This window comes from Strongylocentrotus purpuratus, unplaced genomic scaffold, assembly GCF_000002235.5.
Source record: "Strongylocentrotus purpuratus isolate Spur 01 unplaced genomic scaffold, Spur_5.0 spur5_scaffold_19, whole genome shotgun sequence".
Classification (NCBI taxonomy): Eukaryota; Metazoa; Echinodermata; class Echinoidea; order Camarodonta; family Strongylocentrotidae; genus Strongylocentrotus; species Strongylocentrotus purpuratus.
The window spans coordinates 6,756,708-6,883,890 of NW_022145604.1; the positions used below are offsets into that span (position 1 = coordinate 6,756,708).

Genomic DNA, 127,183 nt, shown 5'->3' on the forward strand with positions numbered 1-127,183 from the left:
AAGAATCACTTGGTTTGAGAAAGTCCACAGGCTGCATGAGCGGATGACAACTTGCCAACTAAATTACATGTTATAATCACCCCAAGTCCCTGCCCAGCCAACGACAGTTTTATGTATCACCTTCAAACGTGTGTGTTGATTCTCATCATGTGATCCATATTGTACCACGTGCAGGACTACATGTTTCACAATATAAACTCATTATACTACATTCATCATATTACACAGAGGAAATATTATTTTGAAACATCTGCCTATTTCATATTTAAGGTGATGCACTCGCAGCTGGCCTCGATATTCAAACTTTTAAAAAAAATGTAAACCACATCACATTGTATCGATTTCACTCCACAAACGAAATTGCAGAATGATTACAGAAATCTATGATGAGTATTGTGTTTGAAAATATTTCATTATATTGCCGCTAGGTAATACATTATATAAAACTAAACACCTACAACAATAGTGGTAATAGTAAAAAAAAAAAATATTAAAAAAAAAAATTAAAAACAAAAAAATGATAATGATAATAATAATAACAGTGACAGTGCTGCTGATGAAAATAATTATTATCCTTATAATAAGATTTGTTTTTAAACAATAGGATATACAAATAGAGGAATAGAGAAAGAGAAGAAGAATATCGGAAATTTGAGGGGACAGAAATAAAATAAAAAAACTTGTATTAAAAGAGCGCTTACAAAACTACAGATTTTTAAAGAATAAAAAAAGATTGACATTGTCAAATATCTATTGACCCGGACAAGGCCGCAGTTGTGCAGTAGCCTAATAGAAAATGGGATGCAGACATGCAGTTGCATATGAAGCTGGCCGCCATAGCCATATATTAATAGCGCTGATGATAATACGTTAGATATTATGATTGTAGGGTACACAGTAACACCAGAAGTATATACATCTACCTGCATATCCTTTCCAAGATGAAAATTGCTCGAGGGTTAGAATCATATATAAAGAAATGTGCATAAAAAAACATTGCATCTCAACAATATGTATTCGTACAAGTCCTTGTTCTTTGAAACATATGTCATATAATATTAGACTTGTCATTTATTTAATAATCGTGCAAATTTCGTGACGATATTAATATTTAATGATAGGTAGATAAAACACGCCACTTACCAGTAATAGTTCTGCTATTTTCTTCCCTATGTAATATAATACTGGACTTGTCATTTATTTAATAATCGTGCTAATTTCGTGACGATATCAATATTTAATGATATGTAGATAAAATACGCCACTTACCAGTAATAGTTCTGCTATTTTCTTCCCTTAAAAGGTATTTGTAGAAAGCAGTGTGGTACTATCTCGGTAGTACTACTCCCTGAGATAGCTGTACACAAAGTCATATAAAACTGTAGTGCGTATAATATGTAAAGACACACTTTGCAAAATGGAGGATATTTATACTCTTGACGCACTTTTCCTGCATTCGTTGGTGTGTGGGCGGCTATATGTATTAGTCTTAATTCACAGACTCTCTTATACCTTACCCTCACCGCCAAAACCAATTCTGTACCGACTACAAACCGACCGATTCCTCGACATTGGAGGTAACGTAATTTGTTTTCATTCTTCGGCCTGCTTTTGGTTTCATATTTGTCTTCTTGATGTAACTCGGGTATCAAGTTCGTATATTTAATTAAACTAAAAACCTAGCTACCAACGTTTACAATAGGGTATCAGTTAATAACAAGAATAATAATATTAACAAGAACTTCAATCGTATTAGAACGATATGCATTGGCGCCCGTGTTTTTACGTGACAGACAAAAGAGCCTCTTTTGGACTATCCAGGGCAATTTCTTATAGAAGTCTGTAGCATGTATGAAAGTGGGGATAGGTTGTTAAATTAAATAATGTTAGGTGGGAACATGTATACAACTGTGATATCCATTCTTCTGTTCAAGTGTTTGTGAAGTTTAGTTGAGGTCAAAACTTGTTGGCCTGTACATTTTTGGGGTAATGAATATTGTGTTTTCTTTTTATTCCAAACGAGATATAGTTCAAATAAATGTTTTAATTAGAATATGGTTTACTGTTAATTATGTTTCTTATGGTGTTAGAGCTAGAGAAATGCATATTGAGTTTACCATGCAACTCACTTTTTATCAAATATATCTGCCTTTTTCCTCCTCTCTCACACACACACAAACACACACACTCTCTCTCGCTCACTCTCTCTCTCTCTCTCTCTCTCTTTCTGTCTTTCACTCTTTCTCTGTCTCCGTTACACGATCGCTTCACCTCTAGCTGTCTCTGTTTATCTTTGTCTCTTACTATCTTTTTATATCCTACCAATATTACTCTTTTTCTGTATCTGTTCATTCCTCTATTCCCCACACATCTCTCCCCTTCTCTCCCTCCCCCTCTCCCTCTCTCTATCTCTCTCTCCTCTAAAACTCCTTCGAAAAAAGATGGCCTTCCATATAATAGTGTAGTATCTATATTTATTCCCTTGGCTGATTCAACTCACAACGTGCGTATTAACAAAAACACAATCGCAACTACTTCGGAAAAAATCAACCTATACTTTATATAATCTAGCGATAAATCTTCGATCAATTTATTTAAAATTTAGTACACCATCACAATGATACAATTATAATAATAATAATAATAATAATGAACATTTGTATAGCGCCTTTTCTACAAGTAGATACAAAGCGCTTAATTAACATATACAATGAACAATTAACAAAATAGAAAGATGCTTAACAACAGACATGTATGTAACAATATAGGAATGAACAAAATAAAGGGTAAGACAGGTAATAGAAGAGCAAGAACAAGTGCTGGTAAGCGGGCATTAGTTAAACAAGTGTGTTTTGAGGTGTTTTTTGAAAGTCATTAGAGAATCAGCAGTTTGTACAAAATTGGGGAGATTGTTCCATGATTTTGGAGCAGTGGCTATGAATGCCCGCTTACCAGCATTGGTTCGACACCTTGGGGTATCTAAAACTGTACGAGTGTTGGATCTTAGGTTGTAACTGGAGTGCCTAACATGAACGAGATCAGTAAGATATGAGGGAGAGAGATAGTGTAACGACTTAAAGACAAGGGTGGAGGTCTTGAAGAGCACTCGCTGTTGAATAGGAAGCCAATGCAGAGAGTTCAACAAGGGCGTGGTGTGTGTGCTCTTTGGTTGTTTGAAGATGAGGCGTGCAGACTGGTTCTGGAGAAGCTGAAGACGGTGAATGTTCTTCGCTGTTGTGCCACTCAACAAACTGTTACAGTAATCAAGACGAGATAAAACTAAGGCACGGACTGCAGCATGAGTGGTACTTTCGTCAAGATATTTTCTAATCCTGCATAAGTTCCGGATATGATATTTGACAGTCCTGACTACATTTGAGACGTGAACATCTGGCAGCATGAGGTTGTCAAAGACGACGCCAAGAATACGCAGCTTCTTTGACGGTTTAATCACAGTCCCATCATGAAGAGTTAGAGTGAAGTTCTGGAGCAATCGTTGATGGACTTTCGAAGCAAAGACTACTAACTCAGTTTTGTCTTGATTAAGTTTCAATTTGTTGGATGTCATCCACCTGTAGACATCTCTCATTGCATCCCGTAGTCTGCATGCAGCATGATCAACAGAGTCCTGGCTAGAAGGGTCGCATTGTATATACACCTGTATATCGTCGGCGTATACATGATAGCCTATGCCATGACTGTAAAGGATATCAGATACAGGTTTCGAGTAGAGCGTAAAGAGCAGCGGGCCCATCACCGATCCTTGCGGGACACCGAACTCCAACCTGGTGTCTAGTGATTTCACTCCTCTGATTCGCACATGTGATAGTCGGTTGCTCAGGTATTATCTAAACCAGTGCAGTGCTGTGCCAGAGACACCATATTCATCCCGAAGCCTTGTCAGCAAGATCGTGTGGTCAAGGGTGTCACATGCAGATGACATATCTAGCGACAGTAGAATGACGCATTTCCGAGCACATGTATGTTTCCGAGCACATAGGATATCATTCTGAAGACTCACCAATGCAGTCTCAGTACTGTGATTTTTCCTATATGCAGACTGTTTAGGATCACCAAGGCTGTTGTCTTCCAAGTAGTTGGATAACTGTGATGAGACGACTCTTTCCATAAGCTTGGCTACAAACCTTATGTTCGAAATGGGCCTGTAGTTTTTCATTCTTTCTTTGTCAAGTCCTGGCTTCTTCAAGACTGGTGTCACAGATGCAACACCTAGAGATGATGGAAAATCGCCTGATGCCAACGATGCGTTGATGATATGCGTCAGCTTTGGCAGCAAAACAGGAAGGTGACGCTTCAGGAGCCACGTTGGAAGAGGATCCAAAGGACATGTCTTGTTGGGTGAGCGTTTGCTCAGCCTCTGAACCTCCTCTGATGTGACCAACTGGAACTCCACGAATGAAGGGGCTGAGATTGCCATACCATTTGGATTGTCCAATTCGTCAACGTTTAAGTCATCTATACATCTCCGCAAGTCTCTGATCTTCTCACTGAAGAATGTGCAGAATGTAGAGGCAAGCTCAACTGATGAATCAGCATCTGGGAGAAATCGTTTACTCTTATTCAGAAGATGCTTCAGTTCTCTATACATGTCCTTTGGAGTACTTTCAGAAAACAGGTCATTGTAGTAGAACCGTTTAGCCCTTGACAGAGCTTCAGCTGCAGCAGCTTTAGCTTCACAGTAGGCCGATCGATCGCTATCGGGATTGACTTTAAGGGATTTACGCCATTTCCGCTCCTGTCTTCTGCGTTCACGTCTTGCAGCATCAACTTCTTCGTTGTACCACTTTGGCCTGTGACGAACTTGCGTGGTGCGGAGACATACAGGCGCATGGATATCCAGGACACGCTCCATGTCTCTGTCAAGATTGAGCACGCAACTGTTTACATCCTCCGCCAAGGGTTGATTGTCAAGGAAACTGGCAAGATCATCGGCAAACAACGTGTGATCAATGTTGCTGAATTTGCGATATTCCTGTGGCCGTTCATCTGTAGATGGTCTTTCACCACGGATCATGCAGCTCACGGCTACATGGTCGGACATGAGGCTCGGATCTGTACGTATGGAACAGAGAAGATTCTCATCTTCCCTCGCAATCACTACATCCAATGTATGGCCGTGTCGATGAGTTGGCTTTGATATGTACTGCTTGAGTCCTGCGGATTTCAGCGTATCTACAACGCGTGCGACATCAGGTCTCTCGGGACAGTCATAATGGACATTCAAATCACCTAAAAGCAGTAGCTTCCCAGGAGTCTGATTCATGTCATCGATGAAGCTGTCAAATTCTTCGAGGAACGTAGATGTTTTCAGACCATTCGTGCTGGATGGTGGTGGACGGTACACAGCAACATAGTTCACCGAACGAGCTTTGTCTGTAATAATGCAGTGCTCAAATGTTGTAAAATGAGGATCAATAGTCACTTGATGTAGTTTCACATCAGACCTGACCAGAGCACCAACACCTCCGCCACGACCGCCAGTGCGTGGAACATTGGTGAAAGTATAACCAGGTGGTGTTACCTCAGCAATTACAGCGTCATCATTTTCAGTCAGCCATGTCTCTGTGACAAACATTACATCAACTTCGTTGGTGATGACATAGTCTTGAAGAAGAAGAGATTTATGTCTCAGTGAGCGAGCATTCCAGTGACAAACATGCTGTAATGTTTCATTTCCGACATTTGCATCAATAACAACATTGGAAGAGTCAATTCCCGTTGACCTCACTAGTTGTTTCCTTCTTGTTCTGTTACCAGCTCGGCAACCTCGATACCTCAGAATGCCATTTTCCTTCAGTAGGGATAGTACATCTGCTGATGGTGTGACCTTAGCACATCTTGAATGTCTCAATGCAATCAGGCTGGACCTTGAATACCGGAGACCATGAATGGGCTTTGTCTCCATTGTTGAAGGGCTTTGATGCACGGTCCAGTGTCTATTCAGACATAAGACTCTAAAATGGTCAAAGTCTTTGTCAATGTTGCTATTCAAAATGCAGTCCTTTGAACCTCCGCATAATAGGTGCTCTGTACTATAGCTTAACACTGCTAGCAGTACAAGTGAAAGTGCAGCAAAATCAGTCGAAAACATATCCTAAAATCTCGCTTTAATCATTCATGAAAAACCACTCAAACACTGTCCAGTAGGATGACAAGGTCCCAAAATGAATGTTGATATAAAAATTGAAGGCAATAGTAGTCAGGAAACACATATAGTAACACAAAATCAGGAGAGCATCCTGAGAGTGGCAGCAGTAGTAAACAGCGCCTTCAAATTATCTAATATGAAAACGCTCCAAATGTATGGTACATTATTGTGAAGTACCAAGCCTGTGGCAAAAGATCGTCTCGTTAATAGTTTACACAAAGAACAATGAATTGCCTGTGCTACCATCCGTTTATATAAAAAACATTATATACATATATCGTATATAATTTTTGATAGCCTACTATATGGGATTAAGTAAAAAAATAAATAAATAAAAAAATTAAAAAAAGATACTCGTATAAACTTATTAAATGTTAAAGGCACCAGCGATGGTAAAGTCCTTTTAAGCTACGGTCTCATGCGACCCCATGGTACAATAATTGATCAAGATTTAGTTGATTTTTGATATGTTTTAATAGAATATCTCCACACCGGAATTACGGATAAAAGTCTGGATATGATTCTGAACTTGCCCAGATTGGATTTGGGTATATCGTCCAAGGGTGAGGTCTTAAATTTTGTTAAGTGTAGGATATTGATCGCTGAGCGATTGTCTCCGGAGCTGTAGAACCCCTTCTCTTCTCCTATCATACATTTTGTGACCTAGATGATAGATTTTCAAATAATCACATAAACAGTTTTTCAGACAAAAGCAACCACCTTTGCCCCTTATTCATATCATTAGTAATAATATTACATATATGCAATTAAGAAATAATTTTTCTGATTTGTGCAAAAGCTTACTAGACTAGAATACGTGAAAATATGTTAAAAAACAGTGAAGATATAATACACACGACTTCTTTTAAAATACAACAAAACCGAATATTGAACCATCCGAAATACGGTATATACATAGAAAGCCTCTTGGAATCTACGATAAAAAATGATAATTTAAAAGGTAAAAAGAAGAAGAAAAAAAATGTATACAAGGTATACATCTTTTTTGACTTAATAATACTAATGCCTATATAATACGCCATATTCGTTTTTGTTTATAATATATGATTACATTTGAAAAATATTTAGGATTAGTGGAATATAATCTTTACAAGTGTTTTATCAATCATACTGTTTTCAAAAATATACATGATGTTGTACAGATATGTATTAAAAGGCCCCTACAGTGACATTTCAGAAACATTATACTGTCTTGTCAAGAAAATATGAGAGTTAAAATAATACCATTAGTCAACCTGTCTATGAAGCTGCAATGTCTTTCAAGTTCTTTTGAAGATGATAAAAAATCTTAATTAGTGTACTTAATTGTTTTGGCACCGTTAGCTTTCATCCCGCCGAATTAGCAGGCTTGCCTAGCTTTGGGATCGCTTTGACTATGATGGTAATTCACGAAACCTGGATATTATTTGTTTATTATTCTTGTTGGCAAATCCCTAGGGGGGTGGCCGGCATGCTTTATGACAAATCTAAGTATGTAAAATGCATCCCTATATTAACTTGAAGCTGAACAAACATGTGTAACATATCAATTTTTTCGTTGATACATTCTTCAGTAAATATGTCGATCAGTGCCAACATCTTGAAGTAAGGTGTGGTTTTGGATTCTTCTGAGTGTAGATACTGGATGTCACCTCATCATGATGTCATTGATCAGTATTCAGACATCTATTTTCCGCTTTCTGTTGAAATATATTAAAAGTAATGATTCGATAGTCATGATAATAATACAATTAATATAAATATTGATAATGAACATCATCATTATAATTATTATACTACTAGTTCAACTATTACTAGGCCCTTCTACTAAAAATGATAATGATTATAAAAATAGTAATAATAACAATAATGTGCAGAATAAAGTGCAGAAAGCTCCAATGATTAGGAGTGGCGAGTGCAATTCATAAGTACTTCTATACTCTGGGATGATTCAGAAAATGTCGGCTAAACAAGGTGTGCTTAGTTTGTGTGGTAGTGGCAACCAATTAAAAAACTTAGCATGATATTTGACTTTGGCCCTCCGCTCATAATTATACTAGTCATTATGCACATGATATATAGTGCACGTGATCAGGCCAGGCGCCATTTTACAAGCGCACACATGCCTAATATCCAACCACATTAACGTTCGCATCCTGCCGGGTACCCAATTAACACATGGGTGGAGAGTGACAAATGTCTTGCCACAGGACATTAGTGCCGAACCATGTGATCCATGGTCGTTGACGCATTCATCCCCGGCATTCAACAGACCATGACAATTTTACAAACATATACGGCAATCAACCGACTTTTTAAGAAATACAATTCTTCAAGGTGATTAAAATCCCAATACCTTGACCCGTTGCATATGTATTAGCCGCTACTGTCATTGGCTGTGCCTGGCCATAATACTGCACCTGTTAGGAGAAACAAAAATGTTACGAATTAAACTGATGCACTTTTAGTTTTATTGGATCTCTTTACTAAATTCTACGGGTCTCGCTCTATTCAGGTTGCATCGGCCGAACATTGGAAAAAAACTGCCGGAAAATCTAAAAATCTGTGATACTGTTGACAACTTTATGGCGGGTCTTTACATTTCTTTTCAAAAGTATTTTCCAATGTTAATGAGAGGAAGTATGTTGAGCATATCTCACTCTTCTTATGTAACTCGATCCACCTTTCCTTTTTACTCTTTCTTACAGCGCATATAGAGACATATTGTGATATATGTTGCGCTATAGAAGTACGGTATATCATTATTCCTTGTAGGAGCGAATATCAGAATCCATCAAACCATTGTAAATAACAAGATAATGGTAAACTTGACTTCTACTAGGGACACATTTTTTACAGAATACTAAAACTTAAATGTTATTTCACAGACCAAAGTCTTTGGAGACGATATTGTATTTATTGTGATTAATGATATCTCTGTTATCGATCCTCAGGTGGATTCAATCAAATTTAATTCAAAATGGTGTAAATCAAAATAGTCATGGATCACGTTATTCATATTGTGACCTCTTTTATAGTTTGGAAAGATATGTCTTCTATGACGGATCCAGGAGGGGGACGGAGGGGGTACGGCCTGCCCCCAACAAAAAACCAAATCTGGCATACCTTATAAACAATAGATAAAATATATGCACCCCACCCCCCCCCACACACACACACACACAAAAGCACAACCGCACACAAACATACGCACACGCATACACTACAAATAGAAATTCCGATTTTGAGAAAAGAAGTACTTAATTTATTTGCTAGTTGAAGATAGCCACTAGAAAATGATAAAAGCTTTTATCTAATATGAGCCAGCCTCCCCCTCCCCCCTCCACCCCCCCCCCCCCAAAAAAAAAAAAAAACTTTCCGAGATTCATTGATTCCCTGTGCATATTTTTGACTGACTTTCGCTCTAAAAAAAAAAAAAAAAAAAAAAAAATCGCTTCAAAGTAGATAAGTACAAAACATGACCCGTTATTCAATGAGTAACATAGGACCTAGGTGAGATATGTATACGTTAACTTGTATCATACCGTGGTAGCAGTATTGGCATTGCCCTGGTTGGTAGGGGCTTTGGCACAGCAGCAGGAGTGTCCCCCACAGCAGTAGACAGCAGACACGATACAGTTAATGAACTCGACCAAGCCGATGATAGCGAGTATGGAGTGAACGCAAACGGCACCCTGGTTGGAAATGTCGAGAAAACAAGATGAATGGGTCGAGGGTTTAGAAGGAAACAAAACTGACAACTACATGTAGAAAGGCGGTGTATACGGATTGTATCAAATGAGTTTGCAACGCGATTTTCTATTGGCAACATCTTAAAAAGTACTTAGCCATTCTTAATTAAACTATCTCGGCTGTTTTGTAGTAATATCGCTTGTCCTGTAGATTTCAAAAGAATTTAAACGAAAACAAAGAAGTTATGATCTTCTTTGTTTTAACGTCGCATTTCTCATATGTTACAAGAAAAGCGTTGAATAGCAACAGAGCACGAGAGCTTGCGCATGAATATATCGTAGCAAGCTCTAAAATGAACTTCAGTTATTGATGCAAAAGGGGTTAAGAATAAGATTAATATCCTTTACACGCACGTTGAGGTAAATTAGTGTCTTCAGTAAATTTTCTGTAATGACATAGTGACCGTATCAAATACAATATGAATAATTATGGAGAAACATACAGGACATTTTAGGAATTTTTTTAGAGAGTCTGAAAAAGGATGTCATAATATCATAGAATCAATCGTAGCGTTTGTTTAATAAATATTTGAAGAGTGGAATATGTAAAACAGTTTTATCTTAAAAGAAGATTTTGTAAAATGATGTGCAGAGCATTATATAACAACTTTCAGCACAACTTAACTGCGCGCAACAAAGGTTCTACCCGTCTTCACTGAACTCTGGGTTATAAGATACAGAAATATGACGTGCAAAACACTTCATGTCATCATAAAGAAGAGGAAAAAACCACCGCGGTTTTGCCTCGTCATTTCTGAACGAGGCTTAAAGGGATAGTTCAGTTTTGTTGCAGAGGGCGTTACACAAAATATTTTTGTGAGATAATGAAAAAGTGAGTGTCAAATTTGAAAGAACATGCAATTTAAATGACAAAATCATCTTTGTTTGATCGAAACCGGTTCGGAGACGGCTGAAATAACCATAAATATAACCATTTCTAATACTTATGTACACCACAAATATTAGATAATTTGAACCAGCCGTTGAAAATAGCGCCTTATACGTTTTATTCCAGCCAATGCCGATGTTGGCTTTTTGTGTTGGTTTTAATACGTACAATCAGCCGACCCATGTATTGTTATTATTAATTAATTCGTCCTTGTTTTCACGAAGTGACGGTAGTGAGGAAAATCGTAACGCAAAGTGAATGCAATTTTTTTTCACTACCGTCACTTCGTGAAAACAGCGACGAATTAATCAATTAACGGTCGCTGTTTTGTTTTTTTTAAAGTAGAGCATAATTTGTAGGATCGTATTGGCTAAATTCCACACATTTTGGGGTCTTAAATTACCTTCGTAGCAATTTTAGGTCCTAGAAACTAGAAACGTCATAAATAAGAATGAAAGCAATAACTTGCGCTTTGAACGCATTTGCTGTCTGAAACAAGAACTCAACTATCACTTTAATTGATGATGGATTCCATGCATTCATAGAATAATGTAAAGATAAAGTGCATATGACTTACCACATTACGATAATGTGCACAGATATACTCGTAGCTGAAACCAGTGTACCGTCGGTAACAAGACCCAAAGTAGGTCATCACTGCGGCTACAAATGATTCATATGCCAGCATCCCGAAAGCATGGAAAGTACACAGGATTGCCATGACCATGTATGCGATGATCTGATAAAGAAATGATGTCACATTGTGATAATGGAATGAAGGGATGGGAGGGAGGGAGGGATGGGAGGGATGGGAGGGGGGAGGCGTCCGCCCCAGATGTCCTCCTTACAGATTTACCATGCCAGTTTTCATCTTTGTTTGTCTCTTATATTTTTTTATCAATCTTTTATGATTTTATCTAATTTTTACTTAGCTGTTCACATACATTTTGGGGAATCATAGGCTAGGAAAGATGTTACATTTTTTAGGTAAACGTCAACAAAATTGCAATAAAATATTTTTCACTGCAATGCATTTAAGTACGGTCCCCCAAATGACATACTAAAAGTCCAAAAAATCCAAGCAGTGGAAGTGTCCCTAATTTGCATAAATCCAATATGGCCGCTATTTCGAGGATTTTCACATAGATTTTGTCATATTTTTCAACTCGTATAGGCTGCTGTGGCACTAAAGGAGTAGGAAAAGTGATCTGCTGTACATTTTGTATCAACTAAAATACCCATATACTACAGGTACATTTCACACCTGAAACAAAGCCCCCGCAGACCCACACCCACACAATCCAACATGTAATTTATGCTCAATTTATCACCTTTATTTAGCAGATGATGTTATTTCGTTATGTAATAGACAAATATCATGTTATTTTAATTATATTGAAAAAACTAAAACAAAAATATTCAGAAAAACTGGCCCTTAGGAGTATCCGTGCAAACACAAGAGTTGTTGGTAGGGCTATGTAGGGGTACAGCCTATACATTACATTATCCTCATGGTAATTGGAATTAGAAGTTGTTCTCAGTGCAACAGTTTACTTAATTTTAGAGAGGTGAAGCATACATTGCATGCTAATGGCTCATCACAGTACAAGTATCCATATTACTGCGGTATTATGCTCTCTAGCAACTATTTTTTATCAAATATTCAACTAAGTTAGACCCGTAAGCTTTTGCTGTGTTATATCCATGATGCCTAATTCATAGTCGTTCATTGTAGAACTTTTAAAGTTGAACACCAAATAATAGTTTCTCATAACATCACAGTATTTCAAGACTTATGCCCTAACAACAGATGCTACTGAGGAAGAAATGGACAACTTTATGGAGTCTTACAAGATACCCTGGACAGTATCTCGGGGAGGGATATCACAATGATGATTGGAGACTGTAATGCCAAAGTGGGAAAGGATGTTAGAGAAACTTGCAATATTGGAAAAATTGGTTTAGGTGACAGAAATGAGCGTGGAGACAGGCTTGTGGAGTTTTGCACTGCAAATGACCTATAGTCATTGGCAATACCATGTCTCAACATCAAAAGAGGCGACTCTGGACCTGGAAAAGTCCTGGAGATAGAGTGAAGAATCAGATAGATTATATCATGATTAAGAGAAGGTGGAGGACAACTTTACTTGTTAAGACAAGACCAAGTGCCGATTGTGGGAGTGACCACCAAATGTTGCTTGGTAAAATGAAACTGAGACTCAAGTCCAAGAAGACAACTGCTCAACCAGTCAGATTTGATGTGATGAATATACCAGCACAGTTCACTACTGAGACTGGTAACAGATTCATGCCACTTCTACAACTGGCAGAAAAAGATGTGAAACCAGAAGTGCTGTGGGCAAGCACATCAGATTTACTGAAAAAGACTGCTCAGGAATACATACCATGGAAGAAAAGGCAAAAACAGGCATGGCTAACAACTAGTACAATGGAAATTGCAAGTGAAATAAGGCAAGCAAAATCAGAAGGGAGACACACAGATTGGAGACAACTAAATAAGGAATATAACCAAAAAGCATGTTAAGGTAAAAGAGCATCCCTAGAAGGAAAATGTGAAGAAATGGGAAATGCAGCAAAGAAGCACAACATGAAGTAAGTTTTCAAACTTGTAAAAGAGATTACTGGAGACAGCAGCATGAACACTGATGTTGTGAATGACAAAAATTGAACAACTCTGACAGAGGAAATGGACATAAAACAGAGATGGGCAGAGTACTGCAGGGATTTGTACAACAGTAGAGAGCCAGATTAGAGAGACAACATACCGGTTGGGGAAGACAGAGAACCACCTCCACTGAGATCGGAAGTTGAATGGGCTCTGAACCATATAGATAATGGTAAATCTCCTGGAATGGATAATATACCTACTGAAGTATGGAAAGCAACAAGGTTTAAAAGGTATTGATCTCTTATGGCGGCTATGTATCAAGATATGGGAGAATGAAGCATGGCCCAAAGACTGGTGCAGAGCTATTTTCATACCTTTACCAAAGAAAGGCAATCAGAAAGAATGTTCTAATCATAAAACCATCAGTCTTCTTGTTCATGCGAGCAAAATACTATGAAAGATCATCATTGACAGGATGAAAAGGAGGTACGTGGATGAAATGTCAGAGGAGCAATCGGGCTTTGTGCCCGGAAAAGGTACTAGAGATCAAATTGCAAACATCAGGATGATTATAGAAAAATGTAGAGAACATAACATGCCTTTATACTTGTGTTTCATAGATTATGCAAAGGCTTTCGATTGTGTAGAGATCACAAGATGTTGTGGGATGATATGTACAGAATGGGATTCCCAGCACACCAGGTGAGATTAATAACCAAGCTTTACGAAGATCCAGAAGCAGCTGTTCGGACTAGTGTTGTCTCTTATTATAGCACTTCGACACGGTTTTGATCATGCATCAGGCATCACAGTAACGTGGCCATTGCTGTGTCACTGAATCATGACTGTACGTAGCTGGGCTAGAGTAGGGGGCGGCCCCCACGAATATAAAAAAGAAAAAAAGAAAATGCAATAAATTATAAACAATTCATTGCCTTTCATTGCCCCCGCTGCGTACAGTCATGATTCAGTGGCACAGCAATGGCCTAGTAACTGTGAGGCCCCAGGATCAAAACCGTGTCGATGTGCTTTATTAGTGCCCTTTTGTGTGGCATTAATCCTCATTTATGTCAGTAATGACTTAAGGACGTAGGTCCCCTATAGTTGATAAGCATAGTAGCATACACATGCTTAAAGGTAATGCAAAGTTTTAGGAATTCTTGAAAATTGGATGGATACTAATTCTTTAACATGTTGATATATTTGGATGCCCCTGTGAATGTATTATAAGCTTTAGATAATTTAGCTCCTAAAACATTTCTGCTCTCGAGTAATTGAATAATAAAAAAATTACCGGTGCTCCCGGTAAATTTAGAATATTTCAAATAGCGCATAAGGCTATTCCATGGTAGCTGCGACCATGAAATTCTCAGAATATCCAGTTATGATATATAATTTCCAAACAGGAATAGAAAATCGGTATAGTCAAGAAATATTGTTTAAACGCTAAAGTAGTATCAGTCTTGAGAGGGAGCTATACAACATAAAGAGTTTATTATGTACAGTTTCATCACTTTAAACTCGATTTCAACCGTGACAACGATCACTAAATAGTGTAAAATCGCATATGTTTCCAATATGTTCATTTGAACCATATTCATGACCCTATACCAAAACTTTGTATGACCTTTAAGCAGTCACGCAAAACAAACACTCGCAACTTATTATTTAATAAAATTTGAGAATGTATACTATTATCTAGATCTATTAGGAATAAATCATTGTCAAAATCATTCCATAAATCGGGGTTAAAAAAATATTTCATCTTTATGACCAACAGTGTATTCTAAGTCCCTTTTTTGTTCATATGATTCATTATTATTTGACTTGGATCCCTATGAAAGAAAACCATTGAGCTGACAAGGGCAATCCAACCCATGAGGGGTGAATAAATAAATCAAATCAAAGCAATATGATAGACCTAAGTGGAAAAAGGGATTAATAGGCATCACTTACCACGCACGAGTTCTTCTTCTTGCTAACGATCCCTAAGATTCCTGTAGGGATATAGAACTGTAAAGAGTTTGTTTAAAGAGATAAAAAAATCAAGGTACCTAATGAGAAAAGGCACACATACAGCCTAATTGAACAATATTTTCCTTTGATTGTGTACTGGATACATTACAGACAAATACGTACACCTGGATGTTTAAAGTGGAAAAGAAATTGCCCAAAAGACGATGTTCCCCCTCATGCTTTCTTGCCTTATATCTGGCAGACGCTCTTAGAGAACTTAGAGAAAATACGACGTAAATTTTTAAACCACAACTTTTCTTTGAAAACCTTAATATAAGAAAGAGGTAAGTTGCTGGTGTAAGAATAATCTCTGTGTCCGATGGATGCCATATAGAGGGGCTACTAGAAAAAGAGACGGAGATTTTAATATTTTTTTACGAAATCGAAAAAGGTGAAGCAATAAAAGACTAAATAATATTTCTTGGAAATTGTAAGGCATCATGAAGCATCAATATCCAGACAGCAGTTCAGAGTAGAGTCCCCGAAACGGATTTACATTAAATTCAAGCATTCGAGCCAAGATTTTAAGTATTGTATGGACTTGACAAGATGAGGGAGGGGACTGAAGATTTTTTTTCAAACTTCGGGAGAAGTTGTCTATCACACGGGGATCAAGGTATTCAAATTAGATAATAATAATAATAAAAAGACCCCCACCCCTAAAAAAAATATTTTAAAAAAAAAAATCGCCAATGAAAGAAGATTAACTTACAATGAAGGCAGACCAGATTCCATAGCCGACCTGATACACTGCTGGAAACGCGTATGCAACCCCGCCGAGAATGACGGATAGGATAGCTACGATCAGATGCACTATCCCCGTAGCAAAGCCGGCGTTTTGGTTGTAATGTTCGGATGTATCGTTCCAACCACCCGAACTGCTGCCAGTCTAAAGGGGTTAAAACAAAATTGAGGAAAAGTTTGAAAAGTAGGCAAAGAAGAATATAGTCTGGAAAACAAAGCCATGGGATTCAAAGCGTTGAAAGCAAAATGGTATGGTTGTTCATATTATCTACTACATCTATTTAAATCAATAGCGCACATCATTAGTCATTGTCAAACTGGATTTTAATTATTATCGCGTAAATATAAACACATGTCTCTACCTGATACATTTTTTTTTCTGTAGCGTTGTAAAAAGAAAATTTCAAGTGGTTATTTTGGTGTATAGTCATGAAAACGAAAATGCTTCGATACTTATCAATAAGTTTAACTTTCATTCACTTTGAATTGCAAGTACATAGCAGGGAAAAGATAGACCAACACCTAATCCCTAGAGAAAACAAATTATATTAGCTCATAGAAAGGAGAGAGAATTAGGCCTACATTTTGTTCTGTAGTCCCAAAGTTCTATGTTTTGCTACATATTGTTAATTTTTAACTTGATGTTGTAGATATCAAGCATATCAGGAGCTCTTGCAGCGCAGTAGAATATATTTGCATAGTGCCTGCGCTCTATAAATGTATATTCTTATTATCATTTTACTACAATAAGTCCCTAACAGAGCGACCCCAGTCTACGCCCAAAGGATTTATCAAATAATTGAATAAATCCTACAGAAAATGATAGGCCATATCACGTATCCCTGTGGAACACCACATGGATCCCTCAATAAGAGATTCTTACTTGGTACACATGGGTGGCGCCCCCTTGAGTGATGACGACCTGCTGACCTGGCGGATACACTACCCCTGGTTGGCCTTGCGGATAAGCTACTGGTTGACCCTGTGGATATGCTACCGGTTGGCCCTGCGGATATGCTACCGGTTGACCTTGTTGATATGCTACCGGTTGGCCTTGCGGATATGTTCCCGGTTGACCTTGTTGATATGCTACCGGTTGGCCCTGTGGATAAGCTACCGGTTGACCTTGTTGATATGCTCCCGGTTGGCCCTGCGGATAAGCTACCGGTTGGCCCTGTTGATATGCTACCGGGTGGCCCTGCGGATTTGCTGCCGGTTGACCTTGTGGATATACTCCGGGAGGTGGGTCGGCGGTAGTCTGTTGTTCAGGGGGAGTGTAGACTGGTGGTTCGGCCATGTTGGAGTCGGGTCAAATTTACCTAAAACGGTGGAAAATATTAAAATTCTTCTTTCCATCATAATGTACTTGATGATGTCCATAATATATATATATATATATATATATATAATGAAATTAGAGACTAATTGAGCATTGATTTGTAAATAATACTCAGTGCCCTTTACCTTTTTTCATTTTTGCAAAGGTTTAAACAAAAAAAACCATCTCCGCTGGTAATCGTACCCTGGTCCCTGACTTAAATCACCTAATTTCGTTTGTGAAATCAAATGGGCCGATTTTTTTTTGTTAATGTATTACGAGCCCTACTTTATTGCGTGAACAATACCCCTTTACCAGAGATTTTGGGAACATGAATGCTCCCGGAGTGGGGCTGGGCATGCACTAGACATGGGCCAATAGTTTCGGCGTTGCCGGATTCAATTTTATTGTCCCATAATTTGACAAATATTTAACCTTTATTAATTTTTTGTCGGCGGCATTTGAGATATGAACAATGCAAAGCCGAGTGCCTCTGGTGAATCCTAACTTTCAGCTTCAAATACATTGATAAGTGTAAATTCAACGACTTTGGCGACTCTATTGGCAATGAATACACCATTGTGAGAAATGTAAATGAGAGAATATTATGACATAATGAATCCCGGAGCAATTAACGGCGGTGAGATTTTAGATCATTTTTCCCTTAGTCTTTCTTCTTTTTTTGCATAGAACATGGTTGCAGGGCCCTCAGGGAAAACAGTATTACATTGATAAGGTTAAGCCCTCGGTAAACGAGGCATATTATTATGTTTATTATTATTATTATCATTATCATTATTATTTATTATTCTCCGGAACTGATAATGATAAACAAAATACAGTTTTAGTACTGCTACATACAGGTACAAAGTGACGTACTTATGAACCTACAGTAATTGTAATAAAATCAGACTAATAAAAGAAAACGATGAGTGAGAAATAGAAGGGAAAAAACAGGTTTATGATATTAAAAATTGCACGTGTTCTACATTAAGTAGGAAAAATTTTAAATTTGCAAGCACATATTCCATTCCTATTTTGAATGAATTTTACAAATGTATTCGTGATCATTAATGACTGAATATACATATGGGAAAATAACACAAACATATGGCCAAATAATATATTTAAGTCACTGGTATAATAAAGGTTTTTCCATGGTTAGTGAAAAAAGACATATTTTATGAAATGTTATGATTTTTTTTTAACGGAGAAAATAGGAGAAATGTACTCAAGGTTAATCACAGTCACCAATTTGGGCTTGATAATCGTGACCTTTAACTTTCTGGATTATGCCCTTCTTCTCCCCCTCAAGAGGGAAATAAATATAGCATGAATATCTTAGCAATATCTCACAATAACTCTTGTTATCTTAAGTTGACTGTATTTGTTCATAGACCCCATGCTGGAACTATACACAATCATCACAAAAGAAAGGAGGTCATCTAAATTCCACTGACGCAAATCGAATCCTTTGTACAATGATTGGTTACCTCTGCCTTTGGAATCAGGTCTACAAGTGGCAATCTATTCAATTTGAAAATTAAAAAAGCTTTCAAAAAAATTCTCTCTCACCGCCCCAGGCAACTCATCGTTCAAAATTGCAATATTGAAAAACTCAAATTTGATACGGAGCAGTGATTAATAATGGAATAATATATATAATGTTTAAATAATGGGAACTTGGATTTTGCAATACGGGACGAAACAAGACACGCAAACATTTTCAAATTGTTACGATTACATCAATATGTTTCATTTAACCAACGGCATATGTTTTAATACCAGTTTGTACCATTTGGCACTAATGTCCTTTGGCAAGACATTAATCTACATTTGCCACACTCGACCCAGGTGATTCCAATGGGTACCTGGCAGATATTAATTCCTTGAAATGCTAGAGCGTCGTAATGGCAGACATGCTGAAAGCCAGGTGACGATTGCATAGCGCCAGGAGCGTCAATTATTAAGTCTGACAGACATAAGCGCTGTACAAGAACTCACTATCATTATTATCACAAGTTTCCTTTACAAAACATAATTGTTATATTCCACATAATCATATATCTTGGAATAATTGATTTAATATAATTTGTATTTTAAATTGTATAGGATGTGTTTTTTGATATTTGTAATGACTACACGCAAGGGCACTTCAAATTGGCTGAATGTAGTGCCGGAAAACTGTCCTATTTGACATGTTCCAAGAAACAAAATTACTTAAATGTACATTTTTCAAAATATAGAACTCAGGAGGGCTTTCCATGGGCTGTCCATGACTACGTCATAATCCACTCATCAGATAGGCAATTTGAAATTTACATAGATTTAGTGATCTCATAATTGTCTCAGACATTCACAACTCTCCTTATTATCGGTAAGTTTTTTTTATTAAACTTTCGCCATTCTGTTTCTCTTATATTTTACTGCTTTCATACAAATCTATGAACTTATTACCAATGGTTGATTACGCTTTCACTTGCCACAGTAGAGACTAGTGATTGTGAACGCATCATAACAATATTATACGTCCATAAATGGGTGTGGAAAAGTGGTGGACTTTGGTCTACAGTACTGTGATACAATGTCGGGTACAATGTGTAGTCTGCGTGGCACAGCTTTGGGTATTTCAAAAGAGTCGTAATAAACCGTTGTATGTATATATATATATATATATATGACATATAAATGCAGATAAGGGCGTTTTATAGTTGTCAATCTGGTTTCCTGCATTAAAATGATTCATGACTGAATACTTGGCTTTATTACTGCTCCAGCCTACTGTGCTACATTGCTCCGGACTCTATTTTATCAATAGTTTAGGTATAGGTGCGGTGTAATTTTGTGCAGGGTTGAAATTTAAAAAATTCAGATATTACTGGATATTTACCACGGCAGTGCGCTGTCACAGGAGCAGAGACAGTGATACGACCTTATGCTCCTGCGACAATTATACGCCATTTTCATGATGTAATAACATTTAATGCATATATCTTTGTTAATTGCCTCGTTACAAATTATTTTATTCACCTGTCATGAGTAACTGTATTTAAATAGTCAGAATGCGAATTGTTTACATTACTTGTAATAAGGTAGGGAAATCCATAATATTTGTCCATCCTAGCAATAATTAACGTATGCAATAAGCATGTATTTAATAATGAAAGACAAATTCATGTTAAAATATTAATTTGAAAATCTTAACTGTATAAGTAGTGAAAACAAATTATTTTGTGTTTATGCGGAAAACAGTATGCTATTTATAGTATAGTATTAATGACTGCTTTGAGAGAAATAGTTGTTTTTATACGCTCAAGGGAAGGTTAGAATTGTGCTATTGCCCCGAGGCGTGCCGAGGGCAATAGCCCAATTGTAACCTTCCCGAGAGCGTATAAAACAACTATTTCTCGAATATTAAAGCAATCATTAATACTTTTATATGCCGAAAAAAATAGACTAAAAAATAAAAAATAAAAAATAACAAAACTTTTGTCGAAGATGGGATTCGAACTCTTGCGTACAAAAGGTGAGGTTAGTAAAGTCAGCGCCTTAGACTGCTCGGCCAGCGCGCTCTGTCACCATGTACAGTAGTTTTCTCTAATATATACATTAAAAAGGATTGAAAACGGCTTCGAGTGGTGGATGCTTCGCCGCTGCTCCATTAAACGGGCCCTTCTTTTACTTTTGCAATGCATATTGGCACGAACTTAGATCAAGATCTATCGGCAGATGTTGTTTTTTTGTTTTTGGAAGTTTATTTTCGTCTTCAGGTCAACAATGCAAGATAAAATTGTCGGTAAGATCGATCGAGATTCAATTGTATTGAAATTACCAACCAATTCTTCGCACACGTACGGTATCCTCGATCGCTCAGACCATTTTTTAACATGTAAACCTATGGGGTAACCATGGAGACTGACCTATTTTCCCAATAACCATGGTTATTGGGATTTTGAACTGTTTTAACCATGGTTACTGGGAATTTTCGGGAACAGTTAAGTTTATGAATGCAATTTCGACCAATCAGATGGCTGGATTTCTTAAGTGAGGTATATAATTCTTTATATGTCCTTTTATGGAGTTTACTATAGATATGGAAGAAAGTACTTGAAAATTGTATCCTAGTCTTTTCAATTGGTAAGTTTACGATACTACATAAGTATTAAGAGTACCCAAACAGCTTGATTTACATCATGGTTTTTCGTCCACTTAAAGGTACTATGTCCCATTTGCCCATTTGCAGGCCAAAAATGAAAAAGTTAAATTCCAACTGCATTTGAAAGATAATACTAATTTAGAACTTCCCTAAAAATGGTGGGGCTTGAAAATTTCTACAAGAGGGAAAATAACGACTATTAGTTGTCAAATCGACTTTAGGGCTATAGAGCCCAAAAGTAATAGTCTTGATTTTCAGACAATTGTACCGAATGGTCATACGTTTTATGCTGCGCAAAGATTCAATCAGTTTAATCTTGGCCATCACCAGAAGTGGGTTATTGATGTAGACAAATGCTTATGTACCCTTTACAACTCTTTTCATGTATGTTATTACCAAAGAAGAAAAAAGCCAGTCAGTCACTTAGTAGTGTCTGACAGTGAAGTCTAGCAAGTAAACGGGTTTCCTTGCATAATTCGAATATGAGGACACTGCTAACGTTTAAATTTCACAGATAGGACATACATGACATATTCATAATTCCTGCAAAGTTCTACAGAATTTGAGGTTGGCTGCAAAAGGGACATAGTATCTTTAACACCAAGGACAATTTAAAGATCTCTCGACAACAGACACCTAGTATAATGTGTAAAGAATCAATTGGTTTGAGAAAGTCCACAGGCTGCATGAGCGGATGACAACTTGCCAACTAAATTACATGTTATGATCACCCAAAGTCCCTGCCCAGGCAATGACAGTTTTATGTATCACCTTGAAACGTGTGTGTTGATTCTCATCATGTGATCAATATTGTACCACGTGCAGGACTACATGTTTCACAATATAAACTCATTATACTACATTCATCATATTACGCAGGGGAAATATTATTTTGAAACATCTGCCTATTTCATAATTATTTTAGGTGATGCACTCGCAGCTGGCCTCGATATTCAAACTTTTAAAAAAAATGTAAACCACATCACATTGTACCGATTTCACTCCACAAACGAAATTGCAGAATGATTACAGAAATTTATGATGAGTATTGTGTTTGAAAATATTTCGTTATATTGCTGCTAGGTAATACATTATATAAAACTAAACACCTACAACAATAATGATAATAGTATAACAAACAAAAAAAATTAAAAAAATATTAATGATAATGATAATAATAATGACAACAGTGATAGTGCTGCTGATGAAGATAATTATTATCCTTAATAAGATTTGTGTTAAACAATGGGATATACAAATAGAGGAATAGAGAAAGAGAAGACGAATATCGGAAATTTGAGGGGACAGAAATGAAATAAAAAATACGTGCATTAAAAGAGCGCTTACAAAACTACAGATTTTGTAGAATAACAAAAGATTGACATTGTCAAATAAAATATCTATTGACCCGTACAAGGCCGCAGTTGTGCAGTAGCCTAATGGAAAATGGGATGCAGACATATGCAATTGCATATGAAGCTGGCCGCCATAGCCATACATTAATAGCGCTGATGATAATACGTTAGATATTATGATTGTAGGGTACACAGTAACACCAGAAGTATATACATCTACCTGCATATCCTTTCCAAGATGAAAATTGCTCGAGGGTTAGAATCATATATAAAGAAATGTGCATAAAAAACATTGCATCTCAACAATATGTATTCGTACAAGTCCTTGTTCTTTGAAACATATGTCATATAATATTAGAATTGTCATTTATTTAATAATCGTGCAAATTTCGTGACGATATCAATATTTAATGATAGGTAGATAAAACACGCCACTTACCAGTCATAGTTCTGCTATTTTCTTCCCTATGTAATATAATACTGGACTTGTCATTTATTTAATAATCGTGCTAATTTCTTGACGATATCAATATTTAATGATGGGTAGATAAAACACGCCACTTACCAGTAATAGTTCTGCTATTTTCTTCCCTATGTAATATAATACTGGACTTGTCATTTATTTAATAATCGTGCTAATTTCTTGACGATATCAATATTTAATGATGGGTAGATAAAATACGCCACTTACCAGTAATAGTTCTGCTATTTTCTTCCCTTAAAAAGGCATTAGTAGAAAGCAGTGCGGTATTATCTCGGTAGTACTACGCCCTGAGATAGCTGTACACAGAGTCATATAAAACTGTAGTGCGTATAATATGTAAAGACACACTTTGCAAAATGGAAGATATTTATAGTCTTGACGCACTTTCCCTGCATTCGTTGGTGTGTGGGCGGTTATATGTATTAGTCTTAATTCACAGACTCTTTTATACCTTACCCTCACCGCCAAAACCAATTCTGTACCGACTACAAACCGACCGATTCCTCGACATTGGAGGTAACGTAATTTGTTTTCACTCTTCGGCCTGCTTTTGGTTTCATATTTGTCTTCTTGATGTAACTCGGGTATCAAGTTCGTATATTTAATTAAACTAAAAACCTAGCTACCAACGTTTACAATAGGGTATCAGTTAATAACAAGAATAATAATATTAACTAGAACTTCGATCGTATTAGAACGATATGCATTGGCGCCCGTGTTTTTACGTGACAGACAAAAGAGCCTCTTTTGGACTATCCAGGGCAATTTCTTATAGAAGTCTGTAGCATGTATGAAAGTGGGTATAGGTTGTTAAATTAAATAATGTTAGGTGGGAACATGTATACAACTGTGATATCCATTCTTCTGTTCAAGTGTTTGTGAATTTTAGTTGAGGTCAAAACTTGTTGGCCTGTACATTTTTGGGGTAATGAATATTGTGTTTTCTTTTTATTCCAAACGAGATATAGTTCAAATAAATGTTTTAATTAGAATATGGTTTACTGTTAATTATGTTTTTTATGGTGTTAGAGCTAGAGAAATGCATATTGAGTTTACCATGCAACTCACTTTTTATCAAATATATCTGCCTTTTTCCTCCTCTCTCACACACACACAAACACACACACTCTCTCTCTCGCTCACTCTCTCTCTCTCTCTCTCTCTTTCTGTCTTTCACTCTTTCTCTGTCTCCGTTACACGATCGCTTCACCTCTAGCTGTCTCTGTTTATCTTTGTCTCTTACTATCTTTTTATATCCTACCAATATTACTATTTTTCTGTATCTGTTCATTCCTCTATTCCCCACACATCTCTCCCCTTCTCTCCCTCCCCCTCTCCCTCTCTCTATCTCTCTCTCCTCTAAAACTCCTTCGAAAAAAGACGGCCTTCCATATAATAGTGTAGTATCTATATTTATACCCTTGGCTGATTCAACTCACAACGTGCGTATTAACAAAAACACAATCGCAACTACTTCGGAAAAATCAACCTATACTTTATATAATCTAGCGATAAACCTTCGATCAATTTATTTAAAATTTAATACACCATCACAATGATACAATTATTTAATATGAAAACGCTCCCAATGTATGGAACATTATTTTGAAGTACCAAGCATGTTGCAAAAGATCATCTCGTTAATAGTTTACACAAAGATATTCACGTTACAATGAATTGCCTGTGCTACCATCCGTTTATAAAAAAACTAAAAAAAACCATTATATACATATATCGTATATAATTTTTGATAGCCTACTATATGGGGTGAAGTAAAAAAAAAAAAAAAAAAATAACAAAAATTAACAAAAAATAACAAAGATAATCGTATAAACTGATTAAATGTTAAAGGCACCAGCGATGGTAAAGTCCTTTTAAGCCACGGTCTCATCCGACCCCACGTACAATGGATGAAGATTCAGTTGATTTTTGATATGTTTTTAGTAGAATATCTCCACCCCGGAATTACGGATAAAAGTCTGGATATGATTCTTAACTTGCCCAGATTGGATTTGGGTATATCGTCCAAGGGTGAGGTCTTAAATTGTGTTAGTGTAGGATATTGATCGCTGAGCGATTGTCTCCGGAGCTGTAGATCCCCTTCTCTTCTCCTATCATACATTTTGTGACCTAGATGATAGATTTTCAAATAATCACGTAAACAGTTTTTCAGACAGAAGCAATCACCTTTGCCCCTTATTCATAACATTAGTAATAATATTACATATATGCAATTAAGAAATAATTTTTCTGATTTGTGCAAAAACTTACTAGACTAAAATACGTGAAAATATGTTAAAAAACAGTGAAGATATAATACACACGACTTCTTTTAAAATACAACAAAACCGAATATTGAACCATCCGAAATATATACATAGAAAGCCTCTTGGAATCTACGATAAAAAATGATAATTTAAAAGGTAAAAAGAAGAAGAAAAAAAATGTATACAAGGTATACATCTTTTTTGACTTAATAATACTTATGCCTATATAATACGCCATATTCGTTTTTGCTTATAATATATGATTACATTTGAAAAATATCTAGGATTAGTGGAATATAATCTTTACAAGTGTTTTATCAATCATACTGTTTTCAAAAATATACATGATGTTGTACAGATATGTATTAAAAGGCCCCTACAGTGACATTTCAGAAACATTATACTGTCTTGTCAAGAAAATATGAGAGTTAAAATAATACCATTAGTCAACCTGTTTATGAAGCTGCAATGTCTTTCAAGTTCTTTTGAAGATGATAAAAATCTTAATTAGTGTACTTAATTGTTTTGGCACCGTTAGCTTTCATCCCGCCGAATTAGCAGGCTTGCCTAGCTTTGGGATCGCTTTGACTATGATGGTAATTCACGAAACCTGGATATTATTTGTTTATTATTCTTGTTGGCAAATCCCTAGGGGGTGGCCGGCATGCTTTATGACAAATCTAAGTATGTAAAATGCATCCCTATATTAACTTGAAGCTGAACAAACATGTGTAACATATCAATTTTTTCGTTGATACATTCTTCAGTAAATATGTCGATCAGTGCCAACATCTTGAAGTAAGGTGTGGTTTTGGATTCTTCTGAGTGTAGATACTGGATGTCACGTCATCATGATGTCATTGATCAGTATTCAGACATCTATTTTCCGCTTTCTGTTGAAATACATTAAAAGTAATGATTCGATAGTCATGATAATAATACAATTAATATAAATATTGATAATGAACATCATCATTATAATTATTATACTACTAGTTCAACTATTACTAGGCCCTACTACTAAAAATGATAATGATTATAAAAATAGTAATAATAACAATAATGTGCAGAATAAAGTGCAGAAAGCTCCAATGATTAGGAGTGGCGAGTGCAATTCATAAGTACTTCTATACTCTGGGATGATTCAGAAAATGTCGGCTAAACAAGGTGTGCTTAGTTTGTGTGGTAGTGGCAACCAATTAAAAAACTTAGCATGATATTTGACTTTGGCCCTCCGCTCATAATTATACTAGTCATTATGCACATGATATATAGTGCACGTGATCAGGCCAGGCGCCATTTTACAAGCGCACACATGCCTAATATCCAACCACATTAACGTTCGCATCCTGCCGGGTACCCAATTAACACCTGGGTGGAGAGTGACAAATGCAGATTAATGTCTTGCCACAGGACCCCCCCCCCCCCCCCCACACTCCGAGAACGGACGGACCCCATGCGTGTTGCCAAAATGTCCTTTTCGTAACAAAAGAAAAGGTCGACCCGTATTGACTTTACACACCGGACTTTTGCTGAAAGGGGGGGGGGGTACTGAAAGAGGCTCGTATACAAAAGAAAAAGGTCGAGCCGTATTGACTTTACACACCGGACTTTTGCTGAAAAGGGGGGGGGGGGTCGGTTGGAACACGCATATGCGTACCCTAAATAACACTGAGTGGGGGGGGGGGGCCGGGCACAGGACATTAGTGCCGAACCATGTGATCCACGGTCGTTAACGCATCCATCCCCGGCAATTTTACAAACATATACGGCAATCAACCGATTTTCAAGAAATACAATTCTTCAAGGTGATAAAAATCCCAATACCTGGACCCGGTGCAGTATTAGCTACTGTCATTGGCTGTGCCTGGCCATAATAGTGCACCTGTTAAATGAGAAACAAAAATGTTACGAATTAATCTTATGCACTTTTGTTGGATCTCTTTACTAAATTCTACGGGTCTCGCTCTTTCGTTTAGGTTACATCGGCCGAACTTTGGAAAAAAAACTACCGGAAAATCTAAAAATCTGTGATACTGAAGACAACTTTAAGGCGCGTCTTTACATTTCTTTTCAAAAGTATTTTCCAATGTTAGCGAGAGGAAGTATGTTGAGCATATCTAACTCTTCTTATGTTACTCTATCCACCTTTCCTTCTTACTCTTTCTTACAGCGGATCCAGGAGGGGGACGGAGGGGGTACGGCCTGCCCCCAACAAAACCAAATCTGGCATACCTTATAAACAGTAGATAAAAGATATGCACCCCACCCTCCGCCACCCCCCCCCCCCACACACACACACACACACACACACACAAAAGCCCACCCGCACACACAAACCCACGCACTCGTACGCAAACAAACGCACACGCACACACTGCAAATAGAAATTTCAATTTTGAGAAAAGAAGTACTTCACTTATTTTCTAGTTGAAGATAGCCACTAGAAAATGGTGAAAGCTTTTATCTAATACGAGCCAGCCTCCCCCCCCCCCCCCTCCCCAAACTTCCCGAGATTTATTGATTCCCTGTGTATATTCTTGGCTGACTTTCGCTCTAAAGTTTAAAAAAAAAATCGCTTCAAAGTAGAAAAGTACAAAACATGACCCGTTATTCAATGAGTAACATAGGACCTAGGTGAGATATATATACGTTAACTTGTATCATACCGTGGTAGCAGTATTGGCATTGGTCTGGTTGGTAGAGGCTTTGGCACAGCAGCAGGAGTGTCCCCCACAGCAGTAGACAGCAGACACGATACAGTTAATGAACTCGACCAAGCCGAGGATAGCGAGTATGGAGTGAACGCAAACGGCACCCTGGTTGGAAATGTCGAGAAAACAAGATGAAAGGGGCTTAGAAGGAAACAAATCTGACAACTACATGTAGAAAGGCGGTGTATACGGATTGTATCAAATGAGTTTGCAACGCGATTTTCTATTGGCAACATCTTAAAAAGTACTTAGCCATTCTTAATGAAACTATCTCGGCTGTTTTGTAGTAGTATCGCTTGTCCTGTAGATTTCAAAAGAATTTAAACGAAAACAAAGAAGTTTTTCTTTTTTTGAACGTCGCATTTCTCATATGTTACAAGAAAAGCGTTGAATAGCATCAGAGCACGAGAGCTTGCGCATGAATATATCGTAGCAAGCTCTAAAATTAATTTCAGTTATTGATGCAAAAGGGGTTAAGAATAAGATTAATATCCTTTACACGCACATTGAGGTAACTTAGTGTCTTTAGTAAATTGTCTGTAATGACATAGTGACCGTATCAAATAAAATATGAATAATTATGGAGAAACATACAGGACATTTTAGGAAATGTTTAGAGAGTCTGAAAAAAGATGTCATAATTTCATAAAATCAATCGTAGCGTTTGTTTAATAAATCTTTGAAGAGTGGAATATGTAAAACAGTTTTATCTTTAAAGAAGATTTTGTAAAATGATGTGCAGAGCATTATATAACAACTTTCAGCACAACTTAACTGCGCGCAACAAAGGTTCTACCCGTCTTCACTGAACTCTGCGTTATAAGATACAGAAATATGATGTGCAAAACACTTCATGTCATCATAAAGAAGAGGAAAAAACCACCGCGGTTTTGCCTTGTCATTTCTGAACGAGGCTTAAGGGGATAGTTCAGTTTTGTTGCAGAGGGCGTTACACAAAATATTTTTGTGAGATAATGAAAAAATGAGTGTCAAATTTGAAAGAACATGCAATTTAAATGAAAAAAATCATCTTTGTTCGATCGAAATCGGTTCGGAGACGGCTGAAATATCCATAAATATAACCATTTCTAATACTTGTGTACACCACAAATATTAGATAATTTGAACCAGCCATTGAAAATAGCGCCTTATACGTTTTATTCCAGCCAATGCCGATGTTGGCTTTTTGTGTTGGTTTTAATACGTACAACCAACCGACCCATGTATTGTTATTATTAATTAATTAATCAATTAACGGTCGCTGTATTCTTTTTTTAAAGTAGAGCATAATTGGTATGATCGTATTGGCTAAATTCCACACATTTTGGGGTTTTAAATTACTTTCGTAGCAATTTTAGGTCCTAGAAACTAGAAATGTCATAAATAAGAATGAAAGCAATAACTTGCGCTTTGAACGCATTTGCTGTCTGAAACAAGAACTCAACTATCACTTCAATTGATGAAGGATTCCATGCATTCATAGAATAATGTAAAGATAAAGTGCATATGACTTACCACCGAACGATGATATGCACAGATATAATCGGAGCTGAAACCATAGTACCGTCGGTAACAAGACACAAAGTAGGTCAGCACTGCGGCTACAAATGATTCATATGCCAGCATCCCGAAAGCATGGACAGTACACAGGATTGCCATCACCATGTATGCGATGATCTGATAAAGAAATGATGTCACATTGTGATAATGGAATGGAGGGATGGGAGGGCGGGATGGGAGGAGGAGGCGCCCGGCCCGGATGTCCTCTTAAAGTCTAAAAATGGTATATATTATATACACAAGACACAATATGTATGCCCCTTACAGATTTACCATGCCAGTTTTTATCTTTGTTTGTCTCTTATATTTTTTTTTTATCAATCGTTTATGATTTTATCTAATTTTTGCTAAACTGTTCATATACATTTTGGGGAATCATAGGCTAGGAAAGATATTACATTTTTAGGTAAACGTAAAAATAATTGCATTAAAACATTTTTCACTGCAATGCATTTTAGTAAGGTTCCCCAAATGACATACTAAAAGTCCAAAAACATCCAAGCAGTGGAAGCGTCCCTAATTTGCATAAATCGAATATTGCCGCTATTTCGAGGATTGCCCAAATGTGAAAAGGGGCACTTATGTGAATGAAAAAGGGGCACTAGTAATAAAGGGAAATGTGCATTAGCTAAAAGAAAATGGGCACCGATCAGATTTCAAAGGGGCATTTATCGGAGGTGAAGGAGGCACATATCTGAAGCGAAAAGAGGTAACTTCTCGTACCTGAAAAGGGTCATTTACCAGAGAAGAGGCACTTATGAGAAGGGAAGGGGCTCTTTTTTTAATGGGGCACTTATCATTAGAAAAAGGGTCACTTAAAATGTGAAAATATAAGGTGCGCTTATCCGAGTTGAAATGGGGGGGGGTAGTTATCAAAAGGAGAGGGGTACTTCTTACAAAGAAAAAGGGGCACTTGTCAAAGTAAAAGAGGCATGTACCTCTCATATTTAAATAGGACAATTATCAAAGTTGAAGGGGGCACTTATCAAAAGAGAAAAGAGGCACTTCTCGTACCTAACTAGGGGCACTTACTAGAGATTATAAAGAGCACTTATGAGAAGGGAAAATGGACACTTATTGCAAATGAAAATGTAAACTTGTCGAAGGAAATGGGGCACGTCTCCAAAAAAAAGGGGGCACTTATCAGAGTTGAAAAGGGGAAGGGCCACGTTTACAAATTAATAGGGGCACTTTTCAAAGTAAAAGAGGCACTATTCCTATTCAAAAGGTGCACTTTTCGGGTGCTTGAAAAAGTGGGGGGCACTGAAGCACCCCTTGCCCCCCCCCCCCCCCCCCCGCGGAGGGCCGCCTCTGGGGGTGAATAAATACATCAAATCAAAGGAATATGATAGGCCTAAGTGGAAAAGGGATTAATAGGCATCACTTACCACGCACGAGTTCTTCTTCTTGCTAACGATCCCTAAGATTCCTGTAGGGAGATAGAACTGTAAAGAGTTTTTTTTTAAAGAGATAAAATCAATGTACCTAATGAAAAAATGCACACATAGAGCCTAATTGAACAATATTTTCCTTTGATTGTGTACTGGATACATTAAAGTCGAATCAGTACACCTGGATGTTTCAAGTGGAAGAGAAATTGCCCAAAAGATGATGTTCCCTTTCATGCTTTCTTGCCTTATATCTGGCAGACGCTCTTAGAAAACTTAGAGAAAATACGACGTAAATTTTTAAACCGCAACTTTTCTTTGAAAACCTTAATATAAGAAAGAGGTAAGTTGCTGGTGTAAGCATAATCTCTGTGTCCGATGGATGCCATATAGAGGGGCTACTAGAAAAAGAGACGGAGACTTTAATTTTTTTTTTATGACATCGAAAAAGGTGAAGCAATAAAACATAAATAATATTTCTTGGAAATTGAAAGGCATCATGAAGCATCAATGTCGAGACAGCAGTTCAGAGTAGAGTTCCCAAAACAGATTTACATTAAATTCAAGCATTCGAGCCAAGATTTTAAGTATTGTATGGACTTGACAAGCTGGGGGAGGGACTGGGGATTGTTTTCAAACTTCGGGAGAAGTTGTCTATAACACGGGTATCTAGGGCTTCAATTAAAAAAATATTTTTAAAAAGACCCCCACCCCCGAAAGAAATAAAATCGCGAATGAAAGAATGATTAACTTACAATGAAGGCAGACCAGATTCCATAGCCGACCTGATACACTGGAAACGCGTATGCAACCCCGCCGAGAATGACAGACAGGATAGCTACGATCAGATGCACTATCCCCGTAGCTAAGCCGGCTTTTTGGTTGTAATGTTCGGAGGTATTATTCCAACCACCCGAGCTGCTGCCAGTCTAAAAGGGTTAACAACAAATTGAGGAAAAGTTTGAAAATTAGGCAAAGAAGAATGTAGTCTGGAAAACGAAGCCATGGATTCTAAGTGTTAAAAGCAAAATGGTATGGTCGTGCATTTTATATACTACATCTATCTAAATCCAAAGCGCACATCATTAGTCATTGTCAAACTGGATTTTAATTATTATCGAGTAAATATAAACACAATTTGTCTTTACCTGATAGAACTTTTTTCTGTAGCGTTGTAAAAAGAACATTGCACGTTGTTGTTTTGGTGTATTGTCATGTAAACGAATATGCTTCGATACCTATCAATAAGTTTAACTTTCATTTAAATTCACTTTGAATTCCAATAACATAGCAGGGAAAAGATAGACCAACACCTCATCCCTGGAGAAAGCAAATTGTATAGGCTAATGGAAAGGAGAGTGAATTAGGCCTACATTTTGTTCTTTAGTCCCAAAGTTCTATATTTTGCTACATATTGTTAATTTTTAACTTTATGTTGTAGATAGTAAGCATACCAGGAGCTCTTGCAGCGCAGTAGAATATATTTGCATAGTGCCTGCGCTCTATAAATGTATATTCTTATTATCATTTTACTACAATAAGTCCCTAACAGAGCGACCCCAGCCTACGCCCAAAGGATTCATCAATAAATTGAATAAATCCTACAGAAAATGATAGGCCATATCACGTATCCCTGTGGAACACCACATGGATCCCTCAATAAGAGGTTCTTACTTGGTACACATGGGTGGCGCCCCCTTGAGTGATGACGACCTGCTGACCTGGCGGATACACTACCCCTGGTTGGCCCTGCGGATAAGCTACTGGTTGACCCTGTGGATATGCTACCGGTTGGCCCTGCGGATATCCTACCGGTTGACCTTGTTGATATGCTACCGGTTGGCCTTGCGGATATGTTCCCGGTTGACCTTGTTGATATGCTACCGGTTGGCCCTGTGGATAAGCTACCGGTTGACCTTGTTGATATGCTCCCGGTTGGCCCTGCGGATAAGCTACCGGTTGGCCCTGTTGATATGCTACCGGGTGGCCCTGCGGATTTGCTGCCAGTTGACCTTCTGGATATACTCCGGGAGGTGGGTCGGCGGTATTCTGTTGTTCAGGGGGAGTGTAGACTGGTGGTTCGGCCATGTTGGAGTCGGGTCAAATTTACCTAAAACGGTGGAAAATATTAAAATTCTTCTTTCCATCATAATGTACTTGATGATGTCCATAATATATATATATATATATATATATATATATATATATATAATGAAATTAGAGACTAATTGAGCATTGATTTGTAAATAATACTCAGTGCTGTTTACCTTTTTTCATTTTTGCAAAGGTTTAAACAAAAAAACCCATCTCCGCTGGTAATCGCACCCTGGTCCCTGACTTAAATCACCTAATTTCGTTTGTGAAATCAAATGGGCCGATTTTTTTTGTTAATGTATTACGAGCCCGACTTTATTGCGTGAACAATACCCCTTTACCAGAGATTTTGGGAACATGAATGCTCCCGGAGTGGGGCTGGGCATGCACTAGACATGGGCCAATAGTTTCGGCGTTGCCAGATTCAATTTTATTGTCCCATAATTTGACAAACATTTAACCTTTATTAATTTTTTGTCGGCGGCATTTGAGATATGAACAATGCAAAGCCGAGTGCCTCTGGTGAATCCTAACTTTCAGCTTGAAATACATTGATAAGTGTAAATTCAACGACTTTGGCGACTCTATTGGCAATGAATACACCATTGTGAGAAATGTAAATGAGAAAATATTATGACATAATGAATCCTGGAGCAATTAACGGCGCGCGCCGCGGCGGTGAGATTTTAGATCATTTTCCCCTTATTCTTTCTTCTTTTTTTGCATAGAACATGGTTGCAGGGCCCTAAGGGAGAACAGTATTACATTGATAAGGTTAAGCCCTCGGTAAACGAGACATATTATTATGTTTATTATTATTATTATCATTATCATTATTGATAATGATAAACAAAATACAGTTTTAGTACTGCTACATACAGGTACAAAGTGACGTACTTATGAACCTACAGTAATTGTAATAAAATCAGACCAATAAAAGAAAACGATGAGTGAGAAATAGAAGGGAAAAAACAGGTTTATGATATTAAAAATTGCACGTGTTCTACATTAAGTAGGAAAATTTTTAAATTTGCAAGCACATATTCCATTCCTATTTTGAATGAATTTTACAAATGTATTCGTGATTATTAATAACTGAATATACATATGGGAAAATAACACAAACATATGGCCAAATAATGTATTTAAGTCACTGGTATAATAAAGATTTTCCATGGTTATAGTGAAAAATACACATTTTATGAAATGTTATGATTTTTTTTAACGGAGGAAATAGGAGAAATGTACTTAAGGTTAATCACAGTCACAAATTTGGGCTTGATAATCGTGACCTTCAACTTTCTGGATTATGCCTTTCTCCTCCCCCTCAAAAGGGAAATAAATAGAGCATGAATATTCTAGCAATATCTCACAATAACTCTTGTTATCTTAAGTTGACTGTATTTGTTTATAGACCCCATGCTGGAACTATACACAATCATCACAAAAGAAAGTAGGTCATCTAAATTCCACTGACGCAAATCGAATCCTTTGTACAATGATTGGTTACCTCTGCCTTTGGAATCAGGTCTACAAGTGGCAATCTATTCAATTTGAAAATTAAAAAAGCTTTCAAAAAATTCTCTCTCACCGCCCCAGGCAACTCATCGTCAAAATTGCAATATTGAAAAACTCAAATTTGATACGGAGCAGTGATTAATAATGGAATAATATATATATATATATATATATATATATATATATATATATATATATATATATGTTTAAATAATGGGAACTTGGATTTTGCAATACGGGACGATACAAGACACGCAAACATTTTCAAATTGTTACGATTACATCAATATGTTTCATTTAACCAACGGCATATGTTTTAATACCAGTTTGTACCATTTGGCACTAATGTCCTTTGGCAAGACATTAATCTACATTTGCCACACTCGACCCAGGTGATTCCAATGGGTACCTGGCAGATATTAATTCCTTGAAATGCTAGAGCGTCGTAATGGCAGACATGCTGAAAGCCAGGTGACGATTGCATAGCGCCAGGAGCGTCAATTATTAAGTCTGACAGACATAAGCGCTGTACAAGAACTCACTATCATTATTATCACAAGTTTCCTTTACAAAACATAATTGTTATATTCCACATAATCATATATCTTGGAATAATTGATTTAATATAATTTGTATTTTAAATTGTATAGGATGTGTTTTTTGATATTTGTAATGACTACACGCAAAGGCACTTCAAATTGGCTGAATGTAGTGCCGGAAAACTGTCCTATTTGACATGTTCCAAGAAACAAAATTACTTAAATGTACATTTTTCAAAATATAGAACTCAGGAGGGCTTTCCATGGGCTGTCCATGACTACGTCACAATTCACTCATCAGATTGGCAATTTGAAATTCGCATAGATTTAGTGATCTCATAATTGTCTCAGACATTCATAACTCTCCTTATTATCGGTAAGTTTGTTTTTTTATTAAACTTCGCCATTCTGTTTCTCTTATATTATACTGCTTTCATACAAATCTATGAACTTATTACCAATGGTTCATTACGCTTTCACTTGCCACAGTAGAGACTAGTGATTGTGAATGCATCATAACAATATTATAAGTCCATAAATGGGTGTGGAAAAGTGGTGGACTTTGGTCTACAGTACTGTGATACAATGTCGGGTATAATGTGTAGTCTGCGTGGCACAGCTTTGGGTATTTCAAAAGAGTCGTAATAAACCGTTGTATGTATATATATATGACATATAAATGCAGATAAGGGCGTTTTATAGTTGTCAATCTGGTTTCCTGCATTAAAATGATTCATGACTGAATACTTGGCTTTATTACTGCTCCAGCCTACTGTGCTACATTGCTCCGGACTCTATTTTTATCAATAGTTTAGGTATAGGTGCGGTGTAATTTTGTGCAGGGTTGAAATTTAAAAAATTCAGATATTACTGGATATTTACCACGGCAGTGCGCTGTCACAGGAGCAGAGACAGTGATACAACCTTATGCTCCTGCCACAATAATACGCTATTTTCATGATGTAATAACATTTAATGCATAAATCTTTGTTAATTGCCTCGTTACAAATTATTTCATTCACCTGTCATGAGTAACTGTATTTCAATAGTCAGAATACGAATTGTTTACATTACTTGTAATAAGGTAGGAAAATCCATAATGTTTGTCCATCCTAGCAATAATTAATGTATGCAATAAGTATGTATTTAATTATGAAAGACAAATTCATGTTAAAATATTAATTTGAAAATCTTAACTGTATAAGTAGTGAAAACAAATTATTTTGTGTTTATGCGGAAAACAGTATGCTATTTATAGTTCTTTATATGTCCTTTTATGGAGTTTACTATAGATATGAAAGAGAGTACTTGACCATTGTATCCTGTTCCTTTCAATTGGTAAGTGTAAGATACTACATAATTATTAAGAAAACCCAAACAGCTTGATCTACATTATGGTTTTTCGTCCACTTAACACCAAGGATAATTTAAAAATCTCTCGACAGCAGACACCTAGTATAATGTGTAAAGAATCACTTGGTTTGAGAAAGTCCACAGGCTGCATGAGCGGATGACAACTTGCCAACTAAATTACATGTTATGATCACCCAAAGTCCCTGCCCAGGCAATGACAGTTTTATGTATCACCTTGAAACGTGTGTGTTGATTCTCATCATGTGATCAATTTTGTACCACGTGCAGGACTACATGTTTCACAATATAAACTCATTATACTACATTCATCATATTACACAGGGGAAATATTATTTTGAAACATCTGCCTATTTCATATTTTAGGTGATGCACTCGCAGCTGGCCTCGATATTCAAACTTTAAAAAAAAATGTAAACCACATCACATTGTACAGATTTCACTCCACAAACGAAATTGCAGAATGATTACAGAAATCTATGATGAGTATTGTGTTTGAAAATATTTCATTATATTGCCGCTAGGTAATACATTATATAAAACTAAACACCTACAACAATAATGATAATAGTATTAAAAAAAAAAAAAAGATTAAAAAAAAGATTAATGATAATAATAATAATAATGACAACAGTGATAGTGCTGCTGATGAAGATAACTATTATCCTTAATAAGATTTTTGTTAAACAATGGGATAAACAAATAGAGGAATAGAGAAAGAGAAGACAAATATCGGAAATTTGAGGGGACAGAAATGAAATAAAAAATACGTGCATTAAAAGAGCGCTTACAAAACTACAGATATTGTAGAATAACAAAAGATTGACATTGTCAAATAAAATATCTATTTACCCGTACAAGGCCGCAGTTGTGCAGTATCCTAATGGAAAATGGGATGCAGACATGCAGTTGCATATGAAGCTGGCCGCCATAGCCATATATTAATAGCGCTGATGATAATACGTTAGATATTATGATTGTAGGGTACACAGTAACACCAGAAGTATATACATCTACCTGCATATCCTTTCCAAGATGAAAATTGCTCGAGGGTTAGAATCATATATAAAGAAATGTGCATAAAAAACATTGCATCTCAACAATATGTATTCGTACAAGTCCTTGTTCTTTGAAACATATGTCATATAATATTAGACTTGTCATTTATTTAATAATCGTGCAAATTTCGTGACGATATCAATATTTAATGATAGGTAGATAAAACACGCCACTTACCAGTCATAGTTCTGCTATTTTCTTCCCTATGTAATATAATACTGGACTTGTCATTTATTTAATAATCGTGCTAATTTCTTGACGATATCAATATTTAATGATGGGTAGATAAAACACGCCACTTACCAGTAATAGTTCTGCTATTTTCTTCCCTATGTAATATAATACTGGACTTGTCATTTATTTAATAATCGTGCTAATTTCTTGACGATATCAATATTTAATGATGGGTAGATAAAATACGCCACTTACCAGTAATAGTTCTGCTATTTTCTTCCCTTAAAAAGGCATTAGTAGAAAGCAGTGCGGTATTATCTCGGTAGTACTACGCCCTGAGATAGCTGTACACAGAGTCATATAAAACTGTAGTGCGTATAATATGTAAAGACACACTTTGCAAAATGGAAGATATTTATAGTCTTGACGCACTTTCCCTGCATTCGTTGGTGTGTGGGCGGTTATATGTATTAGTCTTAATTCACAGACTCTCTTATACCTTACCCTCACCGCCAAAACCAATTCTGTACCGACTACAAACCGACCGATTCCTCGACATTGGAGGTAACGTAATTTGTTTTCACTCTTCGGCCTGCTTTTGGTTTCATATTTGTCTTCTTGATGTAACTCGGGTATCAAGTTCGTATATTTAATTAAACTAAAAACCTAGCTACCAACGTTTACAATAGGGTATCAGTTAATAACAAGAATAATAATATTAACAAGAACTTCAATCGTATTAGAACGATATGCATTGGCGCCCGTGTTTTTACGTGACAGACAAAAGAGCCTCTTTTGGACTATCCAGGGCAATTTCTTATAGAAGTCTGTAGCATGTATGAAAGTGGGGATAGGTTGTTAAATTAAATAATGTTAGGTGGGAACATGTATACAACTGTGATATCCATTCTTCTGTTCAAGTGTTTGTGAAGTTTAGTTGAGGTCAAAACTTGTTGGCCTGTACATTTTTGGGGTAATGAATATTGTGTTTTCTTTTTATTCCAAACGAGATATAGTTCAAATAAATGTTTTAATTAGAATATGGTTTACTGTTAATTATGTTTCTTATGGTGTTAGAGCTAAAGAAATGCATATTGAGTTTACATGCAACTCACTTTTTTATCAAATATATCTGCCTTTTCCTCCTCTCACACACACACACACACACACACACAAACACGCACACACACACACACACACACACACACACTCTCGCTCTCTCTCTCTCACTCTTTCTCTCTCTCTCTCTCCTTCTCTCTTTCTGTCTTTCACTCTTTCTCTGTCTCCTTTACACGATCGCTTCACCTCTAGCTGTCTCTGTTTATCTTTGTCTCTTACTATCTTTTTATATCCTACCACTATATCATTCCTCTATTCCCCTACCATTATATCATTCCTCTATTCCCCATACATCTCTCCCCTTCTCTTCCCTCCCCCCCCCCCCCCCTCTCTCTCTCTCCATCTCTCTCTCCTCTAAAATTCATTCGAAAAAAAGACGGCCTTCCATATAATAGTGTAGTATCTATATTTATACCCTTGGCTGATTCAACTCACAACGTGCGTATTAACAAAAACGCAATCGCAACTACTTCGGAAAAATCAACCTATACTTTATATAATCTAGCGATAAACCTTCGATCAATTTATTTAAAATTTAGTACACCATCACAATGATACAATTATCTAATATGAAAACGCTCCAAATGTATGGTACATTATTTTGAAGTACCAAGCCTGTTGCAAAAGATCGTCTCGTTAATAGTTTACACAAAGATATTCACGTTACAATGAATTGCCTGTGCTACTATCCGTTTATATAAAAATTAAAAAAACATGATATATACGTATATAATTTTTGATAGCGTACTATATGGGATGAAGTAAAAAAAATAATATCAAAGATAATCGTATGAACTGATTAAATGTTAAAGGCACCAGCGATGGTAAAGTCCTTTTAAGCTACAGTCTCATCCGACCCCCACGTACAATTAATGAAGAATTCGTTGATTTTGGTATGTTTTAGTAGAATATCTCTACACCGGAGTTACGGATCAAAGTCTGGATATGATTCTGAACTTGCCCAGATTTGTTTGGTCTCCCAACACTTTAGAGAAGCTTTAAGGATTGGATTTGGGTATATCTTCCAAGGGTGAGGTCTTAAATTTTGTTCGTGTAGGATATTGATCGCTGAGCGATTGTCTCCGGAGCTGTAGATCCCCTTCTCTTCTCCTATCATACATTTTGTGACCTAGATGATAGATTTTCAAATAATCACATAAACAGTTTTTCAGACAAAAGCAACCACCTTTGCCCCTTATTCATATCATTAGTAATAATATTACATATATGCAATTAAGAAATAATTTTTCTGATTTGTGCAAAAGCTTACTAGACTAGAATACGTGAAAATATGTTAAAAAACAGTGAAGATATAATACACACGACTTCTTTTAAAATACAACAAAACCGAATATTGAACCATCCGAAATATATACATAGAAAGCCTCTTGGAATCTACGATAAAAAATGATAACTTAAAAGGTAAAAAGAAAAGAAAAAAATATTGTATACATGGTATACATCTTTTTTTGACTTAATAATACTGTCATAATACTTTGGCCTATATAATATGTCATATTCGTTTTTGTTTATAATATATGATTACATTTGAAAAATATCTAGGATTAGTGGAATATAATCATTACAAGAGTATTATCAATCATAATGTTTTCAAAAATATACATGATGTTGTACAGATATGTATTAAAAAGGCCCCTACAGTGACATTTCAGAAACATCATACTGTCTTGTCAAGAAAATATGAGAGTTAAAATAATACCATTAGTCAGCCTGTTTATGAAGCTGCGGTACCTTTTAGATTCTTTTAAAATGATAAAATCTGATTAGTGTACTACTGTACTTGATTGTTTTTGCACCATTGGCTTTCAATCCGCTGAATTAGCAGACTAGCCTAGCTTTGGGATCGCTTTAACCATGGCGGTACACTGTAAGTCACGAAAGCTGGATATTATTTTATTCTTGTTGTCAAATCAGATGGGGGGGGGTGGGGGTGGGGGTGGGGTTTGCCGGCATGCTTTATGACAAACGTTACTATGTAAAATGTACTAGGAATGGAAATCACTCGTTATGGGGGTGATGGGCACGGGATGGGTCATTTAAAGGAATTGATTGGAGTAGAAATCCTGACTGGAAAAGTTAAAGACCAACTCTTGAAAGAATAATTCAACCACAACCTTGGAATACAATCCATTATAATTTGTACTGGCCTTAACTCCTAAGGAAGTGATCCCTTATTTACCTTCATTAGTGAACATGAATTAACCCCGCCAGGTTCGATCAAGGGCATCCCTATATTAACTTGAAGCTCATTTTTTCGTTCATTGATTCTTCAGTAAATATGTCGACCAGTGCCAACGTCTTGAAGTAAGGTTTGGTTTTGGATTCTTCTGAGTGTAGATACTGGATGTCACGTCATCATGATGTCATTGATTCAGACATCTATTTTCCGCTTTCTGTTGAAATATATTAAAAGTAATGTAATGATAGTCATGATAATACAGAAAATAATATCAATATTGATGATGAACATCATCATTATGATTATTATATTACTAGTTCAACTATTACTAGGCCCTACTACTAAAAATGATAATGATAATAAGAATAGTAATAACAACAACAATAAGTGCAGAAAGCTCCAATGATTAGGAGTGGCGAGTGCAATTCATAAGTACTTCTATACTTGATGTTTCAGAAAATGTCGATAAAAGCAAGTGTGCTTAGTTTGTGTGGTAGTGGCAACCAACTCAAAAACTTAGCATGGTATTTGACTTTGGTCCTCCGCCTATATACCAGTCATTGTATCAAATTGGTAATCAGCACATGATAATGCACGCGATCAAACCAGGCGCCATTTAACACCTGGGTGGAAAGTGGCAAATGCGGATTAATGTCTTACCAAAGGACATTAGTGCCGAACCATGTGATCCACGATCCATTCATGCATCAACCAGACCACGACACATCTACACTGCCGCTCATATAGTTGGAATATTTTTGTTTTACCCCACTTTATGGAATTATTTTAAAAATATTAGATCTAGATAATAGTATACATTCTCAGATTTTGTTGAATAATAATTTGCCAATGTGTGTTTTGCGTGACTGCTAAAGCATGTGTATGCTACTATGCTTATCAACTAGGGGACCTTCGCCCTTAAGTCATAAATGACAGTAATGAGGATCAATGCCCCACAAAAGGCACTAATACAGTATAGCACATCGACACGGTTTTGATCCTGGGGCCTTACCGTTACGACGCCATTGCTTTGTCACTGAACCATGACTGTACGCAGCGGGGGCTAGGGTAGGGGACAGTTTCCATAAATAAAATAAAAAACAGGAAATGCAATAAATTTTCAATAATTTATTGCATTTTACCCCGGTTCCCAACATAAAAAAAATCCTCTGTGTGTCCATGCCTTGAGCCATAATGCATGGCCGTGCATTGATCCTTATTACTGTCGTTTATGACTTAAGGGCCTAGGTCCCCTAGTTGTTAAGCATAGTAGCATACACATGCTTTAGCAGTCACGCAAAACACACATTGACAAATTATTATTCAATCAAATCTGAGAATGTATACTATTATCTAAATCTATTATTTTTAAATTATTTTTAAATTAATTCCATAAATTGGGGTAAAACAAAAAATATTCCAACTATATGAGCGACAGTGTACAAGCATATACGGCAGTCAACCGATTTTCAAGAAATACAATTCTTCAAGAAGATTAAAATCACAATACCTGGACCCGGTGCATATCTATTAGCCGCTACTGTCATTGGCTGTGCCTGGCCATACTGCACCTGTTATGAAACAAAAACGTTACAAATTAAACTGCTTTACTTGTGTTAGATCTCTTTACTTGTGGGAGCGAATATCACAATCCATCAAACCATTGTAAATAACAAGATAATGATATAGCTAGACTTCTACTACGGACAAATTTTTTACAGAATACTAAATCGTAAATGTTATTTCACAGAACAAAGTCTTTGGAGACGATATCGTATTCATTATGATTAATAATATCTTTATTGTCAATCCTCAAGTGAATTCAATCAAATTTTATTAAAAATGGTGTAAATCAAAACTGTCATGGATCACGTTATTCATATTGTGACCTCTTTTATAGTTTGGAAAGATACGTCTTCTATGACGGATCCAAAAGGGGAACGGAGGGGGGACGACTTGCCCTCAACAACAAAAATCAATCTGACATACCTTGTAAACAATTGAGAATAGATATGCATCACCCAAACACACATACATACGCACGCACGCACACACACGCACACCCTAACACATACACACGCTGCAAATGGAAATTGAGAAAAGAAGTACTTCATTTATTTGATAGTTGAAGATAGCCACTAGAAAATGATAAAAGCTTTTATCTAATATGAACCAGCCTCCCCCCCCCCCCCCCTCCCAACCCCCTTCTCCCCAAACTTCCCGAGAATACTGGATCCCCTGTGTAATATATTCTCGGCTGACTTTGGCTCTAAAGTAGAAAACTTTCGCTTTAAAGTAGAAAAGTACAAAACATGACCCGTTATTCGATGGGTAACGTAGGACCTTAGTGAGTTATGTATACGTGTTATCATACCGTGGTGGCAGTAGAGGCAGTGCCCTGGTTGGTAGGGGCTTTGGCACAGCAGCATGAGTGTCCCCCACAGCAGTAGGCAGCAGACACGATACAGTTAATGAACTCGACCAAGCCCAGGATAGCGAGTATGGTGTGAACAAAGATAGCACCCTAGTTGGAAAGGTCGAGAAAACAAGATGAAAAGGTCGAGGGTTTAATAGAATCAATCGTAGCGTTTGTTGAATAAATCTATGAACAGTGGAATATGTAAAACAGTTTTAACTTTGAAGTAGATTTAGATTTTTCTTCTCGTCATAATGATTGGGAGTACAGTACAAGTACAAATGAGCATATGTAACTTATAATTAACTTCAAAAGCTTCTTGAGATAAAAGAGTCTTCTGCTTCTTGTTCAGATATTTTGAACACATGTACATGCACTTTTACAAATGATTTATTAATCTAAAATGGGTCAGTGGCGATTTTATCAAGAAAGTCCCAATGGGAACGTTTGTCGAGAAATAGAGAAGCAGTCCCTAACGCAATGGTAGTATGCTACGTCAGTAAAATGATGTTCAATGAGCATTATATTATAACTTTCAGCACAACTTAACTGCGCGTAACAAAGGTTTTACCCGTCACTGAATTCTGCGTTAAACTACAGAAATAATGACGTGTAATACACTTCACGTCATCATAAAGAAGAAGAGAAAAAAAATCGCCGCAGTTTTGCTTCCTCATTTCTGAACGAGGCTTAATTGATGAAATGTCCCATCCTAGAACACTCAGTCCGCAGAGCGTATGCAAATTAGGCTTAATGAGGTTCGAGGCGCAGAATCCCGTTCCGCACGCACGTACTCTCGTGGATTCTCGTTTTGCGAGATTTTGGCTGACTCGGGGAGTATAGCTGAATGTAAAGTTAAAGTGCATATGACTTACCACCGAACGATTATATTCACAGATAGAGTCGATGCTGTAACCAGTGTACCGGAAGTAACAAGACTCGACGTAGGTCAGCACTGCGGCTACAGTTGATTCATATGCCAGCATCCCGAAGGCATGGAAAGTACTCAGGATTGCCATCACCATGTATGCGATGATCTGATAACAAAATAACGTCACATTGTGAGAATGGAATGGAAAGATGGGAATGGGGAGGGGGCGTACAGCCCGCGGGTTTCTTTAAAATCTAAAAATGGAATACCTTAAGTAAACAAGGCAAAGTATATGTATGCCCTTTACAGCTTGACAATACCTGTTTGTTTGTTTGTTGTTGTTGTTGTTTTTTGGGGGCGGTTACCTTTTTGTTTATATTCATTTGTAAATTATTATTATTATCATTATTATTATTATTATTATTTTTGCTTGACTGCTCACAGATATTTACATTTTGTTATATTTTGTTTTTAGGCTTTTCGTTAATGCACAATCCTGGATCCACCCCTGTTATCTGTACAGCTTAAAAATATAGACTTTCAGCGAAAAGAGAGCACATGTTTACATAGCCAAACTTCAGTCATTCTACTCATTCCCTTTGCAACTGGCATATAATATATAAAATTAGGGAATTTCAGTTTATTGTATTTTTTGTTGTTTTCTTTTTCGACTCTGGATTTATCAATGTATCCTTTTATTTGCATTTTTGTTTGCTGTTTTGTTGCAAATATGACCGCTAAGCTACTTTGTAACTTTGGACGTGTTATACTTTCTATGATTATTTGTTATCAGTATAATTGTTTGTTAATATATTTCATTATCATTTGGCTTGGACCCCTTTAAAAGAAAACCAATCCAACCCATGAGTGGTGAATAAGTAAATAAATAAATCATATCAAAGCAATATGATAAGCCTAAGTGGAAAAAAAGGACTATAAGGCATCACTTACCACGCACGAGTTCTTCTTCTTGCTAGCAACCCCTAAGATTCCTGTAGGGATGTAGAACTGTAAAGATTTTGTTTTAAGAGATAAAAACAACGAACCTTAATATGAAAAAAGGCGTACATTCAGCCTAATTGAACAATTTTCCTTTGATTTTGTACTGGATACATTAAAGACGAATCAGTACACCGGGATATTTAAAGTGGAAAATAAATATCGCCCAGAAGACGATGTTCCCCTTCTTGCTGTCTTGCTTTCTGTCTGGCAGACGCTCTTAGAGAATTTTGAGAAAATACGACGTCAATTTGTAAACCACAACTTTTCTGTGATAACGTGCAATTAAGAAAGGGGTAAGTTGCTGGTGTATTAAAGCAGAATATCTTTGTCCGATAGCTGCCAGAAAGGGGCTACAAGAAATAGAGACGGAGATTTTAATGTGGGATGCCACTCGCCGCCCTCCCCCCTAACTGACCAATAAAACACAATTTTTTTTACGACATCGAGTGAAGCAATAAAACACTCAATAATATTTCATGGAAATTGAAAGGTATCCTGAGCCATCAGTGGCGTATCCAGACAGCAGTTTAGAGTAGGGTCCCCAAAGCGGATTTACGATTCAAGCATTCGAGCCCAGATTTCCAGTTTTATGGACTTAACAAGATGAGGAAGAGAACTGGGGATAGTTTTCAAACTTCGGGAGAAGTTGTCCAAGACGCGGGTAGCTAGGGCTAATAATGATAATAACTATAAAAAGACCCCCAGCCCCGAAGAAAAAAAATCGCGAAATGAAAGAAGGATTGACTTACAATGAAGGCAGACCAGATTCCATAGCCGACCTGATACACTGGAAACACGTATGCAACCCCGCCGAGAATGACGGACAGGATAGCTACGATCAGATGCACTATCCCCGTAGCAAAGCCGGCTTTTTGGTTGTAATGTTCGGAGGTACTGTTACAACTTCCCGAGCTGCTGCCAGTCTAAAGGGGTAACAACAAATTTGAGGAAAAAAATGAAAAGAAAGTAGAGTAGAGTAGAAAAAAGGCTGGAAAACGAAGCCATGGATTTAAAACGTTGAAAGCAACATTTTTCAGAAATGTAAAGGTATGGTCGTACATTATAACAATAACATCTATCCAAATCCATAGCGAACATAATTTATCTTCCCCAGAACATCATTAATCATTGTCAACCTGGATTATAATCATTATTGTGTAAACATAAACATATTTTTCTACCTGATACAGATTTTGTTCTGTAGCGTTTAAAGAGAAAATTCGACGTTGTTGTTTTCACAATATATTGTCAATAAGTTTAACTTTCATTTAAATTCACTTTGAATAGCAATTACATAGCAGGGGGAAGATAGACCAACACCAAATTTCATTAGCTCATGAAATGGAGAGTAAGTTAGGCCTACAATTTGTTCTTTAGTTCCAAAGTTTTATATTTTGCTAAAAATTGTTAACTTTTTAACTTTAGGTTGTAGATATTAAGCATATCAGGAACTCTTGCAGCGCAGTAAAATAATATTTGCATAGTGCCTGTGCTTTATAAATGTATATTCTTATTAATATGTTGCGACCCCACTGGACTATACCCACATGATTCATCACGAATTAAAATAAATCCAACAGAGAATGAAAGGCCATATCACGTAACCCTGTGGAACACCACATGGATCCCTCAATAAGAGATTCTTACTTGGTACACATGGGTGGCGCCCCCTTGAGTGATGACGACCTGCTGACCTGGCGGATACACTACCCCTGGTTGGCCTTGCGCATAAACTACTGGTTGACCCTGTGGATATGCTACCGGTTGACCTTGTGGATATGCTACCGGTTGACCCTGTGGATATGCTACCGGTTGGCCCTGCGGATATGCTACCGGTTGACCTTGTGGATATGCTCCCGGTTGGCCCTGCGGATATGCTGCTGGTTGACCTTGTGGATATACTCCAGGTGGTGGGTAGGCGGTCTTCTGTTGTTCAGGGGGAGTGTAGACTGGTGGTTCGGCCATTTTGAAGTAGGGTCAATTAACCTAAAACAATGGAAAATATTAAAAAATTCGTCTTTCCGTCATAATGTACTTAATTTTGTTCATATACATATATATATATATATATATATATATATATATACTTTTGCAACCCGGGACGATATAAGACACGCATACATTTACTCATGTTTACGATTTTATCAATATGTTTAATTTACCAACGGTATATGTTTAAATACAAGTTGGTCATTAATTCTTAAACACAATAACTTTCTTAAGTTAGTATACATTTTATTTTACAAATAACAATGTTGGAATGATTCATTTAAAATAATCTGTCTTTTACATTGCATAAACGATAATAAATCAACTCAACTCTTGTTGAGCCATAAATCTTCTATTTTGTATAATACTTAAAGTTCTGTTTCCAAAGCTCTTCGCCTGTTTTAAAGAGTGATTTTGATTTGTATATATGTTACTACTTGTTACTTCTCATTAATGTTCTTCTTTCCTTTAATTGATCGATCAATAATATTTTTAATTTAGTAGTTCCCCAATGGAGAAGGCATTTATAGAAGAAAAAATTAAATAATTGTGGTAGTGTAGAAATATCCTTTTTAATTGTAAACTGTAGAGATTATATTTCTCCATGTTGTAAACCAATGTATTCAGATTGCCGCTAGGTAATACATTTTCTAAAACAAAACACAACCAACAATAATAATAATAGTAACAACCACAAAAAAAAAAAAAATATTGATGTCAACAGTGATGGTGCTGCTGATGAAGATGATTATGATCCTTAATAATACAATTTAAAAAAACAACAATAAGATAAAGAGAAAGCAAAGAGAAGAAGAGAGAAAAAGAAAAAATATCGGAAATTTGAGGACACAGAAATTAGAAAATGCGTGTAAGAGCGCTGACAAAATTTTAGATATACAGAAATTTAAAAAAATACAAGAACTCAAATATAAGTCGATTATAGTTTTCATGTTACAGATAGCAGATGTACATTTTAAGTGGTAAATTAAAGAAAACCCTGCGTGGTGTGAAAATATCAGTGCCTTAGTGCATCGGCAAATTGGAAAATAAAACAAATATGAATGTAGGTCGGTGATACCAGCCAGACAAGATTGACAAAATTACAGATATATAGAATTTAAAAAAAGTACTAGAACTCGAATATAAGTCGATTATCGTCTTCATATTACTGATAGCGGAAGTGCAATTCAAGTGGTGAATTATCAATTAAAAATACAGTTCCTCGGTGCATAGGATTGCAGGCTACACGTGCAGTAACGCCATAAGTATATACATGTAGGCTACCTGCATATAATTTCGAATTATGGAAATTGCTCGAGGGATAGAATCGTACTTAAAAAGCATTGCATCTCAACCATATGTATTCGTACACGAACTTTTACCTAATTGCAAATACAGTATATTATCATGTTGATAGTATATCCACCTATATTTTACAATGAGGATAATTTTCAACAAGCCAGTGAAAAATGCTTTTCATGGTCGTCCTCCCACTTCAGACATCTCATATTATTATCATACATGTTTGAATTGAAGATTGTATCATTTTGTTTTTATCTTGACGTGGACATAATTAATGAAGACAAAAAAGGAAAGAAATGATGTACACCGAACTTCACTAAACATAGGTACAGATTTTGACTTGTACATCTTTTATATTACGCACCAACAATCATATACGCCAAGCATGAATTCCTAAGCATTACAATACATCCTGTCTTGTTGATCGTGTGATGGAGTATATTCATGTAGAAGTAGAAACAAAAATAGGCTACTGGTTCTTTTGAACGTATGGAATATTATATTCGACTCTTCACTTATTCCATCCATAATCATGCTAATCTCGTGAAGATAATATTTAATGAAAGGTAGATAAAATACGTCACTTACCAGAATTACAGTACAGCTCTTTTCTTCCCTAAAAAGGTATTTGTAGAAAGCAGTGCGCTACTATCTTGGTAATACTACATCCACAGATAGATGTAAAAATAGACGAACGTATGTAAATACTGGGGTAGATACAGTGTACTCGCTTTACAAAATGGAAGATACTTTCACTGTGACGCCCTTTCTCCACATTCGTTGATGCGTGCATGATATGGGCGGCTGAATGTATTAGTCTTAATTCTAGACTCTCTTATAACTTATTATAAGATGATGACGTGGATCCTAATCAAATGATTGGTAGGAAGCGTAAACGTGACCGGGCATTTATTTTGCATAACGCGTAATTTGGATAATGAACGGACATTAGTAAAATCATGTTATAAAGCATCATTTTATATTACAAATAAAACATAATCTTATAAAACAAATAATGCCTTCACTGCTATGTATAAACAACCTGTCATTCTGTAGCTAAAAGGTAACGGAGCATGTAGAAAATAAAGGATACCGAAGCCCCACGTATGCGACACGCAAGGACCCCAAGTCACGAGTGTGTACGCGTGTGTTAATAGTCTACTCAACAAGACGTTTTTACTCTTTTACTGTATTTCATATCTCGTTGAAGAAGTATCATATTTTGAAGCTCATATTTTAAATACAATATATGCCATATGGAACCCCTTACATCAAGAGCAAAAAAAAAAGTTTGGTGATTAGTACACAAGATGTTTGTATCTATCTATTTTCGATCACTATGATTTTGAGATTATTTGAGTCATGATATTAAAGTACAAGTCCACTCCAAAAAAAGTTTCTTTCAATAGAAGCAGAAAAATCTGACAAACCAATCAAAACAAGTTTGAGCATCAAATAAAATTACACACGTCATTTGGACTTTTTGAGGTTGATCACGAGATGTCTTACGTAATCGATTTTCAATAGGGACCTTTCGAAAGGGGACGGTACACTGTTAAAAATTTCACTGTAGAAATTACAGTAAATTACTGGCAACTTTGTTGCACAGTAAATTACTGTAACTTTGACATTACAGTAACTTCCTGTAAGTTTTTCAACAGTAACTTGCTGTAAGACATTAAAATACTGTAAGCTTACTGTAAAGAAATTTTCATGTATAAGGTTACAGTATTTATTGTAAGTTCTTCTTACAGTTAATTAATGTAATTTTATTCACAGTAATTTAAATGTATTTACAGTTATGTACTGTAAGTTTTTCTCTACAGTAAATTAATGTTATTTCTCTCATTTACATTAAGTTAATGTAATAAGTACAGCTTTTCTACTGTGACTTTAGCAGTATCATCCTGTTAATTTTGTATCTATTTCTCTCATTTACATTAAGTTAATGTTATAAGTACAGCTTTTCTACTGTGACTTTAGCAGTATCATCCTGTTAATTTTGTATCTATTTCTCTCATTTACATTAAGTTAATGTAATAAGTACAGTATTCTACTGTGACATTAGCAGTATCATCCTGTTATTTTGTTATCTATTTCTCTCATTTACATTAAGTTAATGTATTAAGTACAGTATTCTACTGTGACATTAGCAGTATCATCCTGTTATTTTTTTTAATCTATTTCTCTCATTTACATTAAGTTAATGTAATAAGTACAGTATTCTAACTTGACATTAGCAGCATCATCCTGTTAATTTGAGGAAAAACAAGCTTTCTGAACACAAAAATCATTATTAAAGTCTTTATTGGGTAATCAACGCTCCATAAAACAAGTTTCTCAAATAGTGTAACATTATGAAAATGCTTGCAAAGAAACTATCAAGTAAAACATTAAAACAAGTAAAACCACTAAAAACTGCAAAAGTTCAAGTACTCAAGAATCTACAGACCCATAGTCATCCTTCCAGTATCTCAAAAATTCTTGAAAAAATTGTTTAGATTATACCAATTCTGAAATACACATAACTTGCTTAATCCCAACCAATATGGCTTTAAAAAAAATCATTCACCCGACCTAGCATTAATTTAATTATACGACAGAATAACACATGCAATTGTGCAGACATAGCGGCTTGAAGGCATTGATATGCTAAATCACAACGTATGGCTTAGGGGCACTGCACTTTCTTGGGTCAAAAATTATTTGTCGAACAGACAACAATATGTTCACTTTAAAATTCTGAATTGTAAAAAACTATTGTAAAGAATTATCTTCAATTGTAAACAAGACATATTTTATACACTTTTATCTTCCTTTAAAGCCACTATTAAACGACAACTACTATCAGAATACAATCAATGAAAAGTCTCCATATACCTGGCAGAATCAAGAAAACTCTCTATACCTGGTAGAATCTCTCCAAAAGACATTACTCACTTTATTTTTGTTTAATTTATCTTTTGAACTAATACCCCATTTAATTTTAGTTGCTCTGTTATATTAAACTTGTAATCTTTAATACGTGTTTCATATTCTTCTGTATTTTTGTCTCATTTACATGCCAATTCTGCACAGAAACTTGTTTCAACTTCATGAGCTGTCATTCAATTGATTGATTGATTGATTTATTGACGGTAAAAGCCCTATTCAGCTACTCGGCTGGTTTACAAAGGGGCTGTGCAAAATAACAAAAACCGTAAAACATACTTGACAATAAGAAAATATACATGATATACAGAAATTAATGAAATAGAATTACCAATGTGCACAATGAACAAAGAAAATAGAAAATATGATCAATTTGTGTACATGTAAAATGAAAACATAAAATTATGAAATTCGTTTAGCTACAATATTGCTACGTATTAAATATGATAAAAAAACATATTACCATATAACGTAACATATATCGTAATAAAATATGTTACTTAAAAAAAATATATTATTATATAACTTGAAATATGTCGAAATAAAATATAGGTTACTTAAATATAGGCCTAATATTTGGCAAATTCATTTATTTCATGACTTATTAAATTTATTAAAATAAAGGTGTATTGCATGTACAGACTAAAATATATGAAAATTCACTAAGGTAAAATAATGCTAAATTGCAAGTAATGTAAAACATATTTTGGAAAACAGTAAGTAAACAATCAAGCAATGCTTATGATGACAAGGCTGCACACATGCCAGGCTCACAGAATACATGTGCTAATGCTTTGTCTAGGAAGTTCAATGACCGCTAGACACAATTTATTAAAAAAGTTTGGGCTCCCTGTAGTTGGTCTCTTTGCATCAAGGCTAAACACACGGCTTCCTTAATACCACGAAGTCACGTGACTTTTTTAACCTCCCTCACTAACAAAATATTTGATTTCAAATTTCAATTTTCACTTGTGATGTTTCATATTAAGTTCAATTGAAATGCATATTAAAGGTACATGATCCCTTTTGCAAGCATAACATTTGCAAATGTCTAAAAAGGGCAAAAAGACACAAATAAAATTTTAAGAAAGTGTGTGAAAGTAAAGGGTTCAGATACTCAATGTAAGTGGGATTTTTTTTTATTGATAATTTTGAAATTGATGTAGTATGTAGGCGCCCCTGTAATTTGTAAAACAGCGCTGGCTCCAAATTCCTTATAATCCTGTTCGTTGCAGAGCAACACCAATTGCATATGATCAATGTTTGATCTATTGTAGGGCTGTATATCAGCGAGGGTAGCATACACAGCTAGAATTTTATGTTTTTTTTTCCCACTGCCTAGTGGATTTACTACTTCGAAAGAATCTTGGTACAATATGAGTGTTACTGCTGAGTTTTTATGCAAAGGCTCATCTTTTGGGAATGCTCTGCCATCATAAACATCACGTAGAATGGTCCTTTGTAAAGCAGGTTGAGCTTTATGAGTCTCTTTGTAATCTTTGATAAATGAGTTCTGCTTGAATAATGCTCTTAGTGTGTCTTGAATTTTAATGTATTGGCAAAATCGCTGTTTGCCAAACTGATCTTCTCCTAAATATATCTCAGTTGGGGAAACATAATCAAAAACTGCTTTAAAATGTGATTTTCTTGTAGACTCTGATCGAAATTCTTTACAATTTGAAGCACTGAACAAATCCTCAGATTTAAATAAAGTTAAAACGTTGGTAACCTCATCATCGGTAATTCCTATTCCTTCAAGTTTCTTTTTTAATTTTGGTATCAAATTTTGTTGGCTTAATGCATGAATATCCTGAACTGTGTCAATTATTTCCTGAATTGTAGAGTTGGGCAGTAGTAATTTTGCCTCCAACTTCAGATAAAACAAGGATAAGCTGTGTTTGAATGAGTCAGCGGATACATCTACTTCATCATCTGTCACACTTTCCTCGTCACTTGAGTGCAGTCTTCCAGGAAACTCCTGATTATTTTCTTGGGCGGATTCAGTTAACACAGTACCAGTTTCACTTGAAGTTGAGTCTAACTGAATCTGGTCTAACTTATTGTGAACTCTTGATATATGTGACGCAAAAGACGACCTCACTGAAAAACGTTTTTTGCAATTGGCAAAAGGACAGCGTATTTCAACTCCGTGTTTGATATGAACTCTAAGATGAGAAAGTATGTCATGGATTTCCTCACATTTTACAGCAGAGTGGACAATTCCAGGTAGAAACGCAGAAAAACTGGGCATCTTTTTTTCTTGAAAATGGTTGATGATCCCTATGCACATGGGTTTTGAAGGATGAATAATTTCTGAATGTTCGATTGCAGCCAGGAACACCACACGGGAAATCGAAATTCACCACATTTCTATGGACTGAAAAGTGTTCAGAAAACCGCTTCAATGATCCAGAAGAATGATTACATAGCTTACAAACGTACATGGGTATATGATGTCCATGTAGAGCATCCGTCTGATTAGTGTTTCAGCATGCACACTGTGTGACTTCAGCAGTAATCCATGGCATACTGCAAGAAAGAAGAGCGGAAAACAATACCTTTAATATGCATACGTACACATAACTTTTTATGTACAGCATTGACAGATTAAAAGTTATTTAAATGATAAATGAATAATAAAAAAAAAGATAAAGGACAAAAATACAAAAGAAAATCGAAAGAAAAACATAAATTCATCAAATATAACCAGTTGTCACGAGCCTCCTGATGATGACTGTATGCGAAACCTTCAGCAAAAAAACATTTGATTTCACGGCTATGAATGTTACTAGATCTACATAAGTGAAATTAACATTCATTTGCGGTAAATGAAACTACAATAGATTTCTGTAAAACAAATTTACAATCCTTAAAGACAAAAATTACTGTAATTTACTGTTAGTATTTGAAGAACCTACGGTAACAGCAATTTACTCTAAGAAATGCAGTGATTTACTGTAGGAAAGTTTACAGGCAGATACTTTGAGTAAAAATTGATGGTAACTTACTGTAGATATAACCTACAGTTACTGTAAATTAAAATTACAGTGAATTACAGTAGACAAGTACTCAAAATTAATATGAAATAAAATTACTGTAATTTACTGTAAACTAGCAGTAAGTTACTGTAAATTACAGTAATTTTACAGTAATTACTCAGTAATTTTACAGTAACTTACTGCCAGTTACGGAATGGCCTATTTGGTTGCTATGACAACGCTGCGACCTTCAAAAAAGTAAATTACAGTAATTTTACAGTAAATTACAGTAATTTTAAAGTAACTTACTGTAAATTACTAAGTAACAGTAAAATACTAAGTAATTTTACAGTAACTTACTGTAATTTTATTTCATATTTTAACTTTTAAGTAAAATTACACTATGCAGCAGGATTGCCAGTACTTTGCTGTAATTTCTTCAGTAACGTGCTGTAGACTACACTACATGAGCTTAGACTTGTGCGTATTCAACTGATCACGCAGTGTGCTCATGATGGACTGATGCTGTAGTCGATCGTAGTGTGTGCGGTGTCCTATAAGTTATAAGTCTTGATGGTCTTGACGTTAGACATTTCCAATTTAACGTGAGCATGCATATCCATGTGCAATGGCATCGCATTGACAGTGACACTGTACGCTGGTACTGCAGTACAGTGTCATGTGCTGCACTAACACTACCGACTCTGTCCCACACACCACAGCACAGCACGTACAGTACACATATACCGTAGACGGAACAATTACAAACACAATCCCTATACTTTCCACAGTCTGACAATTCTTCACTTCAGCGGGATACAAATCAAATCATGACTCTGATAATTGGCAATCTGTAACTTACCTCGGATCCCCTTGGAATTGACTTATTGGTCATCAATATCCCAGCTCGAGGATCAGGACCAGGAACAGAACAGATTCAGATTCGTTGCTCAGGATCAGGCCGGCCAGCTCAGCTATATATCTCAGCTCAAATCTTTGCAGAAAATTAAAAATGGCGGCGCGGCGTGGCGGGCTGCGAATTTTTTTTCCGTACTCGAGAGAGCAAAAATCCCATGTGCGCATGCGCGTGGACTTGTGATTTCTCTGCTACTTCCCATACGAAATGTACATGTATTCGCATGTACTGTGCACGATTCGCGTTCTACGAGTAAACGATGGCATAGTAGTCTTCAAACACAGACTCTGATTTGCCAGTTTGACAAATCAATATGCGTATGTGTCGCGATGTGCTTATTCAAGTCTGTGTAGTTGTATGATTCAGACCCAGTAGTGCATATGGAAATACATTGCAACTTGTATAGAATGGTATAGTAGTCTGCAAGCACAGACGCTAATCTGACAGTTTGACAACATACTAGTAGTGTGCTGAGAAGTACTTTATTCAAGTCTGCGTAGATGTATGATTCAGACCCTACTGGTGCGTGCGTTAGAAATGCATCTCAATGTGTAGAGCCCGGTGAGGTCACTCCCCTGCAAATAGTGACACGTATGACCGTTACCACTAATGGATATAACCCCCTTTTGCGGTCAATTTCAAGGACATTTTGTGAAATTTAACCCCCTTTTTTACGTCAAAACAAGGACAAAATCGTACTTTGGAATACCCCTATTTATAAGATTGTAAGGACACTTTGGCAAATTTACCCCTTTTTTTACCATATTTCAAGGACAAGACTCGGCTCCGAGAATTTTTCTTCCCGGTTTTCTCTTTTCCCTTCCCGGTTTTCTCTTTTCCCTTTTCTTGACCCCTATTTATCAATTTCGGGGACACCTGTGCACCCCTATTTTCTTTATTTCGAGGAATATTTTGTCCGCGGACATTGCTTGAAATTGACCCCTTTTTCCGCGATTTTGGTAACGGTCATGCGGTCCGGAAGTCACATTGAGTGACCCCACCGGGGTGTAGAGTGTAGTATAGTAGTCTGCAAGGACATAATAATATATTGTGTATTGATGAGTAGTGATTTTATGCAAGTTTGTGTAGTTTAATGATTCCAGACCCCATGGTAGGCCTATGTATTGTGCCACTGCTCTCTCACACTCTTTCTCTCTCTCTCTCTCTCTCTCTCCAAGGAGAGTCTGTGCTTGCATACTACTATGCCACTCTATAAGTTGAGGTGCATTTCCAATACACGCACCAGTAGGGTCTGAATCATAAAACTACTCAGACTTGAATAACACTATTTTGTCAAACTGTCAGATTAGCGTCTGTGCTTGCAGACTACTATGCCACTCTGCAAGTTGAGATGCCTTTCCAATACACGCACCAGTAGGGTCTGAATCATAAAACTACACATATTTGAATATAAAGCACTACTCAAGACACTATGTTGTCAAACTGTCCGATTAGCGTCTGTGCTTGCAGACTACTATACCATGCTATTCAATTTGGGATGCATTTCTGTAAGCACTAAAATGTCTGAATCATACAACTACTCAGACTTGAATACTAGTACTATTGCTACGCACGATATATGCGTAATTGTTTTGTCAAACTGGCAAATCAGAGTCTGTGTTTGAAGACTACTATGCCATCGTTTACTCGTAGAACGCGAATCGTGCACAGTAGATGCGAATACATGTACATTTCGTATGGGAAGTAGCAGAGAAATCACAAGTCCACGCGCATGCGCACATGGGGTATTTGCCCTCTCGAGTACGGAAAAAAATTCGCTGGCGGGCTAGCGCGGGAGCCAATCACGTGCAACGCATACGCGCATATGCAGCCGATCCGCCTAATGCGCATGTGCGCTGTATCCCACAATGCTTTTTGCACGCTCCTTTACACTAGCTTACTGTAGATATTTGTTCCCATGCTCTACGACACTGATGTTTACAGCAATATACTGTACAGCAACGTACTTATACAGTTAATTATCGTAAAATCGTTATTACAACATATTACTGTTGTAAATCACAGTATTTTACTGCATGAGTTACAGCAAATTTTTACAGTGTAGAGCAAGGTCCATGATTCAGGACGGAGACAGTCCTCCACGGTGACGAAAAGTCATGTGAGCCCTTTTCACATTACTCCTTTGGGTATTTCATTCCATATGAATTTCTTTGTTTTTGTTCTCCTTCTTAAATCTTCTTTTGGTTATCTTTGTTATCCTTTCTTTCACCCATCTATCATTTGCACTTCTGGCTTTCCTTGTGTCATTCTTTGTTCCTATCCTTTTATATTTATCTTCTATCTGTCCTTATGTTATTCTTTGTTTTATCAATCCACCATGTTGTCTTTTATATTCCCCTACGTTATTCTTTGCATTACTATTTTTGTTCTCTCTTCTATATTCCCTTATGTTATTCTGTGGTTTTAATCCACTCATTTTCACGTCTTTTTTCCTAATGTTATCATTTCTTTTACCCATCTATCACTTTCTCTTATATCTTCGTTTTATCCTTTCACATTTTCGTTTATCCTCCCCTTTGCATTTGTTCATCTCCTATTTACCTTTATTCCCTTGTTGCTATTAACTAGTCCTGTTTACAGACCGGACGTTATTTCAGCCGAGAACCGCCCTGAAAATCAACAGGACGTCGATTTCTTTTTCATGCACGCATATACGTAGATCGATATTTCGCTCGGCTTACTGTCTTCTTTGCTGACTGTCCAGTTTTCAAAAGCTCACTATTGTCCCACTATTGTCACGCTTTAATGACATTGCAGATCGCATTATTTGTAAGGCTTTAAGATTATTTAGACAGCCCACGAGACCAGCAATGTAGAAACCTCAGAAAAATTGTCAGAATGGCCACAAACCTGACATGCCGGTCTTGTGAATCCTCAAGTAATTTTTCAGAAGACCACGCTGAATGCCGGAGCGTTAATGTGGTTTAAATCTTTTCAATACATGTGGATATCAAGCCTGGGCCAAAAAATATGTTTTCTTTTCCATTATTGAAGAAAAAACATAGGCCTATGGAAGTGAATAGTTTTTTTACATATCAGATTTGCTCCTGAAGACTGATCTCTATGGTTTTCCACCCTTAATTTTTGTTTAGTTGCGTTAATATATCCAATACCTTTCTTATTTCAAATCAAAATCAATTATTTGCTAATTTGGAAGAAAACATTATTTTCTTATCTTACAACAGTTTATTGCATTGATATTTATTTAATTTGTAAATATACATGTATATACAAAAAGCAATGTGTATATAGTTTTTTAAATAAGAAACACATTAATGCCCACATTATTGAGTTTGAAATGGTAGAATAACCATCTGCATACAAAGGATTAATCCATACTGAATAGCTAATAGCTAAAGGATTCAAGCTAAACATTGTAACCTTTCTTCGCTCCAGTGATCTCGAGGTAGCAGCTAGACAGCAAGAAATTGTGTAAATAATAAAAGGTCCACGGGAGTATTGTTAGATGCTTTAGCTATATATTAAACTCACACTCTCTCCAATGTTATACAACAAAAGGTTGTCTTGGGAGCCCCTTCTATCTTAGTACGGATGGGTTGAAAGCTGAGAGTCTTTGCCGGTAGTCTTGGGGGCGGAGCCCCAGGAAGTTCTTGAATTTGTAAACAAATTTTAGCAAATTCAAAATAGTCATCATGAGCGATAGAAATTGTAATTTCCTCCTTCACATCGTTTAGACATGTATTTCATTATTTGTACTTATGTTGCTAAATAATGAATATTCATTTTTGTAAAAGAAAGATATTACTTGATTTGTCTTTGATTATATGAATATTTTTTACAGTTATTATTTGTTATTTTTGTTAGTATATAACATTTTCTCTGCTTATATTTAATTTGTAGATTTCTTTTATTAAATTGTGGTTGTGATTGTACTTTATGATACTGACAGATGAATGAATTAATAAGTGACTATGCGTATGTACAGTATAAACAAAGAAAGAGAGAATTGGTGCTTGAAATGAGATGAAAATGGGCATTTAGTAATAAATTATTGGCAAAAGTTTCTTGAATAAATCATGTTAGATGCAAAAATATTGTCAGAGACACGTAGTGTTTCCAAAGTACACTAGTATAGGAAAACAGTAACAGTTTACCAGTAAATGGGCATAAAATTTTGCTTCACTTAATGTGGATTTATCAACATTTCTAGACCTACATACCAAAGCTTTCAAAAGATCTGATTTCCTTTGAAATAATTTAAATTAAACCAAACATGATGACATTATATCATATTCATGCTGATCGATGCACTAACTTGTCTTGGTCATGTGCAAGATTATGACAAGCAGCTGGAAGGGGGAGGGGGAATTGCCAACGCCCACATTTCCTGAAACATTACAGAGTACAGACGAAGAACTTATCAATTGCATTCAGCACTCCGAGCCCTTTGAACTTTCTCTACTACTAAATGTCAAATCACTATAATTGTCCAGTTAATATATCGAGATACTGGCCAAAATTTTAAAGGGAAAAGATATTTACAAGAAAGCACCTTTTCGGCTCAAATTCATATTTCACACACTACATAACTCGATGAAATTGATATTAACTTGAAGGTATTTTAATTATCAATCTGTTGAGACCAAGTTCATGGTGATGAGAGGTTTCACTAAAAAATTATTATTAAAGCTCGATGTAAACACACCAAACACGTCCTCAGTAATTATATGAATACAGTTAATAAACAATGTGAGCAGAAATGTCGTTTTGCCGGGGGAAATCAAATCAATAGCTTTCGGTTGCTATAACTTTTCGCTGAAAAGAGATATATGCCTCTCCTTCGCACAGGATATTGTCCTTGTATACATGGGAAAATTCCTGGAAAGTTACGAAAAATGCACTTTTCCAATTTTGATATATGAAAAGTAACGGTTTTTGATCAAATTCAACATTTCGACAAAATCACATTTTTTTACTTCAATTTTTCAAGGTTAATTAATCCCAGTCCCGTTGTTATTGGTATCAAATGTAAATAATTTAATTTTCTTTCATATGACATCAAATACATGGTGGTTTAAGGTTTTCTTCGAGTATTATTTACAAAATATTACTTTTCTTCAAAAGGGCCTCTGTTTGGACGCCCCCTCCGATTAAGACGTGTTCGCTACAAATTAAAAGAAAAACCTCTGAAATATTGTGTCTTATGATAAAATATTTCGAATAAACAAGGTGTACTTAGTTTGTGTGGTTGTGGCAGGCAAACTCCTCTTTTCTGACTTTTGCCCTCCGCTTAGAATAAACTTGTAATTCAATTTAAATTTCAGTTCACCGTGTGTGGCGCCACACTAGTTTCTTCCAGTGCCATTGATTAGGTGGTATAGATGGCTCTGCACACTCTGTTGGCTTTCATCCCGGCTTTCATAAAAGCTACAGGTATATATCAATCATTAAAGCTAACAAGTTATAAGTAACTCTCTTGGAGAGGAAGGGAAGGGAAAGTATAGTTTAGCACTGCACAGTTAACCCCTATTATGAATAAAATACTCGCACCCTGTTCATGGTCGACACCTAATTTATTGCCCGCACCATCGAATAAACGGAAGCTGCACAATATGATACCCATAGAAGAGGAAAAGAAACAGCGCCATCTAATCATCAGTGATGAACAACTAAAATAAACAGCACTGCCAGGCAGAAATAATCTTTTTAGATTGTTCAGCCTTAAAAGAACAACAACAACAATCTATGTAAAGGGACACTAGTTTCTGTAATGTTCCAAAGGGTTTTCAGAGGGGTCTGTAGTCTCTGTATCCTATTCATGATGGAAACGTTGCGGGTCAATATTTATATTTCATGGCGTACACCACGGACTACGGTCATCCCTCATTCTTCTAAACGTATTTGTCCTTCAAAGGGGAAAAGATGTTTGAATAACAAAATATGAGCTGTATGCAGTAGCGTACGCATGATTTTTTCAAGGGGGGGGGGGGTGGTAACATTTTAAAATCAGGCCGCTGAATAAGCGGGGGGGGGGGGGGGGGGGGGGGGGGGGGGGGGGGGGGGGGGGGGGGGGGGGGGGGGGGGGGGGGGGGGGGGGGGGGGAAAATCGCAACGACTCAGCCAGCCGCTGAATAAGCGGGGGGGGGGGGGGGGGAGGAGGGGGAACGGGGAAGGGGGAGGGGCGGTGCGGTTAGAGGACACTTTTTTTGGGTCTCGAAATTTGAAAATTTGACATTTTGCTCCGTTGGGGGGGGGGGGGGGTAAGGTCACCTTTATTTAGGTCAGCCATTGGTACAATGATTTTATTTTTTTTTATTAAAAAAAAAATTGATTAAAAAAAAGAAAGAAAGAGAATCACAAAGGGGGGGGGGGGTTTGATCCAAAATAAAACATTACAAAAACTGAAGGGGTTAACCCCAAAACCCACCCCTCCCCCTGCGTACGTGCCTAGCTGTATGCAAGGCACCAGCCCTGAACATCAACATGAATCAACTCTTACATAGTTTTTTGGATTTCACCCCACTCGGGTGAACACGACTATATGCACGTATTATTTACGTACTACTTCTTTATTAATATTGTTATACATAATGCTATAAAAGCTCAGTGACTCAAACTTCTACTACGTAGACTTCATCACAATATTTTGTATTTTATTCGGGAGCCCATAATCATGATACTATACAAGAATCGCTTCTTATAGGCTCCTCGTAGTTCATATTATTATCTCTCTATGCAGGCGCGGATCCACGGGCCAATTCTACCCGCCCCCCCCCCCCCTAGCCTCCTAAACCGTAAATTTTACCTTTAAAAAAAAACTTTAATTTAAAAAAACGGTCCCCCCCCCCTGACCTGCCAGTGACACAAATGCGGCATCAAAATATTTGTGCTTCTCTGACCGTAATTAAATGCCTAAAACCCCTGAGCTTCCTGGGGCTCCGCCCCCTGAACCCCCCCCCCCCCCACACACACACACCAATTTACGCCCGCTACCCTCTACCTGATCGTAACTTACTTTAGCCCCCCCCCCCCCCCCAAATTTGATAAACGTTCCGCGGGGCCTGTGTATATAATAATAGCATACAACACTGATCTTTGTGATGTCTTTAACGTGACATAATCTTCTTCTCCCCTTGCAAACGAGAAAGAAAACAGGTCATTAAAAGGGATTAAGCGACAAAAAATGATTGTGATTCAAATTGATGCGAATATTTGTTTTCAATAAACACTGTTATTCACCAGAATCTTCTTTGTAAAACAACTTTTTACAAATGTCAGCCATGCTTACTGAGTTGAGACGTTCCATTCAATTTAGAATACTCATTAAAGAATACACTTCTCCTAATCTGAAAGTGATCTTACAACACAGTGGCATAATTGCATGGCTGAGAATTTTAAAAGTCGTTTTTACAAAGAAGATTCTAGTAAAAAGCATTACTTATTCAAAAAAATCCTTACATCAATTTGAATCACAATGATCATTTTTGTCGCATGATCCTTTTATTAAATAACCTTGTTTTCTTTTTTTATTTGCAGGGGAAGAAGAAGCTATGTCACATTAAGAAATCAGCTGTATTATGCGTATATACATATGATAACAGAACAAAATGTTGATTATCAGAATGTCATTTCGGAATACCTCTATACAAATACCCGATCTTACTGTGCCGATACCACATTGTTTTTAACCCGTATCAGTATTAGTATGAGCCAATATAAATTTATTATTCTTTATTCAGTTCAGTATAATGCTTTACCTAAAAAATAGTTTCGCTATATTTTTAGGGTTGAGACGCTAAGAAATAGTTTCAAATGCACATTACACAAACCCTGAACCATTGCATAATGATGGTGGTTCTCTCCAGGCGCGTACGCAGGGGGGGGGGGGGGGGGGGGGGGGGGGGGGTGTTTTGGGGGGTTAACCCCCCCCCCCCCCTTTGGTATTTTTATGTATGTAAACCCCCCTAAAAAAAAACCTAAAACCCCTCCCCCCCCTTTGGATTTTTTTTTTTTTTTTTAATTATTAAAAAAAAAAAAAAAAAAAAAATTACCCCCATGGCTGACCTAAGAAAGGTGAACTTACCCCCCCCCCCCCCCCACTGAGCGACTTTTTGCCGGCGCGATTTTCAAATTTTCCTGAGTCGTTGCGAAATTTTGGACCCGATTTTAAAACCCCCCCCCCCCCCCCCCCTTGAAAAAATCCTGCGTACGCCACTGGTTCTCTCTCTCTCTCTCTCTCTCTCTCTCTCTCTCTCTCTATTTATTTTAATCATGCATTATCAACTACATATAAAGCAGCAACAAAAACCTTAGGGTAATCTAGGTGAAAGTGAGAGCTAAAAAGAAAGTCATGCTAAAACGGCGCTTCACCTCCCCCCCCCCCCCCCCCCTCCCTCGAAAAAAAAAGAAGAAGAAATTAGTGGTCCTCCTCTCCAGCATCCCCCCCCCCCCGCTTTAATATTCACCGGCCGGCTGAGTCGGCGCAAAAATGTTCCCCTAAAATGGACCCCCAAAAAACAAATATATGTAACCCCCCCCCCCCCCCCACCCCCGCTCATTCGCCGTTCATCGTCGCCGTTCATCGGCTGGCTGATTCGCCGCTAAATATTTTCTCAAGATTTGGCCCCCCCCCCCCCCCCCCTCTTGCCTCCGGCTGGATCCGCCCTTGTCTCTATGTTCCATAGTATATCATCTATCATTGTTTTATTTTGCATTATCTTGTTGAATCTTAGGCCTAAAAAAGAAGAAGTTGTATTGCCCTTTAGGTGCCAGCACCTGGGTCGGACAGTCGATTTTCTTTTTATTTCTTTGTCCCCTTTTCGGGCAGATATTTTTCATTTTTGTATGCTATAATACATATGTTTTTATTGAACTTTTTTTGTCTAAATTTTTTTTTTGGGGGGGGGGGTCGGTCGCAAAGGGCAATACAACAAAAAAAAATTATTAAGCCTTACATGTGAGACAAACTTATTAATAATAATGTAGAATGTGGAACTTACAGTAAAATAATTAACAATAAAACACTAACACATATTCCCGACAGACAGTTGTCGTTGTGGTGTCTTTTGTGATGAGCGGTAATGTTAAACTCCTTCCTTTTGGCACAATAATATTTGAGGCATGGGCTGCTTAGTGAATTGACCCGAATTGGGGCGGGGTTCTTGGGGATACATGCTTGTGTTCATCAATCGGATCCAAGGGGGAGCCGGGGGCCGGACCCCCTCCCTTGGCCAAAAAAAAAAGATTTATAAAAAAGATGGTAATGTTAATTTCATGAAAAGAAGACGGGCCCCTCCCACGACGCACAAGGGGTCGGGAGGGGGGGGGGGGGGTGTTGAGTAAAAAAAATAGAGTTCCATACCCCCCCCCCCCCCCCCGGTTGAGCCACTCAAAAAAAATGTGCTCACTACCACTACCACCACCACCCCCCCCCCCCCCCCCCTAAAAAAAACAAAAAACAACAAAAAAAAAACGACTCTACACTGATTAAATACCGAGCTTTTCTTTGGTCATGCCGGGCATTGCAATCCGGTCTGTTTTCGGTCTCGTTCATGTGATTGTGGTCTAAAAGAGTGGCCTTTTAGGCAACAGATTATATCTATTGTAATTTTGCTCACGAAGCTATTTTTCGTTGTATGGTTGTCGAGTGGGAGTGATCCGACATTGGCAACGGGGAGTTATTGGTCTAGCATTTATAGTGATATGATTGGATTCAGAGTTTTGAGGCAGGATTGAGGTAGATTCGGTTAGTGCCTTATTATATATTGTATTGCAGGAGCCTGCGGAACACCAAGAGAATGTGTATTTAACAACTAAGACAAAAGCGAGACTTGACCTTAAAATTGACTTTTGGACCCTATATAGACTGACATTCTTCTGGCTATTGGCTACAAGTCACTAGACACTTTATTCACAATGACAATGGTAAAACAAACATTCACAGATTCAAAGGTTAATACTTAATACGGCGCATCTATGATTCCCTGGCTTGGAGGGGGCGCAAATCCGAAAATTCTGAAGCAAAAAAAGTTTATAATTTTCAGGTTTGAGTATGCTGTTTTGGCTATACAATTATTTTCTGACAACCAAAAAAGCCGACGCTTCTTCCTGTCTTCCGTACCCCCCCCCCCCCCCCATTCAATCATCTGTAAGGCCCGGGTATGTGCCCCTTTGCCCCCCCCCCCCCCCCCGGATCCGTCACCGTGCTTGTTTCCGATCCGGATTCTTGCAATCACTTTGAGCGCTGAATCGAGAGGAGATAAAAAAAAACAGGGCCTATTATATAAACCTATTCAAGGTGTAATTTGATTCTATAAGCCTATAAAGGCCTAGAACTAGTAGGCCTACATTAAACTACGCTTGACTTCAACTAGGCGGGATCTACATGACTAGTAGCAGTAATCATAGGAGCTTCACACCAAGAATTTATCACACTTAAGGATAGCAACTTGTTGATCTCAGCCCAGAATCATGGATGATATACCATATATTAAGGTAAGGACAAACATTATCTTTCTATACGACAGGTGGTTTAACTAGTGGAACGTGTTTATTTAACCGAGGAAAAATATAGCTGACCAAAATCAATCATTAAACATGCTGCATCAAATCAAACAATATTATCTCTCCAACTAAACTCAGGTAACTCAGGACAGTGAGATAATGACAACCTCTGTTTACTTATAATTATAAGCCTCATTATTACGCTACAAAGACTTAAACTAATAAAGAAGACATTTATAATTTATATTTAAATCTTTGATTGTCATTGCAGTTTCTTGATCTAGACTAAGACCCTACATTGTCATGTCTGTACCTAGACAGCAATAACCATCTGATTTGGGTCATTTCTTTAATAAAACTGACATTTGTCGTCATCGGAGGTCTAGTGGAGCCAGACGTAGTCTCAGTGGAACAACCGACGATTAGAGAGACTGAAGCTTTCGGTCTAGTCTGTACCTAGCTTTCAGAATTGATGTTTATCACCTTATATTCCGATCCTACGTCGAATCCACTTGAAGTTCAATTCTGTTCAAAATAACATTTAATTTTCTTCAATTAAGTAATATCCCCACTATTTACAAAGTCTTCTGTTTCCATGCGCATGAACAGCATAATGATACTAATTGAACTTAAAGTAGTATTGAGATCGACTGAGATCCAACCGTGGTCATAGCCAGCAATTTCAATAACAATTTGTAAGGACTCTCGTATACCAGAAGTCATTCTTCCCTGACTCGATCAGGCTTTGGAAGTTGCTACCTGCTGGATTTGTCTACTGGGCCTCCACTGAAGCTTTTAAGCAAGAGATACAAGACGTCCACCTTCGTTAGAAGGGGATGATGGATTTTTAGCTGCACAATATTGTAGAAGTTTTTAATTTGCACTGTACATTCACGACTGGCACCAGACCTGCCAAATAGTATACACCAGACGATGGACCTAACTTTTCCTGGAAGAAGAAGAATACTGAATTATAAGCAACGGCTAGGTATGATTTTGTTTGATGTGGTTGGATGCGGCTGAATGAATATTACGTAATCCGAGCAAAATAATTGCTGGGTAGAAAAAGAAATGGTTAGATAACTCCATGATACGAGGAAATAAAGAAAGGTGTATAAAAGAGCCGGAGCGACGGAGAGCGCGACAGAAAGTGAGGTACATGTATATAGGGAGGGGGGGGTGTAATATCGATGGGAGCAATGAAATCTCGTAGAAAGAAGATGAAGGCAGTGAGTGGCCAAGCGTGCATGGATTCAGCCGTTGAGGGAGCGGGGCACTAGCATTATGGGACATGGATTAGCTAGGGGATACGGTAGGGGCGGATCCAGCCGGCGGCAGGAGAGGGGGCCCAAGGTACTATATTAGCGGCGAAATAGCCGGCCGATAATTGCTACGTGGGGGGGGGGGAGGGGGGTGGGGAGGGAGTGGGGGTAGTGAGCACTGTTTTTTTCCTCTTTTTTTACTCCCGGAAATTTGAAAACCGCGCCGGCCGATAATTCGCTCCGTAGGGGGGGGGGCATCCTGGTAAAAAAAGACGTGTAAAAACATGTTAATTTTACCCTTTTTTTTAAGATGCCCCCTCCCCCTGGCGCTCAAGGGGGGGGGGGGGTAGTGAGCACTAATTTTCTGGGGGGAGCCCTCGAAAATTAGAAAAATCGTATCCCTTGAGCACCAGGGGGCAGGGGGGATCTTTAAAAAAAAGGGTAAAATTACGTGTTTTACACGTCTTTTTTTACCAGGGGGTGGGATCCGCAACGGGGATACGGTAAGGCCGGGTGAATCCAACATTTTGTATCCGAAGTCTCTTTCTCGTCGTTCCCCTCCTTTCCTTTCTTTTCGATACGTCATATGCCTCTTATGCCACTATAGAGGCCATCATAATATACTCCCGCGCCGGGAATAATCATCGGCAAGCTCATTGCGACGCCGCAAAGTAAGAATAATTATAAGGGAGGGGTTATTGTCAGACTTGACACTTCCGTCGGCGTCATTTTTTTCTGCGGCACAGATTGGGGCTTCTTTTTTTTAAAGAGGTCTTGATTTAACCCTAACCCTAACCCTAAACTTTCCCATAGGCTCAACCATGGGCGTCAATCCATACGTAATACATATTGTTCAGGGGGGGGGTGATAGCTATTCATTCATCCCCCCCCCCCCCTGAACAATAGGTATTACGTAAGCATTGACGCCCATGGGCTCAACACGCACCTAACCCAATCTGTGCCGCAGAAAAAAATGACGCCTCCTGGCGGCGTTTCACTAGTATGGCGCTGTAGCATTCTGCCAGGTATAGGCCTACCAATTTTCTTCACCTGGGTCGAGTTTGGTTCACTGTTTAATTTCTTGCAAAAGTAGTTGATCGTAGCGGGACTCGAACCGCGAATCATGATATACAGTACACCATCCGGTAACGTACGTAATATATTTAATGAAATATCCACAACATTTGTCAAAAAGCGTCGCGATAAAATGCAATATATCAGGGGGGCAGACCCCCCCCCCCCCCCCCCCCCCGATCCGCGATGTCTCTCCCCCTCGGCCTATTACCCCAAACAAAACAAATCACCATATGCAAGGTTTCTTCCAAAACCAAGCCTCCTATTTTCGAAAATGCTACATATGCTATCACTGCTTAATTGTGTTGTTCAATGTTGTTGTTGTTGTTCATCGTGTTGTTATTCTTGTTGTCGTCGTTGTTGCTGTCTTCGTTGTTGTTGCGGATGTTGTTGCGCATGTTTTTCTTTTCATGTTTTTTATGTAGGTCTACCATGCTTTACAAGTAGTCAAATTTGACCATAGAGATATATACTTAATTCTATGAATTTAATAGCCATTATACCAAACGAACAACAACAACAACAGTACCATTAAAAAGCGCGCGGAATATATTTCCGGCAGTAGTGAATACATGGACTATTCCATAGTATTGTAGGTAAAATTTAGGACTAAAATATTTTTTAAAAATTAATAATGAGTAATCAAAATATATTAAAATGACAACGATTGAAAATTTTGTGTAAAATATTATTTAATTTCAACATTGAATATGATGAGCAAAATAAGACATTTTTGATTATTTTTTTCTTTTTCATAATACCCCTTTCTGAACATAGATTAGCCTCATAAGAGTTCAAAGGTCAATATTTTATAAACACGATGAACGGGGAGACGCGCGAACGAATGGACGGTGAGCCTGCAGTCAAAATACCTAAGATTAGCAAGATGTCGACAATAATTTCTGTAAGTTTCCAGTTTGATTGGTTAAATTGTGCTTTTTTGTCTTTTTGTCAGGCTTTCAGAGCCAGCTGTTTAAACATCCTCTACACGTTCAGCTTTTCCATGTGAAGCTCAGCAGTCTACCCGGAAATTTGACCACATGATTTTGAAAGGCGCGAGATCGAGAGCCACGATTATTGTTGTCCGTTCGTGCATAGCGCATGCATGGATTCGCACGAATATTTCGTTGCATTGGCATTGCCATGATTATGAATGCATGATGAGCTTCATTTCATTCATTGGTTCAACCATCTTTTTAAAAATATGGCTATCTAGAATTCTACTAGATACTAGTCAGCAGTTAGGCGTGTAGCCAAGGCCGGGGGGGGGGAAGGGGCAGTCCCCCCCCCCCCCCAAAAAAAAAAAAAAACCGCTGTCCAAAAAGAGAGAGAAGAGAAAAAAGTGAGAGGACGTAGATCTAGGAGTAGGAAGAAAAACGAGCATAGATCTACTCCACAAAGAAACATTTTTGAACTTTCAGTTTCAGACAAGGATTGAGAGTCAAGAACGGTACACAATCGTCTTTTTTCTCTAGACTAGGCCTAGACCCTAGACTCTAGGCCTAAATAATTTAGATCTACATGTAAGTTAGATCTAGACCCTCTATGAACGTCAAAGCTTCCGCATTTTTGGCAAAAGGGGAAAACTCAATTAAGAGTAAGACGTGGATAAAGGATTAAGAATAAGAGTCGAGAACAGTAGGTCTACAACAAATCGTCTTCTTTCTCTAATAATTTAATTAAACGTCAAAAGCTTTCGTGCTTTGCGCGAGAGGGGAAAACGAATTCAGACAAGGAAGGATTATAAGAGTCAAGAATGGTACAACGAATTGTCTTCTTTCTCTAATAATTCGATGAAACGTCAAAGCTTCCGGGCTTGGCACGGGAGGGGGGAAACTAACCCCTCCCTGCACCCACCCCTGTAGGGAGCGCACTCTATAGGCTACCGGTAAGTCATTTGCACGCTTTGCATGCAAAGGTACTTCCATCTGTTATTAGTGCATAAAAACTGCCCTAAAGGGAAAATTCATCATCATAAAATTTCACCCCGAACAATTACTGAACAATATCCAATCCTGCATGTTTTGAGTTATTCGTGATAAATCAAATTTAATGAACAAATTCTTTAAATGCCTCGTTACAAATTATTTCATTCACCTGTTACAAACAATTGTATTTCAATAGTCGTAAGGCTAATTGCATACATTATGTGTTGTTAGGTAGGACAAGCCAAATTGTTTGTTCTACCTAGCAACAATTAATGTATGTAATTCGCATTCTGACTTTTGAAATACAATTATTAATAAAAGGTAAGTGAAATAATTTATAACGAGGCACTTAACAAAGATTTATGCATTGCATTGAATTTGATTATATCGCAAAAATGATCTATTCCAAGTGGGCCATCAGTGTCAATGCATGCAAGAATTGTACACACATCGGGTAATAATTTCATCAACTGCATTACAAGAAACTGAGTACATTGCACACACAGACTACCCATAGTGTGTCTTCACTCTTCAGTGTGTATAATTATCAATTTTTTCTGATAATGATGGAACATTCTGTCTTTTCTGCAGATACCAGACGACTATGAGGGATACAGCCTCAACACATTCTGCGTCCCGAGGCATTATGAGCAGGACCTGGAGAGGATTCTCGTCCCACAGGGAGTCATCGCCGATAGGTATGTACCCCTCCCTTCCCCCTTCCCCTCCCTTCCCCCCCCCCCCCCCCCCCCCCCCCCCCTCTCCCCTTCCCTCCTCTCCCCTTCCCTCCTCTCCCCTTCCCTCCCCTCCCCTCCCAGTGGAGATGGGCTTTAAAACACATCTAGCTCGCATGGGGAATATAACACTTTTTTGAAGGCCAACCATTCACAGGTGTTCAAACAACCATATGTGGAAACTGCTTTATGAATAATACCAGCATTATTCCAAGTATTTTTACGATCCTTTAATCCTGCCAGCTCTTGTATTTTACAGTGATTTGAATATTTCTGTGCAGACTGTGCTGAGATATTGGAGATTATTATCGACATAGATAGCATTGATTGTGAACAAAATACACGAGTTTAAGTGTATAATTTTACCAAACACCCAGAATAATCTTAATTTCAAGAGAGAGCCTTTTTTGCATTTTTTGCATTTTCCTTATCAAATTAACCGGTTGAAGCAGAAATTTCCAATTTTGGGTTTCAGCTCCCTATTTTGGGTCACTTTGGAGCAGAATACTCCTAAACATCTATTCTTCCTCATCATCAAAGATTACAACCTCTTTTATTTCCACCTTTTTCTCTCTCTCTCTTTACATTTTGGCAAGGATTGTTATAGGGAACTTAGGGAAGGAATAATCATATCAACACTGAGAATATAGAATATCTTGTGCTGCATTTTCTGGTAGGGTCAGAATCTTAGATTCAGTCATTTTCTTTCCCAAGAGATGTTACCTTCTTAATTGATCTACATTTGCCACACTCAACCCAGGTGATGTAAATGGGTACCTGGCAGGAATTAATTCCTTGAAATGCTGGAGCACTGTAGTGGCAGCTAGGCTAAAGCCGGGGTAATAATAAATGCGCCTCGGAATAGAATTTCTAGATAGATGGCGTCTATAGAAATGCCTATTATTATTATTATAGTTGTCATTATCGTTGAGGTCTGACCAAGCCTTTAATTTTTGAGAAAATGTTCATCTTACAGGACAGAGAGGCTTGCGAGGGATATCTTCGATGACATGGGAGATTCATCGGCTCTTGTCGTCCTCTGCGTTTTAAAAGGAGGCTACAAGTTCTGCTCCGACCTTCTAAACTACGTGCAAGCGCTGAACCAGAACGCTGGACGTTCTGTGCAGATGCGTATAGACTTCATCCGTCTCAAGAGTTATGAGGTAGGAAAAAAGGCCTCCTTCGCCCACCCCCCCCCCCCCCCCCCCCCCCCCCCCCCCCCCCCAGGGTGCTACAAGAATTTTTTTCACCACTTGCCCTGTCGGGCAAGTGGGTTTTCAATTTACTTGCCCAAACAATATTTCCACTTGCCCAAAACTTTAAAGCGAAAAAGGACTCGAGGTTAAAGCATTTATTATCTCGTAATGATAAGTTAGTGTTTTAGATAGCAAATTAATGCACATACATGTACAGTGTAACTGTACTGAATAATAACCTAATATGTCAAAGAAAATGGTCAACAAAGGATGGTTGAAGGTTTAAAAAACGCATTTTATTGATTCTCCATAAATAATCAGATTCACATGAATCTCGGCAAGGTAGAATGGTTCAAGCAGGTTTAAGTTTTTAATATTCAGTCATGTAAAAAAGCATAATGACCCTGTTGTAAAAAATATGATACAATTAAGTACGGACATTTTTATTTCATCATTCACTGCTATAAATATCATGCCAAAATTTGTAAATTCTTACTAAATAATAATATTGAAGATATTTTACGATAAATCTCGGATAAGTATGCGAAAACTAGACTAAACAACGTCGCTAAAACCATGAAAACAAAACAACAACGGCTTATATTCTGGGGGTCTCGATACTATTATCAAAATGACTCGCTCGGTCGGATCTTGAGACCGCAGTAATAAATTGAAAACGAGACAAAAACATTCATCTGATTTATATGAGCAGCGAGTTTTAAATAATATGTTCACAATCATTAACAGTCATTATGAATAAATATCAAACATTTGACTTTTTGTACTTACTAGAAAATCCCTGTTGTTTATTCCATTCCGATTCGCACGTGTTCATTTCCCTAGAATAATGACGTCATATTTGGCGTGATTCAACCAATCGGCAATCAGAGAATAGCAAAGGCCTGTCGGTGCGGCCTGCAGAGCTAGAGAGAGAGAGCGCGAATAAGCTCGCAGCTGGTACGATCGCGCTAGCTGTCTCTAGCTAGCTCACGGCCGGCCGTGCGTGGAGGCGGAGCGGCATTCATGGCTTGAAGTGTCACTGTTGCATGCGCGCTGAGCTAGCTGAGCTGGCTATAGCTGTCTGTGAAGTTTTTTCGAAATCGGAACGATCGCTTTTTTGCTTCTGGATTTTGACGACGGGTAAGAAGTTGACGGGTGAATGGTAGAGTTCTTGGACACTAGAAATTACTGTAAAAGTATCACTTGCCCGAATCGGGCAAGTGATAATTTGATTTACTTGCCCGACGGCTCAATTTGGTTGCCCCGGGACGTCGGGCAAGCGGGTTTGTCGCGCCCTGCCCCCCCTTCATCAAACCATTAAAGGGATTGGGTATCTTTGCCTCAGATTCTAAACAGAATCCTGGATTCAGCTCATGCTGCAATCATAATTATAAACCTTAAGGTCAGTCAGGAATCCAGTGACTTTTACAAGCCGATCGCCTGTCTAATTATCAAGATATCTATGATTGGAATTCGAAATTTCAAAAATCATTTTCCCAACAGTTTTGATAACACTAGTCTACAGTCTATTGGGGAAAATGAGTATGGTAAAACCGCTCACTCAAAGATGTTTACTTTTTTGAAGCACTTCATGATCATTTTGAAGGGATTCAATATTACACCATGTCACAGACGCTGATAACACATAGGGCCATGCATCTCAGATGTAGCATTGTTGAATGATGCCTTTGATATGTAGAGAAACTAGATCAAATGTTGAATAATTTTTAAAAAGTACTAGCTGTGAATTCCCTTCATCCATCTTACAGCCCCTATCAGGGATTTGCACACCCTGATAAACATAATGTCTCAAATCCTTACCTCAAAATGTATCTGTAGCAGCAAGATGAGTTTATTAAAGTACGGTACATTGTATGTGCAATATTTCACATCAAAAGGCTCTGTAGTTTTCTCTCTCTATGAGTGAAAAAAATTAAAGCCTTCCTTTCTTTAATCCAAGGGAGTGTTTCACAAAGACTAAGATCAACTTTAAGTTGGACTGAACTATGGCAGGCCATTTATGCCATTGGTTGCTCTCACCATTGGTCTCTAAATAATGATCTTAACATGATATTTTTTCCTTCAATAATGAACTACCGGTATCAAAAAATGTAAATTTTGTAAATTTGTGACCATATTTGTCCATCCCTTGAGAAACCAATGTTTAGAGGAACTAGTGGCACTTAATGTCGATCTTAGTCTTTGTGAAACACTCCCCAGGAATTCCATCACCAAGTCATCCCCCTTTGCATTGATCAATTTTTCTCTTAGAATGACAAGTCAACCGGTCAGATCCATGTCGTTGGAGGAGACAACCTGGAGAACCTGGAGTCAAAGAACGTCCTCATTGTTGAGGTATGGTGAATCTAGGTTTCCTTCAATACAGACACTGAACCTTCTTTCATTGATCCGGGGAGGGGGGGGGGGGGATTTCATAAAGCTGTTCCTACAGTTGCGGATGACTTTACAAACGACTTGTATATGAAGTTCCGGATAGGATGCCTAAAGTTTTCCCTGATGTTTTAACAAAGTGTGACTATATTTCCAATAACCTCAATTAAATTATGGCCAAAAATATACTTGCATTAAAAATGTTTGTTATAATAAGAATGTTAATCCACATCTGCACAGTTCAACTTTAGTTGATGCAGTTAAAAAATGATTGAGCATCCCATTTGGCTTTTCATATTTAAGTCATTCGTAAAGTCATGCGTAACTTTACGAACAGCTCTATGAAACACCCCCCCCCCCCCCTGCAATGATACAATTGCCTCTATTCCAATGGGAATTGATACCACTCTACATGTAAGTGACTAACATGTAGACTGAGGTCTAAGGTTTTGATTTATTCGTCAGTTTCCATGTGCTGTAGGTCATAATTTCACTAGCACCTGACTTGGTGGAACTACAACTAATGGGTTGACAAGTTCTCTAATTATAATTGTAACTAGTCACTAACGTCTCTAAATTGGCATCGCAGTGTAAAATATAAAACACAATTTTCATTTACAAATTAATATTTTTTTATTAAACATTTTTCCTTTTTCAAACTATGAAGGAGTGGAAAATAAGATTATTTGTTGCCAATTTGTGGATGGAATACTATTTATTTTAGAAAATAAGAAAATTCTGAACTGATATGTGTTAAACTAATTTGAAGCAAAAATTGCCTCTTGAAATCATGGCACCTCGCCAGCCCTATCCTGTTAGGGCTAAACAATATATCATGAAAGACAAATGTCACTGTCAATCACATGACACAACTTCATTTGTCTCCAATGTTCTCTCCATCCAGGACATCATCGATACAGGTCACACCATGCAGAGGTTACTAAAGGTCGTCGGAGGTCACAACCCCAAGGCGGTTAAAGTATGCAGTCTATTAGTTAAGAGGACTCCAAGGAGTATAGGATACAGACCCGATTGTGAGTAAAACACTACTGTTCATTCTGTTTGTTTATTCTTCAGTGTTAAAGAAAAGGTTGTGTTCTGGGAAGAGGCGAAGAAAATTTTGTGAGGGTTATCATTGTATTGCAAGTGTGGAAGAACATTACATACATGTAAATAATGTTCCCTGAAAAGCATGGCTCTTCAAATGCCTTGATATTCCAAGTATGGCATGTAACAACATAAAAATCGGGACCGATTTTAATGCCACATGTGTGTGTAGTCCCTTATACATCTTTCTGCTTACAGTGCTTGTAACCTTACCAAGACTGGAAGTAGAAGTCTCACCCTATTTTTGCAGCTACCCTATATCATTATACAAGCAGGAGAGTGTGTGTTTAGGGCGCTTCAAAATTATCATGAAGTGCCTCAAAAAAATTAAAATCTTTGTGTGCCCGGTTTTTACCATACTCATTTTCCCCAATAGACTGTAGTGTTATAAAAACTGTTAGGAAAACGTTTTTGAAATTTAGCTTTCCAATCATAAATATCTTGATAATCAGACAGGCGATCGGCTTGTAAAATTCATGGGATTCCTGACTGACCTAAAGCAGGTTTATAATTATCATTGCAGCATGAGCTAAATCCAGGATTTTGTTTTAGAATCTGAGACAAAGATACCCAATCCCTTTAATAGTTTGTTTTGTCTTTCACAATTGACAGATAAATTGGGTGCTACTGTATAAAATTAATGATATATCAAGCAGAAAGTGTGTATGGAGCTCTGATAAAGAACATGACGTAATTAGATTGCATTAACAAATTCACTTGTTATACCTGTTATAAGTTTTTTGCTAAAACACATTTTATCAAATTTGTTTTCTTGATCACAGACTGCGGATTTGAGATTCCTGATAAGTTTGTGGTCGGCTATGCTTTGGACTACAATGAATATTTCCGTGATTTAGGAGTAAGTATCATTTTCCTTATATTCCCCCTTATTAATTATGCAACTAATGGTCAGGTGACATGTACTATGTGGCAATTTGTAACACTACTCAAATTCCTAATTTCAAAATACGAGCTAAACACTATAATTATTCCTTCACCTAACCCTAAATCTAATCTAATGCCTTGTTTTAAAAACGGAGGTCCTAATCTAATTTTCTGGACTAATGTTTGAGCAAATGTCAGATCATCCCCTTCCCCCCCCCCCCCTTCCATAAAAAACTACATACTAATCCTGGAGTTTATAAACAAACTTGCTGTCAGCACTATTTTTTGTGAATTCCCAGTATTTGGAGTGCAATTCTACGCCAACAGAATGACACAAAATTACATTTAGATTTGCTTATTAAAATTAAGAAAACTGAGCAGGGGAATGTTTCACAAAAACTTAACTATGACATACCGTTTCTGCCACTGTTTGCTCACACCATTTACTGGCATTGGTCTCTCAAATGATGGTCACAAATCTACAGAATTTGTTGAGCTCATTAATGAAGGAAAAAATATTTTCTAAAGATCATAATGGTGAGAGGGCAACCAGTGGCATGAATGGCCTGCCATAGTTGGCCTGCCGTAGTTAATTCCAAATTAAAGTCCAACTTAAAATCAATCTTGGACTTTATGAAGCACCCCCAGTTTAATTGTGATGAGCAGCCATACATTTCCACCCAACAAATATATGTATTTGTAGCAGGCTATCATGATTATTATTTGTGGTAATTTATTTTCATGTAATTCCTTTACATGTACTTATAATTCTATAGGACCTATCGTTCTTCAGGAAGGTTTATTCCCCTTGCTGAATTCAAAATAGACCGGAGGACAACTGTATAGACATGTTGAGTACAAAATATATAGAAACTACCTGTTATATCAAAATACAGATGTATCCAGCAGGGTAACCCAATAGCACTATAGTATCCGTTCTAGGGTCTACCGTTATGTTATACGTGCCTAATCCTATTGCGATGTCTACAGTAGGATTCTGCATAGAAAAATAGCGCATGTTACATATTGTTCAGAAAAATGTCAAAATGAGAGCAATATTGCAACATGTTCCAGTGAGTAATAGGCCATTTTTACCAAATCTGTAGTTGCTAATGGGATAAACTCTTTATTACCTCCTCTCTGTTATCATTCTCCTCTCAGCACATCTGCATCATCAATGAAGAAGGGAAGAGGAAGTATGCCATCTAGAATGGAGGAGGATGTCATCTTAGTGTGCTAGGTGAGAGGTGGGAGGCACATGACATCATTATATGTTTATTCTACTGTGTAGAGATCAGGACGTTTAACCCCATGTACCACAGCCGAAAAGGATCCCGACCATCGCTGCTTTTCCTTGTCATGGTATCTTAACCTGTCTGTAGTGGCCCCTTTATACAGTCAAACCTGCTTTAGTGACCACTTGTCTACAAGGACCACATTTTCAGTTTCCCTTGAAAATGGTTTCTCATTGAAACATGTACTATAGGAACCTGTCTACAAAGACCACTTTTTGTGTTTCCCTTTGGAGGTCGCTATAGACAGGTTTGACTGTGTCTTTATTTGTTTTTGGGTGGTCTTTATAGACAGGTTTTGCTATGTTTATTATTATTATCATCTATATTATAAAGATCTGGAGGTTTTACCCGCTATATAGCCAGTACTGATATCGATCTCTGCTGCTCTTTTATATGGAGAGGCTTATTTGAAAAGCGCCACTCCTGACTATAGAGGCATCAGTAAGTTTTTGGTCTTTATAGACAGGTTAGGATATGTTTATTGTCCAGTGAAAGAATCTTACCCAGGTGCAGTTAATACTGATACAAATGTTTTTCGCTTTTCTATATGGAGATGATTATTTAAACTGGTAACACTTCTCTAAAGTGGGCACATTCAAAGTTATTTCTTTCAGATGGCCACTATAGACAGGTTCGACTTTTTTGTCATACAGGAAAGAAATCATACCAAGTTTAGCAAATTCTGATATCAAACTTTCAGCTAGTCTATATTACAGTGCCTCTTGGAAAAGGTCATCCCTCCTTTATACATCTTCAAAGTTTCTTTCAAAAGGCCATTATAGACAGGTTAGACTGAAGTGTATTGTACAGTGCCTAGGTCCAAAGTATACCCATTGTGCAGCTTTACCAAACGTTAGTCTTTACAACTACAGGTATTCTATACTGAAATGCCACTTTAAAAAGGCCACCTTAATTGTTGATATTTGGCCTTTATAGACATGTTTGTCAGTTTGTTCAACAAGGTTATTGTGCTGTGTTGAGGTCCAGAAGTTTAACCCCAGTGTACCGCTGTTCTATATCAAGGTAATTCCTTAGAAAAATCTTCCATGTTTGTAGTAGACCCCATATGATGTTAGATGCAGATGGCCTTAATAAGCAGGGTTTTCTATAGAGGTCTCGAAGTCTTACCCCATTTTTGCAGCTACCCTATATCATAACACAAGCAGGAGAGTGTGTGTATGTGTGTGTTTAGTGTGTTTCTATACAGAGTCTTTGCAATTGTGAATAGAAGTATTTTATTGTCCAGACAGTTGTACTTTTGCTAAAGGTTAAACATCCATTTGCAGGTCAAAGATTTCCAAATGTCAGGACTTGGTTCATAATTTTCTCTTAACATTGAGCATTAATGATACTCTTCTTCCTGAGCACTTGGAATGAATGAGTCATTGACATGTTCAGGGTCTGTTTCATAACAAAATGTGTTCACTAACAATACAAGAATGTAAGGTTCTGAAATAGCATCATGTTATAGACTTTTTTTTTTAAGCTTTGGCAATTGTCATTGATAATGCATATCTGTTGTTAAATTGAATTGAATAGAAAAGGTAAAAGATATTAACACATGACCAATATCTGTTATAACACTGTATAATATTGTTGCCATGGTCGACACTTGACAAACTAGCGATCTCTGTTTCATGAGAATAATTTTTGTAGACGGGTATTAACTTAAAAGTGTTTTTGTGTTTATGCAAGATTTAGGGATTCAAGGAATAACAAAATTAATACTTGTTTACCTTTGAACCCCATTTTTGGACATCTGTATTAACCGCCATTGATTCATAATGGTTAGACATGATTAGAACGATGAATGTAAAGGCTGAACCCTGTTCTCAGTTTATTCACCATTTAAAATTGTTTGGAAACTATGCCATTTATGTTATGAATTGTAAGTTGGCTTTCTGGGCCCCATTTCACAAAACTTGTCATCGGTGACAAATGACAGTTTTTGTTGTAAGCTAGTGAAATCCTTGTTTATCAGCAGATTTGTCACTGATCTTTGTCATTTTTCATTGAAAAATGGCTTTGTGAAACGGGGCCCTGGTCTACCTATACACCAGGGGGTAGACCTCCAGTTGCGTCTTGTGGACGTTGGCTTTCAAAGTCGGTCTCTAGACGCAGATAAATCATCTCTGATCATATCTGTGAAAACAGTACTCTAATGACAATGAAATATTCTTTCATGAACAATCTATAAGCATTGCATGTTCAGTCAACTTCTGTCTTTTTTGGGGGTCATTAAAGCATTTCATTCTTTCTTTCTTTCTTTTCATTTTTGTTATAATATATTTCCTGCATGAAAATTTCACCTTACTTTATGCTTTTGCTTTTGCTGTACCTTTTTGTCAATCAAATTTTTGAAAAATCATTCGGGTTCTCCTTTTGTTGGACAATTATTTTCACTTTTTAATGAGCTGTACACAAGACTCTTAGAATGTATGAAGACATCTCTCACTCTGTTCACTCATCACATACATTTGTCTTTTTATTGGCAGAGTACAGGGTTATTTTAACAAGTGTTGCATTGTTAGGAAGGCTTGGTCATAATAGCAATATTTGAGTATTATCCATAAAATCTGAAGACAGATTTTATGTCAAGTTGCCCATTCCATTTGTATCTTATAACACAGCGTTAACGTCTTTGTGACTCTCAACAGATGAGATATTTTCACAAGAGCCAGAATGACATTATCTCTATGTGAAGTTCATATTAGATAACGCCTTTTTGACGCTCGGCAGACAATATCTTACTGTACGTGTAACCTATATTACCTCCATATTCATTACTATTAATTCTTTTTGCAGTCACGGCAAAATGCCATTTTAGTTCAAATTGGGTGTTCTCTAGAATGGTACTATAATGGTTAGATTAGTCTTTGTGATGTGAAATCATGGAATGTATCTTGATTCATTTGTAGCAGAATCAAAGTGTGACAGAAAAATTATTAAAATGAATTGGAATTACAAACCACTCGGATTTATTTTGTCCTACATCTAGTCTTATGACATTTTTAATTTTTAGTGTGAAATATTGTTTTAACATAAAAATGATCGCATTGTGAAAGAGATTTAAACTGTCAAATGGCATTGGAGTGATAATATACATCTAGTTCATAAGAATCATTGTGTATGATAAGGTTTTGGAATCCTCAGAATGGTTATTAATAATGAACCAAATCCTACTTGTAATCACATACAGTGCAAAAACAAGCACACAGATGTGTACATATGGGACTACGAGGGAAATGGGACCAAATGAAAATGTAGCATTAAACTTTTGTTCAAAGTTTTAAAGTACATGTATATTTCTAGATACATGAAGGCAATTCATGGGTAAGACTTTTCATATAAAATTGCTAGTATGATGTTCTTCCTTGTAAGAAAATACAGAATGAGGAAGCTCACAATTTAATGTTCATATCGACCAGAATCCATTCCTCTTTAAGATGTGTTATAAAACCTTATAGGTGATGAAAACATGATGGCAAATACAGTCAAACCTGGTTTAGTGACCACCTGTCTACAAAGACCACATTTTTTGCTTCCCTTGAAATTGTTTTCTCATTAAAACATGTAATAAAGGAACCTGTACATAAAGACCACTTTTCTTGTCTCCCTTGGGTGGTCTTTATAGGTAGGTTTCATGTAGGCTACTTTTAAACAAATAAACCAAAAATTACCGGAGTCGACTTCAATTGCTTGTCCAGTAAAGAATGAAATGTAGCAACAATACACTGATGTAATCTAAAGGGTATTGAAATTGCCCTTGATACGGATTTCACGAAAGTCTGCGATTATTTCAGTGATGGGTGTTTCATATATATACAGTGAAACCTGTATATAAAGGCCACCCTAGGGAGTCACGAAAAGTGGTCTTTATAGACAGATGGGCTTAATGTACAGGATCTTTTAGTATACGTTTCACCAAGAAATTTCTATTCAAGGGATAAAATGTGGTCACTGTAGACACGTGGACACTTGAGCAGGTATCTCCTTATTACCATTGCCATTTCATGTACTCTTATTCTACTAATCATGCTATATATGTTTTGTCATCATGTACAGTGCATTAATCTTGTATACCTTGGTTCTTTGCGCTGGACTGTGTACCTTAGAAGTGCAGTGAGCATAAAAAGAAAGTACTAGCTATTTTAAAGACACCCGTTAGTTTGCAGATTTTGTCATTTCTAGTTAGTCCACCGTTTTTATGGGATGCCAAGTGTAAATCCATTTTCTGTCTATAGTAATCTAAGAATTATGATAAATTTTATTTGATAGGTGTTACGTTTGTTCAAAGAGAAAGAGAGAATAATTAATCAGTACAGTTGAGGTGATGAAACTGAGCAAATCTATTATGGAAAAGTGTGAGTGTGGGGGAGGGGTGAATGAATCGGATATGAGGGACCGTTTTATACTCAAATTCAAACATTTTAAACTGAAGTTTAAACTTAACAATGAGCTTAAGCTCCGTCTAAACAATTTAGACGGTCGAGGTCTATTCTAAGTAATAGGCCATTTTCGTTATGTAACCAAATATATTCATCTTTTTGAAGGGCCATGATAAAAATTATTTCATTCACTTTTTACTGATGATCATATTCAAATAGTCAAATTGCATATATAACATGTTGTTAGGTAAGTCAAGCAATTGTGTTTGTCTGACCTAGCAGCACCTAATATATGCAATTCGCATTCTGACTATTGAATTACAATTATTTTGTAACAGGTGAATGAAATGACTTGTATCAAAGCACTTGAATAGGACGTATGCATTAAATTTGGTTCCATTACGAAAATGGTACATTACATTTAACTTTAGAATCCGTCGGGTTTACCAGAATTGATACAAAACAGGCCATGTAGTTTGAGGTGGGGATCGGATGGATGAGGCAGAAAGATATGGGGTGAAGTGGGTGAATAGAAGAGGAGGTATTTGGCTGGAATATCATTACATAAGATCATTGAAATAAGTGTAGCGGCCGTTGACATTTATATGAGATATTATTAATATTTATAAAAATACAAGCGTCCAAGATCTAAAATTCAACAATATTAAAGATCATTAAAGTCTATCCTGTGTTAATTCATTTAAATCATGAAAAATATTGCCAAGATGAAGATAAGCATTCAAAAAATACTGATGTTACTGTACACTGTTAGAACAAGTATTTAAATTAAAATTTTACGGATTACCATATGAATCACACAACTGTTGGTTAAACTTTAACCAAAATTTGATTCGTGGTTGATTACAAATTTTAATCATTATTTGTTAAAAAAATTTGCTCAATGTTGGTTAAAATGGAGTTGATTAAACTTAAACCATTTGTTGATTTAAACTTTAAAACAAAAATTTAAAAAAAATTGAAGAGGAGGTAGATAAAATGAATGGCCTGCATTCTACCAATTCATTCAATCCCCACCCTGCATGGGTATAAGATTATATTCAACAGTTTAGGAACGGTAAATTTATACCTCAGGCTATCTTCCTTTGTTAAACCCGATTTCGAAGAAAACAAATTAAACCCAGTGTGAGGTTTAAATTTAAGAATACAGGCCAATGAGTTTAAGACAGAGAAATGGGGAAAACAAGTTAATGAGTGGGAAAATGAAGAGAATGAGGCGGGAATGAGTTAGGAAAATCTAGACGGAATTAAGCGGATGAAAGAAACTGGAAGTTGAACCTAAGTCTGAGTAACGAAAAGAGGGGTGCAATGAATGAGAGAAAGGGGGGGGGGGTATTACATTTAAGAGTTTGAAAGAGAGATAGTCGACGGGGATGAGTACGACATATGAGAAGTATCTGGATTATAAATGCCCTCTTTTAAACTACACACGTACTGTAGTACAGTAGAAGGTTTGAGATATGAGGTGCCAAGCTGGTGCCAAGATTCTTAATCATACAATTGGCAAGTGCAAGATAATTTGCCGTTTGGTGTTCCACACAATACTAAATATTACGGTATTTGATACCAAAGGTATTAATATCTACCTTGGTCTTTGTTTCAATCCAAGCTGTCGAAGACCCCCAAAATTAATGCATTACTAGATTTTAAAAATTGGTATAATCTATGATGGAGCTGTAACCTATAAGACAACATAGATCGGACTTCTATTTTTTTTTCTTCACAGACGCTCTGGTCAAGAGACCTTCATCAAAGTGGACCTTTCGATGAAGTTCTTTTGACCGGGTCTCCTTTGTGTGTGAGAGAGGGGGAGAGAGAGAAAGAGAGGGGGTGAGAAATATATACTTTCCCACCCTTTATTAGGCTGAGTAATATCACCAGCTGGTTTTATTTCCTCTTGATGTGTGCGTGTGTGTGTGCGTGCGTGCGTGTGTGCGTGTGTTTTAAGTATTGTTATTATGATAATATAACAATAAATGGTAGGGCCATACTTATCCAGGGTAGCACCACCAGTACTTCAGTATTGTATTAAAACTGTACTTCCGGACTGCCATGCAATCATAATTATCATTGGTCAAAAATAGCCAATTAGTTATACGTAGTGGTCAACCTGAAGCTATATAAGGCGGCATTGAAAGTGTATCACTTTGATTGTTCACTGATCACTGTGTAGAGCTTTCAAGAACTTTGAATACTTCAAACTTCTGGGAATATTTTTCTGTAAGAAAATACAGAGGCGATAGCACGGAGGTAAGACAATATTTTGTAATCTTTACATTATTGATAAATGAATTCCTTTTCATGTTCGTTTGTTTTGTAATTGTTGAATCTGTTGGTTTATTTTTGGTTTTGTGGAACTTTAAGTCCAGAATCAATGAATTTCCTTATGATTTTCTTTCTTTTTTTAAAGTATTTACTTGTCTGTTACATTTGCATTTTTTGTATTAAACTTAGAATTTAAGATGTGGTTTAGTAAACTGAGTGATCATCGGGTTTCATTTCTCATGATAAATTTCAAACAGAAAAAATGTATGATCATCGCAACGATTAAATAATCTGGACCTAAGGTTATTTTCAGTAGCTCTATCCTCCACATTTTGAAATGTACGAATATTAAAGCGACATGTTACGTAATCCGAATGCCTATGACTTTTATGTAGGAAATATATAGAATAGGGTATACCAATTGCACTTGACTTGATATCGTAAAGTGTTATTTTCTTTGCGTCGCCTTTTCTGGTATGATCGATATCTTTGAGCCCAAAAATATCTTATATTAATCCCGATCTATCATTCCTTTATTACTTTAGTTTGTTTTTTTAGAAGAAAAAAGATATATTTGACCTCATTTGAGTAGGAGCCAACCACTTGGATTGGCCTATTTGGGACTCTCTTTACATTTACAGTGCGACCCCCAAAAACGAAACCGAGAATTATATCGATGTTTTATCATAACTTAGTACATTTATAATTAATAAATGACACATTATTTGGAAAGCTGAGGAGATCCTCCTCTTTCATTTGATGCAACTCATATTTCACGCATGAGTGATTAAAATGGATTTGAAGAGAGGAAACCAAAAAGTCATTTGGCGGACGGTATCTGAATTTCAAAGAGAAAATCACATTTCTAGAAAGTTGGGTTCCTGCCCTTTCATATGACACCTCAATCAGGAAAAATGAGCAAGCAATGACAAAGTTCTGTTTGTTTTAAGTAGTGCTTGCATTTCCATAATTTTATCAAACGAATTCGTTTTCATTTGCTGCCTGCCGTAGCAACAAACAGAATTGACAAAAGACTTAACTCCGTCTTGTTGACAATCAGCCATGCATGAAGTCTTTCGTCTACGGCCGATTGTCAACCGACGGAATCGCCCTGTTGAAATAAAATTAAATCAAATCAATATAATCAGTAGTACAGGAACGGATGGTATGATCTGCTGCCAACAATCGGTGTTTCACATCCGGGCTTTATTTCGTCCAAAATTTAGGGTTAAAGATAAAGACCAGTTATGGACATGCGGTTGCATTGTAAAAGAAAAGATTTGGAATCGATCAGGAAAGGTTGATAATCTAGCATATAAGTATTGGTGTGTACTGTATGCAAGGTTCTGGAATTATCAAAATGATAAGAAAGTTGGCCCAGTCTTGGTAAAGTTACAAGCACTATACACAGAAGTATGTATATAGGACTACGCATACGTGCGTTATATCTATCAGGTCCAAACAGATATAATAATCTACCAAATATATCAATTAGTAGGCGGTTTCTCGGCAAAAGTTGTATGATCACGTATTAGTCAAATCATATTCATTCACATGATTGGTAATAAGAGCTTCCATTTCATTTTTTTAGATGGGGGGGGGGGGCGTTTCCAAAACTGGTCTTTACCTTTAAGGTTAGAATTTTAAATTGAATTTCAGATTAGATTTAGGGTTATGGTTAGGATCACGTATGGTGTTCAAATCGTTAGTATATGAAATTGGCCGCGATTCAAATGTATTCGTAGCATACCTATCTGAGCAGCAGAAAAACAATTTGACCTTTTTGGACTCCCTTGCAGGGAGTGTGGGCATAACCAGCTGTCAACGATTATAGACCTTTATTCATTTGTACCAGGAATGGCTATTGTTTGCAATTACACAATATTATTGGCCCTACCAGACAAAATAGTTCAAAATAACCTAACACCTTTTGACTTGACCCTTTACAGCATGTTTACAGCATTATCACGTTTTATGACACAATGGGAACTTACCGTTGAAATATGATAGATTTCCAATAATATTATAATTGTACTTTATATCCCATATTTTTAGTTGAAACACTAACATAATAGACGATGGAGGTCATTCGCAGGAGCCTGTTACTATTGCTTGGATTAATTTCAGCGTGGTCACCACCTGTTCGCTCTCAGAACAGCAAAGAAATGTCTGCACACCTCCATACGGGACCAGGAGATTTAGGTATAAGATTTTTTTTTTTTTTTTTTTAGATCTTATGTAATTTCACCATTCATCATCATTTGAGTTATTACACAACTACCTTTCATATAAGAGCCACATCGTTGTCCTTTGCTAGGTCCCTCCCGGTACATGTGTCATTCAGCATGTCAGTGGATAGTCCATGGCCTAATGGCCCTCACTGCCTGCACTCACAGTCTGCTGAATTAGTGTCATTAGGGACTTTTAGATTTGCACAACGACAACGTGGATTGCTACGATCGACGTCCTTTTATGAATGGACGTCACACGTATCAGTCCACGCAAATCTAAAAGTCCCTAATGTATCCCCACGTGTACTTGCCTTGCACCTCCCCACACCTGTACGCAGCCTGCTAACACTGCAGCATGACTGACCCATGGTAGATCAGGGACCTGTTGTATAAAACTTACCATTAATCACTCTGCCATCGATGGTAACTACCATGGTAACATTGCTCAACAGCCAATCAAAATCAAGTATTCCATGAAAGTTACCCTCAATGATAAGTTTTATGCAATGGGACCCTGATCCTGCAGGGAGTGTCTCATTTTGGTCTTTGAAAATATACATGTATTAGGTAGTAATATAACTGATATAAAGCTTACGAAATTACTTTCTCGAATATGAGGTGGCAATTACAAGTTTGGGGCACTGTTTCATAAAATTTGTTTATCAATAACAGCTCTCACAATTTGTTAAAAAATTAAATTGCCAACAAGTTTCTAACAGCCCATTTGAAGAGGAACAATGGATCAGTGGTAGAGCAGTTGTCTCGAAACCGGGAGGGCCCAGGTTCGAAGCCAAGTCGATGCGCTAGTGGTAAGACGTTAGTCAACATTACCATCAAGTCTCTCGGAGAGGACATTGTTGCTCATCATTTTACATGGTAAAAGAAACCGCTGCGGTTTCCCATTTCATTTCATTTCTTAATGAGCCTTTAATCATTTAACTTTTGTGCTGTTTTTCGTTAACAATACCAACAGCCCAACTAGATACAGTGCCATGGTACAATAACGAGCAACCGCCACCACCGCCCTCCGGGCACGGTAAGGATCTGATGCCACCTCCTCCTCCTCCGCCGCCACAGTCTCCCTCCCATCAACCAATCTCTAAGTACGGTAACGAGCAACCGCCTCCACCCCCTGCCCAACCAATCTCTGGGTACGGTAACGAGCAACCACCTCCTCCCTCCCACCGACCAATCTCTGGGTACGGTAACGAGCAACCACCTCCTCCCTCCCACCAACCAATCTCTGGGTATGGTAACGAGCAACCACCTCCTCCCTCCCACCAACCAATCTCTGGGTACGGTAACGAGCAACCGCCTCCTCCCTCTGCCCAACCAATCTCTAAGTACGATAACGAGCAACCACCTCCTCCCTCCCATCAACCAATCTCTGGGTACGGTAACGAGCAACCGCCTCCTCCCTCTGCCCAACCAATCTCTAAGTACGGTAACGAGCAACCACCTCCTCCCTCCCATCAACCAATCTCTGGGTACGGTAACGAGCAACCGCTTCCTCCCTCTGCCCAACCAATCTCTAAGTACGGTAACGAGCAACCACCTCCTCCCTCCCATCAACCAATCTCTGGGTACGGTAACGAGCAACCGCTTCTTCCCTCTGCCCAACCAATCTCTAAGTACGGTAACGAGCAACCACCTCCTCCCTCCCATCAACCAATCTCTGGTTACAGTAACGAGCAACCACCTCCTCCCTCCCATCAACCAATCTCTGGGTACGGTAACGAGCAACCGCCTCCTCCCTCCCATCAACCAATCTCTGGTTACAGTAACGAGCAACCACCTCCTCCCTCCCATCAACCAATCTCTGGTTACAGTAACGAGCAACCACCTCCTCCCTCCCATCAACCAATCTCTGGGTTCGGTAACGAGCAACCGCCTCCTCCCTCTGCCCAACCAATCTCTAGGTACGGTAACGAGCAACCGCCTCCTCCCTCTGCCCAACCAATCTCTGGGTACGGTAACGAGCAACCGCCTCCTCCCTCCCATCAACCAATCTCTGGGTACGGTAACGAGCAACCCCTCCTCCCTCTGCCCAACCAATGTCTAGGTACGGTAACGAGCAACCGCCTCCTCCCTCCCATCAACCAATCTCTAAGTACGGTAACGAGCAACCCCCTCCTCCCTCTGCCCAACCAATGTCTGGGTACGGTAACGAGCAACCGCCTCCTCCCTCCCATCAACCAATCTCTAAGTACGGTAACGAGCAACCCCCTCCTCCCTCTGCCAAACCTATCTCTGGGTACGGTAACGAGCAACCGCCTCCTCCCTCCCATCAACCAATCTCTGGGTACGGTAACGAGCAACCCCCTCCTCCCTCTGCCCAACCAATCTCTGGGTACGGTAACGAGCAACCGCCTCCTCCCTCCCATCAACCAATCTCTGGGTACGGTAACGAGCAACCCCCTCCTCCCTCTGCCCAACCAATCTCTGGGTACGGTAACGAGCAACCGCCTCCTCCCTCCCATCAACCAATCTCTAAGTACGGTAACGAGCAACCCCCTCCTTCCTCTGCCCAACCAATGTCTAGGTACGGTAACGAGCAACCCCCTCCTCCCTCTGCCCAACCAATCTCTAGGTACGGTAACGAGCAACCCCCTCCTCCCTCCCATCAACCAATCTCTGGGTACGGTAACGAGCAACCCCTCCTCCCTCTGCCCAACCAATCTCTAGGTACGGTAACGAGCAACCGCCTCCTCCCTCTGCCCAACCAATCTCTAGGTACGGTAACGAGCAACCCCCTCCTCCCTCCCATCAACCAATCTCTGGGTACGGTAACGAGCAACCGCCCCCTCCCTCCCATCAACCAATCTGTGGGTACGGTAACCAGCAACAGCCTCCTTTATCCTCCATACCAATGTTTGGGTACGGAAAGGGGCAAATGCTTACTTCGGCAACGTGCCAAATTAAAGATTACGATGCTTATGCTCTGAGAAAAATCTATAAAACAATATTTCGGTCGTGTACCAGGATATGACACTGATTGTGTAGTGATAAATTCCCTTTCCTCCCTGGATTGTCTAATAAGTTGTAATATTGTCTAACACAAGGAGAGGTGAATATTTGCATTGATTCATTTTGAGAAGATCAACAAACTTACCGTTAGGGCCACTACAAATCTAGATGTTGCACCGTTTCCCTTATTGTATTCAACAGCGTTATCTATATTAACTTGAATCGTGTTAAACGAAACCTGACGCCTTACAATACTGTAAATAAATATCGTATTCAAAAACAAATTTCTTCCAATACATGACTTGTGTTTGAAGTTTACTCTTAGATACTGTTTGATGTAAAGTTTTTCTCTCTCTTCAATTTTATTAAATTTGCTTTTCCTTAGCTTAAGTTATTCACTGCATATTTAATTTGCAAAGAACATTGTTATAATTACTACCTCAATTGTTATTAAACACCGACCTAAACTCAGACATTTGATTGTGTTATCATTTATTCTTGCATTTGGCTTCAATTTTGGTCTACCCTGAGAAATGAGATCCATATAAAATGTTGTATGTTTTATGGATGTGCGTTTGTGGGAGTTTGTGTGTGCGTGTGCGAGTGTGTGTGTGTGTGGTGTGTGGGTGTGTGTATGTGGGTGTGTGTGCGCGCATGCACTCGAAGGAAGAATGTCTGCGAAATGGAGGGGGTAGATGGAAGGTGAGTGTGAGTGGTGGTGCGTTACGTGCATAAATTATAATCTGTGTGATATAGAGGGACTAAGAGAGAGGGTAAAATAAAGCGCGCAAGAGAGAGTCGAGAGATAGAGGGGGGGGGGGAGAGACATAAGGCGTTGTCACAAAGAGGCCAAAAATCCGGATTTTAGTTATCCTCGTAATTGCTGTGTGTCATCAATTATCCCATTTAAAATCCTCTAACAAAGCAAGAAAATTCTCCCTTGAAAGGATTTTTCAAGGGATTTTTTAAGGGATTTTTCTGTGTGACAACGCCTAGTGACAGAGAAGAAAGATATATAAGTTGAGAGAAAGTTAGGGAGAAAGAGAATTGGAGAGTGGATATTTGTGTGTGTTGTAATCCTTTGAAAATAGAATCGCTGTCAGTATCCTTTGATTTGGAGAAGAAAAAAATTTCACACCCCCTTTATGCTGAGTAATAGAATTTGCGCCAGATGTTGTTTTTTATTCTATTCCCGCGTGATGATGTGTTTCGCTTGAAACCAAAGATCGTCAATAATTGATCCAATAGCCACCTACTACTACGCCCAAACAGTCGTGATTTAAAATATAAATTTCATTCTGCTCTGATTATAATATTACAAGGAACTTCGTTTACAGGAATCTACTGGAAATATATCTCTGGAAAATAGACATCTTCAACATAATGTAAGATATTACCTCAATTTTGTTATTATTACTACTGTCGTTTGCGTTATTATTGTTAAATATGAGTTGCATCGCTACTTTTATTTTTTATTTTTGACAACGTTTTGGTTCCGAGTAACAGAAATTCTACCGCTGAGCCATAACGCTTCCTATGGTATGTCGGCAAACTTTTACTGACGCGTTAGTTTCATTTTCTGAATGATAAATTAACTAAAAAGGACCCTCGAGTGACACCGTAAAGACTAGCTTTATGTGATTTATGTCATGCAGTTCACCAGATCATCAAAATTAATATGGTTCATCAATTTCATCAGGCTGAAGTAATTATTTTTTCATATGGAATTAATATAAGTTTTAGATGTCTATTATGAATTGGCCAAGTTTTTGTTTCCAATTAAATACATTTCTGATGAAATTATCAGCTCGTCATTTCATGTTTCTCCATGCTCCAGTGTCTCGTTAGTCGTTAAAAAAAATGACTTTTTTCAAATTTTAATGGTGAATGATACTTTACCATTACACTACTTTTTAGAAATCTTCTTGAAAACATTCCTATGCATGACGTTTCTGGCTCTCTCTCTCTCTCTCTCTTCTCTCTCTCTCTCTCTCTCTCTCTCTTTCTCCTCTCTCTCTCTCTCTCTCTCTCTCTCTCTCTCTCCTTCTCTCTCTCTCTCTTTCTCTCTCTCTCTCTCTCTCTTTCTCTCTGTCTCTCTCTCTCTCTCTCTCTCTCCTTCTCTCTCTCTCTCTTTCTCTCTCTCTCTCTCTCTCTCTCCTTCTCTCTCTCTCTCTTTCTCTCTCTCTCTCTCTCTCTCTTTCTCTCTGTCTCTCTCTCTCTTCTCTCTCTCTCTCTCTCTCTCTCTCCTTCTCTCTCTCTCTCTCTCTCTCTCTCTCTCTCTCTCTCTCCTATCTCTCTACCTACCTCCTTTGTCCACTCTCCCTTATATTTTCTTTAAAGTCATTCACTTTCTCAGAGTATGGCACTATCTTGCTCTCTTTTTCTCTCTTGTCTTTTCTTTCTTCTCTACACTGTTCTATTACCCTCCTCCTCCCTTATCCAACACCATGCTCTCTATTTCTGAAATCCTATATAGTAACATCCTCCTATCACTCGCTCCCTGTATCTCCATCTCTCTCTCTCTCTCTCTCCCTCTCTCTCTCTCTCCCTCTCTCTCTCCCTCTCTCTCTCTCTCTCTCTCTCTCTCTCGCTGTAACCTCTTTCTGTCATCTTTTAGAATCGGATTATTCTTTTATAATACCAATTACGAATGATTGTGTTAGTTTAGATTACTAGAATCAAGGTAGACATAAAAATATAATTGTGTCATTGGCCTACAAATTATGAATCTGCATTTGCTGAGAAGTGAATTCGAAATTAATTGACAAATTAACCCTATTTAGCCCGGGCTATTTTGAAACTGCATAGCCCAGGGGGGGGCTTCTCAGGCCCCCCCCCCCCCCTGTGATCTCGGCCGTGAAACGCCCGATCGCCGCGAAAATTTGCATACATGTCAAGTGAAGTGTATAGAATACTATGGTAATTTCAATTTTTTTGAAAAATTCACTCATTTGCATATTTATGGTAATTTATGCAAATAAGGTCATTAAATTCATATTTTTGCCCATAAATCAGACATTATTCATATTTAAGCATTCTTTCTCACTACATATATTTGTTAGACCATTTGGAATAATAATACAACACAAAAATTTGAAAAACCAGGGTTATTCCTTATGTTATCTATTGTTTTGATAATTTCTTATGTATTTCTTTGTTTTTTCAACTTATGTATTTTATTGTTTTTGTTGTTTTATTTCATTTCCAACTATAATTCAACTATTTTGACCCCAAAATAAACACCTAAAATCTAAACAAGACCAAATAACCAATGTTTTACCTCTTTATTTGAAAAATGAGATTTCCATATGTTTTGTACACAAATCACAAAAATGAGCGATTTCGGGCTGACATGCGAAGACAAAAGGACGCGTGACTTTGTAATGGTAGGTCCGATTTTCGAAAAATTTCTTTCAAAAGTTGCGCAAGACTCGAAAGAAAAAAGTCACAAAATTTCAGTGCAAGATTTTCTTGCGTTAAAAAATTATCGCGAAAAATGTCGAGGGGGGGGCTTCTCAAGCCCCCCCCCCCCCCCGGGCTAAATAGGGTTAAGGCATATTCAAAACCATTGGTAAATGAGCTTTTTGTTGGTTGGATTTTTCTAAACGGTTTATAATTATCTGCCTGAAACAGCATCAACATTGCTTGTTGCGACACACTGAAAACGCTCTGTTCGGTAATTGATTTTTTTTCTGCACAAAAGAATAAACTCCAATTAGTATGCTTTTTCTCTATTTCATAATAATAGACGATGAAGGGCATTCAGTGTACCCTGTTGCTGTTGCTGGGATTAATTTCAGCGTGGTCACCACCTGTTGGCTCTCAGGACAGTAATGAGAAGTCCGCACACGTCCATACGGGACCAGGAGACACAGGTAATATATCATGCTAAGATATGTGTGTGTGTGTGTGTGTGTGTGTGTGTGTGTGTTGGAGGAGGGGTAGGCGTGTGTGTGTATGACAAATATATGTATATACTGTAATTGCGAGAAGTGAACATGAAAGAATGATCTTGCGAAGCTCTCAAAGTTCCCCATTATAAATATTTTTAAATATAATGTTTGCTATTTCATTGTATTGCAATTTTGGAGATGTGGTCTGGTGGATACTGGATACGTCCTCGGACTGTGGGTCACATGCTTCACGGTTCGAGTCCTGCTGTGGCACTTAAGTCGTATAGCAAGACATTAATCTACATTTCCCACACTCTATCCAAGTGAGGTTAATGTTGGCGACTCGCAGGAATTAATCCCTTGAAATGCTAGAGCGCCACAATGGCACCCATGCTAAAGCCTATATGTCTTGTGGAGCGGCGCGAGAGTCAAGTCTGACAGACATAAGCGCTAAAAAGAACTCACCATTCCAAAAAGGGAGCACAGAATCTGTAAACTGTGACCAAGCTACACACCCTTATTCCGTCATTTTAATATCCCCCAATTCTGTATTGATTTCCAAAATATTGTATTGGCCTATATAATTTTGTAGTATGTATATATATATACATACATATAAATATATGCATAAGATAAGATAAGAATAAGAAGTGATAGCAGAACAAATTTCTGCTATAATCCTTTGCAAAGTAACGTCAACGTTTATTCATTACCAGCATTCTTCAAAACTTGAAGAAAATTGGTTTATATTATGAAAAAAGTATAATCTGAATGGTTAATTTTCTTGTACATGTATTTTGTTAGTGAAATCTATGTTAGATGTAGACTCATTGAACGCATTGTCATGTCATATTTCAATTTCCTTTTTGGAGTTTAGAATCAATGTGATTTTAACAGACTTTCGAAATCTCAACTCAAGGGAGATTTCAGTACCCTATGCCAGAAAAACCAAGCTCGCTTTGAATACGTAATACGTCACGGTAATATTTGCCCATTTAAACCGTGAAGGCCAAGGCTATTAAAATTTCCTCTGTACACGAAAGCAACCACTTTTGGAAAAGCAACCTAAGGAGATTTCAGTGACCTTGCTCGGCTGCTATTGCAATGTGCGAATACGATAATAACATGATACGTAATGGGATATACAATGCTGAAATTGCCATTAAGTTGATATTTTGAAAATACTGTAGTTGCAATCGTGTTCACAGTTGATTTCTTGAAACTATTTGCGATCGTATGTTATATTGTTTGTAATACCAACAGTTCGGGTGGACATGTTGCGCCGGCACGGTGCGGAGGAAGCACCGTCTGCATCCGCTCACCCGTTCTATATCAAGTCCAACATCCTCCGTAGCGATTCTACCAAGAAGGGACAGGCGTTCCAGATGAAGCAGACGGATGAGATGCGGCAGAAGAAGGAGAAGATTCTCGGTGGTGTAAACCTCCAAGAGGAATACGCCAAGAGAAATGGGGGAAGCATGGTTATGTAATATGAAGCTGGGCATGTGGTTATAATAAATATAAATAATAAATAAATATAAACGATAATTATTCTATGGATTTGTGGGAGGGGGGCAGTGGCGGACCGGAATCTTCTGGCTAGAGGAAGGGGCACAAAACAGAAAATATTCTGACAGGCGGAAATTAGAAAATAAGAAGAAACAAATCAGAAGAAAAGAAATGAATGAAAAGAAAATAGAACGAAATATGGCAAAACAAAATAATTGTGGGCGTCTTTTCGCTCCAATATTTTCTGACAAGCATACAAAAAAAGTCTATCACATTTAGGGTGTCTCAGTTATTTATTTTCCAAATGCTCTATGGGGCTTAGAATTATAGTAGATGAGCACAAGAGGGCGCGTTGTCTGTTCGTTCTCGATGTGTACTTATCGCCTGTACAACCTCCCCCTCCCATCCTGCATCTGCTACTGGGCCATGTTTCACAAAACTTGTCATCAATAACAAATTACGATAAATGTTATAATAAGGTACTAAAATACTTCCATTTGATTGGTTGTAGCAAATTTCTTAGAGAAATGTTATAAAAATGTCTTATTGATGATAGATTTGTAGGAAACGGGGCCTAGGTAGGAGCAAATGGAAACCAGTGCGTGACCTTGGCTCACCTAACGCTGCCATAACTGATGTACACATTATCTTCACAGAATGCAATGTCGCCCGTTGGCCTAAATTGGCTCTTAAAGTAACCTTTCCTTTAACTTGTTTTATCCTGATAAAAATGTAGCTCTAAATTTCATTTAGCTCGGTGAAAGAGATAAACTGCTTGTTAGCATCAAGTTTCTTCTCTTTGTAACACAAAAATGCCGTATAAGATTTCTGGTGATACATGTACTCCGCATCCAAAATGAAGTGTATGAATATATAGTATGATTAATGACTAATTGAATAACGAAAAATCCTACATTTTGTTACATGTTGCAATGTTTAAGAAATTGACTGAGATTGTCCAGGAAAAATTGCTTTAAACTGGTAAACTTTTTGCAGTATTGAGAACCATCATAAATAATGTTTACATAAACACTGTAGCCCTTAATTGCAAGTTATCGTTTTCCTTATGTAATAATTTCTTTATTGTTGACTATTATGTTAGGGGGAATATAAAACCTTACATTATTTTGTGGTGAATCATAATTACCAGAATAAAATAATTCATTTCATAATAAAGTATGTTTTGCATTATGATTGAAGTACTATTGTTATTGATACTTCTGTGATTTTTTTTGTTGCTATCCATCCATTCCTATCTCTCCCTTTCTCAAACCCATACGTAACCAACTATAAAGGAATTACTAACAAGATTTTACATTAAACGTAACATTTGAAGCTATAATATTGGTCTCACCGAAGCTCTAATAGAACTTTCAATTTCTTGTTATCATCAAATATACTGAATCAGCGATGTGGTCGGTAACGTGTGGAGCAAACATTAATAGATTGGACCTTCCCATAGTATTATCATTGTCATTGTTCTTAATACAAAAGTCATGGGTCGGTCCCTCGTCTCACCAATCTCACAGCTCTTAAGACGGGCAAAGATAACCATCATAGTCCAGATCATGTTCTCTAGGGGAATGTGATCGCGTAATATATGTGTAGTTGTGGGTGTCATCGTCTCCATCATTATCACCATCGCCCCTACCTCCATCGTCATCATTGCCACCAATATCACCACGATCTTTATCATCACCACCTTCATCATCACCATCGTCGTTTTCAACTACTGTGTCATTAACATCCATTGACGAAAAAGGTTTTTCGTAACCATCTTCAATGCTCATGCGGTCAACACTCGTTGCCCGTGGAGACGGATCAGAATGTTTACATCCGGATGATGTCGACATCTTGATTTCGCCTGGAAGAAGAGGTGGGGCGTGTAAACTCTGGTAGGCGGCCACGCCCTGAACCTCCTTCGACCCTGCGACCTGAACAGCATGCAACTGAATCTGGTTTTGCATCATCATCGCTCTGAATCTTCGTGTATGCTGCAAGTAGATTATCACAGGGGCCACGCATAACAGGATTACCACTACTCCTAGAGTAATACCGACGATAGTGGTAGTCTTTGTGTCTCTCTGGCCCATGGTCTTGGTCACCATGATCAGCGTTGGTTTAACATACTGCCTGTCGGTGGAAATATGGCTTACTTTATAATCCGTGCTCGTTGATAGTTGGGGCTGTGCTAAAGCGAAATCTGAAAGAAAAAGTGAGGAAAAGTTTATTTTGAATTTAAGACACAATGTTAGATTTCTCAGGACTATTTAGGCTATTATGTCTAAATAATCTCCAAAATGATGTATTTTTCTAATCAGTCTATGTTAAGATTTTGTCCCCACCCCTCTCTCCCCCTTTTTTCTATTGAAATTAGTGTAGTGATGCCAATGGTTGGAAATGGCGTTCGATGCAACCGATCAGACAAAGTATCCATCAGCAACGTTTGTTTTTTGTTTTTTTCCATACTAAATGTGGATTTTGAAATAATTATTCTACCAACAAGCTGAGGTTCCGCTAAGAGATTTTGGGAACAGGCATGCGTTCCCTCCGACCCGGATATTTTTTTTCCTCTTTTTTTTGGGGGGGGGGGGGGCTCCAATAGTACTATTGGAGTCACCTCTTGCCCATAGTTTTAACCAGAACCTCTCAAGACAGTGTATAATTGTATAATTTTAACAATATTTACCCATGTAAACTTGAATGAATCCGATTCCACCGCAAGGCAAGAATTGTCCATTTTCAAGGGCACACTGTACACCGCAAAAACTATTACATTTTTGCTTCTCAGATTGTTTATCGGCGCACGTGAAGTTCCCGCAGTAACAGGTACTACCAAATTCTAAAGCAGCGTACTGATATGATTCATGTCTGCAAGATCCGGTACATCCGTTGATGCTGATTATGGTAAAAGAAATGTTGTCCTGGAAGCAATCTCGCTCGTAACACCCGATGTAGAGTAAATCTAAACCAAAGAACAAATTTAAACATTTAGAAAAGGGTCGCAAAGACTCTTAAAAATTCATCTTGAGGCCATACTGTACTACAAGCACTACCGCAAAATCACCGTAACTCGCTGCTTCCCTAGCTGCGCTCTTGGTTCTCGTATTGAGTACTCTGTCTGCAAAGTGGAAATCATTCAGGGATACACACTGTGGGCAAGTTCAATATGAGATGGTGCTGTGTAATATTACGCTAGACCAGAGAGCTCATCAGTTCAGTATCACTTTAAATAATTTCAATAGCTCTGTCCGTCACCTTTTGAAAAACGTGAACACTACAGTAAGGTATGGCAAACTGCTCTTAAGTTGAATTCTTGAAAGTCTTAGTTGTATCATGGACACAGATGTTGTACAAAAGATAAACCCTTCGTCATGGAGTGGTTTTAGACTGGCCTAAATTAAAAAATCGATCAAGTAGTGGCGTAGCTACGGAGAGGCACGAGGGCACGCGCCCTCTCCCCTTCCCCCAATAAAACAAAAAAATTACAAATTAAAGAGAAGGTTCTGAAACCAAAAGGGGAAGACAACGTGAAAAGTAAAAGATATGACTATTTCCCACGGGGCCCTCCCCATTCAAGGTTTTCTTATTTTCTTATTTTATCCTCTACTCCTGTCCCCGCCGTATGGCTCCCGTGCCCCCCCCCCCCCCCAAAAAAAAAAAAATCTTAACAGCCATAATATGTTTGTCAATAATGTTGATAATGATAAAGGTAATTATAAAAATAAAACTGCAAGAATTAACAACAATATTAATGACGATAATTTAAGACCAAAATGAAGGATGTTATTGATAAAGATCAACAATGTCATTATTCATTTATCAATTGTATTCACCACGTACAGTGCAAACCTGTTTTAGAGACCACCTGGATCGAAAGACCCCCTGCCTATAAAGACCACATTTTCAGTTTTCCTTGAATGTAGAGATACATTGAAAAATGCGTTGGAGGAACCTGTACATGGAGAACACCTTCATGTAAAAATCACTCTACTAATAATTGTCTGTCTTGAGCCGTCAATATTTCACAATTTTCATAACATAACATAAGATAACATAACATTTCTTGTACAATCTGATTTTATGTTCAATTTCTCCTATTTTGGGGGTACTAACCACGAATCTACCTGTTGCCATTAATCCAAATGACGTCTTTGTATACAAGTAATCTTTAACATTATATCCAGCATGACATTTTGCCGGACACTGAACTAAAATCTCACTTCAAGAGTTCAACGAACTACACACACACACAAACAAAATCATAAAGTAAACGTGAACATTAATACCTGCCGATGCCCAATTTGCACTTCCAATGCTATTGCAATTTGTTTCCGTGTTCTCGCCTATTTCGGATTGATTCAAAGCGCCTACAAAATCGGACAGTGCAAGCAGCAATATTATGTACGCCATGTTTAAACTGAGATCAGGAAATAAATGGACGTGTTTAAAACAATTATTAATAGCTATAAACCGAGAGCTATTTCTTTTCAATCGTGGTACTTAAAATTGGAATAAATCAATTTGAATTAATTAAACTTCGTAAGTGTTTATACTGTAGGCACGTAGGGTGGATCCAGGAAACTGGCAGCATTGGAGAGGGGAGGGCGTCACGACATATTTTATGTGCGAGTGGACACAGCCTTAGTTTGAGAGGACGGGGTTATTTTTACGTTTCCTTGTCATGTTGTCGTTCCCCTTTTCATTTTGATCGTTCCCCTCGTAGGCTCGTATATATATCTTCCTCGCCCTTCTCTCACTCTCTCTCTCTCTCCCTCTCTTTCTCTCTCTCTCTCTCTCTCTCTCTTTCACTCTTTCTCTCTCTATCACTCTCTCTGTCTCCCCCTCCCTGCTCTCTCTCTCTCTCTCTCTCTCACTCTCTGTCTCTCTCCCCCTCTCTCACTTTCTCTCTCTCATTCTCTCTCTCTCTGTCTTCCTCTCTCTCTCTCTCCCTCCCTCTCTCTCGTATGTACGCTATTCAATGAGGGACACACTCCCCGTCTCCCATAGCTTCCCCACTGACACTGCATATTGTCATTCGTTATAATGCTAGTATCGAAATAAGGGATAGCATAAAGTAACAGGAAGTCATTAATACGTGGAGGATTGATTCCAATAATTGTATTGAATTCAGTGTAGTATTATTCAGACGACAAAAGGAGAATGGACACAAAAGGGTAGTACGATTTGGTTATGTTTTACTTTCACTTCGTGTCGTCGTTTCAACGTTGCAAATATATAGTCTTGTATAAAGACGTTATTAGATATTCCCACATCTCCCCCCAAGCTTATTATCAACAGTTCAAGAGTTCTTATTGATTTCCAAATAGTTTCAAATCCAATAAAAATCCGAAATATAATCCTGTTTAAGAGTTCACGGATATTCTCCTTAATTGTGTTCTTCGAGTCCCGAGTCCATTCCAGTTTACTATTAAACCCAAATAAACACTGTCCAAACCTTTAAAGTCTTGTTCAGTTTCAGTTCCTGCAAAATTAATCCCAATTTTGGTATTTAAGTTTAACCCATTACATGGACAGTCGCTTTGGTGGTTTCACGAGTCGTCCAGATCGCGTTCGCGTCTCTGTCGCAGCTGTTGGTGTAGAGGCTCCCTCAGGCTGCTTCCGGTTGATCTGCTGGTTACGTTGGGAACCGGTTGAGTCGCTTTCATCAGAATCGTCAGGTCTCTCTGGATCGTTGCTCATGGATGACTCCGGCACTCTGGTCTTGGTGGGTTGACCTTGGACAGCAATCAGTGCACGGCGATTACGACGTACTGTCCCATGTTCTGTCTGGACATGGTAGGACCGTGGTTGTTGCGCTTTCTGGGTGACTTTCCCGTAGCGAGACTGATCACGGATCCACACGGAATCTCCTGGTTGTAGCTCTGGAAGCTCACGTGAGTCATGACGTCTGTTGTAGGTCATCATTTGATCTGACCTGTACTTCTCCTCTTTCTCTCTCACAGTCGTCAGGTCCGGCTGTTGTACCCGTGGCAGCAGCATGTGCGGCAAAGTAGGAACCTGAGTCTGCAATCTCCTCCCCATGAGAAGTTCACAAGGAGCTAACCCGTTTTGGAGTGGTGACGCTCGATAGCTGAGAAGGGCTAACTGGATGTCGTCGTTCTTCTTCAGCAACGCTTTCACAGTGCGAACTCCTCTTTCAGCCTCACCATTAGCTTGTGGGTATCTTGGAGAGCTGGTTGTATGGACGAATCCATACTCTTCAGCAAGCTTTCTGAAGTTCTCGTTGGCGAACTGTGGACCATTGTCTGAAACCACAAGGTCTGGAATCCCATGGACTGCAAAGATCTCCTTCAGCGAAGAAATCACTGCCATTGTTGACTGACCTTGGAGTTGTTTGACCTCAATCCACCTCGAGTAGTAGTCAACTACTATCAGGAACGATTTCCCTTTGAGTTCGAACAGGTCCATTCCAAGACGCTCCCATGGCCTTGAAGGAAAGGATGAGCTCATCAAAGGCTCGCGGACCTCTTGGCGATGGATAGCACAGGTCAAGCAGCTTGAAATCATTTCCTCCAATGATTTTGATAGACCTGGCCACCACACTGAATCTCTGGCTCTGGCTCTGCATTTGGTAATTCCCAGATGTCCTTGATGTAGCCTCTCAAGGATATCAAGTCGCAGAGCTCTCGGAATGACTATTCTCTCGTCGTAGATAAGCAAGTCCTCTACCACACTCAGGTGTCCTCTCTGCTCATAGTAGTGTTTGAGGATCGGGTTATGTGGCATGTAGTCTGGCCATCCTTGAACGCAGTAGTCTCTGATTTTTGCACATACTTCATCTGCTTTTTGTGCATTTCTGATTTCCTCAAATCTCTGCATTGTCACTGGGAGGTTGATGGCTGATGTTGATGCATATGATTCAACCTCATCTACGAAGTTGACATCATCCATTCCTGGCCTCTCTACTGGCGCTCGTGACAAGGCGTCAGCGGATGTCTGCTGTTTTCCTGGAACATACAATGTCTCTGCATCAAATCTCATCATTCTCATTCTGAAGCGTTGGAGTCGTGGAGGCATTTTCACAAGTTCTTTCGAGTTTAGAAGTGTGACCAATGGCTTGTGGTCAGTTTCCACCTCGAAATGAAGACCAAGTACATACTCGGAGAACCTCTCGCACGCCCAAGTAGCTGCCAGTGCCTCTTTTTCAATCACTGCATACCTCTGCTCAGTCTCGGTAAGCGATCGAGATGCATAGCACACTGGTCTACGATTTCCATCAGTCTGCACTTGATACAGGATTGCACCCATTCCAGTCCCGGATGCATCTGCTGCAATGACTGTTGGCAGTTCTGGATCATAATGAGCTAAGACTGCTGTCGAGACCATCATCTCTTTGATCTGTGTGAAAGATCTCTGCTGCGCTTCTCCCCAACACCACACATTGTCTTTCTTCAAGAGTTGACGAAGGGGCTCGTTGATCTCAGCTAATCCTGGGAGAAATTTTCCCACCTGGTTCACCATTCCCATGAACCTCTGTAGCTCTTTCACGCTTCGAGGAACTGGAAAATCTCGAATAGCTCTTGTTTTGCTCGGATCGACCTTGACACCAGTGTCGTCGATGAAGTGCCCTAAGAACTTCACACTCTGTTTGGAGAATTCACACTTTCCCTGATTTAGTGTGATACCTGCTTCCTGCAGACGTTGTAGGACAGCTCGTACTCTGATGTCATGTTCTGTTTGTGTTGCACCATGGACTAGCACATCATCCATGTGACAAATCACGCCGTCAAGTCCTTCGAGGATAGTGGACATCGCTCTCTGGAAGACTTCTGGCGCTGACGTTATCCCGAACGGCAATCGGTTGAAGCAAAATCTCCCAAATGGAGTGACAAAGGTTGTCAGTAGCTTTGACTCATCCTCCAATGGAATTTGCCAAAACCCGCTGTTGGCGTCCAGTTTTGTGAAGATTGTGCTCTTTCCCAGTTTTGCTAGACTTTCATCGACTGAAGACATCGGATGAATCTCTCGTTCAACTGCCTTGTTGAGAGATGTAAGGTCTACACAAATTCTCACCGAACCACTGGGCTTCAACACTGGAACCATCCCCGAACACCACTTTGTCGGCTCAGTCACTTTTGAGATCACATTTTGCTCCAACATGGACTCTAGTTCTTTCTTCACCTTCGGTAGAAGCGGATGAGGAACTTTCCTGGCTGTATACAGGCACATCGGCTTGGCATCTGAAGTTAACGTGATGTGGTATGCTGTCTTCAGTTTCCCCAAACCAGTGAAAAGTTGAGGGAACTCAGCCTTGAAGTTTGCAGTTTCATCATCACAAGAATCGACTTCCTCCACTCTGCGGACTAGATTCAAGGTTCTACACGCTTTCCTACTCAGCAATGAAGACTCCTGATCTTTGACCACATAGAGAGTCTCCTTGATCTGTTTATCTCTATGCCTGAGAGTTGATGTCATTTGTCCTATTACAGTCAGGACTGTACTTCCTGGACCACGTAACCTCTTGGTTGTTGGTCTCATGATGTGTTTATTCAGCCATGGAGTGGAATCAGACAACACAGTAACGGCTGCTCCTGTGTCTAACTTGAAGTGTGTTTCATTCCCATCTACGAGGATCGATGAACTCCAGTACGTCTGATCGTTCTCGCTGACTTCACCAAGGAAGGGGACATCAATGTCATCGAAATCATCTACTTCGCTGACTCGAGCTTTCCATTTTAGCTTTGCTGCCTCTTGTTTTCCCTGTTCTGGTTGTTTGGCTTGACACACAGACTGGAAGTGGCCCATCTTTCCACATTGATGGCACTTTGCATCTTTTGCGGGACAGCTGGCACGTGCATGATTCTGCCTTCCACACCACTTACAGTTACTGTGCGGAGTTTGAGATGTTTTCTTCGAGTACGTTCCCTTGCTCTTAGGCCTTACGTAGTTTACGGCCGAGTTAGGGCTCTCACTCTCTGCACCTCCCCTCACAACAGACTTGTTTTGTTTCCGGGCTTCTGACTGTCTACTCAATTGAACTGCTTTTGAGAGAGTTAGGTCTTCTCTAGACTGTAGTTGATCAGATATGGAGTCATCAAGCACCCCAACTACAATTCTGTCTCTTATCAAGCCCTCCTTAAGTCTATCGTAGTCACAGTCCTCTGCTAGCCTGTACAAATCATTGATAAATGTGTCCACACTTTCTCCCGGGCGTTGTGTTCGTTTGTTGAATTTTGCCCTTTCAACAATAATGTTTTTCCGTACATTGAAATACTTCTTCAATGTTGCGATCACGTCATCATACTTTGCTGTCTCCTCTTTCACATTGAGAGACACGATAATATCATCGGCACATTCACCCATAGCATAGAGTAGCGTACTAACCTGCTCACTGTCTGGCTTGGATGCGAGGCCCGATGCGACGCGATATCTCTCGAACCGCCGTGACCATTTTGGCCATTGTTCTGCTTGATTTAAGCCTGCAACTTTATCAAAGCTTTCTGGCAATGGTAGACGAGAACTTTCCATGGTTCTTCACTTATCCCGCTGCCACCATGTAGTATTATTCAGACGACAAAAGGAGAATGGACACAAAAGGGTAGTACGATTTGGTTATGTTTTACTTTCACTTCGTGTCGTCGTTTCAACGTTGCAAATATATAGTCTTGTATAAAGACGTTATTAGATATTCCCACATTCAGAGGCGGCGCTAGATGAGGGGGGATGTGGGGGGATGAACCCCCCCCCCCCCCCCCTCAAAAAAGAAGAGATTTCTAACATGTGTCAGTAAATTTTATTACCGGAAAAAAAAAACTTTCATATTCTTGTAGGCATAATTGGAAAATATCATTTCGTTCTTGACGTAAATTGATGGACAATTTGTAGAAACAAATAAGAACATTTGTCCCTCCCCCCCCCCCCCCCCACCCTGCATCTCCCGCACCTTCTAGCAATGCCTCTGGAGAAATGTCCCGTTGTGATCTTTTGACATCTTACTTTCATAAGTTGAATTCTAAATCACCCATACTACGAAACTACATTTACAGTTAAATGCCGGAAATTGGAACGAGGGGTATAATGTACAAGCAACAAAATGACAACGTAAAGGATTATGAAACTCTATCCAACCTTAAAGGTAATACAAAGTTTTGGTATGGCCATGAATTTGGCTCAAATGAACATTATAGGAAGCATGTGCGATCCTACAATATGCAGTGATCGTTGTCGCGGTTGAAATCGAGTCTCTAAAGTTATGAAATTGTAAATAATAAGCTCTTTATGTTATATAGCTCCCTCTCAGAATCAAAATATTAATTAAGCCATGAAATAATGTTTCTTGACTAAAACCGACCGATTGGCTATTCCCGTTTGGAAATTATATATCCCAACTACATATTCTGAGATTTTCATGGTCGCAGCTACCATTTTACGGCCGTAAGCGCTATTTTAAATTTATCAGAATTTACCGGGAGCACCGGTAAATTTTTATATTCAATTTTTCTCAAAAGCAGATGTGTTTTAGGGGCTTAATTTCCTAGTGCTTATAATACATCCACATGAACATCCAAATATATCAAAATTGTAAAGAATCACTATCCAGCTAATTTTCAAAATTTCCCAAAACTTTGTATTACCTTTAATAGACGAGCAGGAAAGCAGACTGATCAAAGTTTTCATGAAATCGGACAAAAACAAGAAAGTTAGTATGGAGTTTGAAAGCACTATACGTTTGGGTACTCCAAATTGGCTGAATCGGTAATGTCATTGTGACGAAGTGCCAGACAACTTTCCCATTTGTTTCACACACACACAAATTGTAACTAAAATGTAAATTTTTCAATATGTATGAGTATGATTTCGGTAGGTCCTTTTTAGAGAATCTATGATAGTATGCCCTCCATTTTGTTAAAGAGTAGTTCACCACGATAAAGGGCACTTAGAAGAAGAAAAAAACAGAGATCTGTTGTATTTTTTTACACATGACAAACGAAAGAGTAAGTTCTCAATGACTACTCATAATCAATTGACCAAATTGCAAATTCAGTGCCCTCACTTTGCAAACATTCATAACTGTCTTCTTGTTTGCCGAACCTGCGGAGGAACTAACCTTCAGAATTATATGAACCTTCTAAAAAAGTCATGTAGCAGTCATGAACAGGCTTTACGGGTTTTATCGTATTTATTACTTAGTTTACCTCCTTACTAATTCCTTTACATTCAGTCTCTCCTGTTTCTTCATCAGTCTTTCCTCTTCTTTTCCTTAGCTTTTTTTAAAAGTTCGATGACCTAAATATTCGGAGGCGCGATAGCTCAGTTGGTAGAGCAGTGGTTTCGTAATCCGATGACCCGGGTTCGAAACCAAGGCGATGCGCTAGTGACCTTTGGTAAGGCATTAATCCTCATTATCAGGTCCCTTGGAGAGGACCTAAAGCCGTTGGTCTTTTGGTTGCTTACCAATAAGCACTTATGCTTTCTGAGCAGTCAGGTAAAATAACCATCACTAATACATCATCCAATAATATCATTTTCCTTCTCTTCTCAGTGACCTGAGTCTTTGCTCTTTTTTCCCTTTCTTTTCTTTGAGACAATTGGCGAGGAAACTTACTACCCTACGATATTAATATTATAGATCAGTTTCACCATTTTGATTCCCTTTTATTAACTTATATTACATTGGTATGCCCTTCATGTCTTCCTGTGTGCATTTTGTTTTCCCCCGTACACAAAACATGTACATTTCAACCTGACAGCGGTGAGACAGATTTTAAATAAATATACCATTAACAAAAAAATACTGCACCAACATTTAAGATCGTATGCATTCTTTCTATAACATCACTGAATCCTGGAAAATGATACCCTCGTCGTTCTTTAAGAATAATCTTCGCGATCCAAAAATCACCAAACACATCGAAAAGATTATCCTTGATACAATATTTACAATTATGTATTTATTCAGCAGGGGATTTTATATCCATTTGAGGATATCGTGACATTTTACGTTCCAAAATCCTTGATTTTGATGACACATATTGTGTGTATTCCTGAATAGGCATCAAAACATGCACCCTAGCAATAGACAGAGCTCCGTTCCAACTGCTGTCCGTCTATGGATCTCTCACTCTGCCCATGTTGTAGGAATCATTTCAGATAAAGGGCCTCAAGCTTTTAATGTAGAATAGTATAGATACATCCTTGACGTAACTTTGTTTGTTATTTTTTTATTTATTTTGTTTGCTTTTTTTTTCCTGTTGGTATAAGTTCATTGTAATAATTATGTACAGTGCCATGAGCGTCAGAGCCTGGCGGATACCGGCGCTATATAAAATATATCCATATTATTATTATTATTATTCCGTTGTATCACCTTTTGTTGAAATCATTTAGTCATTCAGAGGTGTTGTGAAGCACTTGACAGGACAAACAGCAGACCCGTAGCCAAGGGGGGAGGGGGGGGGGTGGGACGTGCCCCCCAAAATTTCCAAGATCGGTAGAAATTTTTTAGACCCCTCCCAAGGACGTCGATCATGTATGTGCGCCCCCCTCCCCCTTTTAACATCGAAAGGACTATTTTGTCCGCGTGTTTAACTGCAATTCTGGAGCTCAGGAATAAATAATGTTATATCTTACTAGTTCGTTACTGGTTCAGCCACCCCCCCCCCCCCCTCTCAAGTTTGTTTATTTGTCTCACTATATATGCGACCACAATGTCTTAGGATTCAATAATACAATTCCAATCCATCATGGTGGCAGTTTGGAGATCAATTTCCGCTTTTCTTTTTTCTTCTGCATCATCGTCCTTTGCTTTTTCATATTATCATTATTTTATTTTAATAATTTATATTTACAGAAAATTTATTTGCGCTAAGCATTATGTAGTAGAGGTTTCCATATTTAATCTTGCAAAGGAAAGCAAGGGATTTTCTCTGGCATTATAGTACATCTAGTTCACTTGCAATATTAACGTTAAAGCTTCGCAAAACACCAACATGCCTGAAGGTTTTTTTTTCTGTATATTTCATTAACTTGGGTAAAAGTGGTCGCGTGCCTGATCTGAATTATAGAATAATAATAATAATAATACATATGATTTATAAGGCGCCAAATCCACTTGACATTCAAATGCTCAAGGCGCAGCTTGTGCAAAAGATGAATACATACATGATACATTTATACGTTAAGCCTCCGCCCCAACAATAATTCCTTATAGAAAAACTAATGATTGATTTTTTATTGCAGCACCGACTCTTTATCTCCTTCCAATCAAGTCGGACTGCCAGAGATGTCACCAACAGGCATGTAGTTGTTGTTTTTTCTGTATATTTCATTAACTTGGGAAAACAAGGTCGCGTACCTGAGCTTAATGATAGAATCTCATTCAGTCTACTCTCGAACAACGATTCGTTATAGAATAACTAATGATTGACCTTCTTCTTTCAGCGCGAGTCTTTATCTCCTTCCTCCATCCAATCTAGTTGGACTGCCAGATGTGTCAAGTAGTGTTCGTAAAAGCAGCGTATCACGAATGACCAGTGTAGTCATATACTGAGCAGCGACAAAGAAGTAGACATACAGTAGAATCAAACGACGACGAATCATGGATGCAACAACAATCAGCATGCTTGTGTTTTTTAATCTATTATTTCTCTTGGGTGTACCAGGGAATCTTCTGACGATTCGCATAATGACGAAGCGGCGTCGAAGAACCAGCACTCAGACTTTCATCATCATCCTGGCCTGCTTTGATCTTTTCCTCTGCGTCTTCGCTTTCATTGCCGTGATCGGGCTTTCGATCACCGACGAGATCTTCTCGCTCAAATCGTGTCGAGGCGTTTATTCCATTTGTATCGTCTCGGTAATGCAGTCGCTGTTGGTGATGACAGCCATAGCTGCCGATCGGTACTCCACCGTGTGCTATCCACATCGGAAGAGATTGACCACAAGGTCAACGTGTTTGGTTGCTGGTGTGTGTCTTGCAATATCGACGATGTTCGCAACTACCATAGGGATCAACGTCAGAGCTGTTCAAGCTAGCTACGGTGATCTTGTGCATCGTTGTTACATGGCTCCCGACAGCTGGGGAATAAGTTTCAAAAAGGGTATGATTGGACTAGCGGCCTTGTGTATCGTCGCTGTCATTCTTCTCTATTTGATGGTCTACTGGAAACTGAGGAAGCACCGTCGTGTCCAAGCGGGGCTCGGGAGCAACTTGGTGCAGGGTGATTCGACTAGAACTAAACAGTGTTTATCGGTTCCTCAAAGCAGGATGAAGTCGCAGGATGTAGGAGTTGGTGAAACAGAACGCACAGTATTGGATCAGCGAGAGAAGCCGAGTTGTGCTGGAAAAGTCGCTACTGTTTCAAGTACAGTCCACGGCAAATGTCAGGATAAAAGAGTAATACTAGAGGCAAGTTTTATCGAACAAAGGGAATCTTCTCAACTGCCTACTACAATGCCTAAAATGAAACAGAACCTCATCTACAACGAGGGAAATATAAATGATAGAAATCAACTATCTGATAGTATAGCTAGGCAACTTGTTAAATCTCCGGAGGCGAATAACGCAGTTCCCTCGTTCAAATTGGACAAAAGACATAAAGGAAACGGGTTGGAAGGCATCCGCGTTGGTAGTATTTCTCGTTCGGAACGACAAGCCACTAACATGATGTTGGTTGTAACAATCATTTTGGTGGTGTCATGGTGCCCTTCTATTGTCTCCTTCGCCACCTCTAACCAGGACCTGGTCCACGTCGCAAAGAGCAAGCCCGCCCTTTACGTCGTGATCTATCTCCTGAAGTTTACGGTCTTCATCAGCAACGCCATAAACCCATTCGTGTATACGTTCATGAACAAACGGTTTAGAGAAGAGAGCTGGCAGGAATTGCGACGGTGCTGTTGTCTTTTACGCTGGCAAAGAACATAACTACCATTTAAGAAGTTTATATAGTAAACCTGTAAATTATTGTCTGTGCCATAATAAAAGTAAGCCGACACTTACAAGCAGCATCTAACAATAATTTGTTATGGAAAACTGTAAAGGAACTCTTATGCAAAAAAAAGTACAAAAAAATAATAAATGCTTCTTAATAAATGAACAACAAATAACAGATCCAATTGAAATTTCAAAAGCTTTTAATGAGTATTATATAGATGTAGGCCCTAATTTAGCAGCTAATATTGATTCAGGTGACATGGACTACAATAAGTCCTTGAACTTCTCGCGTGAAAATTCCTTACTTCTTACTCCAACCGGTGATTATGAAATTATTAATGTAGTTCAACACCTTAATTCTACAAAATCTAGTGGCCATGATAGTAAGTGTTCACTTATTGAAACAAATTATCTGTAATATCGTAAACCCCCTGACATATATATTTAATTTATCAATTTCAACGGGTGTATGCCCGCATTTGCTTAAAATCGCTAAAGTGATTCCTATTTATAAAAAGGACGATTCCTCAGTAATCAGTAATTATAGGCCAATATAATTATTACCAAGTATCTCTAAAATTCTCGAAAAATAATAATATATAAAAGACTGAACACTTTCTTACAAAAAAATAATTTATTGATTCCTAACCAATTTGGATTTAGAATTGGTCATTCTATCGATTACGCAATTTTGCATATGTATGATAAATTAATTTAGGCTTTTGCGAACAGTGAACATATTGTTGGAGTATTTGTCAAAAGCTTTTGATACGATTGATCATAAAATATTAAGTCAATACTACGGCGTAAGAGGTCAAGCTCTTTCATGGTTTACTTATTATTTACAAGACAGACAACAATACGTATCTTTCCAAAATCATGCATCATCAAAATTAACAATTAAATGTGGAGTACCGCAAGGATCTATATTGGGTCCATTGTTATTTATTATTTATATAAATGATATTATTGAAACCTCTTCACTGTTAAGTGTTATCATCTTTGCTGATGATACGAGTATTTCTTATTCCCATAAAAACTTGGATACGCTCATGACGCGGTTAAACTGTGAATTAATGAACATTTCTAGGTGGTTTAAATCTAATAAATTGTCATTAAATCTTAGTAAAACAAATTTCATTTATTTTAAAAGACCAACGTACATGATGTAAGAAATTGTATTATTGAGATTGATGGCTTGCCTCTCATTGAAAAACAATCTGTATAGTTTTTAGGAGTCACTATTGACTCTCATCTAAATTTTAATGAACATATACTTAATATACATACATCAATATCAAGGAATATTGAAATACTGTATAAGTTTTAAAAAAATCTTTCTGAAAGATCTATGATTATATTATACAATTCTCTAATTTTATCACATGTGATATATTGTAATATTGTATGGGGTAATTGTAGTTTAACAAGAATTAATTCCTTATTTTTGCTTCAAAAGAGAGCGATTCGCATGATCACCAACTCACATTATATATCACACACGGAACCTTTATTTCATCGTTTGAAAACATTAAAAATACAAGATACTCACATTTTTCAGACCAGCATTTTTATGTATAAATATTCTCATAATCAACTACCATCCCTATATCACAATATTTACAGTTTAAACTCAAACATTCATACATACAACAAAATTATCACTTAGAAAATCCTAAAATAATTTTAGCCCCCAAATCAGTAAACCATCATGGACACGATGTTTGGAAATCCATACCAAATTCAATAAGGAATTGTTCATCTCTCTATTCCTTAAAAACATCTCTCAAAAACTCATATATCGAACTATCTACCTAACTGATTTCAACATAATATAGGCAATTGTCAAATTTTGGTCACATTGCAACTCAGTTTTGCAAATTTTGTATTGTATTTCGTATTATTGGTTTCCTTTATTGTTAAGGCTATATTTATCTCCACTCCAGTATACCACACAGAGCTACGTGCACTTCCACTATTCGTTACATACACATACAAACACGCACTCACGCGCACACACACACACACGCACACAACACACACCCACACACAATTTACACTTACGCAACACACTCACCAACTCGTACACAAAGATCGTTTAAACACTTTTTCATTTTAAGTTTTACCTTTAGATCTTTTTTTTTTTTTTTTTTTTTAGCCCGCCATCCTTGACAAGCTTCGCTTATGCTTGTGGTCTCCTGCACTTTTCCAACAGAATAGTTCGGATAATACTTTAAGGTTATGATTATATGTTATGGAAATATTAAGTTTCGTTATTATATGTACATATATTATGTAAAAAACATTTTGACATGAAGAAACTATTGTTTGTATATGTTGTATTATACCTTACATTAATATATGTTCTTTGTTATTCAGTTATATTATATTGGGAAAAATGCAGAAATCAAAAAAATAAAATATGCACCTGCTGTATCTAGATAAAAACTTTCACTAGCCGTCTAAACTTTCGTTAGGGTACATAATTGATCTAGGGAGAGGGGACAGGAACTAGTGGAGAACAAATTCTATTCAACGAAAATTCACTGTTAGACTTTAGCTCCGGGGTGCTGTATAATGGAACATCTTCTCCTCAATTATGTTCTACACCCTCGCACAATAAAATCATGTTATTCTTAGCATTGTATAATCATCAGTCTTGTGATTATAACACAGGCAGAGACTTGAACGTGTAAAATGCAAAATTCAACTCGGCCTTTTGAAATTGCAGGATCACGATCTGGGGTAGCATGGGAAAGTCACTCGGAGAAACCTTCAGTTGGTATATTATCTTCCGATAAAATTTAAAAGATTATAACATCAATAGCCTACAGGTAGTAAACGCAATGTCACTGCGTGCTGGAAGTCATTTTACTAGTATGCAAAGTATGTGTATCTTTAAAAAATAAAAGTTTTTTTTTTTTAATCATGTTTTTAGTAAATTAGGCAATTTAATTACGCCTGTCCATCAGCTTTTTAAACGCACAAATATTGAAAGGACAGGTTACGTAATCCACAAATAATGTGGATAGGCGATAGGGTATTGCCGGCTTTTGTGATAGTATCTTATAAATATTGTGCAAATAATATTACTTCGTCGCAACCTCGAATACAATGCACATATTTTTCGTACCCCGAGAACGCCAAATTGTAATTTGTCATAATTATCATTACTATTATTATAATTTTTGTTATTATTATAGTTATCATTATGATTACTATGATTGTTATTTTGATTATCATTAATATTATTACAATTACTTTTTTTGCTATTACTACATGTACTATTATTGTTATTATTAATTATCAGTCTAAAATGTTCTTTCTAACTCTTTCAACATTTCAAAAGGAGCTGCTAATGTCACAGGCTAAACGCCTCCCGAGACCCTTTTCCCCCCTCCTTTAGCGCACTGTAGCATCACTTTATACAGTGCGTCCCAGAAAAAACGAAACCGAGAAGTATCGATGTTTAATGATAACTTAATCACAACCATAATTAATGAATGATACATATTTGGAAAGCTTAGAGTCTTCTCTTTCAGTTGATGCTACTCACGTGATGCACCTTTCACGCATGAGTGATTAAAAGCAATTTGAAGGAAGGAAACCAAAAAGTAGTTTGGCGGGCGGTATCTGAATTTCAAAGAAAAATTCATATTTCTAGAAAGTTCATTTTCTGCTCTTTCATATGATACCTCAATCAAGAAAAATGAGCCAGGAATAACAAAGTTCTGTTTGTTTAAAGTAGCCCTTACATTTTCATAATTTTAACAAACGAATTCGTTTTAACTGGGTGCCTGCCGTAGCAAAAAGCAGATTTGACAAAAGACTTAACTCCGTTTCGTTGACAATCAACCATGCATGAAGACTCTCGTCTACGGCTGATTGTCAACGAAACGGAGTTAAGTCTTTCGTTAATTTCGTTTATTGATACGGCAGGCAGCCAGTGAAAACGAATTCGTTTAATAAAATTATGGAAATGCAAGCACTACTTTAAACAAACAGAACTTTATCATTCCTCGCTCATTTTTCCTGATTGAGGAGTCATATGAAAGGTCAGAAACTCAACTTTCTAGAAATGTGAATATTTCTTCGAAATTCAGAAACCGCCCGCCAAATGTCTTTTTGGTTTCCTTCCTTCAAATTGCTTTTAATCACTCATGCGTGAAATATGCATCATATGAGTTGCTTTAAATGAAAGAAGAGACTCTAAGCTTTCCAAATATGTATCATTCATTCATTATAGTTGTGATTAAGTTATGATAGAACATCGATACTTCTCGGTTTCGTTTTTTCTGGGACGCACTGTATAACTTTGCGGGATGTCGTATACATCAATCATATGTTATTAATGACTTAAATTTGATATATCTTATTCATTCCAGATTATTCATCGTCATCGAGACAGCAAAACTCCTCCAAGAATATTATACGACGCACCATTATTTTATGTTTATGAGGTGTTTTATTTCCTCAATACCAGAGGTAGTACGTGTAATCAAATTCATGCAATTTAACATCATACTGACTTGACATCACATTCAGAATAATCAAAATACAATACAAAAGTATAATTCTTAATTAACATCACTTGCTAAACAAAACATCTATAATTATACTTAGTCATTTTATGTTTTTTCTTTCAAAAACGCTTCATCTGTTGAAGTGAGAAGAAAAAATACTTGCACATGAATATTATAACCTGCCAAAAAAAAAAAAAAAAAAAAAAAATGGTACTACCTCTGAAAAGAGAAAAACTCCCCCAGAGACAGAGAGATAAAGATTTTTTTTATAATAAAAAAAAAAAAAAAAAAACATTATGAAACGGTAATCCGATCTATAATGGATCGGTATACTGCATCTTCATCAAGGCCGTTTAACGACAAACCCTGTCAGTATAAAAATGCTACCTTTGACGTCTACTACTATAGATTTGTTTTCTTAATGTCTTGAGAAACAAGTGGTAGGCATATTTTTCCTCTTTTTTGTATCCTTGTTCCAGGCTTAAGATAGCCTATTCATAGCGTTCGGGCCTTGTATACACTATGAACATGACTGACAAAGAGAGCGGACAAAATATACAGTTCCTCGGGTGGACAAAGGAACATCCCTTCACTGCTATTATGTAAAAATGTGTAGAACAGGTGTCACATGCATATTCACCTTTTTACATAATAGCAGTGAAGGGATGTTCCTTTGTCTATCTGAGGAACTGTATATTTTGTCCACTTTCTTTGTCCGTTATATTCATAGTGATAACATCATCAACATTACAAGACTCATCTATACATGTACATAATACAGAAGCATTGAGTTGAAAATCTGTTTAGTCTACGATCCGGTTTCTTTGCTTTAATGATTGCCATCACTGGCGTACCTCAGGGGGGGGGGCAAGGGGGCAGAGTGCCCCCTGACGAGCTCCAGGGAATAAAATCGTCTTCTGTAACAGGATGGTCTACTGGAAACTGAAGCACCGTCGTGTCCAAGCAGGAATCGGGAGCAAGTTGGTGCAGGATGATTCGTCTAGCACCAAACAGCTTTTCTCGGTTCCTCAAAGCAGGACGAAGCCTTAGGATGTGCTAGGAGTTGGTGAAACAGAACGCACAGTATTGGATCAACGAGAGAAGCCGAGTTGTACTGGCTATGTGGCTACTGTTTCAAGTATAGAGTCCTACTATGAATATAACGGACAAAGAAAGTGGACAAAATATACAGTTCCTCAGATAGACAAAGGAACATCCCTTCACTGCTATTATGTAAAAAGGTGAATATGCATGTGACACCTGTTCTACACATTTTTACATAATAGCAGTGAAGGGATGTTCCTTTGTCCACCCGAGGAACTGTATATTTTGTCTGCTCTCTTTGTCAGTCATGTTCATAGTGTCCACGGCAATTGTCAGGATAAAAGAGTAATACTATATAGAGGCAAGTCTTATCGAATAAAGGAAATCTTCTTAACTACCTACTAAGAAACCAGAACCTTATACACAAAGAGGAAAATATAAATGATGGAAATAGCTTAGCCCGAAAACTTGTTCATATTCTAGGGGAAAGGGGACAGGAACCTTTTACAAAAAAAATAAAAGTAAAAGTAATTTAGTTCTAGGGTGCTGTTTAATGGAACATAATTTTCTCCTTTTATCTTGTACACCCTTGCACAATTTTGATTCTTAACATCGTTTTATCATCAGTCTTGGCAGAGACTTGAACGTGTGAAATGCAAATTTCAACTCGGTCTATTGAAATCGCAGGATTGCGATCTGGGGAAGCATGGGAAAGTTCTTTGAGAAACCTTCAGTTTGATTATTATCATCCGATAAAAATGTATAATATAGCCTTGGTTGTAAACACAAGGACACTGCTGGAAGACATTTTACATTGTACTAAAATGCAACTTTGTATATCTTTATAAAATGAAAGATTCTTTTTTTTTTTTTATCATGTTTTTGGTATAACTAAAAAATCAACTTAAGGCAATTTTATTACGCCTGTCCATCACCTTTTGGAACGCGCAAACATTGAAAGGACAGGTTACGTAATCCAAAACATAATTTCTATAGGCGACAGCGTATTGTCAGTTTTTGTGAAGTGTTTTGTTAATCTTGTGCAAATTACTCAGTCGAAACCTTGCATACGATGCCCATGTTGGTCGTTCCCCGAGAACGAAAAATGTTAATTCTGCAAAATGCAAAGATCTTACTTATTTTATATGAAAATTGCATAATATAACATAAAAGTGGGCTTTCCGGATGGCTGTGATTTGAAGTTTTAGTATAACTTCATCTCTATAGCGATCTTCATTCCTTGGATAAATAGAGATGTACACGTCTTTAATTTGGAGCTTCTGATTCGTCCCCCCCCCCCCTCTCTCTCTCTCTCTCTCTCTCTCTCCTCTCCCTCTCTCTCTCTCTCTCTCTCTCTCTCTCCATTTTCTCTTTTTTGCTCAGAGGAAACAGTTTTATATTTTTTCAGTTCACTATTAATGTATGAATGCATCCATGATGTAACTTAGAACAATGTTCTTGTTATAATTATAATATCAACATCCACCTATTGAGGGGCACTGGAATGACGGGGGGGGGGCGTCCCCCATCTTACTCGGAAAATAAGATACGCATTCACAAGGCTACTGGGAGAGGATGCGGAAGGTGGTCCAGGTATCTTCTTTTCACGTCCTTCCCCTCTTCATGCACTCTTTCCCCTTTTACTCTTTTCTCTCAAGTTCAATGTGCTTACTAACTCTTTCAACACTTCGAAAGGAGCTGCTATTGTCACTTCATTCGGATGGTGACGTTTAAAGGTCGGTCCCCACAGGTAAATAATCATATCTGATTGACACACTTCTGTAAAAACCCAACACACACACACACACACACACACACACACACAGAGGCTGAACGCCTTCTGAGGCTCTTTTTTCTCTTATAGCGCACTGTCGCATCACTTTATATATCTGTGTGGGATGTAGTTAACATCAATCATATCTTGTTATGATATATCATATTTATTCGAGATTATTTATTGTCATCGAGACAGCAAGACTCCTCCAGGAATATTAAACGACGCACCGTTATGAAACGATACTCTGATCTACTTTGGATTGGTATCTACTGTTTTTTCATCAAGGCCGTTTAAAGAAAAACCCTGTTAGTATAATAATGCTACCTTTTGACGTCTCTAATCTACTACTATAGATTTCTTTTCTTAATGTCTTGAGAAACAACTTAAGGCATGTTTGTCCTCTTTTCGTATCCTTGTTCCAGGCTTATTCATAACGTTTCTACAAAAACCAAGATAATCCCTTACGTATATGCAAAATGACCATGAGAGAAATGGAGTTTTTGAATAAATGTATGATTTTAATACACGTATCACAAACAGCGCTGCAAAAAATGAACACACACACCGCACAATATATATATATATATATATATATAGTACATGTATTAAACGTTCTTTTTGTACATACTGCTATAAAGAGAAAGTTTCGATTCAGATTTGAGATTTGGGGGCAGCAGTACAAAGTGATCTAAGTATAGCTAATATAAGATCAGTGGCGTACGCAGGATTTTTTCAAGGGGAGGGTTTTCAAATTGGGCCCAAAATTTCGCAACCACTCAGCCAGCCGCTGAATAAGGGGGGGGGGGGGGGGTAAGCGTACACTTTTTTTTAAGAGTCCAAAAAAAATCGCAACGACTCAGCCAGCCGTTGAATAAGCGGGGGGGGGGGGGTAAGAGGACACTTTTTTTTTTTTTTCGGTCTCGAAATTTGAAAATTTGACATTTTGTCCAGTTGGGGGGGGGGGGTAAGGTCACCTTTTTAAAGGGGAAGTCCACCCTGAAATTAAGTTAGTTTTAATAGGAGTAGAAAAATGAGAGAAACAAGTCAGTGAAAGTTTGAGCAAATTCCGATTAAAAATAAGGAAGTTAGGATTTTTGAAGTTGGGATCAATCAAACACAAATTGGCAACTCTATGACGTATCATGCGAAGTCAACTTCCACTTGCTCAGTACTAAAAAAATCTAAAATTTTCATTTTCCCTCAAGAAAAATTTCAACCATACATGCACCCTAAATATAATAATTGCAAATATGTTTCTATACTCCCCCTGCAAGGAACAAATATATAATTTGTATTTGATTGATCACAACTTCAATAATTCATAACTTTCTTATTTTCATTCAGAATTTGCTCGAACTTTCACTCCCCTGATTTTCTTATTATTCTGCCTCTATCGAAACAAACTTATTTTGGGGGTGGACTTTCCCTTTAAGGACACCCATTGGCAATTTTTTTTTTTTTTTTTTTTATTAAAAAAAAAAAAAAAATCAAAAGGGGGGGGGGGGGGTTTCCAAAATAACATACAAAAAACATACACATAAAAAAAACTCGAGGGGGGGGGGTTTAACCCCAAAACCACCCCCCTGCGTACGCGCCTGTATAAGATTATAATTGTATTCATTTCATTCATATCAAATCAATATCAACCAAGGGTGACGACTTTGCTTAGATAAGAGTGAAATAATGGACCTATTTGAATTTTAAAAAGTAGACGCTGCATTTGTAACTTGCAATTAGATTTACAGACTCCGTAGTGTTATTTACGAGAAAGAACAAGTCATATACCTACACAAAATTAATTCTTTGTGTAGATAATTCAATGTAAATTGATAAAATTAAATAAATTTAGATTCAACATCACTAATATACCTGTCGTGCATGAACATACCATGTAGATTATACACTACACTGTGTACATAGTGTGCGCAATGGTAATTTTATATTATAGACGTATAATAATATTATTTATACAACACCTACGTGAATCCCTGTCATTTGATTGGAGGATTGTTGGTCACATGATATTCAATAGATGGTATATTGCACGGTCGTGCATTTTTGGTTATATGCGCCGTGCATTTTGGTTATATGCAGACTGCGTACCTCTCTGCCGTGCGCGCGCGTATCCCTGCGTGTATCTGACGCGAAGGCAATCTGAATGTAATCGAGAAGGCTTGAATCCAACTTTAATTTATCTTTTATAAGGAGTAAAGCATAATTTGTTGAATGACGTTCTATTAGATCTTCTTCGATGTTGTATAAAACAAATAATGAATGTTATTCATTCGTTCAATGGTGCGAATATTTTCATTCGTTGAAAGATTAACATTAATTCTATTCAACTCGGCTGACGCCTCGTTGAATAGAATGTTAATCTTTCAACTCATGAAAATATTCGCACTATTGAACTCATAACCATTCATTATTTGTATAATATTGACAAGACTGGTACCTATTCGGGCCTTGTCTAACATCATCAACATTACACAACTCATATATATATATATATATATATATATATATATATATATATACATATATAATATATATGTACATAATGCAGAAGCATTGAGTTCAAAGTCTGTTAAGTCTACGATCCAGTATTTTTGCTTGAATGATTGTCATCGAATACTAATTAGGTTACAATCAAACACGTGACAATGAAGATTGATGATTTTTTTTTCTTCAATCTTTTTATTATTACCCTGCATACATTATATGCAATTATATCAGTCTCAACATCAAACAAAAAAGTGGGATAAAAATCCAAGGCTATACTAATGTATAATGGACCCTTTGTATTGCTCGAAGCCGCAAAATAGTGAACAGGAAATGCGGTAAATGGTAAATTTATATCTGTACAGTGCAAAGAGCCAGCCTATTTTTAGCCATGTCGAACAATAAAATATTGCTTATTGTCCCAGAAAATCAATCAATATGCAGAACGCATGAAGAAACAATATTGAAATAAATAGTAATTTCCATCACGCCACCCTCATTTAGTTGAAGGTCTCGTTTGTTTTTTCTTGTCTGTGAAAAAGAAATCAAATTCATACATAATTATGAACTTTACAAGAGAGACGGCTGAATAGCTCCTCTCTCTCTCTCTCTCTCTCTCCCTTATCTCTCTCTCCCCCTCTCTCTCTATATATAGCCATTAATATAATTGTGTTTATTCCTAGAGGTCAAGAAAAAAATTAAGATTTTTAAAATACCACAAAAATGTTACAAATAACGTGGCGCCCACGATCTTAACCATAATCATTCTTCTTTTTAAAAGATACGTTTCGCACTTTCTTAAGAATAAAATCTACTGCCATTCTATAGCAACTCGTATAATATGAAATACAACAAAATGAAAACTTGCACTTGCGACGTAGCGTGGGTTCACCATGGGGGGCACGTATATCTAACTACTCACGTCTACTAGCTAGATGAGGAGTTTGAGAGAACATGGTCATTGAGTAAGGGGAGCGACTGAAAGGGATTTAATCAACTTCTTTCCACTTTGCCTATATAGCTCCCTCCCTCCCTCCCCCCCCCCTCTCTCTCTCCCTCTCTCTCTCCCTCTCTCTCTCTCTCTCTCTCTCCCTCTCTCTCTCTCTTTGTTTCATTTCTTATTTCCCGACATTCCCTTTCAGGGGGTCACGTGTCATCCGTGCTCCATGTAGCTATGCACCTAAGGCCATCACGAATGAGATGTTTCCCGCATGACATTTTCCCGGTTAAAGTTTTCGTAGAATTAGAAGTTTGCTAAATATTGTTGTTTTGTTTTGGTTTTTGTTTGTTTTTGTCTAGTACGGAATGACGACATTTTGTTTTCGGAAACAGGGCAATATTGATCTGAATTCTTTAAGGCGCCACCAGTAAACAAGCGAGTTCGCGAATAAATGTATATTAGAACTACTGTTGAATAACAGCATGAAGCATGGATCCCTCCAGAGGGTTTCCACAAAGTACCCGAGCAAAGGGATGACTAAAAAAAACAAGGTCGTACCAAACACAAGTGCGAAGGATCTAAGAACTCTTTTGTTTTCCTCTTTGCGTTCCTTTGACATTGCTGTGGATATCCTCACCTTGGACACGGCCCTGTAGGTGAGGGCGTAACACAAGCCTGTCGACGCGAGAGCGATAGTTTGCAGAGACGCGACGACTTTCGTGTGCTGGGTGGTGTCTAACAGGAGAGCAGAAGGAAGATAGACAGCTGCAGACATGACCCACGTGAGCATACACAGGATGATGCAGCGGGGTGTGGTGACGATACGACGGGAACCAAACGGGTCGATTCGGATGGTGATAAGGGTGTAAAGCGCCACCCAAAGAATGCTGGTCACAGAGACAATCGTACATGTACTTATTGAGGCGGCGTAAATTCTGGTGCCGATGCAGCCACGTTCACAGGATTCCTTAAAGGAGGAAGCAGGAAGGGAGATTGAAGAAGAGAAGTGGAGAGATCGATAGTTATAATGTTCACGTGTTTTCCTGCCTTTTTCTTACATATCGTTTTTCCAAAGGTTCCACAATTCTTAAGGTCCCTTTTTCCGAAGGTTCGTCATTCTGAATTTAAGGCTCAGAATTCCGAAAATGGGAAAAGTTTCATAATTCCTAAATACGAGAGGGGCTATAGTTGCGGGAAAAGGGGGGTTCATCGTTACGAATTTTGTATCGGTTTCGGAATTACGAACCATCGGAATAATGAATCCTATTTCATTTTCATTCCACATCCCACCCCGTATATTATATTGGCTTCACCTGGCCCTTACGGCTGTAGGAGTCGACTTTACTTGACAGATTGATGTACTGTAGCATTAAAGGATCTCAAGAGGGAAATTATAGACGTGGTCCTTACTGCACAGTCAAATTTTCAGGTTAAATTCAGAGTCATTGATTAAAAGGGTGGGGCCAACCCGGTTCGAGTAATATATCGACTATAACTGATTTGTTGGGAAAGCACAAAACAAAGAAATAAACGCCATCAAATTATGTTGTGACCAACTGAAACGAAGGTGGCCAATCTCCGCGTATGACTCAAGGTTCATTTTCTGTTTCTAACGGCGCTATAAGCAGCCTGCAGGGGTCACATGTAGAGACACAAAATAGCTGCAGTTTACATGTACTTCTTTAAATAAAATAAAAAATAAAATGAGAAAAAGAAGAAAAGAAGAGAAATCATTGGATCTTGTTCTCACCACAAATTGCCCCCATCTGTATGTTATGAATACTATTACTAAGATAAAATCAGCAAGGACGATGTTAAAAGCAAAGATATTGTGTTGTCGTCTTAACTTCTTGCAGAATATCAACGCTAAGATGGTGGGTACAGAGATAGCAGCTGCAAAGAACACTGGAACCGCTGTCATAAGGGTGTCCAATATGTGATAGCGAGCGGTTGGGACGCCACAAACATATACAGATGGTTGTTCAGATTCAGAAGATTCGGTCGCGGTAGTAATAAAGGACGTAATCTCTGATGGAAACATAATGGCTAGATGAGGATGTCTGATCTAACGAGTTGCCTATAATGTCTACGTGGTTTGGAGTTAAAAATCCAGCGTGATTATATAGAGTAGAACGAATGATCATAATCAAATCGGTTGCGTCCAACTATGAATTAAGACTGAAAGTGTTTTTTCTTAAAACGTAGGTATAATAATATAGTGTGCAAATACTCGTTGATGTTGCCAAAGTGGAGGTTGTTTGAACTTTTGTTTGCTTTCGTTAATTATTGGGGTAATGACAAAAATTAGACAGCGAGAAGAACATTAGAGCGAGAAAGGGTAAGAGAAAGAGGAAAGAGAGAGCGAGACAATGAGATCATGTGAGAGCTAGAGGAAAGATATTGAGAGAAAGAGAGAGAGAGAGAGGGGGGTAAGCGAAGACGGGGGCTTTCGATCAAACATACCGACAGTTTTTATTTACCGACAGAACAGACACACTTGCAAAAAGACGCATGCCCCATTTACATTTTGCAAAAGAATTAAAACACGAATAGATTACACGGTACTCAAATTTCCGTTAAGAGTAATTGTGGAAAAAGATGGCTTACAAATACATTTAGATAATGGTTCAATCTACCACAAAAAATCATGAAAATAGATGAGCCGATAACAATTATTGATTTGCCAACAGAAATGTTTAATCGTTCACGATTTAATCCTTTCGGTATTAAACACAACGTGGTAGCCTAACAGAAAATGCTGCTGCTATATTTTATAATTCGTCAACAAAACCAGCGTTAGGGGCATATTACATTTTGATGATACGGCATGGTAGAGAAGTAACTAATTAAAATAAAATCGTCTTATGTAACAGGGTATCTTTATTGTTTAATTAGTCAGCATAATAATTAAGGCATCCATTATGGTTTTATTAATGGGAAATCCAAGCATACACGCTTAGCCTAATGGTTTTTGCAAACAATAATGTGGCTAAGTCTACGAGGTTCGATGTACAGTTGCCTCCATGTTTTCTTTATAGTTGTTAAGACGCCTCCATTAAGAATTTTCTATTCAATGTTGGGAAAATGTCAGCTTCTTCCAAAAACGTGCCCCCCCCCCCCCAAATCCGCCAGTGTAAACAGAGAAGCATCGTGTTTCCATTTAATACCAAAATTGATTCCCCAAACCTTACAAGTTTTAAATGCATCATTTGAAAAAGACAACCTTTATAATGCAAAATGATCCTTTCCAATATGACAAAATACATTCTCATAGCCAGTGTGTAAACAGTGCTTGAGGCTACTGTAATAAAATAAAAAATACCATAACATTGATACGAAATTATATATCATTCATGTAGACCGTGGGTAAAGCCTGAATAGAATAGTGAAAACAAAATATAGCTTCTATCTGATTGATTATTGTGGAACAATCTAAGTGATAAATAAATAAATATGTATATAAATAGGCCGAGGCATAAATCAATAGATAAAAATGAATAAATCAATCAATAACCAAATAAATAAACAAACAAATAAATTAATAAATTAATAGATGAACAAATAATTGACTGCTTTAAATATCATGATAAATTAATAATTGGGTAAATAAATAAAAAACAAAAAAATAATAATAGATAAACAAACAAAAAATAGATAAAGAAATTAATAAACACGGTCAATAATTATGTGTTCAAGGAATATGCCTTTTCAGAGGCGGCGGATCAAATTCCAAAGTGGGGGGGGGGGGGCACTAACAAAAAAGGGTACTTTCTGGAGAAAAAAAGGGCACCTTCAAGGGGAAATACATTTTATTTTAATTGGCCGGTATATTATATACCCTTTGTTGTGATTACATTATCAGGGATGATTTCAATATTTGTTTCTCTTTAAACATCATATAAGATATTGCTTCAGCATCATACTTTGCAGTTGGGTGTGATGATCTGAAAATTCATTTGCAAAAAATTGCATCTTATAAAGAGGAGAAACCCAATCCTGATGGGGTTATAAGCACATTCTCATAATGGAAGACTGAAAAGATCTTTAATAAGTTACATAATTATAACTACGAGCGAGCGTGGCGAGCGAGCTTTGGGGGAAATTGCTCTTAGTCGCTTGAAACTAGGGGCACGTTTAATGATGAGAGGAAAAGGGGACACTGTCTTATCGAAAGTGTTAAGACACTAAAGAAGCACGTGTGAAAGTACAAAGGTTAATTATCAGAGGTGAAAATGGGGCAGTTCTTACACCTAAAATAAGAGGCACGCACCAGGGATGAAAAGGGATTTTTATGAGAATGGGAAATGGGCATTTGTCAACGGAAACGAGGCACCCATTAGATTTTGATAGGGGCAATTATAAGAAGTAAAAAGAGGCATTCATGAAAAGGGGATAGGATCCTTATTAGAAAGGAAAAAGAAGCACGTATAATTATTAAAAGGATAATTATCAGAGGTGAAAAGGGGCACTTATCGCATCTGAAAAGGGGCACTGACCATACATGAAAAGAGACACTTGTGAGAATAAAAAAGGGGCACTAATGATAAAGGGAAATATGCATTTGTTGAAAGAAAAGGGGCACTGATCAGATTTTATTAGAGGCGTTTATCGGGAGGTGAAAAGGGGCTTTTATGAGAAGGGGGAAGTGGCTCTTATTAAAAAGAAAAAGAGGCACATGTTAAAATAAACGGGGCACTTGTCAAAGATGAAAAGAGGTAATTATGAAAAGGGAAAGGGGCACTTATAACAAGGAAAAAGAGCATTTATTAGGAAGGAAAAGGGGGACGTGTCAAATTAAAAGGGGCATTTATAAGAGATAAAAAGAGCACTTATCAGGACGGGAAGGGGCATTTGTCAAAGTAAAACGATTATCTTTCAGAATTGAATAGCGTCATTTACGAGAGATGAAAAGGAGCACTTATGAGAATGAAAAGGGGCGCTTCTCGTACCTGAAAAGCGGAACTTACTAGAGATTTTAAAAGGCACTTATGAGAATGGAAAATGAGCACTTATTGCGAAGGAAAATGGGAACTTGTCAAAGGAAACGGGGTACATTTCAAAATAAAAGGGGCAATTTTGAAAAGGGTGAAAAAAGGGGTGAAAAGGGGAAGGGGCACTTTAAAAATATAATAGAGGCACTTGTCAAATTAGTAAAAGGGGCACTTTTTATGTAAAAAGGGACACTTCTTAAAAAGTTAAAGGGGCACTTTTCTTATGTAAAAGGGGGCACTTTTGGGGTACTTAAAACAGTGGAGGGGCGCTGTGCCCCTCCCCCCTGCCCCCGGGAGCGCCGCCTCTGTGCCTATTCCTATGTAAGATTTGTTATCACTTTGAGTTTTTACTAAATTCTATTACCTACTACTGCCATGTCGTACACAATTATGGGGATGTCACTTCCTCGTACTGCAAAATCATATGCAATGTCGACATTGGGCTACTTTTAGCGACCAATAACCGCATATGAAGTTAGTCCGGAAAACAATAGAATTCGCGCTATGGTGTCTTCAAAAAGAAAAACAGAAAATGAATGTGTAATATGGGCGAAAAAGAGAACAAAAATTAGATACCGGTAAAAGCTTGTACTAGTCTCCAATGTGAAAATAAAAAGTGGCATATCATATCAGAAGAAATACCTTATAAACTGGTACATTTAAAGCGTTGGAGACATCTAATTTCAATTTCAAGTTCAGATTATGCTACACCCGTTTAGGAATTAACACGCAATTCTACAGTTTCGCAAACAAATAGATGTAGGCCCCTATACGCAGGCACATAGCCAGAGTTCGATGTTTGGGGGGGGGGGGGCACTTACATGTAAGCGATCGAGGTAAAAAAAAAGGGGTCTAAAAAAATGAACCAATCTTGAAAGAATATAATACGGGAATGATTTAATTTCTTTGAATAAAAAATACTTAACTAAACTACCGGTACCTTAACAGACGAGAAGCAAATACAC

The 127,183-nt window shown here is 37.7% G+C and overlaps 9 protein-coding genes and 2 long non-coding RNA genes across 12 annotated transcripts; 4 read left to right on the forward strand and 7 right to left on the reverse strand.

The window, feature by feature from the left end:
• Positions 1–3,074: 3,074 nt before the first annotated feature.
• Positions 3,075–5,926, reverse strand: LOC115926199. The gene is made up of 2 exons (XM_030990833.1): positions 4,022–5,926; positions 3,075–3,251 (listed from the first exon to the last, which is right to left on the reverse strand). The coding sequence occupies exons 1-2, from the start codon at positions 5,924–5,926 to the stop codon at positions 3,075–3,077; spliced, it is 2,082 nt and encodes a 693-aa protein (XP_030846693.1).
• A 1,287-nt stretch (positions 5,927–7,213) lies between these two features.
• On the reverse strand, positions 7,214–23,900 carry LOC115925988. Its single transcript, XM_030990142.1, has 8 exons — positions 23,720–23,900; positions 17,083–17,518; positions 16,168–16,344; positions 15,396–15,452; positions 11,388–11,549; positions 9,715–9,864; positions 8,526–8,589; positions 7,214–7,869 (listed from the first exon to the last, which is right to left on the reverse strand). Exons 2-8 carry the CDS (start codon positions 17,494–17,496, stop codon positions 7,856–7,858), a joined length of 1,038 nt encoding a protein of 345 aa, XP_030846002.1. The 5' UTR covers positions 17,497–17,518; positions 23,720–23,900; the 3' UTR covers positions 7,214–7,855.
• A 2,758-nt stretch (positions 23,901–26,658) lies between these two features.
• LOC115926200 lies at positions 26,659–39,326 on the reverse strand. The gene is made up of 8 exons (XM_030990834.1): positions 38,452–39,326; positions 33,116–33,551; positions 32,197–32,370; positions 31,442–31,498; positions 30,009–30,170; positions 28,449–28,598; positions 27,607–27,664; positions 26,659–26,672 (listed from the first exon to the last, which is right to left on the reverse strand). Exons 2-8 carry the CDS (start codon positions 33,527–33,529, stop codon positions 26,659–26,661), a joined length of 1,029 nt encoding a protein of 342 aa, XP_030846694.1. The 5' UTR covers positions 33,530–33,551; positions 38,452–39,326.
• A 378-nt stretch (positions 39,327–39,704) lies between these two features.
• Positions 39,705–49,834, reverse strand: LOC590226 (calcium-binding protein P). The gene is made up of 8 exons (XM_795500.5): positions 49,684–49,834; positions 47,452–47,790; positions 46,554–46,727; positions 45,754–45,810; positions 44,807–44,968; positions 43,890–44,039; positions 43,026–43,086; positions 39,705–41,729 (listed from the first exon to the last, which is right to left on the reverse strand). The coding sequence occupies exons 2-8, from the start codon at positions 47,767–47,769 to the stop codon at positions 41,716–41,718; spliced, it is 936 nt and encodes a 311-aa protein (XP_800593.2). The 5' UTR covers positions 47,770–47,790; positions 49,684–49,834; the 3' UTR covers positions 39,705–41,715.
• A 4,459-nt stretch (positions 49,835–54,293) lies between these two features.
• On the reverse strand, positions 54,294–56,050 carry LOC115925989. Its single transcript, XR_004064910.1, has 2 exons — positions 55,867–56,050; positions 54,294–54,555 (listed from the first exon to the last, which is right to left on the reverse strand). It is a non-coding gene; the product is annotated as an uncharacterized LOC115925989 (long non-coding RNA).
• Positions 56,051–66,259: 10,209 nt separating this feature from the next.
• LOC584371 (hypoxanthine-guanine phosphoribosyltransferase) lies at positions 66,260–81,248 on the forward strand. Of its 2 annotated transcripts, none has more exons than XM_030990145.1 (7): positions 66,260–66,396; positions 71,261–71,367; positions 72,380–72,566; positions 74,871–74,954; positions 75,895–76,024; positions 76,880–76,956; positions 78,144–81,248. In XM_030990145.1, the coding sequence occupies exons 1-7, from the start codon at positions 66,373–66,375 to the stop codon at positions 78,189–78,191; spliced, it is 657 nt and encodes a 218-aa protein (XP_030846005.1). In that variant the 5' UTR covers positions 66,260–66,372; the 3' UTR covers positions 78,192–81,248. The 2 variants fall into 2 exon arrangements, with proteins under 2 accessions (XP_030846005.1, XP_030846004.1); XM_030990144.1 differs by lacking the exon at positions 66,260–66,396 and adding an exon at positions 69,516–69,645.
• A 681-nt stretch (positions 81,249–81,929) lies between these two features.
• Positions 81,930–85,323, reverse strand: LOC115925990. The gene is made up of 3 exons (XR_004064911.1): positions 85,314–85,323; positions 84,886–84,887; positions 81,930–82,021 (listed from the first exon to the last, which is right to left on the reverse strand). It is a non-coding gene; the product is annotated as an uncharacterized LOC115925990 (long non-coding RNA).
• Positions 84,633–90,640, forward strand: LOC105436496 (proline-rich extensin-like protein EPR1). The gene is made up of 4 exons (XM_030990143.1): positions 84,633–84,933; positions 87,004–87,150; positions 88,153–89,817; positions 89,865–90,640. Exons 2-4 carry the CDS (start codon positions 87,027–87,029, stop codon positions 90,122–90,124), a joined length of 2,049 nt encoding a protein of 682 aa, XP_030846003.1. The 5' UTR covers positions 84,633–84,933; positions 87,004–87,026; the 3' UTR covers positions 90,125–90,640.
• Positions 90,641–91,414: 774 nt separating this feature from the next.
• LOC100890434 lies at positions 91,415–95,716 on the forward strand. The gene is made up of 3 exons (XM_003728280.3): positions 91,415–91,531; positions 93,895–94,021; positions 95,303–95,716. The coding sequence occupies exons 2-3, from the start codon at positions 93,898–93,900 to the stop codon at positions 95,527–95,529; spliced, it is 351 nt and encodes a 116-aa protein (XP_003728328.1). The 5' UTR covers positions 91,415–91,531; positions 93,895–93,897; the 3' UTR covers positions 95,530–95,716.
• A 5,358-nt stretch (positions 95,717–101,074) lies between these two features.
• Positions 101,075–105,040, reverse strand: LOC115926201 (uncharacterized protein K02A2.6-like). Its single transcript, XM_030990835.1, has one exon. It carries the CDS (start codon positions 105,038–105,040, stop codon positions 101,075–101,077), a length of 3,966 nt encoding a protein of 1,321 aa, XP_030846695.1.
• Positions 105,041–109,196: 4,156 nt separating this feature from the next.
• LOC105437029 lies at positions 109,197–110,719 on the forward strand. Its single transcript, XM_011663204.2, has one exon. It carries the CDS (start codon positions 109,197–109,199, stop codon positions 110,433–110,435), a length of 1,239 nt encoding a protein of 412 aa, XP_011661506.2. The 3' UTR covers positions 110,436–110,719.
• Positions 110,720–127,183: the final 16,464 nt, after the last annotated feature.

Excerpts from the sequence above, each read along its gene's own strand:
- LOC115925988 (XM_030990142.1), bottom strand. The coding sequence starts at position 17,496 with ATGGCCGAACCACCAGTCTACACTCCCCCTGAACAACAGACTACCGCC. Across the intron at positions 15,453-16,167 it reads GAATCTGGTCTGCCTTCATT|TTCTATATCCCTACAGGAAT; the intron begins GTAAGTTAATCT and ends AACTCTTTACAG. Across the intron at positions 11,550-15,395 it reads AGAAGAAGAACTCGTGCGTG|ATCATCGCATACATGGTCAT; the intron begins GTAAGTGATGCC and ends TTTCTTTATCAG.
- LOC584371 (XM_030990144.1), top strand. The coding sequence starts at position 69,562 with ATGAACGGGGAGACGCGCGAACGAATGGACGGTGAGCCTGCAGTCAAA. Across the intron at positions 72,567-74,870 it reads TCCGTCTCAAGAGTTATGAG|AATGACAAGTCAACCGGTCA; the intron begins GTAGGAAAAAAG and ends TTTTTCTCTTAG. Across the intron at positions 76,957-78,143 it reads AATATTTCCGTGATTTAGGA|CACATCTGCATCATCAATGA; the intron begins GTAAGTATCATT and ends TTCTCCTCTCAG.
- LOC115926199 (XM_030990833.1), bottom strand. The coding sequence starts at position 5,926 with ATGGAGACAAAGCCCATTCATGGTCTCCGGTATTCAAGGTCCAGCCTG. Across the intron at positions 3,252-4,021 it reads ACAGTACTGAGACTGCATTG|TTTGTTGAGTGGCACAACAG; the intron begins GTGAGTCTTCAG and ends TTACTGTAACAG.
- LOC590226 (XM_795500.5), bottom strand. The coding sequence starts at position 47,769 with ATGGCCGAACCACCAGTCTACACTCCCCCTGAACAACAGAAGACCGCC. Across the intron at positions 44,969-45,753 it reads AGAAGAAGAACTCGTGCGTG|ATCATCGCATACATGGTGAT; the intron begins GTAAGTGATGCC and ends TTTTGTTATCAG. Across the intron at positions 44,040-44,806 it reads GTGAATATAATCGTTCGGTG|GGTGCTATCTTTGTTCACAC; the intron begins GTAAGTCATATG and ends CTTTCCAACTAG.
- LOC105436496 (XM_030990143.1), top strand. The coding sequence starts at position 87,027 with ATGGAGGTCATTCGCAGGAGCCTGTTACTATTGCTTGGATTAATTTCA. Across the intron at positions 87,151-88,152 it reads TACGGGACCAGGAGATTTAG|CCCAACTAGATACAGTGCCA; the intron begins GTATAAGATTTT and ends CAATACCAACAG. Across the intron at positions 89,818-89,864 it reads TCCCATCAACCAATCTCTGG|GTACGGTAACGAGCAACCGC; the intron begins GTACGGTAACGA and ends ACCAATCTCTAG.
- LOC105437029 (XM_011663204.2), top strand. The coding sequence starts at position 109,197 with ATGACGAAGCGGCGTCGAAGAACCAGCACTCAGACTTTCATCATCATC.
- LOC115926200 (XM_030990834.1), bottom strand. The coding sequence starts at position 33,529 with ATGGCCGAACCACCAGTCTACACTCCCCCTGAACAACAGAATACCGCC. Across the intron at positions 32,371-33,115 it reads GCGCCACCCATGTGTACCAA|ACTGGCAGCAGCTCGGGTGG; the intron begins GTAAGAACCTCT and ends TAACCCTTTTAG. Across the intron at positions 30,171-31,441 it reads AGAAGAAGAACTCGTGCGTG|ATCATCGCATACATGGTGAT; the intron begins GTAAGTGATGCC and ends TTTCTTTATCAG.
- LOC100890434 (XM_003728280.3), top strand. The coding sequence starts at position 93,898 with ATGAAGGGCATTCAGTGTACCCTGTTGCTGTTGCTGGGATTAATTTCA. Across the intron at positions 94,022-95,302 it reads TACGGGACCAGGAGACACAG|TTCGGGTGGACATGTTGCGC; the intron begins GTAATATATCAT and ends TAATACCAACAG.
- LOC115926201 (XM_030990835.1), bottom strand. The coding sequence starts at position 105,040 with ATGGAAAGTTCTCGTCTACCATTGCCAGAAAGCTTTGATAAAGTTGCA.